At 42.4% G+C, this 120731-nt stretch overlaps 6 protein-coding genes across 7 annotated transcripts in view; 2 read left to right on the forward strand and 4 right to left on the reverse strand.

Moving 5' to 3' along the window:
- Positions 1-11974, forward strand: part of LOC132777970 (calcium-binding protein 5) — a 16766-nt gene extending 4792 nt beyond the window's left edge. Inside the window, exons 3-6 of the mRNA XM_060780548.2 lie at positions 489-632; positions 2519-2628; positions 5485-5632; positions 11446-11974. Of these exons, the coding sequence (XP_060636531.1) occupies positions 489-632; positions 2519-2628; positions 5485-5632; positions 11446-11471 (428 nt within the window). The 3' untranslated portion in view covers positions 11472-11974. The remainder of the gene's footprint in view (positions 1-488; positions 633-2518; positions 2629-5484; positions 5633-11445) is intronic.
- Positions 11975-17121: 5147 nt separating this feature from the next.
- Positions 17122-29400, reverse strand: PRODH2 (proline dehydrogenase 2). The gene is made up of 10 exons (XM_067470500.1): positions 29245-29400; positions 26996-27189; positions 24759-24879; positions 23257-23340; positions 23053-23133; positions 21906-22052; positions 21417-21583; positions 19930-20040; positions 17417-17505; positions 17122-17302 (listed from the first exon to the last, which is right to left on the reverse strand). The coding sequence occupies exons 1-10, from the start codon at positions 29398-29400 to the stop codon at positions 17133-17135; spliced, it is 1320 nt and encodes a 439-aa protein (XP_067326601.1). The 3' UTR covers positions 17122-17132.
- Positions 29401-34465: 5065 nt separating this feature from the next.
- LOC132777971 (eukaryotic translation initiation factor 3 subunit C) lies at positions 34466-53066 on the reverse strand. The gene is made up of 21 exons (XM_060780549.2): positions 52957-53066; positions 49514-49654; positions 48857-48922; positions 48516-48705; positions 47976-48101; positions 47715-47769; positions 47506-47618; positions 47286-47413; positions 46854-47010; positions 46626-46729; positions 45865-46006; positions 45369-45494; positions 43835-43928; positions 43372-43559; positions 42014-42238; positions 40601-40964; positions 37817-37976; positions 37398-37463; positions 36472-36559; positions 35170-35332; positions 34466-34645 (listed from the first exon to the last, which is right to left on the reverse strand). Exons 2-21 carry the CDS (start codon positions 49612-49614, stop codon positions 34560-34562), a joined length of 2742 nt encoding a protein of 913 aa, XP_060636532.2. The 5' UTR covers positions 49615-49654; positions 52957-53066; the 3' UTR covers positions 34466-34559.
- Positions 53067-55650: 2584 nt separating this feature from the next.
- Positions 55651-75536, reverse strand: CLN3 (CLN3 lysosomal/endosomal transmembrane protein, battenin). 2 transcript variants are annotated; one of them, XR_009631728.2, is made up of 16 exons: positions 75275-75536; positions 74905-74989; positions 73638-73740; positions 69911-69964; positions 69740-69819; positions 68139-68224; positions 67025-67097; positions 65261-65404; positions 63575-63705; positions 62713-62768; positions 60302-60370; positions 60134-60189; positions 59713-59806; positions 58089-58229; positions 56788-57112; positions 55651-56737 (listed from the first exon to the last, which is right to left on the reverse strand). XR_009631728.2 is itself a non-coding variant. In XM_060780551.2 (15 exons), exons 1-15 carry the CDS (start codon positions 75321-75323, stop codon positions 56993-56995), a joined length of 1341 nt encoding a protein of 446 aa, XP_060636534.2. In that variant the 5' UTR covers positions 75324-75536; the 3' UTR covers positions 55651-56992. The 2 variants fall into 2 exon arrangements, 1 of the variants encoding a protein (XP_060636534.2); XM_060780551.2 differs by having other exon boundaries at positions 55651-57112.
- Positions 75537-80379: 4843 nt separating this feature from the next.
- LOC132777973 (involucrin-like) lies at positions 80380-89178 on the forward strand. The gene is made up of 7 exons (XM_060780552.2): positions 80380-80554; positions 80684-80808; positions 80954-81008; positions 81086-81203; positions 84361-87638; positions 87720-87952; positions 88073-89178. Exons 1-7 carry the CDS (start codon positions 80510-80512, stop codon positions 88134-88136), a joined length of 3918 nt encoding a protein of 1305 aa, XP_060636535.2. The 5' UTR covers positions 80380-80509; the 3' UTR covers positions 88137-89178.
- Positions 89179-91704: 2526 nt separating this feature from the next.
- Positions 91705-97031, reverse strand: IL27 (interleukin 27). The gene is made up of 4 exons (XM_060783086.2): positions 96786-97031; positions 92822-92920; positions 92103-92267; positions 91705-92012 (listed from the first exon to the last, which is right to left on the reverse strand). The coding sequence occupies exons 1-4, from the start codon at positions 97029-97031 to the stop codon at positions 91773-91775; spliced, it is 750 nt and encodes a 249-aa protein (XP_060639069.2). The 3' UTR covers positions 91705-91772.
- Positions 97032-120731: the final 23700 nt, after the last annotated feature.

Genomic DNA, 120731 nt, shown 5'->3' on the forward strand with positions numbered 1-120731 from the left:
CTTGCAAATATAATAGTGCCTTGTTTACATAACGGTGCTCCATGCAGTTATGCCGGCCACATGACCTTGGAGGTCTCTACAGAAGCTTAGAAATTGAGATGAGCAACACATCCCAGATTTGGACACGACTGGACTTCATGTCAGGGCAAAACCCTTACCTTTACCTACATATTGTATTTATCATTGTAAAAGACAATATTCCATACCCCTTCAAAAATATTTTGAGAAAAATAAGCTTCAGAAAAAGGGAAGAAAGATGGCCATTCCTCTCCAAGTCTTCACACATTTAATGGAAGGCTGGATTCCCCATTCCACCACTTTCCATAAACCTGATCCCAAAGGACATCACTGAAGCTTACTGCAAGCCAGATTCCAACCCTCTGTAGGACAGATTTTTTCATTGATTAGGAATCCTACTTTTTCCTTAATTCGTTTTTTTACTTCTTTTTTCCCCACTTAACACTTCCATGATGACAATGGCAAACCAGAGCTTCGTGAGGCCTTTGAGGAGTTTGACAAGGACAAAGATGGTTTCATCAGCTGCAAAGATTTGGGCAACCTCATGAGGACAATGGGATACATGCCAACGGAAATGGAACTCATAGAGTTATCACAGCAGATCAATATGAATCGTAAGTGACTGTGAGAATTGAGCATTTGAGGTTAATATCCAGACCAGGGGTGGGGAAAATGGTGGTCTTCCAGATGTTGGATGCACATGGCTATCATGGCTATGAGTTTGAGATTATGAAAGTTGTAGATGAGCTTCATCTGAAAAGAGATATGTTCTCTCTCATGAACTGAATGGGATCCATGTGGCTAGGGAAGACATTGCCTGATTCAAATCCTGAAGGGAGATGGATGAAGGGCACCACCCAGGGATGGCTTGGAATAAATGACCTGTGACTTGTTTGCCATCTCAGAGGCAAAAGAGAGCTATGAGTAGTAGAAATTGGTGAAGGAGATGCCAGTGGGATAGACTAGCGGTTCAAAACCTTAATGTTCCAGCCGATATATAGGTCTATCTGAGATGAAGTAGACTTCATTTTTGAGGCATGCTTGTATTTGTGGATTTGTGTTTTTCGAGATATGAAGAGTATCCATGGGGAGAGGTATCAGAAAACTATCGCAATGATCTCCTTACAAATAGGTTATCCAAGATTACCCTATCTTATTACTTTCCTTCTAATGCACACAGATGCTAAGGAAGAAGTACAATACAACCCCCATATCTGCAGAGATACAGTCCCAAATTTCATGGAGATACACAAAGCAAACCCTACCAGCCGAAGGATACCTTTGAGTCACACTGTGAAACCTGGAACATGCCTAGAGAGGATATATTTGGTTAGACATGGATGAATGAAACCATGAATACTGGTCCTGCAGATACAGGGTTCAGGACTTGTACTGTACTTTTATAAAAATAAGGAAATAATTGTTTGGGGCTCCTGATATTTATTTATTTATTTATGCCATTTATATGCCACCCTTCTCACCCCGAAGGGGACTCAAAGCAGATTACAAGTTATATGTACATACAATATATTATATTATTGCATAGCACAATATTAGTATTATATATTACTATATTGTACTATACCACTATACTGTAATATTATTAGTAATATTACATGTAATATGAAATATAAAATTATTGTATTTTATTATTAGTAGTATTATATTGTATTATATTATAATATTTTCAATATAATATGTGTATATAATATATGATCTTATTAGCAGAGCACAATATTAGTATTATATATTACTATATTGTACTATATCACTACTGTAATATTATTAGTAATATTACATGTAATATGAAATATGAAATTATTATATTTTGTTATTGTTAGTATTATATTGTATTACATTATAATATTTTCAATATAATATGTGTATACAATATATTATATTACTAGCATAGCACAATATTAGTATGATATATTACTATATTGTACTGTACTACTATACTGTAATATTATCAGTAATATTACATGTAATATGAAATATAAAATTGTTATATTTTATTATTAGTAGCATTATATTGTATTACATTATATTATCAATATTATATGTGTATACAATATATTATATTATTAGCATAGCACAATATTAGTGTTATATATTACTATATTGTACTATACTGTAATATTATCAGTTATATTACATGTAGTATAAAATATATAATTACTTCCCTCCCGGATGCTTTTGATTTTTGTAATGTGTCAGACAGGAGCTTGGGACTCCCACTTCAAGATCCTTCTGAGAGAAAAACACACTAAGCAACTTTGGACACCCTCTCATCCTCATCTACTTCATGGGATTGTTGGAGGGAATTAAATGTAGCAGATTACTTATATAAGTCACTTTAGCAATTGCAGTATTTGGGACTGTTGATTGGCCATCACACACCCCTGGGCCAAATTAAGCAATTCAAAGGGGAAGCCAGGGTATTGTGTTAGGAAATGGTTTTTGATGCTTACTCTAAGCTATATGGCTTCTTTCACTGCAGTTGGGGGTCGCGTGGATTTTGAGGACTTTGTAGAGATGATGACGCCAAAGCTTCTGGCAGAGACGGCAGGCATGATTGGACTTCAGGAGATGAGGGATGCTTTTAAGGAGGTGAGGTAGGATGCCGTGGGGTAGGATGGGGCAGGACAATAACTGGGGCGAGGGACTAATTCAACATACCGGTTTCAAATCAAGTAGACCCCATTGATTTCCATAAGTGTTGACCAAAGGCATGTTCATTGATCCATTGAATCTGATTTTGTTAGGACTAGTAATAAATTTAAGCCCAGCAGTTCTATCTGTCAACCTTTGTTATTGTAGTTGAACTCCATCATTAAAATAGAATCATAGAGTTGGAAGAAATCTCATGGCCATCCAGTACAACCCCCTGTCAAGAAGCAGGAAAATTACATTCAAAGCACCCCTGACAGATGGTCATCTAGCATCGGCTTAAAAGCTTCCAAAGATGGGACCTCCACTACACTCCTAGGCACAGAGTTCCACTGCTGAACAGCTCTCACAGTTAGGAAGTTCTTTTAGGAATCTTTCAACTCACATTTTGAGTCTTTTTAATAAGAAAGCACAGTTCTTGTTTCTTTACAACTGAAAATGTGATTTAGTAATCCTTATGCCAAGATTCTGTGGGGATTTCTTCGGCGTATGTGAATGCATAGATTCCCCTCTAATAAGGGTGTTTCCTTCAGTCTTATCCAATCATGGTGCAGGTCAACAGCGATCCCAGGGGAAACTGAAAATTGTCATGTAGGTTTCCCACAATAATAATACACTTTATTTATATTCCGCTCTTCTCCCATAAGGGACTCAGAGCTGATTGCAGCATTTTATATACATAAGCAAACATTCAATGCCTTTACAATCATATACAATAACACACAAACACAAACAAAGCCAAAGGCTTCTCCTTTACATTTCCAGCTTCTGGAGGCAGTGCTCATCTCTGGTTTTGAGGAGATGCTTTCTCCATTCTCAAGCTGAGGAGCCTTGGTTGTCACCTCCTGGTTGTGTGGCCAGCAAGATTGCTTGGAGTATCTCTTTGCCTTTCCGTGCTGAAGTAGTACCAATTTATCTACTCTCATTTTCATGTTTTTGAACTGCTAGGTTGGCAGGAACTGGAGCTGAACAGACAGGAGCTCACCTGTCTCAATGATTCGAACTGCCAACCTTCAGGTCAGCAGTTCAGCAGCACAAGGGTTTAACCCACTGTGCCACTGCAATGTTAGCAATAATCTGCTAACACAGTTTTCTTTGGGGGTATGGTGGAACATTGAACCACTGGAGTGTCCTGTGCCTTCAGAGCAGTCTGGACAGCCGAATAAAGTTCAATTTGGACCAATTTCCTGTCCAGTTGGAGACCTCCACAATCTTCCTTTCCCTGATCAGTGAAGGAAAAGGGAATGATTCTGTTCTGTCGCGCACTGGGTCTGAACAAATTGTCTTTATTCTATAGGATGTATACTTTAAACCCAGTGGGAAGCCTCAAAGAGAGATTCTTAGGGAATTCCTGAAGTGATGGTCTTTGGAGTCTTTAATGGTACAACAAGGTCTTTATTAAGGAACAAATAACAAATCTTCAAACAACACTTCAAGGTTTTCTTATTCTAGTCTTAACTGTACTTTCTCAGCATGAGGAAGAACCCTTTATAATCTCTCCCAGGCTGTCTATTATCTGGGCCTCGCTGGTCTAGGTCTTACTACCAATCCCAAATGCCTCTGGACATCGAGTAAACCTACCAGCCAAGGCTTGAAGATATTCCAGCTGGAATTCAGTGGTTCAGTAATGCTGTCCTGTGGGAACTTTAGGGCTGTTTTCCCCTCTGGTGCTGTGAGCTCTCAGCCAGAGCCTTTAGGATCTTTTCCTTCTGTTCCTATTTCCCTGGATGATTCCCGGATGATTCTGAGGAATGAACCTTTTCCTATGGGACGAGCTGTCTGCGTCCTATAGACTAGCTTCCTTGTGTGTGACTGACTAAAAATGGCTCCCTTCTCTTCTGAAAACCCAAAAGGGGGCGGAACTAAGGAACCTAATGATGATGGACAGGTGGCCTGCCCTATAACTGCAAACTTTAACAGGAAGCCACCCTTCTGCAAAATCCCAAGCCTTGGGCTGCAAGCAAACACTTAATACAAGGCAAATAAAGTGGAAGCTTCTGGTACAGCTGAACCAGCACAGGTTCACATCCATGTTGTTGCTGTTCATAGTCAGCCACAGAGCTTCATCAAGGGATCTGGCCATAGCCTGTCATATGTGTTATGTCAAAACAGGGCACAGTGTGATTGAGACCAATAATAAGGTGGGGAGATTGACCCCCTCCTTCCTGATGGTAATCCAGGTGCCCAGTTCTTACATCAGTGGATGTGATTGCAGGGGTCAAAGGTTCAGATGGAGCTCTAATTGTAGTGGTAGCAGCAACATGGAGGAAGTGACAATCCAGTGGGGCCAATGCATTCCCAGCACGTCTGAACAATAGCTCCAGACTCAACACCTACAGGCTGGTCCAGACTAATATGCCTGATATAAGTGAACCCAATATTTGTAATACATAATCTTGGCTAGGAGCCCTCAGTGGTACAGCGGGTTAAACCATTGAACTACTGAACTTGCTGACCAAAAGGTCAGCAGTTTGAATCTGGGGAATGGGGTGAGCTCCTGCTTCTGCCAACCTTGCAGTCCAAAAATATGCAAATGTGAGTAGATCAATAGGTACTGCTTCTGCGGGAAGGTAACACTCCAAGCAGTCATGCTGGCCACATGACCTTGGAGGTGTCTATGGACAAAGCCAGCTCTTCATCTTAGAAAGGAGATGAGCACCAACCCCTAGAGTCAGACACAACTAGACTTAATGCCAGGGGAAAACTTTTACCTTTACCCAATCTTGGCTAAGATTTGTAATTATAATGGTCATGTTGAAGCTCTGCTCACCCTCAAACCCTGCTCTAACTTTCCAGTTTGATACAAATGGAGATGGGGAGATCACCTTGGACGAGTTGTATCAAGCCATGCAACGGTTGATGGGGGAGCGCTTAACCCCACGTGAGATTGCTGACGTGGTGAAGGAAGCAGACGTCAATGGAGATGGGACAGTGGATTTTGAGGGTAAGGGATGATTGGGAAAGATATGATTTGGGGGCGGAGATTATACACTTAGTGGGACATAGGGCGAAGAGTTAAAGCATTCAAGGTCTAAGAGGATAGACTTTGGAAGGACACAGTGAAAAGATAAAGGATTAAATGAGTTTGGATAATAGATTGTTCAGGATGCATAGAGATTGTAAATGAGGGCCAGAGAATAGGGATTTTCCTCTCCAATTCTAAGAAATCCTTGAGGAGTTTAATTTTTGGTTTTAAAGGCTAGCAAGATAAAGTAGGAACAGAGCTGAATTTTGTATGGGTCACATTTCTGTCAAGATTTACTAAATTCCTAGTTCCCAAATAAGTATCTGTACAGTTTTCCCTTCAGGAAGATACAGTGCAGTTCTTCAAACAAAAATTAAATAAAACCCTAAATTGTAGAAGAACAATAAACTAGTTGAGGGAACAATAGTTTGCTTTTGCCTGGGCCTAGTGAGAAGCAGGGGCGGTTCAACCCATTACGCAAAGTAAGCATTTGCAGTATAGTTTATTTTGCCCAGGGGCGCTCTTGAGGCGCTCTTGGGGGAAAATAGACCCTGGCATATGCGAGTTATAGTTACTGGGATGTATAGTTGACTTACAATCAAAGAGCATTCTGAACTCCACCTATGATAGAATTGAATCAAATATGGCACACAGAACTCCCACGACAAACAGAAAATATATATCAGTGATTGGTTGGGGGGACGGGGGGGACCAAAATACTGTTTGCTTACCATGGAAAATTACGTAGGGCTGCCTCTGGTGAGAAGGACAATATTTTGCAGCCTTCTCTCCTTGCTAAGTTAGTTGAGTAGGAACTGTTTTTGCGCTTCGAATTCAGTTTGCAGCAATTGAAGGAAACTGAGCATAAGAGGGTGTAGGAGGAGGAAAAGAAAACAGGGCATTTTAAAAGCAACTGAAACAGTAGGATTACAGAGGACTAACTGGGAGTGTCTACCAAATGAGATCGGCAGGAGCGTATGGGTAATTTGAAACTCGCGAATTCATAGAGCAATGTTTCTCAACCTTCCTAATGTTACAACCCTTTAATACAGTTCCTCATGTTGTGGTGACCCCCAACCATAAAATTATTTTTGTTGCTACTTCATAACTGGGATTTTGCTATTGTTATGAATCGTAATGTAAATATCTGGTATGCAGGATGTATTTTCATTCACTGGACGAAATTTAGCACAAATACCCAATACACCCAAATGTGAACACTGGTGGGGGTTGAGGAAAATAGACCTTGATATCTGGGAGTTGTAGCTGCTGAGATTTATAGTTCACCTACAATCAAAGAGCATTCTGAATTCCACTGACAATGGAATTGAACCAAGCTGAGGAAATTTCGAATGCGTCCACCTGAGGGTGGGTGACCGGGACAGAATAGGGATTCTTGTAGTGTACCGTCCACCTCGCTGCACTACAGTCTCCCTGCCTGAGCTAGCGGGGGTGGTCTCGAACCTGGTGGTGGAGTCCCAACGGCTCCTTGTGCTGGGGGACTTCAACATCCATGCCGAGACGGCCCTCTCAGGAGCGGCTCAGGACTTCATGTCTGCCATGGCAACCATGGGGCTGTCCCAACAAATAACTGGCCCCACCCACTGCGCTGGACACACATTGGACTTGGTTTTCTGTCAGGGATGGGAGCAAGGTGGCGGTGTGGAGGAGTTGTCCATCTCTCCGTTGCCATGGACCGACCACTTCCTGATCAGATTTAGGCTCACTGCGCCTCCTAACCTCCGCAAAGGTGGAGGACCCATTAAGATGGTCCGCCCCAGGAGGCTTATGGATCCGAACGGATTCCTGACGGCTCTTGGGGATTTTCCCGCCACCTCGGTAGGTGACCATGTCGAGGCCTTGGTCGCTCTCTGGAATGGGGAGATGACCAGGGCAATTGACAGGATCGCTCCGGAACGTCCCCTCTCAAGTAACTGAGCTAAACCAGCTCCTTGGTTCACTGAGGAGCTGGCAGCGATGAAGCGAAGGAAGAGGGAACTAGAGAGTGTGTGGCGCTCGGATCCAAGCGAGCCAAATCGAGCACGGTTTGTGTCCTTTTTAAGGGCATATGCCGCGGCAATAAAAGCCGCAAAGAAAACTTTCTTTGCGGCCACTACTGCGTCTGCAAAAAACCGTCCGGCGGAGTTGTTTCGGATTGTCAGAGGTCTTTTAACTCCCCCTACCTCAGGTGGGAGCCCTGACAACTCGGACACGCGCTGTGAAGCATTTGCTCGGTTCTTCGCAGACAAAGTCGCTTTGATCCGTTCTGGGCTGGACGCCACATTAAATGCAGTCTCTGTGGATGTGACACAAGCACCTGCTTGTACTATTTTGATGGATTCTTTTCAGCTTGTGAAACCCGAGGATGTGGACAAGATACTTGGAGGAATGAGGCCCACCACGTCCATCCTAGACCCCTGCCCATCCTGGCTTCTGAAAGAGGCCAGAGGGGGATTGGCCGAGTGGGTAACGGTGGTGGTTAATGCCTCCCTTCGGGAAGGCACGATTCCAGCGAGCCTAAAACAGGCTATTATAAAGCCGCTGTTGAAGAAACCATCATTGGACCCCACTAAATTTGACAACTTTCAGCCTGTTTCCAATCTCCCCTTCTTGGGCAAAGTCATGGAAAGCGTGGTGGCCTCACAACTCCAGGTATTCTTGAGAGACACGGATTATCTGGATCCGGCACAGTCTGGCTTCAGACCGGGACATGGTACCGAGACGGTCTTGGTCGCCTTAGTGGATGATTTCCGCCGGGAGCTAGACAGGGGGAGTGTGTCCCTGTTGGTGCTTCTGGACCTCTCAGCGGCCTTCGATACCGTCGACCACGGTATTCTTCTGGGACGCCTTGCAGAGATGGGTCTTGGGGGCACCGTTTTACGGTGGCTCCAGTCATTTCTGGAGGGTCGTACCCAGAAGGTGTTATTGGGGGACTCCTGTTCAACACCACAGCCTTTGACCTGTGGTGTTCCTCAGGGCTCCATACTGTCCCCCATGCTGTTTAACATCTACATGAAGCCGCTGGGTGAGATCATCCGGAGTTTCGGGGTGCGGTGTCACCTGTACGCAGATGACGTCCAACTCTGTCACTCCTTCCCACCTGCTACTAAGGAGGCTGTCGAAGTCCTGAACCGGTGCCTGGCCGCTGTGACGATCTGGATGAGGGTGAACAAACTGAAATTAAATCCAGACAAGACAGAGGTACTCCTGGTCAGTCGCAAGGCCGAACAGGGTATAGGGTTACAGCCTGTGCTGGACGGGGTCGCACTCCCCTTGAAGGCGCAGGTTCGCAGCTTGGGTGTGACCCTGGACTCATCGCTGAGCCTGGATCCCCAGGTTTCGGCGGTGACCAGGGGAGCATTTGCACAGCTTCGGCTCGTGCGCCAGCTGCGCCCGTACCTTGGGAAGTCTGACTTGGCCACGGTGGTACACGCTTTGGTCACATCCCGCCTCGACTACTGCAATGCTCTCTACGTGGGGCTGCCCTTGAAGACGGCCCGGAAGCTCCAGCTAGTCCAGCGCGCGGCAGCCATGTTGTTAACCGGAGCGGGACGCAGGGAGCGCACAACGCCCTTGCTGTCCCAGCTCCACTGGCTGCCGATTAGCTACCGGGCCCAATTCAAGGTGCTGGTGCTAACCTACAAAGCCCTAAACGGTTCCGGCCCAAAATACCTTGAGTACCGCATCTCGGCCTATCAGCCCACGAGGTCCTTGAGATCATCCAGGGAGGCCTTTCTCTCGGTCCCGCCTGCCTCACAGGCACGCTTGGCGGGGACTAGAGAACGTGCCTTCTCGGTGGTGGCCCCCCGGCTGTGGAACTCCCTCCCTGCGGAAATTAGACAGGCGCCCTCCCTCATGGCCTTCCGTAAGGGCCTGAAAACCTGGCTCTTTGAAAAGGCCTTCAATTAAGTGCTGTGTTTTGGAATGACCACCGGAATGGACTAAGACGACGAGACGGATTATGACCTAAACAAGACGAAGCGGATTTTTAGCTTAATTAGTTGTTGTTAGTAAGATGTGTGTTTGACTTTGATTTATTGTAATTGTTGTCTTTATGTTCTATGTTTTGTACACCGCCACAAGTCGCCTCCGGGCTGAGAGTGGCGGTCAATAAATGCAAATAATAAATAAATAAATAAATAAATAAATAAATAATTATATATTATATATTACATGTACTATTACTAATAATGTTGCAGTATAGTGATATAGTACAATATAATAATATATAATACTAATACAGTGCTATGCTAATAATATAATATATTGTATGTACATATAATATTGATCACAATATTGTAATACAATATAATACTACTAATAATACAATATAATAATTATATACTTACTTACTTAGGCGATCCCTCATTGGCTGAGTAGGATAGTCTTCCAGGATCATGTCCACTGTTTCTCTGGAGGGGCGGAAGCCATTCTGGGATTCTGGGAGGGTGTATTCTGAGAGGGATAGAAGGTGGTTTGCAAGGATTCTTGGGAGGATTTTCCCAGTGGAGGTTAGAAGGGAGATACCTCGATAGTTTCCGCAGTCTGTTCTTTTCCCTTTTTTGAAGAGGGTGATGATGGTGGCATCCTTGAAATATGCTGGGATTTTCTCGGTCACCCACACTTTTTCTATGAGCTGGTGGAGTTGTTGTGTCAGCTCAGGTCCTCTCTATTTAAAGATTTCAGCAGGGATCCCATCAGGTCCACTGGCTTTGTTATTTTTTTTGTTGGCTGATAGCATTGCTGACTTCTTCCAAAGTAGGCAGTGCTGTAAGCCCATCCCTGGTTTGTTGTTGTGGGATTTGTGAGAGAACCTCTTTGGCCACATTGGAGCTGCGGTTCAAGAGGCTTTGGTAGTGTTCTTTCCAACATAGTGCAATTGAGTTTTGGTCCTTCAGGAGTTTGGTTCCATCTGATGAGTGTAGAGGCCGTATGCCATGGTTTCTTGGTCCGTAGATGACCTTTGTGGCTTTGAAAAATCCCTGAGCGTCATGGGTATCTGCCATGGTGAGATCCAACAGCTAATTGTCAAGAAAAGGAAACCTTCCAAAGATGGCAGAGAGACATCAACTGTGCTGCTAAGAAAAAGATCTATGCCAGTGCAAAAGCTGAGGTCCAAAGAAGGACAAGAGAACTCAAGAACATCTAGTGGACAAAGAAGGCTGAAGAAATCCTACACCTGGCAGATACCCATGATGCTCAGGGATTTTTCAAAGCCACAATAATTATAGATTATATATTACATGTCGATAGTGGTATAGTACAATATAGTAATATATAATACTAATATTGTGCTATGCTAATAATATAATATATTTTATTTACATGTAACTTGTAAGCAGCTCTGAGTCCTCTTTGGGGTGAAAAGGGTGGGATATAAATATCATAAATAAATAAATAGTACTTTTTCACCAGCTCTTCTTGCCTACAAGGTTCAGTTGGAACTGTATATATGGATGCTATAGTATACTGTAGTGTGTTATTTGTGTGGTTTAGCAGCCCAAATGCATTTGTAAGCTAAAACAAAAACAATTGGATTCCACTTTTCAGCCGATTTCACTTTCTGACAGTGCTGCAGTCCCAGACCTGTCAGATAAGCAAGGGCTTCCTGTACTTCCAATAATGGCACCCTTTGCCCTATGCCTATAAAATTTGTCCAGATGGCCCTGCTGTCTTTGGCACCTTGCTTTCTGCTCATTCTGTTAAGTGAGACCCTGGACATTTTCCACAAAAGCCTGCCACTAATCCAAGTCCCAACCAACTGATGTTGTTTTATGGTGTTTGCCTTGCAGAATTCGTGAGGATGATGTCACGCTGATGGGAGTTATCCAATCTCCTCTAATTTCATGGACCAAATATATGCTGCTGCTGCACTTTCAAAACAAAATGTACAGAATTCAACAGCAAATCCCAGTCTGAACTGGAGGATGAGGCCAAACTTCAGTTTACAAGGGACCGGACAGGGCAAAAGGGTGGGTATATGAAAGATGGAAGTATCCTGATGGGGAGACTAGGATGAGTACAAAGAAAATCACAGCAAATACGTTGGATTGCAAAGCTTATTGTAATACCCAAAAAAGAGCATGGAAAAGTTACTGTTTGGATTCCAATGCCCCAAATCTTCTACCTCATTCTGGTAAGGAGGGGATTCTGGGAATTGGAGTCAAAGAAGAGTAACTTCCCAAGCTCTGCTTTATCCCAGTTCCATTTACCCATCCCTGCAAGCAGCTTGCTGTATTTAGCAGATGCCTGTCATCCTTGCCTCAGAAATCCAACCCAAATACCCTCCAATAAAGAATTCCTCGTCTAGGATTCTCTCAGGATCTGTGTGCTGGCATTTCTTGTGGCCCAAACAGCAAGCGGGTCTGGTCTGGCGACATTTGCAGAGGTCAGAGAAACAGTCTGACAGCTCAAATCCAACTCTGCCAAAAGCCGCTTATCCACTTTATAATCGCCGCTGCGGAGAGCAACATATGGGCAGGAATAAACGGATTAAAAGGAAAACAGGGTCCTGAGTGGAATGAGGACTGAAGCTCAGGGGAAGTGGGGCTGGGTACTGGAGAACAGCTGGATTTGATTGCCAATTTCAAGCGGATTAACGTGGGTCCACATTGTCCGAAGAGCTGGAGAAGGAGGGGGGCAAGGGCTGAGAGGTGGAAATTCTGGCTATTCCTTGGCTAATGTGGCTCAATCAAAGGATTACAACCCCAGGTCTTTTGTTTCTGCCTCACGACCCTCTGCAGATTAAAAACTATGGGGTTTAAAGCAGTTGCTAAAGCCGTGACAGTGTGGGTGGTATTGGTGACGAACAGGGGCTGCGAAGCCGGCAGAGTGCGAAGGATGTGCCAAGGTCACTCCCGGACATATTAGTTCTGCTTCTGCGCCGATTTCTGATGCTGGTCCAGTGCTTGCATGATAGGCCCCATTTACACTGATCATTTAGTTGTTTCCAAACCGTGACAACCAGGCAACAAACTCCCACAAAAGAGTGCGAAAGAAAGTCCTCAATGTACATCAGTGCTCTGCCGTTTGGGTAATCATCATCTGGGACTCAAATTGGCTAAAGCAGTGTTTCTCAACCTTCCTAAACCCCTTCATACAGTTCCTCATGTTGTGGTGACCCGCCAACCATAAAATTATTTTTGTTGCTACTTCATAACAGTTATTTTGCTACTGTTATGAATTGTTATGTAAGTATCTGATATATAGGATGTATTTTCATTCACTGAACCAAATTTCACACAAATACCCGATATGCCCAAATTTGAATACTGATGGGGTTAGGGGGGTGGTGGTGGTGATTTTGTCATTTGGGAGTTGCAGTTTGCTGGGATTTATAGTTCACCTACAATCAAAGAGCATGCTGAACTCCACCAATGATGGAATTGAACCAAACTTGGCACACAGAAATCCCATGACCAAGAAAAGATAGAGGAAGGATTTGGTGGACATTGACCTTGAGCAGGCATCCTCAAACTGCGGCCCTTCAGCTGTTTAGGCCTTCAACTCCCAGAATTCCCGATGATTGAACAAGCCTATTACAGCTTCTGGGAGTTGGAGGCCCAAACAGCTGGAGGGCTGCAGCTTGAGGATGCCTGACCTTGAGTTTTGGGGTTGTAGTTCACCTACTTCCAGAGAGCACTGTGGACTCAAACAATGGTGGATCTGGAACAAACTTGACACAAATACTCAATATGCTCAAATGTGATTACTGGTGGACTTTGGGGAAAATAGACCTTGACATTTGGGAGTTGTAGTTGTTGGGATTTATAGTTCACTTACAATCAAAGAGCATTTTGAACTCCACCAATGATAGAATAGGGCCAAACTTCCCACACAGAGACCCCCATGACCAACCTCTCTGACTTCCCTTTGTGACCCCTGCAGGGGTCCTGACCCCCAGGTTGAGAAATGCTGGGTTAAAGGATTTCCTATGTATGGTAATCATTTGCACAGCGAAAACACTTTCTTCAATACTGGTTAGAATATGCATTAAATGGTCAGTGTAAATGGGGCCATAGAGAAGATGAGTGAAGGAAAATAATTGAGGTCAGCTTGTTGAGACCCATCTTCCAACTCTCCCCAGTTTCATTCGCCAAAAAACTCAAAAACACCTACAGATGTAATAATAAAAGATAATGGAGCAGCTCAGCTATTGATCCCCAGCCCTCTTTATGGAGATTGCCAAGATTTGACAGCTTTCTGACTAGCACTTCCATAAAATCCCGTTTGCCCTGTCTAGCGCCTCTGGCAATTTGGGGCCGGATGGCTGGCTGTAATCCAGTTATTCCTTCCTTTATGTGTGCGAGTGCCGCTCGATAATACACAAACTGCATAAGCCCATTATATAAAGCCCCAACTGCTCCTCCCTCTTCCCAGCTGATCTGTCTTTCATTGGAAAGCACCAAACTATGTTACACAACCTGGGACCCTTATACATTACCTGAATTATTGCACTATTGACTGCTAGGGGCAGATCCTATGTAATCCTGGAGTTGGTTGTTTAGTGAAGATTTACCGCTTTATGGCTGAGAATTATAAACATGTGAGTGTGTGTATCGACCCATGACTCTCATAGGATGGCTTCCACATCTTGTCCATCAAAGTATGCTATACTTGTGTTGTCAAAGGCTTCCATGGCTGGAATGACTGGGTTGCTATGAGTTTTCAGGGCTGTATGGCCTAATCTATGAAATGCATGATTTCAACATAAGTAGTCACCATGTTGATTTATCGTGGTCCCATAAGTCATTGAAGGATGGACAGGTGGCCAGAGTAAAAACTGGAGACAGTACTATTACTTAAGTATAGCATAGGGTTGCTGTGAGATTTCCTGGCTGTATGGCCGTGTTCTAGAAGTATTCTCTCCTGACATTTTGCCCACATCTATGGCAAGCACCCTCAGAGGTTGTGAGGTCTGTTGGAAACTAGGCAAGTGAGGTTTATAATGTCCAGGGTGGGAGAAAGCCCTCTTGTCTGTTGGAGGAAAGTGTGAGTGTTGCAATTGGCTAGGCTTATGGGGGACATGAGAGAAGCCTCCTCGCAGGATTGCAAGACATCCGGGCATCCCCTGGGCAACGTCTTCGTAGACGGCTGATTCTCTCACTCCATAAGCAACCAGAAGCGACTTGCAGCATGGAAACAAGCAAGCAAAACAACTAATGGACCTTTTCAGGACCAACCATGAAAACAATAATTGACTAGGCTAATGCTAATCAAGGTGGCCAATTGCAACATTCACCCTTGCCTCAAGCAGACAAGATTTCTTTCTCCCACCTTGGACATTCCACGGATATATAACCTCACTTGCCTAGTTTCCGACAGACCTCACAATCTCTGAGGGTGCCTGCCATAGATGTGGGTGAAACATCAGGAGAGAATGCTTCTGGAACATGGCCATACAGCCAGGGAAACTCACAGCAAACCTATGCTATACTTCATTAATAGTACTGTCTCCAGTTTTTATTCTGGCCACCTATCCATCCTTCAACAACTTATGGGACCACAATAAATTGATGTATTGACTTATGTTGACACCATGCATTTCATAGATTTGGCAAGGAATACTCAGTGATAGTTTTGGCAGTTCCCTCACCCAAAGCTCACAGTACTTAAATGCATTGCCAATCATTATAATAAGGGGATTTTTCTTCTCTCACTCATTTGAGACTTTTGCAAGAAATGATGGACACAGTACATGCCGTTCTTCAATGGCTACAAAAGCGCCTTAGAACAGGCAGCCCTCCCATCAGGAAAAAACGACAAAACCAATTCAGATTACAAATTTGGGGTCCTTGAAAGGGCAACATGTTATTACTTATCTATCATTTTGTTGCTATAGTTGTGCTGCTTGGAATGGGAAGAACTGCTTATGGGATTTTCTGCTTTATATGCTAAAAATAATTTGCCATGAAAACACAAGCTCATGCCACAAACTCAATTCGAATCCCACAGTTCTTTGGCGGAATGGCTATTTTATGAGATGGGAAATGTGTACAATTAATGGAATATGTTGATGTATTCCTGAGCTTTACTTCTTTAACTGAAACCTTAGTATTAGAGATAGAAAAAATACTTAGAGAATAAAAATAGATTCCCACACCACAAAAACAAATGGCCATTCAATGTATTTCTCATAGGTAGATTATTTTCTCATAGATTGAAGGAATAATATAAGTATCATAAAGTAAAGGTAAAGGTTTACCCTGACATTAAGTCTAGTTGAGTCCAACTCTGGAGGTTGGTGCTCATCAAAATTTCTAAGCCAAAGAGCTGATATTATCCGTAGACGCCTCCAAGGTCATGTGGCCAGCATGACTGCATGGAGCACTGTTGCCTTCGTGCTGGAGCTATATCTGTTGATCTACTTACATTTGTATGTTTTGTAACTACTAGGTTGGCAGAAGCTGGGGCTAAAAGTGGGAGCTCATTCTGCTTTCTGGATTTGAACCGCTGACCTTTTGGTCAGCAAGTTCAGCAGCTCAGCAGTTTAACCCACTGCACAATCAGGGACTCATCATACAATTTGTACATTTTGTAATTTTGCAATACAGCCAAAGGTTTGTAGTTTGGTGAGGCACCAGCACTTTATGGCACAGAAGACTAAGGGCCTTATAAAGCTACAACTCCCATGATTCCATAGTATTGAGCCATGGCAAGAGATATCAGACTTCATTAACTCTGCAGCATAGATGCACCCTAGTAAGATACCACTTCCATAACTGATAGATAGCAAATACAATACAGAAAAATACTGAAAACTTGTCAGCCACCCATTCATTTCTCTTCCCAGCTGAAATCCATCACTTGACCAAAAGGGTTTCAACATTTCAAGTCTGCTCCTGTGTTACTATGCCACTGCTTGCTTGCTTGGTCCTTGCCTAGGTTTCTTGTGCCGGCATGTTTGTACATTATAGTTTATCTGGAGTTATGTGTGTATATTAGAGTTAACGGGGAGCCCCTGGTGACGCAGTGGGTTAAACCGCTGAGCTACTAAACTTGTTGACTGAAAGGTCACAGGTTCAAATCCAGGGAGCGGCGTGAGCTTCCACTATCAGCCCCAGCTTCTGCCAACCTAGCAGTTCGAAAACATGCAAATGTGAATAGATCAATAGGTACTGCTATGATGGGAATGGCACTCTGTGCAGTCATGCTGGTCGGCGCTCCATGCAGTCATGCTGGCCACATGACCTTGGAGGTGTCTATGGACAATGCCAGCTCTTCGGCTTAGAAATGGAGATGAGCACCAACCCCCAGAGTCAGACACGACTGGACTTAATGTCAGGAGAAAACCTTTACCTTTACCTTTATTAGAGTTAACAGACCCATGATATTACTAAGCTTCTGTTTTGGAATCTGGCAAACCAAAATGATGAACATTTTGAAGATCACATTGGAGTGACATTGGGACAGAGGATGTCCGTGGGTCCTGGACAGAGGGGGGAAAGTGGGATACTTCTTTGGGAATATTTAGATTTCCTCAAGGCCTTCTCAAGATCCGTCTGCGCAGCTCTGAGCGTAACAGATTGCGTTCCTTCCTGATGCCTTGCAGGACACTCTGGTTCTCATGAGCACGGCGGATCAGGTACGGGATCACCTCTTCCACCGATCCATAAGGGATGGATTTGTAGATGGCATAGCCCGCCTGACCTAGGTGTGCACAAAGGAGTTATTAAAAGGGAGGGAGAATAAAAAGAAAGGATGCAAGCATATTGCAAGAAGAATGGAAAGGGGAAATTGGTAAAAGGGAGGAATAACACTCACCAAGTGCCAAGGACACTTGGTCACACATGCCCAGAAGCTGTCCAAAGCTGACGGGTCCAGCAGCTTTGTCGATACCCATCTCTGCCATCCTTAAAACAAACATAGGCTGCTAATGGCTATGGATGAAGTGCAGAAGTAAAAAGCATAAGCTTGAAGGCATGGGATAACATTTCAGCTCAGCCATTAACTCATTTGGACAAGCCACTCGCCACTCCAGCTCAGAGTTTCAATTACTTGCATTTACACTATGCAGATAAAAATACTCTCATATACAACAGGCTCTGATATCAGAAAGAGAGGCAGCAGCTGTCTCCATTAGCAAATTAGGGAGCAATTTGAAAGAAGAGTGAATTCTTATTTATTTAATTTGTTCTTACTATATTTTGACTGCTAAAGGTGTGGGGAAGGACTTATTTTCATTTCATGTGCCATATGATCCAAACAGTTTTGGACATTGTGTTGTTGAAGGCTTTCATGGCCAGAATCACTGGGTTGCTGTGAGTTTGCTGGGCTGTATGCTTCTGGAACATGGCCATACAGCCCGGAAAACACACAGCAACCCAGTTTTGGGCATCTTTGTGGGCAAGGGGAATTTCTATATGTTGATCTGTGTTAGGCAACCAAATTATTTCAACTGAGTCTAATGTGCTCGAAAGAAAGAACATTGTAAGTTCTAAGCTAGTAAGAACTAGTCTCATACATTCGTAAGGAATTGCTATCGGTTTTTGTTTGACCCATTCGTATGGCCCGGCTTCCGTTTCTGTCCGCTGCTTCTGAAAACGGGCGCCTTTACAAATGAGCTTTTCTGCCCAAGGTCCGAAAAGAACAAAGATTTTCGGACCTTGGGCAGCAAAGCGCCAGGCCCTGCCAGCTGAGCCTATGAGTGTTGAGCACTTGGCTGTAGGCCCTGCCAGCCAGGACCTACATCCAAGCGGGCCCGATGTCCGGCGCTTGGCTGTAGGCCCTGTCAGCCAGGCCTACAACCATCACGCGCTTGGCTGTAGGCCTATAAGCATCGAGCGCTTTGCTATGGGCCTGCCAGCCAGGGCCTACATCCAAACGGGTCCAGTGTCCGGTGCTCAGCTGTAGGCCCTGTCATCCATGCCTTTGAGCATCGCGCACTCAGCTGTAGGCCCTACCAGCCAGGGCCTACAACCAATCGGGCCCAGTGTTTGGTGCTCGGCTGTAGGCCTTGCCAGCCAGATCTACGAACATCGAGGACTTGGCTGTAGGCCCTGCCAGCCAGGGCCTACATCTGGCAACAAAAATATATAATTTTTGGAGGGGATATGAATATGGTAATGGATATGGTAAAAGATAAATCTAACCCAACAGCTAGAGATAAAAGCAACAATATGACAAAGTTAAGTAGGACTATGGGCAAATGGGGATTGAGAGATGCTTGGAGATTACTAAAAGGAGATGAGAGAAGGTACACATATTTCTCAGAAGTGCATAAAACATACACAAGAATAGACAAGACTATATGTTCATTACAAAAAACATGTTAGATAAAGTTACAAATACCGAAATAGGAAACATAAGGATTACTGATCATGCGCTAGTTAGTATAGAAATTGAAATTAAGCAAGATTACAATCAGATAAAAAGATGGAGATTTAATCCTAGTATTCTGAAACAGGAGGAAACTGTAAATAAATTAGCAAAAACAGTGGCAAGAAATTTGGGACTTAAACAATAAAGAGAAATCAAGAGCTTTATTATGGGATACGATAAAAGCAGTGATGAGAGGGCTGATAATAAAAGAAGCATCAAAGGTAAGAAAGAAACAGGAAGAAAGGAAATTACATTTAGAAAAAGAGATAGAAAAATTGGAAAATCAGTACATAACAAAAAGAACCAAATTTATATATAATTTAATTATTTATTATTTATTTCGAGGTTTTATATACCGACCCTCTCACCTTCAAAGAGGGTTTCGGACCGGTTAAGGGCAAAAAAGAAGAATTAAACAAAATGGAGATGGACCAGGTAGAAAAAAAAATGATATATCCAGGGCCTACATCTGAAGGGGCCCAGTTCCTGGTGCTGGGCACTTGGCTGTAGGCCCTGCCAGCCTCGGCCTACATCTAAGCACACCAAGCACCTGGCGCTCAGCTGTAGATCCTGGCTGGCAGGGCCTACAGCTGGCGCATCAAAAATTAGCCCAATAAATGGTTGTCCCCCCCTTTTTTTTGTTTCAATGATGTTTCCAATCTTGAGGGGGTAGAATGGTACGAAAACACGAAATAAACAAATGAAATGGTAACCAGGCTCATGACTAGTAAGAATTACATATTCACCCCTATTCATCAGTGATGGCTGTGAGCATGTACATGTAAATGTTACACATGGTTTTTTTTTACATAATATGACCCTTGACTTATCCATGGGTCATATCAAAATCCACACTTTTGGCTGCAAAACCTGTCCTCAGTTTGTACATGAGATGGATTTATAAGTGAGTATATGTGGTAGACAGGCAGCTCCCTTCTCTGCCGTCCCTTTTGTACCTTTGGACAGCGTGCATCACCGAGGCTTCGTTATGTGTCGCCACAATCAGCTCAAAGCTCCCTCTGGCTTTAGACACTTGATCCAAACCGAAATCTAAACAGCGTTGGTAACTGTGTCATAAGGAAAAAAAGAGAGCAGGCATCAAAAAGGGAAGGAAGACTGTCAATAGGAAATGAACAAAGAAAATGCCATCCACTCCAGATTCTCCACTGGAACCACATCTGTTTTTTTTTCTTCACCAGACATTCTAACTGAATCTCAATTTGTGAGCCTCAATATTTCATCTTCTTTTTCCTTTGTTTGAACACTTGTCAGCATTGGAACCTCCTCCGCCTCCTCCTTCTTCTGTCATTTCATTTTACTACCCCTTTCCCTCAGTTTTTTCTTTGCCCTCCAAATTAGTTCGTTCACATTTTGTGCCATTGATTTTGGAAAATGGCATTCATAGCTTTTTGGAAAGGCATGACCTTATTAGAGATCATAACCTTTTGTAAAGTACCATCTTCCTGAGAAGAGTTAAAAACTCACTTGAGTCAACCTTCTCCTTAGTGGTAAATAATATCCACTAATATACATGCAAGGCAATTTTGGTTTCTCAGCTGTTAAACTGAATTCCCTGGGTATCTCTTTGAACTGTTAGGAGATATGCCAATGCACAAAACCAGCAGAATTTCAGAAGTGTTATTTCAATTGCTAGTATAGGAGGCTTATAGAAGGTTGCTATTTTCAACAGTTCAATGATCATTGGGCTGTTTTTGGTGTTCTTGCCATGTCTGTTTTTCTGAGAGCTTTCACATCCCTGAAAAACTCAATTGTCTTTATTTCCTCTCTATTGTGTGGCCGTGGTTTAGTCTTGGCTCCATAAGTGATGAGGAGATATTGGAAATGTAAATATTGATTTATGTATAAATTGTATGCACTTTACAAGCACTGAAATGTATAGAAAAATCAAGTTCTCTCTGTATTAGAAAGAATGTTGAAGGAGATCTGTGTCCAAGGCACGGGCAGGTGGGGGAACATTCTGTCCTAGTAGCAACAGAGATAAGTAAAAAGTAAGGAGCCTCATGACAGGTCAAAGTAGGCCCCTTGATTGATGAATGTAAGCTGTATGCTGCTGCTAGAAAGAAATACACAGAAACATGCATTTTGTATGTTGGAAGATAGAATTTGATATTCCTGTGATGCTAAAGTGATGCCAAGAATGATGTCAATGTATGTAGATGCATGTTCTTTGTTTGCTTGCAATTGGAAGGTATAAAAAGGCCGTCAACACCTATATCGGGGCTCTGGATGCTTTTGGACACAGCTCCACTCCAGGGTCCCAGCTGGAAATTAAAGCCGTACTTTTCTGACCTCCTATAATATGCTGCAACATAAGCACATCTGTATGAAGACTGAATCAGCATGAGGGAGATGAAACTTCCCATTCCTCACAGCCAATGACCATATAGTTGATGAGCAGATCTATGGGCAGAGTCTTTCTCACCTATCATTGGTAGCCTCCCAGTTGGGTTGCACGAGATCAGGGTACCCCTTTTCCTTTGCCAGATTCCGCTCCTTCTCCAAATACGCACCTCGTACCAGCTTCACTCCAAAACAGACACCCAGGTGTTCAGTGAGGGACACATCTCGAGTCAACCGATCTAGTGTGTCCTGAGTAAAGACAGAGCTGGTCAAAAGCAAAATGGCCACGTACAACAGAGAAAAGCAGAGTCTATCATTTTCACACAGCCCTATATTCCAGAATATCAAGGCAGAAAATCCCACAATATCTGCTTTGAACTGGGTTATCTGAGTCCACACTCAGATGTGGGATTTCCTGCCTTGATATTCAGGGATGCAGAGCTGTGTGGAAGGGCCCCCAGATGGCAACATTGCAGTGGGTTATTTATTTATTTATTTATTTATGCTTCTATGATGTGCTGGGAAAGAAGGAAAAGTGAGCACCTGAGTAAAGAGGATTATGGGGACCCACCTTGAGATATGCCTGATATGTGTTCCATATCCATGGATGCTGTGTATTCCAGGAAGCCATCATTGCCAATGTAACAAGTGTCAAGGCAGGGTTCACATAGGTATATTCTGCATCCACCAGAACACGCACTCCTTTTTCCACAGCGTACTAGAGCAGGAGATAGGATTGCAATGAAATACAGTCAGCCCTCCATATTTGCGGGTTTGATTTTGTGAATTTGATTGTTTGCAGATTTAATTAGTATGCTTTATGTAGGTGCCCCTGGTGGCTGCTGAACTAGCTGACTGAAAGGTCAGCGGTTCGAATCCAGGGAGTGGGGTGAGCTCCTGCTGTTAGTCCCAGCTTCTGCCAACCGAGCAGTTCGAAAACATGCACACGTGAGTGGATAAATAGGTATCACTCCAGCAGGCGCTCCATGCAGTTATGCCGCCATATTACCTTGGAGGCGTCTACAGATAATGCTGACTCTTCGGCTTAGGAATGGGGTTGAGCACCACCTCCCAGAGTCAGGCACAACTAGACTTAATGTCAAGGGGAAACCTTTACCTTTATATCTAAGAATCACTAGCTCCTCCAGTACAACACTATGCTCAACTTCCACTGGAAGGCAACTGTAGGAATTCCAGCATGATTCTATGGTTAACTTTGGCAGAAGGTGCCCATAGGGTCATGGTGGAGCAGCTGGAAATTCCTAGATATGTTATAACAGTTGCATCTTTCTAGTTTTGGAACAGGGCAGTTAGAAAAAGTGTTTTTGCTGTGCATGGGGTCGAGATTAATCAACTACCGTACCTAGAGTTATCTCTAGTTTCCTCTCTTCCCCAGAAAATTACTTCTGGATTTGTTTCATGTCTTTAGAGTTTCCAGCCTTTCAATTGTTTACTGCTGTGCTTTTAGACTTCAGAAATCAGCAAATGGAACTGTTCACTGTACAAATCCTATTTACCTGCTATACGAAACCTATGTGAATTCGAATTCTAGAACAGATATCTACTCAAAGTTAAGTTCTGTGTAATTTCATCTGACTTGCTCTCAAATATAAATTGGACATCAGATCTAAATGCAAAATCTTCTTCCCAGCTTAGACATATCTATCATGACCCAGTAAGATGTAAACCTCTAATATCAAACTGTTTTTTCCTAATACCTGTGCTACGGAATTGAGCCGACGCAAAGATCTTTGGAAATGCTGGTTCTCTTCTTGGGTCAGGCAGCCAAAATTAAGGTCCTGGTGGTAGAAGAGAAAAAAGACACATTTTAAATTATATTTAAGTATCCAATTTACAAAAGAAATTTGGGTAGCCAAGACGAATGGGGGAATGGGAGAGCAGAGGGGGAAAAAGAGACTCACTTCTCCTTTCATGGCAGACACCACTCTTTCTAAGCTCAGATCCAACTTTCCGCTTTGTTCTTGTAGATGTAAAGTAATGGTTTTCTGTAGAGAAGAGAAATAAAAGAGCATCCCCAAATATAATTTCATTTATTCCTGGTAGAGTATACTATTTTTAAGTTATAGGTAGATGCTCATGTTTCTACATATTCTCATTCTTTATTTTAAAAAAGCCCTCCCTGCAAGTAGAAAAACACCAGAACAGCATGTTGGCTGAACTACAACCTTTTCTCTGAAGTGCTTTGTTTTCATTTCAGGGAATTTGGGATGTTTGAAAAAAATTAAAAATGATACATGGGATAAAAATGGCCTGCTTCCTCTGTGTGTTTTGGACTTCAACTCCCACAATTCCTAACAACCTACCGGTGTCAGGAATTGTGGGAATTGGAGTTCAAAACACCTGGAGTGCCAAAGTTTGCCCATACCTGTGATACACCATCGTTCTGATGCAACCTGGGGATCACAACCAGACACAATGAAGACATCTGCCCTTGCGCTTTGCTATTCTGTTGCTGAGTACACATGCCCAGTGTGGAATGCATCTCACTATGCAGTGTGGAATGCATCTCACTATGGATGTGGCTCTTAATGAGACATGCCACATTATCACAGGGTATCTGCAACCTACACCACTGAAGAAATTACACTGCTTAGCTGGTATTGCACCACCTGACATCCACCAGGAAGTAGCAGTCAGTAGTCAAAAGACCAAGGCATTGACACCTCCGGCCCATCCCCTGTTTGTATATCAGCCAGCACGCCAATACCTTAAATCAAGAAATAGTTCTTTAAGTTCTACAGAGATACTCGCAGGAACATTTCAGCAAGCGAGAGTCCAAAAGTGGCAGGCTAAAACCTGGAAACTCAATCCATGGTCAATACCAAATGAAAGACTCCCTCCTAGGGACACAAAAGATTGGGCGACTTGGAAGGCGCTGAACAGACTGCACTTTGGCACCATGAGATGCAGAGCCAACCTTAAGAAATGGGGCCACAAAGTGGAGTCCATGACATGCGAGTTTGTTTTTTAAATACATTACATTTGTACCCATGGTTCACCTTCCACCTGGAAACCGTTGCCCTCACTGCGGGAAAACATGCAGGTCAAGAACCACAGTCACCTATGTACCCACCGCCAGGACACCGGTGGAGGACAATCTTATCCAGACAATGAAGGATTGCCTAAGTAAGTAAGTAAGTAAGTAAGTAAGTAAGTATATAATGGGACTTGGGCATCTATGGACTTTCACATCTATGGGATCCTGAAACTAAATCCTATCAGATAACAAGAGTTAGTTATAGCCATTTCCTGATAGTCAATACTGCATATTGTTGATTTTGATTGTTCCTTATGTTTTGAAAACTTGGCAATACTGTCTCCCATTCGTACTTATCGGTCAACGTTTCCTCTCTCCAGCCATACAATCTTAGTGGTCCTTCTCCCTACTGTTAAAAATACTTACGCACAGCTCAGCCGCCATCAATGCTGTCACCTTGAGCTGCATCATGGGATTTGTAGCACCCCTCACCGACAGATCCAGGCAGGTCAGCATGGAGTGGGTATTCTTCTCATACCACTCTTCTCTGGTTAAGACACAGAAAGAGAGTTTCCATCACTCTGGAGTCTCCCCCAAGCACTCAGCAGGAACTCTACATGGAGAGCAATGTCTTCCAACTTTTCCAATGTCCATCAGGCACCAAAATCAGATTTTATATTCCACTTAGTACCTTTCACTAACCCTAGCCTGGCATAACCAATGAGGAAAGTTTCTCCTCTCAAGGTCCATCAAAAGTTACTTCCATTAGAGGTTAATCTCATTAGGCTTTCAGTTTGAAACTTTAAGGAGCTATTCAAGATTTTATGTATTCACTGTGATTTATCCATGTTGGACAAAATATATCCTTCTCTAGCATGGCTCTATAGTATTCTTGGGCTGGAAGTCCTTCATTTCAATAGGTTTCACTATTATCCACAGTTTTGTGTGTCCATGCAAAAATCTGGGAATGTATTTTCTACAGATATATACACAGTTCTTGATTCATGCACAAATGATAGACTTTTACATACTGTATTTGTTCAATTCTAAGCTGGCCTCAATCATAAGATGCACACTAATTTCAGTACTATCACTACCATTCCAAAAATACATAAGATACACCCATGATTTTAAGACATACCCCATTATTAGAGATGCTTATATCAGGAGGTGGGGGTCAGGCCCGTAGCCAGGATTTCGATTTTGGGGGGGGGGGCTGAGTTTGTTGTGGGAGGGGGGCTGAGTCTGAGTGAAAGAGGGTCTACCCTAGCAAACCGTTTGTATCGTTGTATGAGTCGCCTAAGGGCTGAGAAGAGCGGTATACAAATAAAGCAAATAAATAAATAAATAAATAAATACCCCAATACCCCCATATATTGAGTATGGTGATCAGAACATGATATGAATAAACATAACAGTTTAAATAATGCACCAGTAAGGCCTTTTCATGAATCACCATGAGAATTTCGGGGGGGGGGCTGAAGCCCCTCAAGCCCCCCACCCCCACCCTGGCTACATGCCTGGTGGGGGGAGTCTGTCATAGAATTGAAGAAATACTATATAAGAAAACAAAACAAATTATTTTAGAACAATGCACTTTTTCCAATAATGCTACTGATTCTCAACTTTGACATGGTCTCATCATGTTTAGAGCCCTCAATGGCAATGTGGGTTAAACTCTTGTGCTGGCAGGACTGATGACTGATAGGTCAGGGTTCAAATCCGGGTAGAGTGGGTTGAGCTCCCTCTGTCAGCTCCAGTTCCCAATGTGGGGACATGAGAGAAGCCTGCCACAAGGATGGTAAAATACCAAAAACATTCAGGCAACAAACGAGAGTTCTTTCTCTCACCCTGGACCTTCCGCAGATATATAAACCCAATTTTCCAGTTTCCAACAAACCTCACAAACCTCTGAATTGCCTGCCATAGATGTAGCGAAACATCAGGTGAAAATGCTTCTAAAACATGGCCATACAACCCAAAGAACCTACAACAACCCAGTGATTCCAGCCATGAAAAGCCTTCGACAATACATATTCACAGAAGTTACTTATTTCAATATAGTTTTCTATTGAAATGAGTAACTTAGTTTTCTATTGTCATCAAATAATCCAAGACTGATTGACTTGGTTTGGGTAAGGGTACACTAGTCACATCTCCTAATTATCCCAAATTAATCAATTAATTTCCCTTTTTCTGTTGTTGTTTTTGTTGTTGTTGTGTGTCAAATTTATTCCAGTTTATGGCAGTCCTAAAGTGAAGCTACCAGATGGGTTTCTTAGCAAGTCTTCATAGAAGATTTGTTACCGTCTTTCTAAGAAAGTATGACTTGCCCAAATTCAACTAGTAGATTTTAATGGCTGAACTGGGATTTGAACCCTGGTCTCCCAGAGCCCTAGAACCATCACACTATACTAAGGATTTTCTTTCCTATATTAAGAACTTAAGAAGCTGGGGAGAACTTCCTCATGACTAAAATGCTGACAAATCTAAAGTCAGGAATGACTAAAATGTCATATTCCCTTCTACCTATTAATTCTCAGTTATTCAGGACATCTATAGAGTCCTGAACTTCTTGCAATCCTCTTCCTTTATGTACTAGAGCACAATTACTTGCCTGCTGTCCAAACCTCGGTCCTGTTCTCCGTTCACCCAATACTCACCCATCCCTTGCCTGCCCCACATCTTCCTCTATAGGGACTGCGAGGAGAGGGCGGACCCCCAAACCCTGCAGCCGTTGCAATGTTTCCTTGATCTCTCCTTGGGTTTCGCCGGCTACAAACTGTCCATACAGTGTGAGTCGGAGGATTGAGCTCCATAGCCGTTGCCCCAAAATCCGTCGGGAGATGGAAAGAAGCTTGAAGGGGCAGAGAGAAATACACAGTGAGAAGAAAATCCTAGAGCAGTATCCATGTTCATCTATTATGAAATCAGAGGGGTAAATCCTATTTTAGACTATAACTTCCAGAACCCATGAGGCAACGTGACCACCATTCAATGTGGCTGGAGGATTCAAGAAGCTGTGGCCTAAAAACATGATGGCAAAGATTACATAGTTAAAACTTGTGCGCCAGCAGGATTCCTGTGCCACAGCTTGGCTCAAAGGGTACCACGAGCAAAAGATTTTAGGATAGTATATCTCCCCAAGCTCAATATTTGAGCTCAATATTTGGCAAGCAATTTGTTTTTAATTTTTTCTACTTGCAGATACCTTGAGGTGGAGGGCAATTTAATTTTCCCATGCATTATAATTAAAACATTCTTAAATACTTAGATGCCAATAAGAGCAACATGTAACTCAAAGTCCCTTCCATGTAGTTAGTGTAGCTTACTTCCCACGAAGGGGTGCACACGATAGATTACAGGCAGCCTTTATTATACAATGTAACAACATTCGAAAATTTTTCTGTTCCTGATTTGAAAGTGTTGTTTCCTGTTTGTGTGGCACTCACTTTGAAGGTAGTTGTTATCCTTGTTTTTATGGCTGCCACAAACTATGTTGAATTGGTTGACATTCGATGTTGTTGTTTACTCGTTCAGTTGCTTCCGACTCTTCGTGACCTCACGGATCAGTCCACACCAGAGCTCCCTGTCAGCTGTCACCACCCACAGCTCCTTCAGAGTCAAGCCAATCACTTCAAGGATCCATTCCATCCATCTTGCCCTTGGTCAGCCCCTCTTCCTTTTTCCTTCCATTTCCCCAAGCAGCATTGTTTTCTCCAAGCTTTCCTGTCTTCTCATGATGTGGCCAAAGGGCTTCATCTTTGCCTCTACTATCTTTCCCTTCAGTGAGCAGCCGGGCTTTATTTCCTGGAGTATGGACTAGTTTGATCTTCTTGCGGTCCAAGGCACTCTTGAAATTTTCTTCGAACACCACAGTTCAAAAGCGTCTATCTTCCTTCACTCAGCCTTCCTATGGTCCAGCTCTCACATCCGTAGGTTACTACAGGGAATACAATTGCTATAACTATGCGGATCTTTGTTTCCAGTGTGATATTTCTACTCTTCACTAGACATTTGATAAGATATTCATTAAAAAACTATAGCAAAATGTGCTGCAGGAAGTCCTTTGTTTTTGCAGTTTAATAAAAAAAATCCAAGTTTTTATGATAGAAACAATTAGGAAATGGCATTTATAACAAAACTCATGTTACATAGTGTGAAAGCTCAGTGTCAGTGTGTGTTCCTTCCTGTCGCCTGTGGACTTACAGCCACCCCATGAAATCCACAAAGCATTCTTTGGCAAAGCATACAGGTGGTTTTTCCAGTTCCTACTGCTTAAATATAATCTGACATTCATTGGGAGTCTCTGACTTTGCTTATCTTCCAATTAGAGATGGAATCTGGGTTTTGTTTTTGTTTTTTGTGTGTCAGGACCGACTTGAGAAACTGCAAGTTGCTTCTGGTGTGAGAGAATTGGTCATCTGCAAAGACATTGCCTGGGGGACGGCCGGATGTTTTGATGTTTTACCACCCTTGTGGGAGGCTTTTGTCATGCCCCCACAGGGTAAACTGGAACTGACAGAGGGAGCTCATCCGTGCTCTCCTCAGATTCGAACCTCTGACCTGTCAGTCTTCAGTCCTGCCACTGGGGGCTCCTATAGGATCTGGTGGCTTTAGGGTATATAGAATCAATGACAGTGTTTATTTAGCACACTTATGATTGCCAATTCATGAGCAGGCTGAACTACATAGAGCTTTGATTTGGCCAGGTCATTGGATGGGGAAGGGATCTAGTCTTAGGGGAGCTTGAACTTTTCTCTTCTGGGGTCCATGATGCATATCCCCATCTATGGAAGCCTGCTCCTTAACAATGAATCTAAAATTGTCTAAGAACACAATCCAATCTGCCCCAAAAGATAGCTATGATGGAGAAGGGGAATTGGGTGGATTCAAAGTCTCAATTTCTCACCATGGGTGCTTTCTGAACCAGCCTTGGAGAAGAGCAGAGCAGGAACACCAGCAATCCACGGGCCAGTTCCCAATTGCTTTTGAGGCGGAAAACCTTCCCATCATCCAAATTTAGTGATAGATGTGGAGGGCTCTTTGTAACAGTTTTGGGGCCCATCCTGGGAAGTGAAGATTTCCAGGCAGAAGGTTGAGGAGTCCCAAGGGCTATTGCCCAACGGTGCAAGAAGCGGGGGGCCCATTTCAGCATGCCGCCAGATCTGTCTGAAGGGCACAGTGACACGTCTGAGAATGCCACATCTGGTGCCTATCCCATAGTGTTTGGTATGGAGTGAGGGGGGGGGGGAGGGGAGCATCCAGGGAAGACCAGGAGGGCAAAGGGATAAGTACAACACCAGCCCAACTAGGTGCTGCTTCAGCAGGTTTGGGAGCCAATGAGGAGAAGAGCTGGCTTGGTACAGTAGTGAACCTGCTAAGGAGATGTCACTTATTAACAGCAGGAATCCAGGCATTTTCATCTTCTTGCTCTATCCCATCAATTTCCCTTAAAGAATGCTCTTTATGCTCTTGATATTCATATGCTCCATATTCTTGGTTCTCTCTGCAGCGCTTCAGCTTCCAGACTTACCTGGGATTTTTTTGATTCTCGCTTGTCCTCTTTGCACTCTCAAGGGGTACCTCCAGATTGATTGAAAAGATCACAGAGTTCCCAAATTTGTTTCTGTTCTTTCTGATGTTATTGTATTTATATATATCTTGTAAGCCGCTCTGAGTCCCCTTCGGAGTGAGAAGGGCGGCATATAAATGTCGTAAATAAATTTAAAAATGTTATTCTGGAGATCCACACATGTGCTCTTTATCTCACAATGTTATTTTTGGGTGTGTCAGGAGCGACTTGAGAAACTGCAAGTCACTTCTGGTGTGAGAGAATTGGCCATTTGCAAGGACGTTGAGCAGGGGATGCCTGGGTGTTTTACCTTCCTGTGCGAGGCTTCTCTTGTGTCCCCGCATGAGAAGCTGAAGCTGACAGTTGGGAACTCATCCCGCTCCCTGGATTTGAACTGTCGACGTTTTGGTCAGCAGTCCTGCTGGCACAAGGGATTTACCCATTGCACAACCGGGGTCTCCTGTTATTTAGATGAAACATACTCATGTGAAATCTTGCTTAGACCTTTTTGCAATACATAGTCAGGATTAATCCCATTTTCTCTCCCCAGACACATCTACATCCTTCATGACTATCTTTGGATTTTGGTGAGATAATTAGAATTTTCTGAGAGCTCTAGTGCTTTTGCTTGAACCACACTTCTGAGATTACTAAGGACCTCAACAGATGTTATGGTTGATAAAACAGTTTCAAACTGCTGTACACAAGTTCAGGGACCATACACACTGTAGAATTATAGCTTGATAGTACTTTAACTACCATAGCTCCATTGTATTGAATCCTGTAATTTGTAGCTTGTCATAGATACAGAATGGGGAATACCTGGCTCAACAGCGGTACGTATGAAAAAGATCTTGACAGCCTTGTGAACAATAAGTTAAATGTGAGCCAACAATGTCATGTGTGGTAACTTTAAACATCAATGGGGTTTTGGCCTGCATAAATAGGAGTCTGGTGTCTAGATCCAGGGAAGTCATTCTACCGCCTTGGTCAGACTACACCTGGAATCACATTGTTTCCAATTCTGGGCACTGCAATTGATGGGAGATGTTGACAAGCTGGAATGTGTCCAGAGGAGGGCGACTAAAATGATCTGGAGAACAAGCCCTATGAGAAATGACTAAAAGGGTCTGGAGAACAAGCCCTATGAGAAATGGCTTAAAGAGCTGGGCATGTTTAGCCTGCAGAAAAGAAGACTGAGAGAAGACATGATGGCAAGATATGAGGGAAGACAAGATATGAGGGGAAGTCATACGGAGGAGGGAGCAAGCTTGTTTTCTGCTGCCCTGGAGACTAGGATGTGGAACAATAACTTCCTAACTGTGAGAGCTGTTTAGCAGTGGAACTTTCTGCCCTGGAGTGTGGTGGAGTCTCCTTCTTTGGAGGCTTTTGAACAGAGGCTGGATGACCATCTGTCAGGGGTGCTTTGAATGCAATTTTCCTGCTTCTTGGCAGAATGGGGTTGGACTGGATGACTCACAAGGTCTCTTCCAACTCTATGATTCTATAGTGCTGATAGAGCTCATAAAACTACAAATCCCAAAATGCCACAGCAGTTAATGTGATGACAACGTAATTCTATACTGTGATACAGCTTGTGTTTATCACTTCCCCCTTAACTCTGTCAAACTTGGCCTAAGCAGTTCTTTATGGAAACAGAACTAAGACAAGACAGTATGAAATGTCTCTCCTAGGAGAGAGCTCTTTCTCTCCCTATCATGTTTTTGCTGCTTGAGTAGGTATGTGAAGTTAATAAATCAGCTCCATTAAAAAGTGCTTGGCTGTCTCTCCTGTAGTAAAGACTTAAGAGCCAAGGAGTTTGCCCTCAGAATTAAAGTCCGCTGGCAATACTCAATGAAGTGCTAAATCTGATTGTGCCCTCCCCTCCATGTGAAGCTGTCTGGTCCAGACTTTACCTTTTAATTTATTTTTAAATTGTGATTTATTTATTGTGTCAGGCAACCGAACAGTTGTATTACATTTTTGACAGAACAAACAAACAAACATACAAACGACACAGAGTTTGCAAGCTTGGTAGTTGATTAAATGTCCTTTGACCAGTATCTGGCCACTTGGAGTGCTTCTGGTGTTGCCGCAAGAAGGTCCTCCATTGTGCATGTAGCAGGGCTCAGGTTGCATTGCAGCAGGTGGTCTGTAGTTTGCTCTTCTCCACACTCGCATGTTGTGGATTCCACTTTGTAGCCCCATTTCTGAAGGTTGGCTCTGCATCTCAGGGTCCCAGAGCACAGTCTGTTCAGCGCCTTCCAAGTCGCCAGGTTTTCTGTGTGCCCAGGGGGGAAGTCCCTCATTGGGTATCAGCCATTGATTGAGCCTGCCACTTTTGGACTCTCGCTTCCTGAGGTGTTCCAGCGAGTCTCTCTGTAGATCTTAGAAAACTATTTCTTGATTTAAGTCGTTAGCGTGCTGGCTGATGCCCAAACAAGGGATGAGCTGGAGATGTCTCTGCCTTGGTCCTTTCACTATTGGCTGCTACTTCCTGGCGGATGTCAGGTGGTGCAATACCGGCTAAGCAGTGTAATTTCTCCAGTAGTGTAGGGCGCAGACACCCCATGATAATGCGGCATGTCTAATTAAGAGCCACATCCACTGTTTTAGTGTGGTGAGATGTATTCCACACTGGGCATGCATACTCAGCAGCAGAGTAGCATAGCGCAAGGGCGGTTGTCTTCACTGTGTTTGGTTGTGATCCCCAGGTTGTGCCAGTCACCTTTCGCATGATATTGTTTCTAGCGCCCACTTTTTGCTTGATATTCAGGCAGTGCTTCTTGTAGGTCAGGGTGTGATAATGCACCCAATCTTGCTTCATACATAAGTCTGCCTCAGCTGTGGGTAGAGGCTTTCACTTCCTAAGGGCGACAATACTGAAGAGGAAATATTATGCAGGTCCTTTTCCTAGTCATCCCATTTGGGCTAATACTAAGGCCCATCTACCTTCTCTTGTTGTGGCGCATTGTCAAGGTTGCCTAAAAGTGTTTTGCAGCTTGAGATTTAAAAAGAGAGAAAGAAATCATGTAGCCGTCCCCATGCTATGTGACCGACACAACCTGTGGCTAAGGCAGGCATGGGCAAACTTTGGCTCTCCAGATACTTTGGACTTCAACTCCCACAATTCCTAACAGCCAGTAAGCTAGCTGGGATTTCTGGGAGTTGAAGTCCAAAACACCTGGAGGGCTGAAGTTTGTCCATACTTGGGCTAGGGCTTCTGGGAGTTGGGAGTCCCAAACATCTGGAGAGCCATAGGTTGTGTGCTATATATATACACACACACACATACTAGTTAAACTTTTCTCAAGGTGATGGGGACACAACTGCCCCCTGAAAGGCACAGGCCAGCTTGTAAGAATGGACCCAGGGCAAGCTGCGCCCCACAAAACCTAGCTGTCCCTCTTCCCCAGCACCTGCTTCGTTCCTTCCTTATTTATTGTGTCAGAAGTGAATTGAGAATACAGTTATAATCTATTAAAAACCCCACAAAGTTGAAAACATGGCATTGTGCTAAATTTCCTTTGACTAGAAGCTGACCACCTGGGAATGGCTCTGGTGATGCTGTGAGGAGGTCCTCCATTGCGCATGTGGAAGGGCTCAGGTTGCATTGCAGTAGGTGGTCTGTGGTTTGCTCTTCTTCACACTTGCATGTCGTGGGCTTCACTTTGTAGCCCTATTTCTTAAGATTAGCTTTGCATCTTGTGGTGTCAGAGCGCAGTCAGTGCCTTCCAAGTCTCCCAGCTTTTTTGTGTCCAGGAGGGAGTCTCTCATTCGGTATCAGCCATGGACTGAGGTTCTGGGGTTTAGCCTGCCACTTTTGGACTCTCGCTTGCTGAGGTGTTCTTGTGTTCTGTTCTCTGTAGATCTCAGGAAGTGACTTCTTGATTTGAGACATTGGCATGCTGGCTGATAACCCAACAGAGGGAGATGTCACTGCCTTGGTCCTTTCATTGTTGGCTGCAACTTCCTGACAGATGTCAGGTAGTGCAATACTGGCTAAACAGTATAATTTCTCTAGTGGTGTGGCGCGTAGACATCCTGTTATAAGCAGCATGTCTCATTAAGAGCCACATGGTTTTAATGTGGTGAGTTGTATTCCACACTGGGCATGCATATTCAGCAACAGAGTAGCAAAGCGCAAGGGCAGATGTCTTCACTGTCTGGTTGTGATCCCCAGGGGATCTGTTTCCTGAGATCTATACAACACTTGCAGGGGCCTGGTGTCTACTTCTTAAGAGACTGAACAACAAGTATCTCCCACCTTCATGGGTGGGAGATCTTCCAGCCTCCACATGTTGCAGAACAACTACTCTTATCAAACCACAAGTGATCAGACTTGATGGGAATGTGAATATCAGCAGCTTCTAGGCAACCACAATTTCTCTAATGCTCTTTTTTGTTGAGGTGTATTCCTTCACTCTTTTCGAAGCTTATGGCAAAAGGCTGATGACTGCAGATTCAGTAAGCCCACTTAGGTCTGCAGCTCTTTCCCCGGTAGATGCATTTGCCTTTCCCAAGCCTCTCCTTGAGCTCCCAAGAATACGACACTCTGTCTCCTTTCAAACCAATACTTTATTTGATGTGTCTGAAACATGGAATTTGGAATACAATATTTGGAATTTCTTTTGTAAGGGGGAGAGGGCATATCAGTAGTTACTTTGTCGTTCTTGCTGCCGATAGCCTCCACGCCGCATGTAGCCGCCTTCATTTTTACGGTAGCCATCCTTTTGATCTGTGAGAGACAGAAGTCTGTGAGTAACATAGCCAACAAAATACACCAGAAATGCATTTTTCTAGGTAGATTATGGGGGAAATAAGATCGGGATGCAGAAAGCAACTGAATGTTGATGCTTCTGCTATAGCAGTTGGTAATCTTTGCAATGAAAGCCACTCTTTTCAGACACTGCAGAAATTGGGGACCGGAAAGGGGATTATCTAATCTTAGGTCGTATGGAGGGAGAAATGTTTGAACTAAAGGAGATTTTAATCCTGCAAATGAAATGAGAAAAGCAGTTTCAACTTCCTGGCAGCTAAAAGCATCATCTGATTAAAGGAAATCGCAGAAAAGATTTTCAGATTGTGCTCCATAAGAAGGACTTTTCCCCATTTTAACAGAAATGTAAACTTATGGATTTATTTTGCAAGCAGCAGCCATACCTGCTTCTCTCCAATTCTGCCCATATATTCTAAACCACTAATGGCAGATGGAAGGGTGCAAAAGGGAGCAAGGAACTGGTATCTGGAGCGGCCACTCACCTCGGAAATAGCCTCCATAGGTGCCTTGTTTCTGGTCAAAGACCCTCTCATTGTTCTCCACAAGGCTGCCCAGCTTCTCAGCCAACTGCAATGCCAGGTTCTGGAGGGAGGTGGGCTCAGTCCGATGCATCACAACAGTCTGGGTTGGCTGGTCTAAGGAAGCCTGGGGAAGAGAGATTGCGAAGATCAGATAAACCCTGCAAGGGAGGCTCAGCTATGCATGTTCCACACCACCCAGAACAAGCCAGCACAACCTGCAGCCCTCTAGGTGTTTGGGACTCTAACTCCCAGAAGCCCTGTCCCATTGTCAGGAATTCCAAAACACCTGGAAGGCCATAGGTTGTGTCAGAAATATTAAAACTTAACTAGGTAAAATGTGAGTCAAGCACTGAAAGGGTTAAATGAATTCAATGACTCAGAAAAAACTGAAGTTCTACATAAGCAGGTGTGCCTGTAGCTTAGTAGCCATCGGTTTGAGGTAAACTTCAGTGGGAGAAAGGTCTGAGTCTGTGAGAAAGCCTCACAGTGCGAGGTAGGCCTCAGTTTGTGAGAGAAGGCCTCTGAGTGTGAGGTAGGCCTCAGTGTGAGGTAGAACTTAGTCTATGAGAAGGTGAGTGTGAGAAGGCCTGATGTGTAAAGCCTCATGTATAAAGCTCCAGTATAAAGGCAGCTGTGTGTAAAGCTACTCTGTGAAGCTCCTGTGTAATTTTGGTGTGAGAGGAGGCTCTGTGAGAACGAAGCTGTTTATCTGCATGAGGAAGAAGCCCAGCATGGAAGCAAAGAAGGAAGCATAAAGGACTTTATTTGTGTTGTGGGAACCTTGTTATTGTAATTAGTGCAACCATATTATTTTACTACAAAGAAAAGCCTCCTATGGAAGAGATAACATTGGTCTGTGTGTTTTTGTTCTTTTTATCACTTGTGGCTACTGGTGCTGGGTCACCCTGCGGCTAATAAGTTACTCTGCTATACATTCATGGGGAGGGTCTTTTGTTAACAAGCCCACTCACCCAACAGGTCTGACCTAGAAGAACAAAATCTCTTCTTTTACTCATGCTAAAAACTCTCTGAACATTTTCTTAAAATATTTAATCAAACTCAAGTCTCCCTAACCTTTCTACTGACCATTTGTTCTGAAGCTTCAAAAACAAAATAGTGATGATGAAATTTATTTTTTCATTAGTCTGTGCAAGGACTGACCCATTTTCTCTTACTGTTCCACCTCCCCTCCCTAGAAACCAATGTCCACATATCTATACCTTCATTACCCTGCACTGCGTCTTGCACAAAAGGGCCTCTTACCATCAACTCTTCATTGATGATCATTTTGCTAATGATACTGTGCACTGTGGGTAGGTCCAGCTCAAACATATCAGACAGAATCTCCATGCTGGGAAGAGAAAAAGATTTTTAGGGGAGGAGAGAATAGGGAACAGTGAAGGTGAAATACAGGCATCGCAGATTGGCAGATTAGCAGTCATTATATACAAAATCCACTGGAGGAGTGGTAGTACAAGAAGAGCTCTGCATTTAGCACAGCAAATGAATTTGCTGAATAAAACATTCATGCCGGATGATTGTAGAGAGGAAGAAACCCATGGTTCATCCACTCTTAGGTACTTGCAGCCATTCATACTTTGTTCATAAAACTGTATCTTATACATTAAATAGAATTATTTATTTATTGTCGAAGGCTTTCATGGCTGGAATCACTGGGTTGCTGTAGGTTTTTTCGGGCTATATGGCCATGTTCTAGAGGCATTCTCTCCTGACGTTTCGCCTGCATCTATGGCAAGCATCCTCAGAGGTAGTGAGGTCTCAGAAGTAGCGACCTCACTACCTCTAAGGATGCTTGCCATAGATGCAGGTGAAACGTCAGGAGAGAATGCCTCTAGAACATGGCCATATAGCCTGAAAAAACCTACAACCCATTTATTTATTTGAGAATTTTCTAGCCCGCCTTTCTCAACCCCTTCGAAGGTGACTCAAAGTGGCTTACAAATTGGCAGCAGTTCAATGCCATAACAATCCACAGTATACAATTAATACCTTTAAAACACTATAAAAGCAATATAAAATCAATACAATACAAAAAACCATTAAAAACATAATAACCAATGTATTTCTGTTAATCTCACTTTCCAGTAGAATCATCTAGAAGGCCAGACTAACGAAAGAAACACAAGAATTCAGAGACCAGTCCATTCATCCCACTCTTGGCATATTACCTGATGGAGTCGTAGACACTACTGTAAGTGAAGAGATAGGTTCGGAGAGACTCCTCCTGGATTTTTCTGTTGGGAGAAAACAAGGGATGGATTTAGAGGCTGGAGGGCCACAAGAGTCAGGTACACAGCCCTGATTAGCCCTTCTATTCTCCCACAAATCAAACTCTGTGCCAACCAATAGCACACCATCATGTCTGTCACATTCACTTCTCAACTCCTCCAGAACACAGAATTCTGAGTTGGATTATTCAATAATCTGATTCAACAGAAGGCAGATTCCTATTTTCACAGGCACTGTCCATTTTTCCTTCCTCCATACATCCACTTTTGACCAGTTCCAGCTCCTTGTTTTATAAACAGGACTAAAAGAACTCCTGGTTCCATTACCCCACTCTCCCCTAGTTTCCCTTGTCACTGACCGGACGAGCATGCTGCGCACTTTGTCTGCCTCAGGGAAGAGGTCCCAAACTTTCCCATTCATTTTCTCATTGACAATGAAACGATGACAGGTCTTCCAGTCGCCCATCTTCATCGCCTTGGAAGCTGCGACTACATGCTCCCTCATAGATTCTGGGGGGCCTGAGGTGAGGAGAATATGGGAAAAGATATAAAATGGGAGAAGCCATTCTCAATCAAACTGAAAGAAAAGACAGGTGAATTGAACAGCCATTAAACTTTCCCCGAAAAAAGACAGAGAACTGAATCTTCATAGCATTGGAAGAGATCACAAAGGACATCCACCTCAATCCTGTTTTGCCATGCAAGAATATACCATCAAAACACTCTCAACAGATGGTCATTTAGCCCTGGTTTGAAAAACCCAACAGGAAGGAGGCTCTACCACATCCAAGGCAGCATATTCCATTAGTATACTAGAATATTCTTCCTATTGTTTAGGGCAGTGGTTCCCAACCTTTTTTGACCAAGGACCACTTGAGCAGTGAACACTCTCCAACATTAGTATCAAAAAGAGTTACGAATCAGTTTTTGGTCAACTTTAGATTTGGGGTGCTGATTCAGAAAATTACATTGTTTCTGATACAGAACATATGCCATCCAGTAGTCATCATCTGCTCGCCCACAGAAAACCATATTTAATAAGCCTTGGCACTATAAACGGATTTCGTGAGACCAGGCACTCTCGTTGCATCAGTGTAATAACAATGAGGCTGCAGGCCATATTTCAGTTCTTGTGGACCACTGGTAGTCCATGGATCACAAGTTGGGAACTAATGGTTATGGGCATTTATTATAAAACATATCTAGATAAATGATAGCGAGCTTTAAGTATATAGGATAGGACCTTCCTGATCAGGAAAAACGTGGATAGTTAACATACGAAGAGATTATCTATGAAACCCCAATAATCCTTGAAGTTGCAGATGGCAGAGAAATATCTCAGTGGGATTTCTGTTTAGGCAGTGAGGCTTCAGTGCCTGCCTCTCACGCAACTTGCAGAATTAGGCAAATGAATTAAGTGGCTAAAATTACATAATTCAAACTGTGACGCAGAAAACTAGGCAAGCCTGGATAGAGCCAGCCAATCACAGTCCATGGAGTGCTGTGAAGGTGGGCCATGGAGAGACAGACATAAAGGCTCCATAAGAGAATGTAGATAGGGCCAGTTAGGAACTGAGAAATGGTGGCGTTTCCATATAGAAAATGGGGAAGCTGAGAGAAAGAAACAATTCGGGTAAGTGCTCTGTGTTGGAAAACTGAGGAGATAAAACATAGGTAAAGGTTTCCCTTGACATTAAGTCTAGTCACAGGGAGCACACCACCCCCCTGTTGTGCCAGCTCCACTGGCTGCCGGTGCAGTTCCGAGCACAATTCAAGGTGCTGGTTTTGACCTATAAAACCCTGTACGGTTCTGGTCCAGTGTATCTGTCCGAACGTATCTCCCTTTACGTCCCACCCCGGAGTTTGAGATCAGCTGGGGAGGCACTGCTCTCGACCCCACCACTGTCACAAGTGAGGCTGGTGGGGACGAGGAGCAGGGCCTTCTCAGTGGTGGCCCCTCACCTGTGGAACTCACTCCCGGGGGAAATCAGGACATCATCATCCCTCCTCTCCTTCAGGAGGAGGGTGAAGATGTGGCTTTGGGACCAGGCCTTCGGGCAATCTGGCAATTAAATCAGATGAATACGACCAGCAGGATGGAAGAAGTGGAATTGAGAATGAGATCTATGAGTTAGTGAACGCTGACCTTGTGGGGGGATGAATTGGGTTTGTATGGTTTTTTATTGATTTTATTGATTTTATTGATATTATGTATGAATTGTTAACTATGAATTTGTAATAATTTTGTATTGATGGTTTTGTGACGCGGGCATCAAATGGTGCCTCGCTTTTGTAAGCCGCCCTGAGTCCCCCCCGGGGTGAGAAGGGCGGGGTATAAGAATCTGTAATAATAATAATATATCACGTCCAGCTCTGGGGGGTGGTGCTCATTTCCATTTCTAAGCCTAAGTCCATAGACGCTTCCAAGGTCATGTGGCCAGCATGACTGCACGGAGCACCATTACCTTCCCACTGGAGTGATACCTACTGAGCTACCCACATTTGCATGTTTTCAAATTGCTAGGCTGACAGAAGCTGGGGCTAACAGCAGGAGCTCATCCCACTCCCCAGATTCAAACTGCCGACCTTTCAGTCAGCAAGTTCAGCAGCTCAACGGGGACTAAACACACTGTATATGAAAACAACATAACATCATTTTTTAGTAATTAATAATTAAAAATTAACAAGGACAGGGCACACACTACCATAAAGAACTCAACAAATATATCCACTTATCCAGAAATGAGAATATGAGACCTAGGAAGGGAATTTGCAATTAAAAGGGCAAAGTAAGTAAGAAATAGGAGTCCTGGGGTTGTGCAGCCAACCTGGACAGGGTTGCCATCACACAAAAATATTACAGAACTGAGCGAGCTGTTCTGTCATCACAAGTACACACTGCTCTGGAGATGTCTTACAGAATTCCTAGGACCACTTTGACACTCTGGCTCTTGATATGAAGTCAGTCCGCCTATTGTGTCACTATAGGAACATGGCAGTACAGCAGCCTTCTCTAACATGCCATTTTCTAGCCAACTTAAATTGCAACCTTATCACCCCCAGACAGCATGTGTCCTGGTTGGGAAATAATGGCCAGAAATGGAAATCATGGATAAAAACAGCCTCATTCCAGGACTGCTCACCAAGGAGAGGCTGGCGTTCGCCCACACGCAGCTGGTGGTGGAACTGCTTGCTGATCATGCGCCGCCGGGCATCAAACTCATGGGCAGCCATGTAGGGGATCTCAAGAAGCATAGCTGATACCAGGTAGACACACTCCAGGAGCTCCAGGTTGATGTGCATGTGGAAGGGGACCTGGCGTCGCTTCTCAATCTTCTCCTGCTCCTGGTTGCGCTCCTGCATGCTACGCATCAGCAGGCCTTGCCCCAACAGCTCCTTGGCTCGCCCGCTCGACTGGATGTCCAACAGTGCATTGTGAGCATCCTTGATCATGCCCTGGCGGAAAGCACAGATCCCCAGCTGCACCATCGTCCGGTTATACAGGATCTGCAAAACACCACGTTTTGTTAAGGGATGTGGGACCTAGTGGTACTACTCCCACCGATGGACAACCTATAATCTACTTTCAACACTTGAAGGCTATAATGGGCAACATCAGATAATCACTTCCACTCCAAACATGTGCTTTTTGCAAGTTTCTTTAGAATTGTTATTTTTAAAGAGCCAATATGGCCAAATTACAGTATAAACTGACCCGAATATAAGCTGAGGCACCTAATTTTACCACAAAAAACTGGGAAAATGTATTGCCTCGAGTATAAGCTGAGGGTGGGAAATGCAGCAGCTACTGGTAAATTTCAAAATAAAAATAGATACCAATAAAATTACATTCATTGAGGCATTAGTAGGTTAGGTGCTTTTGAATACTTATAGAACTCTGTAGTTTAAGATAAGACTGTCCAATTCTGATTAAACCATTATTCTAACCTTCTTCAATGTAAATGTGCTTAGGTATCCTTCCAATAATAACAAAGAGAGTAAAATAATAAATGTAATAAAAATAATAATAAAGTAATGTAAATGTAATAATAATAGAGTAAAATAATTAATTTAATAAAATAATAATAACAGAGTAAAATAATAAATAATCTTACTCGAGCAGAATCCGAGGGGGGCTTTTTCAGCCTAAAAAAAGGGCCTTAAACCATTTACTCTGTTAAACTGTCTGGCAAAGCTTTAATTTCCCACTGTATTCCAGCTTTTTACACTGGTACTTTTTTTTTTCTTAGAAGGCAGCAACTGTGAGCAGCAATGAATGTGTCGCCAGGTAGAACAGAGCATGAAACTAGGAAAGCCCCATTATCAACCACATAGAATGGGCATTACTGGCTATGCACAGCCTCCAATGCAGGACGGCAAGATCTATGTTCTATTACAGATTATAGACCATCATATTCCACTAAGACAATTCGGGATTTCCTGATTCTAAGGAGTCACTTGGAGCCAGTCACCCACTGCTCTATGAGGATTGGTTTTGTTCTACTGTGCCTGAACATCCCTGAACTTCCTTTCTATTCCAGTTCTTGCATTCTAACCTGCACTGGTGGGTCAGCATGCTGGATGTTGTCCTGCAGGTGACTCATGAGCATCAGGTCCCGAGCCTGGTACCAGCGGTCATGCAACGCATGATGATAAATGTGACAGAGGATGGCGCAAGTACGGATTCGATCCGTCCGGTCCTTGGCGTAGATAAACTTGGAAAGGCGTTGCATTAGCACAGCTGAGTCTTCAGCTTCATTCTCAGCCTGGTCTTGTTCCGACTGCAAGGAAATAAGGAATGCAATGTAAAGACACACAACATAAAACAGAATGTATGTGTAGCCTGCAGTAAAGTCTCAAGTCACAAGGTAGCACATTGTCAGAAATATTAAAATTGAACTAGGTATTTTTAATTAGAAAATGTGAGTCAAGCACTTAAAGAGTTAGTAGGCTGAAGACTGTTAAAGTTAGTGGGCCAAAGCTAGTGTCATCCTGAGGAGAGTGAGTAGGCCAAAGCTTGTTAGAGTTAGTGAGCCAAGCTACTGTCGCCTGAGGAGAGCGAGTAGAGCTATTAGAGTTAGTGGACCAAAGCTAGTGTTGTCCTGAGGAGAGTGAGTAGGCCGAAGTTTGTTAGTTAGTAGGCCAAAGCTAGTGTCATCCTGAGGAGTGTGAGGCAAACCTCAGTGTGATAGAAGCCTTGTTTTTAAAGCTACAGTGTAAGAAAGCTGTTGCACGTAAAGCTATAATGTATTTGTTTATTTGTGTTATGGAAACCTAGTTCTTTTAAATAGTGCAACCATATTATTTTACTACAAAGAAAAGCCTCCTATGGAAGAGATAACATTGGTCTGTGAGTTTTTGTTCTTTTTATCACTTTTGGCGCTGGGTCATGCTGCTCCTAATAAGTTACTCTGCTATGCATTTACGGGGAGGGCCTTTTGCTAATAAGCCCATTCGCCAAACACAGATTTCCACAATCTCCCTTGAAACAAAAGCTGCAGCCAGACTGGATGGTCATTTCTTCAAAAAGTCTACAGGTAGCTCCACATACTTCTCCCTATATAAGATCCCAAATCCTATCCCACAGTAGAACCTGTACTTTGCATGCAAATAGCCCCAGGTTCAACGCCTGACATCTTTTATGAGAAGGATCATGAAGCACGCAACTGGGGGGAAAACCTATGTACAGGACCATAGAGAGACAAATTGCCAGTAAGAATAAAACATACTGGACCAGATAGATGGATATAAAGTACAATGCAGATATCTACATGGTCTACCGTCTAGGATGAAGCAATATTTACTCTCCACACAAAGCCCACAGCTGTACATTACAAAGTGAAACTGCCCTGGAAATTTGGTTCCTGCCAAAGGAAAGGGGGAAGGAACGTCACTGCCTCAGAAGGTGATCTACCTTGCTATCTCCTGCTGGACCTTGCTGCCGTTGGTGAGCCTTGTAGTCAAATTTGTAGTAGGTGTGGAGGATGCAGCGCAGGTAGATGCGGCATATCTCTTCTGTGGTTCCTTTGTCCTGAAGGTACGTCTGGACACGTTGTATGATCTTACAGACTCGGCCCTCATCCTTTAGATGGTCCACGTATTCTGGTGGAAATGTAACATAAATTGACAGACATCTGGACATGCAGACATCTGGACATGCAGGGCTGGTGGTTTTCCCTGACTGACACAATTTCTCAGAAAAATCTGCATCTGCTCTAATAGGGGGCTAGACAATAGTCTTATACATCCAAAAATAAAGTATGGAAACATGCATTCAACCCTATGTCAAGTCCCTGAGCAGATGCAGCCTTCAACCAATCCCAGCATCCTTCATCCTTCCTAGACCTCCTCCTTTCCTGTGATGTGTTCACACTCACCTTGGGAATGAGGGTCTGTGTTCTGCATGATCTTGGTGAATTCCTCATCCATTCGCTCCACCAGGGTCAGAATGCAGCCTCGCACACGATAAGGCTGCCAATGTGAACATATAAATGTAAAAATCATTAGCCACATACCAGCTTCACTCAATCTGCTGCCATCTGCGTAACTAGAATACAACTTCCATCACTTATACTCGCTGCAAATGATGGGAACTGATCTGAGAAGTACCATAAAGAAAAATAGCAGTACAGGTGCACTCGCCTCTCCCCACGTTTCTTCATGACCTCACAGGGTGCTTCCAGACAGCAGCAAATCATGAGTTTTAAACAGGGGCAAGAAATCCAGGATTTTAGAAGAGAGACTTCCACATACAGACTTGCTGGTCCCAGGATTTCTGCTTCCATCATCCACAAGCGCGTTTGGTGGGGACGCGAGACAGGGCCTTCTCCGTGGTGGCCCCCCGTCTCTGGAACGCCCTCCTGAAAGATCTCAGACAAGCCCCTACACTGGCAGTCTTCAGAAAGAATTTGAAAACCTGGCTGTTCCAATTTGCCTTTTCAGATTAGGAATCTCCCAGTACCAAATCCCAGAAGCACTTTAGTACCAAAATCACCGCACACTGCACACCGCACTTATATCATAATCCCACACTCCTCCGACACATCAGCACTTTTAACCTTGTACCCCTATTCTGGCCGACTCAGTTTTTAATATTGTCTTATCGTATTGCTATTGTTATTGTTTTTTCTGCTTAACTGTTTTTATTTGCTAGATATTGTATCGTTGTTTTGTGTTGGGCTTCGGCCTATTGTAAGCCGCATCGAATCCTGCGGGAGATGCTAGCGGGGTACAAATAAAGTTATAATATAATAATAATATAATAATCCACACTTGCTGTTTTGCTGCAGGATTTAGAGGCTCCCAAGATGGCCACCGTGGGACTTCCGCCGGAAATTTCATTGCATAAGTTCTGTTTCTAGGTTATATAAGCTGTAGGGCCATCTGTGCAGACAGGATGCTGTTCCTGGGTTATACATGCCTGCTCCTGATTGCTCTTCTTGTGAAAAGATGTAGAACATTGACTAAGGGGGCACAACTTTGTCCTGGCCAGAGAAAATGTGCCCTCTACACATTTCATGAAGTTTCTGGCACACAAACAAAGTTTTCGTGTTCTACTCAATTGTCACCTTCTTTTTAAGAACCGATCAATCAGGAATAAACATCTAAAATCCAGGAACAAACCTAGATAAAAAATCCTGTGATTTCTGATTACAGGGACATACAGACATCAGAAGATGTGGATTTTGGGCTCAGAACCGGGATATTCCCATACCTGAAAATCTCACTTTTTTGCCATTTGTAAAGCTTCCTCCTGTGTTTTGAGGGAACTGTGTCTGACCACCCTCCTGTTTGCTGCGGAAGCTCCTGAGATAAAGGTACTGTTTGGACGGGCCCACAGACTCCTCTGCCCTGGGTCTAGAACACCTGAGGAAGGGAAGGAGGTACAGATGCCTCACCAGCAACACTCACCTGTTCACTGTTTGACAGGTTCTCTGAGTCTTCTGCAATATTCTCTCCAATGAAAATGTTGGGATTAGCAAATAGGATGTCTAGAAGCTCATCAATACAATCCAGGCATTTCTTCCACATTTCTGGCTGTATGTTAGGGCAGAAGAATAGCAAAAAGAAAATCAGTAACTTTCCAGGTGTTATGGGAAGAAACCCACCATTGAAAAAAGATCACAAGTCATATGGGAGTGATCGGAGATCTTTAGTCCTCTACATAATATGATTTCCAAATTCCCAAAATCCCTAACTAGCATGTCAAAATATAATGAATTATATTAACTGCAATTGTAAAAAAACAAAAACAAACCAAAAACCTGACAATCAAAGTTTTCCCATCCCTGCCCTACAACCAACACAAGAAAAAGTGCCGTGTGCTATCCTGAAGGGACCCCGCCCCCCCTCCCCCCTCGGCCAAGACACTGCCACAAGAAATCCTTTTTCCCTCCTAGTTCCTTACCTTCATATATGTAGCCAAGTTGGGGTTATAATCATACAATGAGGCAACAATGTTGAACTTGATCTTCACATCAATAGCAATGCCCAGGTTATTTTCTGCTGCAATTCCAACCAGGAGATGGAAGAGATCAATCTGCGCTGCCCTGTAGAGAAATAAATGAAAGAGAGCTTTAATAATGGGGAAATCATAAGAAATCTCATCAATTCAAACCATTAATTCAACCACATTTTTTTTAGTTTAGACAAAAGGGAAAAGCTCTGACTGATCTAAAGCAAAAGTAAAATCATTCATTAGGAAGATAAGAAGTGAATGCATGAACTTGGGAGGTCACTGAGGCTAGTTTGATTACATTAGACGCAGAGTCAGCGTGATTTAGCCTTGGAAGGCCTGCACATTGTAGTCCTCACTCTAAAATGAAGCTCATTTGTGACTCTGGATTAGTCACTCAGCCATATTTATGATATTGGATTGTTACGAAGATAAACTGGAGAACTTGGGTTCCTTAGGGTGAAAGCAAGATATACAGATAACCAATGTGTAAATGTCCACATGAGGATAAAAAGTTACCAGGAGACTTTTTGGAAGAAAAGGGCAAAACAAAGAATGCCTGTAAATTATTTTCTGTGGCACCTTCTGACATTTGCCTTTTTAAATGGCTGTAGCAACACAAAGGAGTCAACAAGCAAACTGGAATTCTTTGAAGGATAATGACTCATGTGTACCCATCCTTACCCTACTAAATCCCCTCTTGCTGGTCTTACCTATCAGTGCCTTTCTTCCCACGGGCCTGGAGGATCTCATTGAGCTTCTTCACGACTACAGCATGATTGATCTCTGTGCCTTTAGCAAACATTTTTGGCTTTTCCTGTGGAAGCAGAAACTAAATAAGCTCAAGCTATACATGGGCAAAGAAGAGCAAAAAAAAAGTGCTAAAATCTTCGTGTTCATTCACTTTGATTGCCAGGGCAGAGAGTAAGAACCCAGCTCACCTTGATCAATGGGACACCCCCCTTGACCTTCTCCCACTCGCCGCCCTCATTGTCATCCTCATCGTCTTCATATTTCTTGGATTTGCGGTCCTGCTTTTTCTTGGCCTTCTCTTCCCTTTTTTTCTCCAAAACTTTTTTGTCCTCCTCAGTGCCAGTTCTGTTTAAGAAAGAACATAGATATGAGAAGAAGAGGAAGACACCATTCCACCATGCTTGGCCCTGGAAGAAGATGAAAGGCCTCCCTCCCTCCATCTCAACTGCCCTGGCCTTGGAGGGAGAAGAAGGACAGTATTTGCTATATTTAATCTCCTTCAACATTGACCTACCAGCCCAAGAAATGAGGATCAATCACACAGAGATAAGGCATATTGCATCAATACGAGTGCTTCCCAACCTGTCAACAGAGGCTGTTCCCTTTATCCCCTAGCTTACTTTTTAAGGAATTTGGAAGCCAGGGAGGTGTATTTGCCCTCATCTTCATCTGACTCGGAGTCTGTTTCTGAATCTGATGACCCCCAGTCTTCTTCATCATCGGAGTCCTCCTCATCCTCATCTTCATCCTGTCAGGGACAAAGAAAACATACGCAATAGCAAGCTACATGACAAGAAAGGAGCCAATAGTGCAAAACACTCTTCTTCCCAGAATTCTCACCTCCATCTTTTTGAGGATCTTTCCACGGCCCTCACCAGCTCCCTCTTTCTTCTTCAGGAAAGCTGCTGCACTCATTCCCTCATCATCATCATCACCATCTGAAGAGGATGATCCTGAAATCAAGGTGGATTGAGGGAAAAAATAATTGAGGGAATAGAATAAATAACAAGAGAGTTTAGCTAGAAGGGAAAGCCTTCATCGTCACTCACCCTCTGAATCATCACTTTTCTTGTCCTCATCTTCATCAGCTGACTGCTCAGGGTTCTGAAGAAGGAAGGCAAAGACAGATGTTTCAATTCTTTCACAAACTGGCATCTTCATACCTCTTTTTGGTTTCGATCTTCAGCTTTAACTCAGTGGGCAAATCCACAAAACTTCTTAATGACTCCCAAGAACTTAGATCACATCCCCAGGTGAAAGATAATTCTTAGCTGCCTCCCGACTGTGCTCTATGCATAATATATCAATACCTGGCGGTAAGATGTGATCTGTGTCTCATAATCCCGGTTGTACTTTCGGATCTTCTGGCGGAGAGTGCTCAGTGCTTTAGCATTATTCTTGTTCATTTTCTTCTTGCCTTCTTTGTCCTCCCATAACTATAAAAAAGGGAGAGTGAGGAAATCAAAATTAAAAACAACGCATGGCCACCTCTCCCTTAAATAAAATGTATGTTTGTCCTCCATCTCTGTGAGGTGACATGAGGAAAGTGTGGCCTGGAGACCTCCAAGCCTGTTTTACTCCTCATGCTTCCTAGAATTGAGATCCCAGATCTACCCAAATTCATTTTCTGAGATGACAATCGCCCCTCAACATTGTTGGGATTGGTGTTATGCCTCAAATCCCAAAATCACCTAAAGGAACTGAAATGACTTGATGCCACTCCCAGCATCAAAATCGTTTCTCATCTCTTCTGCAGTTTCTCAGCCATGTGACACAGAATGGCCACTTTGTACCCTGGTTTATCCATTAGGATCCAAAAACCCCTGGCGGCCACCTCCACCATCAAATACCTCATTGAGGTAATCTTCCAGGTCTGCCAGGATGCGAATGTAGAAGTGGGGTACCCCCTCCTTGTCAACAATGCTCTTAGCTTTCCCATAAGCCTTGCCCAGCAATTCAAACTCCTCCAGGCATTTGGTGACATCCCGGATCTTCATGGCATTCCGAATTGTTTTGATCAAGTTGGTAAGCTCCTCAAATCTGGCACACACAAAAAAGGAGGAGGAGGAAGGTTAAACCTTGGAATGGAAGAAATACAACTGGGATGGCCAAAAGCAAAGGAAGAGACAAGCCAAAGGAAAGCAGTTGCCCAGTCCTCTAGTAACTGAAGCTAAGCAACCCTCATCTTCACCTTTTGTCCTTTGCACTGCGCACAATTCTCTTCGTATCTTCTTCATCTTCACTCAACAGCAGAGGCCTACAAGGAAAGCAAAAGAGATTAAGATTTCCTACAGGTTTCTTTTGCTGACACCCACCTTTGACAATTCTCCAGGCTAGTACTAGAAAAAAAAAAGGGGGGGGGGAATCAAGACACAGTGAATGTTTTGTTTTTAAAGAAGTAGAAGTTGAAAGAAAACTGAGGAAAGTCATTTGTTAAACAGAGACAAACACCAGTTGGAGAATTCAGCACAGTGATGCATAGGGTTCTGGTACTAGGACCCCTTTTATACTGCCAGATAAAATCCATATTATCTGCTTTGAACTGGATTATATGGCAGTGCAGACTCATAATCCAGTTCAAAGCACATAATGTGGAGGATCTGCTTTGTTAATCTGGATTATATGGCAGTGTAGAAGGGGCCTAGAATGGTGTGGGCACTGTGGACAAAACTAATAAGCAAAAATGATAAAATAAGGTCCGTAATTTCCATTTCTGAATTTTAAATGTGAAATGACACTGTACATTCCTCTACAAATACCAAGTCACTTCCATGGAGACCTTGTTATTTTCTTTCCTTCCTAAATCCCCCCCCACCCCCACCCCACCCCGCTCCCCGGCAATACTTACTGTTTCCCAAAGTTGCCTCCAACAGGCTTTGCTACTAGTTCATCCCCGGAGAGTGATGATTCTGACTCACTGTCTGAGCCAGTTGTAAAGAAACGTGACATTGTAGTGGCTGTTCTTGTTACTTATCAGCCACTCTTGAACCTGGAAGGCAAGGGGGGAAATAAGTTCTTCAGCAAATTTAATGACAATTTCATATATTTGAAAACTCATGTTTTCACACCAGTAATTATGTATGCTCTGTCATCAGCCCTTATGTCTGTATGTATGTACTTGTTGGCACTGAATATTTGCCTTTTATGTTGTTAGCCACTCTGAGTCCCGTATTGGGAAATGGGGTGGGATATAACTTTTCATTACCTCATGGACCAGCCCACGCCAGAGCTCCTTGTTGGCCGTGGCCACCCCAGCTCCTTCAAAGTCAAGCCAGTCACTTCAAGAATACCACCCATCCACCTTGCCCTTGGTCAGCGCCTCTTCCTTTTTTCTTCCATTTCCCCCAGCATCATTATCTTATCCAAGCTTTCCTGTCTTCTCATTATGTAGTCAAAGTACTTCATTTTTGTCTCTAATATCCTTCCCTCCAGTGCAGTGGTTCTCAACCTGGGGTCCCCAGATGCTTTTGGCCAACAACTCCCAGAAATCCCAGCCAGTTTACCAGCTGTTAGGATTTCTGGGAGTTGAAGGCCAAAAACATCTGGGGACCCCAGGTTGAGAACCACTGCTCCAGTGGACAGTCGGGCTATATTTCCTGAAGTATGGACTAATTTGATCTTTTTGCGGTCCAAGCCACTCTCAGAATTTTTCTCCAACACCACAGTTCAAAAAAGTCTATCTTCCTTCACTCAGCCTTCCTTATGGTCCAGTTCTCACATCCATAGGTTACTTCCAGGAATACCATCACTTTAACGATTCGGATCTTTATTGCCAGTGTGATGTCTCTACTCTTCATTATTTATTCATAATAATAATAATAATAATAATAATAATAAATGTGTTGTGGGATGTGCCACAAAAACAAAAAAAATCATCATCATCATCATTTAATAACTTATTAATCGCCCTCCAGGCGATTTACAGCTAAATTATAAAAGATAAAATACATACATATAAAAATTAAAAATTAACATAGATCGAATGCTCTAGTAAAAAGCCAGGTCTTAAGTGCGAGAGTAAAAGGCCCTAAGTCACGCATGGCTCTCATGAAGGGCGGCAAGGAATTCCACAACGCAGGGGCAGAAATAGAAAAAGCCCTGCGTCTGGTCCTTTCCAAGTGCACTTCTCTATTATTATTATTATTATTATTATTATTATTATTATTATTATTATTATATTTGTACCCCGCTAGCATCTCCCGAAGGACTCGATGCGGCTTACATAGGCCAAGGCCTCAAAACACCATACAACAATACAATACCTAAAGCAAATTAAAAACAGTTAAGCAGTATAACAACAAACATAAACAGTACATCAAGACACTATAAAACTGGGCCGGGCCAGAGTAATGGGTACAAGATTAAAAGTGCTGATGTGGCAGGAGGTATGTAGGATTATAAAGTAAGTGCAGTGTGCGGTGTGCAGCAGTCTTAGTTCTACTAAAGTGCTTCTAGGACTTGGTATTGGAGATTTCTAATCTGAGAAGGCACATCGGAACAGCCAAGTCTACAAGTTCTTTCTGAAGACTGCCAGTGCAGGGGCCTGTCTAAGATCTTTTGGGAGGGCGTTCCAGAGTCGGGGGGCCACCACAGAAAAGGCCCTGTCTCGAGTCCCCACCAAACGCGCTTGTGACGCAGGCGGGATCACTTCTCTAGGACCCAGTATATGGAGTAAGTCACGTTGGGCTGGTCGTTGCGACCTCCGATGATGGGAGAAGGAGAGGCAGTCCCTAAGGCACGATGGACCCTGGCCGTAAAGAGTTTTAAAGGTCAGAACTAGCATCTTATACAGGCCACGGTACTCAGTTGGAAGCCAATGTAAATGTTGCAGCACTGGTGTTATATGGCATTTCATGGGCATTCCTGTGAGTAACCTGGCTGCCGCATTCTGAACAATACGAAGCTTTCGGGTCATAGACGTCGGAAGGCCCACATACAGGGCGTTGCTATAGTCCAGCCTAGACGTGACCGTGGCATGGATGACAGTTGCCAGAGCCTCGTCAGATAGGGGTTGCCCTTGAAGACTGTTCGAAAACTTCAACTAGTCCAGCGAGCAGCAGCCAGACTGCTCACCAGAGCAACATACAGGGAGCACACCACTCCCCTGTTGTGCCAGCTCCACTGGCTGCCGGTTCAGTTCCGAGCACAATTCAAGGTGCTGGTTTTGACCTACAAAACCCTGTACGGTTCCGGTCCAGTGTATCTGTCCGAACGTATCTCCCTCTACGTCCCACCCCGGAGTTTGAGATCACCTGGGGAGGCCCTGCTCTCAACCCCACCACTGTCACAAGTGAGGCTGGTGGGGGCGAGGAGCAGGGCTTTCTCAGTGGTGGCCCCTCACCTGTGGAACTCACTCCTGGGGGAAATCAGGGCATCATCATCCCTCCTCTCCTTCAGGAGGAGGGTGAAGACGTGGCTATGGGACCAGGCCTTTGGGCAATCAAATAAGACAATCAGACGAGTAAGACCAGCAGGATTGAAGAAGTGGAATTGAAAATGAGAACTATGAGTTAGCAAACACTGACCGTGTAGGAGGAGGAATTGGGTTTGTATTGATTTTATTGATATAATGCATGAATTGTTGTTAACTGTGAGTCTGATATAATTTTGTGTTGATTGTTCTGTGTTGCAGGCATCAAATTGTGCCTTGCTTCAGTAAGCCGCCCTGAGTCCCCTTCGGGGTGTGAAGGGCGGTGTATAAGAACCCGAAATAAATAGATAAGGTGCTAGTTGCCTCGCTTGTGATAGATGGAAAAAGGCCTGTTTGCTGGCAGCAGCGACCTGAGCTTCCATTGTCAGCTGTGAATCCAGGATGACACCTAAGCTGGGCAGTTTAATATTTTTTCCTAAGTTTTTATGATAGAACCAATTAGGAAATGATGTTTACAACCCAGGAGCAAAAGCTGTGTTACATAGTATACATCAGGCCTGGGCAGACTTGGGCCTTCCAGGTGTTTTGGACTTCAACTCCCACCATTCCTAACAGCCTCAGGCCCTTTCCTTTCCCCCCTTAAGACGCTTAAGGCTGAGGGGGAAAAGGAAGGGGCCTGAGGCTGTTAGGAATGGTGGGAGTTGAAGTCCAAAACACCTGGAAGGCCCAAGTCTGCCCAAGGCCTGGTTGAGAAGGAAGGCAGGAGAAGGAGGGCATGCCTGATGCAACCTGGCTGAAACAAGTCTGGCCACTGAAGAGTTTCAAGTCCAAAGTAAGCAATCAATCGTCCTAATCCCCCGTCTGTGATGACCACAACCCCTTGGTCTCCTCTTCCCTCAATTTCCCCTCATTAACTGTACCTTTTCCACGCGCTCAACCCGGCTGGGCCTACAAAACAGACGAGGGAAAAAAAATTCCCACTGCGCATGCGCACAACGTTCCACCACTCACGCGCCTGCCGCCCCAATAGCCGCCACTCTTTCCTGAGGATTAACATCCGGGTTCTCTCCCATTCTAAACCAATGATAGAGCGACAGTGCCGTTCTTCAAAACCGGAAATCCGGCTCGCGCCTGCGTGTGACATCACGACTGGCTCTAAAAGGCGTAGGCACCTTTTTTTTTTCTTAACCTCGCCATTGCTTTGAGGTTTCATCATTCCTTTTATCTCTGCACTTACAGCACTTCCACCGTTGGAGGCCCAGGATATATAGTTTGTGGAAGAGAAGGCCTTGCGAAACCATAACTCCCATGACTTATATACTTATAAGTCTTATATACTTATATACATGACTTATATATAGCATTGGGCCATGGCAGTTACAAGTGGTGCTATTAAACTGCTTTAATTCCACGATACAATATAGGAACAGGTTTTTGTAAGTTTTCTGGGCTGTATGGCCATATTCCAGAAGCATTCTCTCCTGACGTTTCGCCTGCATCTATGGCAGGCAATCTCAGAGGTTGTGAGGTCTTTTGGAAGCTAGGAAAATTGGTTTGTTCAGGGTGGGAGAAAGAACTCTTGTCTGTTTAAGGTGAATGTTGCAATTGGCCACCTTGATTAGTATTTAATGGCCTAGCAGTTTCAAGGTGTGGCTTCTTACTTCCTGGAAGAATGCTTTGTTGATAGATGATTAGCTGTCCCTGATTGTTTCTTGTCTGGAATTCCCATTTTCACACTTAGCTCCTACAGACAAGAGTTCTTTCTCCCACCCTGGACAGTTCACAGATTTATAAACCCCATTTGACCTAGTTTTCGGTCACAGGTTCAAATCCGGGGAGAGGCGGATGAGCTCCCTGTATCAGCTCCAGCTCCTCATGCGGGGACATGAGAGAAGCCTCCCACAAGGATGATAAAAACATCAAATCATCCGGGCATCCCCTGGGCAACGTCCTTGCAGACGGCCAATTCTTTCACACCAGAAGTGACTTGCAGTTTCTCAAGTCGCTCCTGACATGACAAAAAACTTAGTTTCCAACAGACGTCACAACCTCTGAGGTTGTCTGCCATAAATACAGGTGAAACATCAGGAGAGAATGCTTCTGGAGCATGGCCATACAGGCCGGAAAATTCACAGCCACCCAGTGATTCCAGCTATGAAAGCCTTCAACAATATAGGAACACTGCTACTCCTCTTCTCACTGCTGCTGCATTTTCCCCATTTAGATATTTACCATCTATGAAGTGAATATGTAATATTATACAGTAGACTCTCAATTAACCAGAACTCTTGAGCAACCGACAAGGAAATAGAATAAATTCTTAAAATATCAATTTTTATAATACAGTAAAATCAGTTGTAATACTATAGTATGTTAGGTTTCTTTTTATTGGTCTTGATTTGCTTTTAATTACTATATTTCAATATTAATTTTAAGTCAATACAGAGTTTATGATAGGGTATAGTTTGGGGTATTAGACTTATTTTTAATTATAACTCTCAAGCAACCAGAAATTGCACTAATGTGGCACCTCCCTATCCCCACAGGTGCCAGTTAACCGAGGGCCCTTCCAGACAGGCCCTATACCCCAGGATCTGATCCCAGGTTTTCTGTTTATCCCAGATTATCTGACAGTGCAGACTCATATAACCTACTTTAAAGCAGAAAACCTGGGATCAGATCCTGGGGTATAGGACCTGTCTGGAAGGGCCCTGAGAGTCTATTGCAGTTTTTATTTATTTATTTGTTTATTTATTTATTTACGATATTTATATGCTGCCCTTCTCACTGTGAAGGGGACTCAGAGCAGCTTACAAGACACACACAATATATTATATTATTAACATAGTACAATATCAGTATTAAATATTACTATATTGTATACCATTATATTGTATTAGTAATATTACATGTATTATAAATATATAATTATATCTTATTAGTAATAGTATTATATTGCATTACATTACAATATTATAAATATAATATGTATATACAATATATTATATTATATATAATATAATATATATTATATTTAATAGCTTCAGTACTCAGCTTTGCCCAGGTTAGTTATTTTGTGGATGAAGTACATGTTACCATGTTTGGTCCAGATCTATCTTTGGTGGGATTCACCTGGCTTTCCGGATATGGGTAGGTCACAGCTCCCATTATCCTCTATCATCCCCCATATTCTGGGTTATATGGCTGTATGGAAGGGCCCAAAAACTATCACCTGCATCAGTCTGCTCTACTGCTGAACTGCACTTATTTCTGAGGGCATTTCTACACTGCCAAATAATCCAGGTTATCAAAGCAGAAAATCCACATTATCTGAATTGAACTGGATTATCTTAGTCGACATTTCCATACAATCCAGTTCAAAGCAGATAATATGGTTTTTATATGGCAGCGTAGGAGGGGCCTGAGTTAATGCTGCTAATGTTAAAGCTGAAATTAGCTTTCTTGCAATTCGTAATAATTATCTCTAGCCCAGAGACTCTTGTTCTTGACTCTGTGCTAAAACCAGCAAAACAGGCTTTCAAAGAGAAGCTTACCAGTTTGTCGTCATACCTGGCTTCTTTGACGCAGGACAATAATTTGAAGCGAGGCAGACCTCTTTTCAAAAGCTGGTTTATTGATTGTGTTTGAGACAGAAATTGATCACAGTGTAAAACTACCATATTTTCTCCTTAAAATGAATACCTGTTGGACCCAAGCTCTTTTCCATGATTCCTGTTAAAAAGTCACCTATGAATATTGACTGTACTACCTCTTCTACAAAATCCGGTTATGTGAATAAACAGTAATTACTATTTTTTGCTCCCCATTTCCCAAAATTAAGGGAGTGCTCTGTGGTTTGTATGTGCAACATTAAAACATTTATCCTTCAAAAACCATGTAACACGAACGCCCATCCAGCTGGGGTCCTGCATGCTGTGATGAAGCCATCGAATCCTTCAGAAAAAATAATTTTGGACGATATCTTCCCAAATCCCTATTACTCTTGAAGTTGCCACCCAATTTCCCCATAAAATGGTGTGCTCCACATCATTGAAAGATGACTCTTGCTAAGTGCTCATCCAGACTGGCTTACAGCCTTAGGAATTGGTAGGAGTTACAGCTATAGTTACTGGAGCTTTCCCCTATAAAATATTATTTCTTTCCCATTATTTTTTGTGTGTGAATTTTCAGTATTAGCCACAATGTTTTAGACTCACTGCATAATGTGTGGGCTTTTTAGACCCAAGAACCCATCTCTATTGTCTCAGTTCTGTACTTCTGTGTGGTTCCACAGTTGTTTGGAATGAAAGTTTTCAACTGATATTTGTTCCCTCCTTACATTTCTGGTTACCAGACCGATAATCTATTTCTCTTCGCTTCCCCCCATTCTTTCTTTTGATCAGCTAGCCTGCCAGTCTGGCTTGTTTGCTTGCTTGCTTCCTCCCGTCCCTTCCTTCCTTCCTCCTGTCCCTTCCTTCCTTCCGTCCTTCCTTCCTTCCTTCCTTCCTTCCTTCCTTCCTTCCTTCCTTCCACACTTTAGGTGCTAAAGTAGTATTAACTTCTAGCAGTAGAACTGTAACATTTTTAATGTGCTACAACCAGCAGCAGCACACTGGGGCTCAAACCCCATTATATTGAGAGTACAACTGGAGGCAAGAGCAGAAACGGGCTTTACAAAGTATGGCATTCTGAAACGGAAACCTCTGGACCTCAGCACTGTTGAGTAGTCTGGAGGAGCTCTGAATGAAAACAAAATAATGCCTGAAAAGCAACATGACCAAAGGTATAAACACTAAGGGCTGTACCCCATACACCCTCCTTTCCACTCCCCATTCAGCCAGAGGAGGGATATACAAAAAGTCCCATTTTCCCCCTCTTCAGTACTGGCTGCTATACCACTCCGGAATGAAGCTCTTGTACATTGAGGCATCTGCTGGTCCCACTGGAAAGAAATCCTCAGGGGAGACGACAGAAATAGTCATGGACTGGGATGGCAATGGCACCCGAAAGTGAGATACCGAATGTGTCTGCTACACAAGCCACTCCCATGGCAAATTCTCGATGCTCCGGCTGGCTCTGCATTTAGAAGGGAAAGAGAGACCATATTACAGTCGCCCACATTTGCAGGTTGAACTTCTGCTATTATATTATTCAAGAGTTTGATTACTACAGTTCTAATAAACTCTAGGTGTTACTCTATAATCAATATCTGCTGGAAGTTTATAGAATTGTACTGGAAGGCATAAAGATTCCTAGAGATAACACCTCTCTAGGAATCTCTATGTTTTCCAGCATGACTTTATCATCAATGTCTAAAAGAATTCCTAGAGACATATTCATCACAGTAAAAGGGTATTTTTCATATGCTTTCAGAGAGGGTCCTGTGCCCCTAATTCTAGCAAATGGGGAGGACTTACTATAAATAATAATAATAATTATTTATTTATTTATTTATTTATTTATTTATGTATATCCCCCCAGAGGGACTCAGGGCAGATTCCAAACATAAAAAGCAAACATTCAATGCCTGAATACAACAACAATACATCCATACTGACAAAATTAACAATCCAACATATAAACACGAATTGTGACTTAACAACTAACATTAAATAAAAAAACGCACCCTGTTATAACAGACATAAGACAAAAATCAAACATTGAACAAAAGCATCGATCTCCCAGTTTTTTGGGGCAAATAGATTGATCATTGCTCAAGACATCTACTGATCATTGCTTAAGATACCAAGGTAATTCTTTGCTGCAACAGTGACAGTTCCTGACACCTCACTGTATGGTTTTTGGTCCGTAACACCATGCTGATGTCTCTATTGAGGGCTGCTCCCTTGCCAATGTCATGTCACTGGGAAAAAGTGCCACCTGACTGGATCTCACTGGTAAGTCCCAAAATTCTAGTGCTCACCTCATATTCCTTTCCTTTCAAGCAACGGTGCACTAGAATTTTGGGGCTTTCCAGTAAGATCCACTCTACCTACTCAAATATTTGACTGAAGCCTGACCCTCACCAATATTATGTTCATTCAGTTCTCACCTCTGCACTGACACAATGGAAGGTGTTCACATAACTAGCTCCTCCGAGCAATCCTTCATAGATGATCATAACGAAAACCAAATAGATGCTTGGCAAAAACATGTAGCTTACAGCAATCACAAGGAAGACCATGTTCAGGCACTGGTGTGAAAAATAAAAGAGCGTTAGGGTGACAAAAGAGCAGCTACATGGTTGTTTTAACGCTGGAAAAGGTGTGTGTGAGGGGGAGGATGAAGGTAGATGTAATACGAAGGTGAGAGGCTTCCAAGATGTCATTTTATTTACGTCCTGCCTTTCTCCCAGAATGGGATCAAAGTCAGCTCACAACACAGATTAAAACAGTATGTCTCAAAATCATAATAAAGACAGTTAAAACAATCAAATAATTACCCTATTAAAACACTAAAACAGTTTAAAAGCTGTTTAAAAGGTGAAATCCATACTAATGAAAGTTGACCATAGAATCATGGATGCCTGAAGAGAATGTTTTTCTAGGCATCACCAGATTCTTCTGCACCATTCTATGATATTCAAAGGTCTTTGCATATAACTAAAATCATGTTTAGAATTTGTGGATATGATTTATTTATTTATCGTGTCATCCGCAACCAGAACATTGTATTACATTTGGATATGATGATGAGGTGACAAATTCTGTTTTAATTATGGTTGTTGAGGGAAGGATGTTGCTAAAAGCAAAGGTGAATGGGTTATAACACTAATTAACACTCTTGCTTCTTGGCAAACTGATCATATTTCCCTTCTGGTCCTCAGCCAGCATCACATTATATTCCAATAAATCCCACCATGATTTATACCTTGGCTTTGGGAAACATATTTCCTCATATCCCTCAATGACTTTCATTGTCACCTCATCATTATACCTACAATTTTACATTTCTATTGCTATTCACACGTATAACCTGCTCACTCCTAGCTATAAAAGTCTGTTCCTAAGTACTCTATTAACCTGATGAAGTAGACTTAAGTCTATAAAAACATATGCTACTAACTTCTTTTGCTCAGTTGGTCTTAGTTAGTCTCTGAAGGCATTATCAGCTGATACTATTTAACTCAACAATCTATAGCTATTTGAGTTTCAAGTTGCTCTGAATGGCACAAGGTCATGCTAGGCCAAGTTCCAGATCTGTCCAGAAAGATAAAGCACATTAAGTGTCCGATTATTGCTCATTTTTTTCATAAGGGCCAGACTATTTTTTTTCAGTGTCCTTCCCTCTAAGGGTAGGGAAAATGTGGTCTGCTATATAGATTGTAACTCTCATCATTCCTCATTACTGCCTCTGCTGATTCACAGGTGGTGGGAACTGCAGTCCAGCAGAACCTGAAAGGACACAAGTTCTCCATCCCTGAACTACTGTTTAGAAACTAACATCTGGAAGCATACCTTGTAAATGGGAGCATAATTCAGTTACTCAGTAGATGCTGAACCCAGATGTAAACACAAGCTGTAAAAAATAAAAAGCTCTCTGGGGAGATTCTGGGTGTTGTAGTCCAAAAAGAAACATTTCTAAATTCTGCTTCAAAATGGGAATGGAAGGAAATGTGACTCAAGCAGGCAAGAAGGAACATTAACTGACTGTGTGTTAGAGAGATGATGTTATACCTGCAGCACTGCAAGGAGCCATATCTGTCGAATCCGTATACAGGCAGCCGAGGAACGTGAGATGAAGACTCCAGCCTGGTAGAGCATCTGGTACCTAATAGAGTTCAAGAAACCCAGGAGTTTTTGGTTGACTTTCCGTTCTAGTCTGCAAACTAAGAGTGAATCAGAGGACACATCTACACTGTAAAATTAATGAAATGTGATGCCTTAATTCATGGATCAATGCCATGGAATCCTGGGACTTGTAGTTTGGTGAAGCAACAGCTCTCTTTGGCAGACAAAAAAAAAAAAAAACCTTGTGAAGATACAGCACCCAGGATTCCATAACATTGAGCCATGACAGTTAATGTGCATTAATTCTACAGTGTAGATGGATCCCAAGAAATCTACTTTATATGATTTCCACATAACCCAAACTCACCAGCGATATTGTTGCGGGTGACTAAAAGGTGCTTCTCGGAAATACAGGAGTTCAAACTATGGAAGGGAAAGAAGAAAGAGTTAAGAAGGGAAGGGTGAAATGAATGGCTTCTTTTCTGTCATAAATAAGTCTCCACCTTTATATCCCCCATGACCCCCTCACACTCACCAAGCCCTGGTTGATGAAGTATTCTGCAAAATACACAACAGCCAAAGGGATGAGGTATTTCAAGAGACCCTGGAGGAGAGTAAATACTTGTCAGTGCATTCTGTAAAGGCCATGTGCTTTCACATCAACAAGGCAATACAAGGAAAGGAATGGCGATGGAGTCTCCTTCTTTGGAAGCTTTTAAACAGAGGCTGGATGGCTATCTGTCGGGAGTGCTTTGAATGCAGTTTTCCTGCTTTTTGGCAGGGGGATGGATTGGATGGACCACGAGGTCTCTTCCAACTCTATGATTCTATGAATGTACAGTCACCTAATGCAATGCAATCTTTCCAAACAACACTGTTTATGACTTTTTAACAAACAGCCTATATAAGAGATATTGGTTTTGGATATTTTACATCACAGGGAGTGTGTGCTCCCATTCACAACCCTTTCTTCCCAAACTTTCAAACAGATGCTGGATTTGTTTTGGATCCTCAATATCCACAAATTAACTCTAGCTGAAGCATAAGCATTTTGTCGTTTTTTTCCAAGGCCTTGGAAGTTCCTGAACCCCAAGAAATGGTTTATTTTCCCTTCCTGCTCCAGTGCACAAATAAAGTCAGACCTCCACATTTGTTAGGGTCGGGGCACAGGACTCCTATGAAAACAAAACATTGTGAATTTTAGTAATTGTTATTTTGTTTTACTAGAGAGAATACCTTGCTGGGAATTTCTAAGTCCTCAGTATGACTCTGGTCAACTTCCACTGAAAGCTACAGAATCAGACTGGAGGATTCAAAGAACATTTGACTCCATGAATAATCAAATCCACAAAGTCACACCTGCAAATGTGAAGGGCTGACTGTACTACAAAAAAGGGAAGCATCTTCTCATGCAAAGCTAATAAATACCCTATTTACTCAAGTATAATGCATCAATAAATAAATAAATAAATAAATAAAGTAAAACTTGTTTACCTCTATCTCCCTGAGGGTACTCAGGGCAGTTTCCAACAAAGGACAAAACATTCAATTACCAACACAAAATCATACGAAATGGCCATTATAACACACAAACATAATGCTATTAAAACAATCACAAACACTTAAAAGTCAGTTCCAGTATTCTAATGTGCACCTCCATTTTCAAAACCCTAAAACCAAAAGAAGTATTTGCTGCCAAATGTAACATGCAGTGGCAAAAAGTGCAGATCACTTTTGAGCAAAATGGCTCTTTCAAAAAATTGCATTCCTGGGTGCACCTGCACAGTATAATTAATGAAGTCCGACACTGCTTCAACTGGCATAGCTCAATGCTATAGAATCTTGGTCATTCCTTCCTTAAAAACAAAAGTGTTAGAGCAACCAAGCTTCTAGCAACAGAAAAGAAAACCTTGAGCTGCATCTCTGCTGTAGAATGAATCCACTTTAATTGCCTTGGTTCAATGTTATGGAATTATGGAGACTGCAATTTTACAAGGTCTTGAGCCTTTTTTGCCAAAGAATGCTAATGCCTCACTAAATTACACATCAGGATCCCAAAACACTAAGCTGTTTAAATTAAATTAGAGAAATAGGAACTCCAGGTGCTCCTGAAGCAGCTTCCCCTTTTGCTTTAGCTCAGCACACAGATCTAATTTCCACCCTAATTTTGACAATGCAATTTAGGCAAAAAAGGTGAGCATTAGACATGAGTAAATAGGGTACTTATGCTAGAAACCTTTTTTTCACTGTTTTTATTTATTTTGTACGAAAAGCATTGCACAAATTAGTACAAAACTGATAAAAATAGAAGGAGCACAAAAGGCTAAGTATCTTCTGACCAAAAATGGGCAACAGCAACCTCACTCTAAAAGCACAAAACTCTGGCATGTGCAGAGTGTGTTTATCACCGAAAACTGCAATCAGGTATCTTTTCTTTGTGATAAATGGAAAAAAACTTACAGATCAAACTTTGTGATATTTTATTATTTTCTCGATATTTAGAGATTGCAACTTGTGTTACACAACACTAAGAGCTGAAAAACTTCTAAAAGGTTGGCACATCTGAGAACAAGCCTTTTTCTCTGTGTTCCTTTCTAATAAGTGGTGTCTAATCTTGATGGAAGCTTGGAAATGTTAATGGGATAACAATTCCCAGAATTCACCAGCAAGTATAATCAGTGGCTGTGTTAACTGGAAGCTCTGGGAATTGTCACCCCAAAAGGTAACTATTCCAAGTTCTGGTCTCAACACTATTTGTTTTGAATTACCACTGTTTACTGTACTTAATTCACATTCCTTTTCTAAAAAGTAATCCATTCAACATATGCTTATACATATCTTGACATAGTCTACACTTTGAAGAATTTTAAATGTACATACACCAAGAAAATCTGTATTATTTCCTCATGAAAATATACAAATATCCATTTTAATTAGGAGCCTTACCTTGACCACCTGCCCTTTTTCCTGCAAAGTGAGCTGAGGGCTCTGCGTCTCTAAAGCTGGAAAAAAAATATTGACATGAGACAGAGTTAAGCAAAAAAATTGATCAGAGCTGTGGATGTTTTTGCATACTGCATTATAAATGATTGATTTATAATGCTGGGTAATTCCTCCTCTTGCTGGTGTGAGCAGCACGCATCAGGAAAAACAAACAATGCAAAGACCATACCTTCTCAGGGATTGACGTCTTAAAGTATGTATTTAATAAATGTACTTGCATTTTAATCCTTCCACTGTATTTTGTGGTGGTGTGTTTTAATATATGCATTTTATGATAATATGTTTTAACTGTGTTGTGTTCCATCTCGATGGGTGAAGAGAGATGGGTAATACATACAATTATTTATGGGTTACTGTGAGTTTTCCAGGCTGTATGGTCATCTTTCAGAAGCACTCTGTCCTGACGTTTCACCCACATCTATGGGAGGCATCCTCAGAGATGGTGAGGTTTGTTGGAAACCAAGGCAAGTGGGGTTTATATATATATATGTGAAATGTCCATGGTGGGAGACATAACTTACCTGTTGGAGGTAAATGTGAATGTTGCAATTGGCCACCTTGATTAGCATTGAATAGCCCTGCCATAGATGTGGGTGAAATGTCAGGAGAGAATGCTTCTGGAACTTCGCCATACAACCTGGAAAACTCACAGTAACCGCAGTGATTCCAGCCATGAAAGCCTTTGACAACACAATTATTTATTGTTGTTGTTGTTTTTGTAGAAGTGCAATAAATGATCATGTTGGTTCATTTGAGCAAATGCGATATTGTAGAAACATTGACCCATTTGCTTAGGATCACTTACTGTCTCGGGGTGTACTGCTGCCCCCCAGAAGTGGTTGGTGGGTCACAGAAGAAGACCGTGGGGATTTCTTTATACAAGGACCCCAGCCACAGCGGGGGGCCTGAGGAGGTGGAGCCAACAGGAAACAATAGCTATGGAGGAGGAGAAAAAAGGAGATGGTCGAGGATCCCAGATGCTCTGTGGAATCATGTAACCTCTATACTGTCCCTCAACTGGAAGTTGGCTTCTACTTATCAAAGGACAGGGTTGCTGTTGTGCCTTCAAAGTGTTTCTGACTTATGGCAACCCAAGGCATTTTCTTGGCCAGATTTTCCCAGAAAGATTTGTCTTTGTCTTCCTCTGAAGCTGAGAGATTGTGACTTGCCCAAATTGGGTTTTCATGACTGAGCAGAGATTACAACATTAGTCTCCAGAATCATAGTCCAATGCTCAAACTACTATTCCATGATGGTGCTCCAAAGACAGGGGACTAAGGTTATTTCTAGTAGATCTGCTGCTATGAGGTAGAGAATTTGCTAGAGAATTCTTAGTATCTCATGAACTACAAACCCCAGGATGCCATAGGATGCAGCATGGCAGTTAAAGTGGAATCAAAATGCTGTAATTGTACACAATGAAAGAGATCATATTCAACTAGAGCTCTCAGCTATGGATAAGAAAAGACATTTCCCCACAATTAAGTAGCCTTTTGGCCAGGCATGGGCAAACTTTGGCCCTCCGGGTGTTTTGAACTTCAACTCCTATAATTCCTAACAGCCAATATTGTGGAAGGTGAAAACACCTAGAGGATCAAAGTTTGCTGGGGCACTTAATGTTTTCCCAGTTTATTTCCCTAGTACCAACATATATTTAAGTATAAGCCAACCTGAATATAAGACAGGGCACCTAATTTTACCACAAAAAAACTGGGGGAAAGTATTGGCTTGAATATAAGCCGAGGGTAAGAAATGCAGCAGCTACTGGTAAATTTAAAAATAATAATAGATACCAATAAAATTACATTAATTGAGGCATCAGTAGGTTAAAGGTTTTTGAATATTTACATAAAGCCATAATTTAAGATAAGACTGTCCTCTGATTAAACTGTTATTCTAACCTTCTTCAGTGTAAATGTGTTTACATATCCTTCCAATAATAATAGAGAGTAAAATAATAAATATGATAATAGAGTAAAATAATAAATGTAATAATAGAGTAAAATAATAAAATGTAATAAAATAATAGATTAAATAAGTTAAATCTAATAATAATAAACAGAGTAAATTAATAAATGTAATAATAATAATATAATCACACAGTCATCATCACACATCACACAGTCCTAGACGCTTGAGAAGTGTTCGACTTGTGATTTTGTGTTACGAAATCCAGCATATAGATCTCATTTGCTGTGACATACTGTGTTTTTGTGTCAGTAAAATAACAATAATAATAATAAAGTAAAATAATAAATGTAATAATAGAGTAAAATAATAAAATGTAATAAAAGTAATAGATTAAATAATGTAACTGTAATAATAACAATAATAAACAGAGTAAAATAATAAATGACTTTAACTTGAGTATAAGCCATGAGGGGCTTTTTCAGCCTAAAAAAGGGCTGAAATACTCGGCTTATACTCAAATATATACGGTAATTTCCACTTCCAATGGACTCTTCCCACATATTCTGCTTCCAAACCTCACCTGGCCTGCATGATGACAGGAATAATGGTCATGACCAGGAGAGTGTGTTGAGGGCTCAGCCCTGCTTGTGTCAAGCCAAGGTAGGAAAGGGCGCCTATCAAGCCAGCCCCACCAGTTCCAGAGGACCAAGCAGAAACCACAGAACTAAAATTGGGAAGAAAGGAAGCAAATGTGAATTATGGTACTTTTCAACAGAAATTTCAATGTGATCACTTCCAACTTTGCCATAATTACATCCACAAACTTACACTACTTCAAACTTTGCAATAGTGAGGCACCTTATAAGTAAGTCAGGTAAGGCATCAGTTCTCAGTCCTGCTTCTCTCCTCAGATATGAGGCTAGCTAGGCACCTTTAACTGTCATTTGAAATATGACATGTTTATATATCCATTCTTCAAATGCAAAACAAATAGACAAAATCAATTATATTGGATTCCTATTTTGACAACTCTAGAACGGTCTATTGTCGAAGGTTTTCATGGCCCAAATCACTGGGTTCTTGTAGGTTTTTCAGGCTATATGACTATGGTTCTAGAACATGGTCGTATAGCCCAAAAAACCTACAACAACCTAGAACAGACTCATCAAAATTAATGATACTAACTTCAGTTTCATTTTCAATAGTTAAGTCAAAGTATGATTAAACTGAGAACCAACCCAGCATCTTTTTGACAAGTTTTTTTTTTAAGTTGTACAACTGACTTGTGAAAAGGGCCGGGTGTTATGTTGGTGACAACATAGATACTACCCAACAGGAAGTGTTCACAACTACCTTATTCCAGAATCAAACCAACTAGGCAGGAAACTATTGCAGAAATCCTTTTTCGGAATGAAATGCACAGCAAGGCTGCACAGAAGTAAACCCAATATCATTCTGTACAATATTATGTCTGCCTTTTTCTTTAAAATCAGGTGAAAATGAAGGATTTTTCTTCGTTTGCAATTAAGCATAAAGGCATGCAATGATGAGTTAAACTGACTAACCTTAAGAAAAAAAATAATCTTAGTCTTAGGCCCCATCAACACTGCCATATAATGCAGTTTCACGATGCAGGTTTTTTTTTCATGTAAGGAGCAACTTGAGAATCTGCAAGTTGTTTCTGGTGTGAGAGAATTGGCCATGTGCAAGGATGTTGCTCAGAGAACACCCGGATGTTTGATGTTTCATCCTTGTGGGAGGCTTCTCTCATGCCCCTGCATGGGGAGCTTGAGCTGACAAAGGGAGCTCATCCACACTCTCCCCAGATTCGAACCTCCAACTTGTCGGTCATCAGTCCTGTCAGCACAAGAGTTTAACCCAGAGATCCTCAAACTAAGGCCTGAGGGCCGGATACAGCCCTCCAAGGTCATTTATCCGGCCCTCGCTCAGGGTAAACCTAAATCTGAAATGACTTGAAAGTATACACACAACAACAACAACAATCCTATCTCATCAGCCAAATTGTTCTTCATTTTAATTATTGTATTGTTTTAAGGTGGTTTTTTTGCACTACATCAGATATGTTCAATGTGGATAGGAATTCATTCGTGTTTTTTTCAAATTATAATCCGGCCCTCCAACAGTTTGAGAGGCTGTGACCTGGCCCTCTGTTTGAGGATCCCTGGTTTAACCCATTGCACCACCGGGGGCTCAGGTGCAGTTATATGCATTATATAGCAGTGTATACTCATATAAAGTGCATTATGACTCTGCATTATATGGCAGTGTAGATGGGGCCTTGACCTTAATACCAAGATCTGCAACCATGCCATCCTTTCGTTACCTGTTGAAAAAAGATGTCAATGCCAGGAATGTTATTTCACCCAAGCCAGATGAAATGCTGGCCAGCACAACACCTACAAAAAAAAGAGAGAAGCCATCAGTAAGTGCAATTTGTGTACAGGTTACTGAATTTTATCTGAACTAGGAATGCTGAGCTTTGTGAATTGAACCAAAGAAAGAAGTAGTTGGGATACCTTCCTTCATTTCAAGTGCATCAAGAGTGAGAGAAACACACTATAGTACAACAGGAATCCTTCACTGGTACTATCTAAGGTCCTTCCACATAGCCCTATATCCCAGAATGTCAAGGCAGAAAATCCCACATTATCTGAGTGTGGACTCAGATAACCCATTTCAAAGAAGATATTGTGGGATTTTCTGCCTTGATATTCTGGGACATAGGGCTGCGTGGAAGAGTCTTTGGTGCCCTTCCAGACAGGCCATATATCCCAGGGCCTGATCCCAGGTTTTCTGTTTATCTCAGATTATCTGGCAGTGTGAACTCATATAATCCAGGTTGAAGCAGAAAACCTGGGATCAGATCCTGGGATATAAGGCCTGTCCGGAAAGGCCCTAAGTCATTCCATTCCCACTTGGGCCCCTTCCACGCAGCTGAATAAAATCCCACATTATCTGGTTTGAACTGGGATATATGGCAGTGTGGGCCCAGATAATGCAGTTCAAAGCAGATATTGTGGGTTATATGGCTGTGTGGAAGGGCCCTTAGGCTGGATCTACATTGCCATATAATCCAGGTTATTAAATCAGATAATCCACATTATCTGCTTTGAATTGGATTATATGAGTCCATATTGCCATATAATCCAGCTCAAACCAGGTAACTTGGATTCTATATGGCAGTGTAAAAGGGGCCATAGTTTGGGTCCAACTCCAGATATGTTTGAATCATGAGATGGCAAGTATTGGAGTCGTCGTCCGTCCCCCCCCCCCCCCCCCCGGCATAAAATCCACATCCCATTTCCTGATTCCTCTACTTTAGCCAAATTATTTCAGACCTCCATCTTCCAAGGAAATAAGGTGACAAAAGGAATCCTCTCTTGCTATAACTGGAGGACTATCAGTTCCTCTCAGTTCCCTATGAAGATTGCTTTTACCTGTCATGCTTTGCGCTGTGGTTCTTGAGAAGGCCACCAGTAGGAAACTGCTCCAGGCTGTGGCAACACAGACTGCAACACGCAACCTGTAAGTTGAAAGCAAGCGCTTCAATGAGAAACTGGACAGCATTAGAGCTGACCAGAAATCTTCTTACCTATAGGTAAAGGTAAAGGTTTTCCCCTGACATTAAGTCCAGTCGTGTCTGACTCTGGGGGGTGGTGCTCATCTCCATTTCTAAGCCGAACTGCCTGCCTTGTCCGTAGACACCTCCAAGGTCATGTGGCCGGCATGACTGCATGGAGCGCCGTTACCTTCCTGCCAGAGCAGTACCTATTGATCGACTCACATTTGCATGTTTTCGAATTGCTAGGTTGACCGAAGCTGGGGCTGAGAGCGGAAGCTCACGCCACTCCCCAGATTCAAACCTGTGACCTTTCAGTCAACAAGTTCAGCAGCTCAGCGGTTTAATCCACTGCGCCACTGAGGGCTCCTTCTTCTTACTTATAGTCCACATATAAAAAATAACTTTCTTAGGACAGTTAATTCCCTTCAATTTCCTTCCTACTTGCCTCTTAACAACCAACTTTCTGAATGTGGAATATAATTAAATGAGTGCAGTTTATCTTCCTTAAAGTTACAGAAACACAAACCAAATTCTGATACAGTCTTCCAAAAAGTCAGATAATACTAAAAAAATATATCAAAATATAAGAACAGTGTATGGCAGTTAACATACACAATATGTATTCACAGCTTGTGCCTTTCCATCAACTGTTATTTTACTAGGAAATGAAAAAGGAAAATGTAACTTCAAGGGCATGGGCTCTCTTGTTTTGATATTTCAATAAATAACAAGGAAATAAATAACGAGGATATTTTTATGTTAACAAAAAGTCCAAGTGTTTGTAGTGTAGATTTAACTTGAGTTCTCTTCTGTATGGATTGTTGTGATTTTTGCCAAATTGCATATGTAAATAAGATCCTTTTGTATTGTCGAAGGCTTTCATGACCAGAATCACTGGGTTATTGTGAGTTTTCTGGGCTGTATGGCCATGTTCCAGAAGCATTCTCTCCTGACGTTTCGCCTGCATCTATGGAAGGCATCCTCAGAGGTTGTGAGATATTTTGGAAACTAGGAAAATTGTGTTTATATGTCTGTGGAATGCCTGAGGTGGGAGAAAGGACTCTTATAAAGAACAACACTCAAAAACAGGGGAATTCCAGACAAGAAACAATCAGGACCAACTAATCATCTCCCAACAAAGGATTCTCCCAGGCAGTAAGAAGGCAGACCTTGAAACTGCTGGGCCATTAAATGCTAATCAAGGTGGCCAACTGCAATATTCATATGTACCTCAAACAGACAAGTGTTCTGGACATTCCACAGATATATAAACTCAATTTTCCTAGTTTCCAACAGACCTCACAACCTCTGGGGATGCCTGCCATAGATGCAAAACATCAGGAGAGAATGCTTCTGGAACATGACCATACAGCCCGGAAAATTCACAACAACCCAAGATCCTTTTGGCTTCTTTTGTACACTTGCAGGGAGTTCAGTGTCTACTCCTAGTACTTCCTATGAACTTTGTCAACTCACCCATATGGGAACAAGTGGATACAAAAGGGGGCACTGAATTTGATGAGAAGAGTCGGCAGAATGTCAGCTAACAGCACAGCCTGTAAGGAGCACCAAAGAGATGGGAGTGAATAATCGTTGGTGCTGAACTCTCAATCCCATCACCCTGCACCTTTTCTCCCATACACGTACCCCTGTCGAAACAGCATTGCAGTCATACCGAGAATCATTAGCACTAGGAGGAATCTGTGGGAAGAATTGGATACAAGAAGAAAATTTAGACAGAGGAGATGAGATTCCAGCCCCTTACTAGTAGCAGCTTCTTGAATGATTCCCTTCGCTCAGGACATACCTTCCAACAGTTTACATAATGGGTCAAGAAGGCCAAAATTATGAATGAGCAATGCACAGGCAGGGAAAGACTGCAATAATTTGCTTTTGCCTGAACCGACTGGGAAGGGAAAGATGTCTCATATTCTTCTCTTTCTTCTCTAATTAAGTGCAAAATATCTTTGTACTTTGAGTTCAGTTTGCAGCAGTTTTTTTTTCCATGTCAGGAACGACTTGAGAAACTCACTTCTGGTGTGAGAGAATTTGCTGATTGCAAGGACGTTGCCCAGGGGATGCCCGGATGTTTTGATGTTTTACCAACAGGGGAGGCTTCTCTTGTCCCAGATTGGGAAGTTAGAGCTGAGACAGGAGCTCACCCTGCTCCCCAAACTTGAACCGCTGACCTGCTGGTCAGCAGTCCCACCAGAACAAGGGTTTAACCCATTGCGCCACTGGGGGCAACTGAATAAGCTGAAGACAAAGGGGGGGGGGGGAGTGAGGAGGAGAGGCAAATTGGGATATTTTAAGAGCAGAAACAAAAGTGAGGTGATGAGGGATTCATCATGAATATCCCTGTCAAATCGGGACAGCTGAAAGATATACCAGGAATCACCTTGTGTGACACCAAGAAAACATAAGAGTTGGTGTGACTTCAGTTGTCTTTTCTAACACCATCTCTAGCCACCTTGGTACTGTTCCATTATCCCAGTGGTTCCCAACCTGTGGTCTGTGGACCACAAGTGGTCCGAAAGAACGAAAATATGGTCAGCGGTTTCACCATTACTACACCATTGCCTCAAAACCACACGGCAACAAGCATGAATGGTCTCATAAAACTCTCTTATAGTGTCGAGGCAATGGGGATATCTGGAGGGAACAGTCAGATTACCCACAAAAGTTGACTACTACCACATCAGCTCTAGATTATTAAATATGATTTTCTGTGGGTGAGCATGGTGATTACTGGATGGCATATGTTCTGTATCAGAAATTAGAGCTGATGTGGTCTATCCAATACAATTTTCTGAATCAACATCCCAAATAACCAAACAAAATGTAAAGTTGACCAAAAACTTTAGATTCAGTTTGGTTATTTGGGGTGCTGATTCTAATGTTGAAGAGTGGTCCTAATGTTGGAGAGTGGTCCCTGGTCAAAGTGGTCCCTGGTCAAAAAAAAAAAGGCTCAGAACCACTGCATTATCTGGAATGAGGTTACAATGGGGCGCTAGAGAGAGTGTAATGAATGAATGTGTGAGTGCATGCAGAAGAGCAGAAGAAACATGCCAAGAAAAATCAACATGGAGTTCGCATAAAACATGATATGGGTCGGACTTGGCAGTCAAAGAGAGGAAGCGATAAGGCACAGCTGAACAACAATGAACAATAAGGTGTGCGGCCGAGCATGTAAGGAGTGCAAGGAGTGTGCAGGAGGTACTCCATAAATTATATAGCTTGGAATGTCTTGAACTTGAAAAACAGGACTCGAAAGAACAGAACAGCATGTGTTTTAAAAAGTAGAAAAATGGATTTTGACCTATAAATGCAGGGGACCCCAAGATCATGGACGCTTCTTGATCCACGGCAATGGAACATCCACACCTTCTCGGAGGAAGGCTGATCATCATCTGGAGAAGACCTGTGTGTGTGTATGTGTGAATGTTTGGAATGTGCGCACGAGAGCTCTCTCTTGATGTGATTCTGATGTGATTCTATGGGGATTGTATTTCAATAAATGTTACATGAATAGTGTTGGGTCTCTAAAGTGTCTCATTGATCTAAACTGCCTTAGTATTCCTTGAACACTCTGCACAAAAGAACAGGAGCCTCTCTGGGTTCATAACAAGTGGATAGTCCATTTTACAGGGGAGGGGAGAGTTGAAGGAGGAAAACTATTTACTACGTTTTCGCTGGCTATTCCCAACAGGAAAACTGGGGGAAATGGTTTTCCTCCTTCAGCCCATCCCTGTAAAAAAGACTATCCTTCTCTCTCTAGCGTCTCCTTGTGGTCTCTGTCCCACCACATCTTTTTTCCAAGACAAGATGCTGAAGGGGGTCAGCTCCAAAGAAAGATAAAAAAATGCCAGTCAGTGACATTTTAATATTTTAAAATTAGGGAAAATATTAAATTTCCCCTAATTCTTCACTGTTCTTAAGAAGGGTCTCCTAATGTCCAAAGGAAATCTATGGGTTATTCTCACTACAGGGGTATCAAATAAACACAAGCCTTTATTGTTGGATTCTTTGGCACAAACACATGCACCTTCTTGGTCATATTTCAACTGTGTGATTTAGCATTTGCCTTGTGAATGCACTCTGCGCTCCCATTCCCTACATACCACACTCCCCATTTCTTTCCATACACTTTCTCTCACATACTTTCTGGATCTTCTGTATGGATTTTGCTTTCATTCTTACTTTCTATTGCAGGATTAGTTGAAACTAGTTAATCCATGCTGGCTGGGGGATTTTGCAAGCAGCATTCCAAAAGGCAGGTTTTCCAAGCTCTACAGCAGGTACTTTATCTATACATTTCTTTCCTTGGGTGCATCTACACTAATAATGCAGTTTAACTGCCATGGCTCAATGCTAAGGAATCATGGGAGTTGTAGTTTTACAAGGCTTTTCACCTTCTCTGCTAAAGAGGGCTGGTTCCTCACCAAATCTCATGATGCAAAGATACAGAAATGGGGGACTCGTGGCTCGAGAGCAGTACATGTGAAAAAGATCTTGGAGTTCTCATGGACAACAAGTTAAACATGAGCCAACAATGTCATGTGGCGGCAAAAAAAGCCAATGGGATTTTGGCCTGCATCAATAGGAGCATGGTGTCTAGATCCAGGGAAGTAATGCTACCCCTCTATTCTGCCTTGGTTAGACCACACCTGGAATACTTTGTCCAATTCTGGGCACCACAATTGAAGAGAGATATCGACAAGCTGTAATGTGTCCAGAGGAAGGCGACTAAAATGATCAAGGGTCTGGAGAACAAGCCCTATGAGGAGCGGCTTAAAGAGATGGGCATGTTTAGTCTGAAGAAGAGAAGGCTGAGAGGAGACATGATGAGGGCCATGTATAAATATGTGCGAGGAAGTCATAGGAAGGAGGGAGCGAACTTGTTTTCTGCTGCCCTGGAGACTAGGACGCGGAACAATGGCTTCAAACTACAAAAAAGGAGATCCCATCTGAACATTACAAAGAAATTCCTGACTGTGAGAGCTGTTCAGCAGTGGAACTCTCTGCCCCGGAGTGTGGTGGAGGGTCCTTCTTTGGAAGCTTTTAAACAGAGGCTGGATGGCCATCTGTCAAGGGTGCTTTGAATGCAATATTCCTGCTTCTTGGCAGGGGGTTGAACTGGATGGCCCATGAGGTCTCTTCCACCTCTATGATCCTATGATTCTATCTCATAGCATCAAGCCAATGCGTTAATTCTAAAGACCTTATATAACTACAACTCCCTAATTCCATAGCACTGAACCATGGCAGTTAAAGTAGCATCAAACTGCATTATTTCTAGAGTATAGAACTGTTTCTTGCCCTTTTTTGCAGACACAAATACACACACATATGTTTGTCTGCTCTGCACACTCACCGGTTCAGTCCCATTGCCAGCTGGCACCTTCTGATGGCTGAGAATATCATGGGCAGCACTCAACATGACCACATAAGCAAAGTTGTTGCAAAGTCCCAGTAACCTGTGAGACGAAGACAGATTAGTTACAACAGTTGCAGGGGCATCTCAAGCATCAAAGTGATTGGTATCATCATGGTATCACTATTTACATTTCATGAAGTCATGCCGGCTACGTGACCTTGGAAGTGTCTACAGACAACACCAGCTCTTCATCTTAGAGTTGGACAAGACTAGACTTACTGTCGAGGGGAAAACTTTGCCTTTTTATTTTTCCATATTAGAGCCCAAATGGGTACATCTGCGAACAGCTCCTAAGCAGTTTCCCATTTAAGCACTTAGACCCTGACTTTGTTCAATCCATCAAGAACAGAAGTGGGAATCACAAAGCACTTCAAACATGACTAAAACTCCCATCAGCCCATGTCAATTCCCATCAACATTGCCAACAGCGAGGAACGCTGAGAGTTGCAGTCCAACGGCATATGGAAGTATGTACACTTCCTCTCCCTGACCACCTTGATTAGCATTTGTTGGCCTGGCAGTTTTTTGGTGCAGCTTGTTAGTGCCAACAAAAGATTACCCCAGGCACTAACAAGCCACACCAAAAAAACTGCCAGGCTGACAAATGCTAATCAAGGTGGTCAGTTGAAACATTCACACCTAGCTCCAGCAGACAAGAGTTCTTTGTCCCACCCTGGTCATTCCACAGATATATAAACCCAAGTTTCCTAGTTCCAACAGGCCTCACTACTTCTGAGGAGTCTTGCCATAGATGCAGGCAAAACGTCAGGAGAGAATGCCTCTAGAACATGGCCATATAGCCCGAAAAAACCTACAACAACCCATAGGACTGTACATTTTGGCAAAGGGTAGATTTGCATGAAGCCCAAAGGAGTGGATCAATGACTAGTCAGATAGGATAGGATTTTAAACAATGCCATAAATCAAAGTGTGTATGCAATGATCCACAGGAAAGCAATGTTGTCACTATCTTGACCACCCATATGGACAACTTTGAAGGATTTAAACAGAGGCTGGATGGCCATCTGTCAGGGGTGATTTGAATGCAATATTCCTGCTTCTTGGCAGGGGTTGGACTGGATGGCCCATGAGGTCTTCCAACTCTTTGATTCTATAATTCTATGATTTTACAATTTTGGATGAGGGGCGCTCAACAATAAAAAAGCCTTGAATAGAAGTGGAAATCAAAGGAAAGTGGTCTCACCAGAAGCCCAGGTTGTTCCTCCTCTGGTTCCAGGCGTCTTGGGGATCCCCAGGCTCCTCTGCAGGGGGCACATCTTCATCTTCCTCTGGATGTTTTGGGGAAGAGCAAGGAGAGAGTCAAAGGGTGCGTCTACACTGCATGATTAATGCAATTTGACACCAGTTTAGATGCAATAGCTCAGTGCTATGGAATAATGGAAATTCTAGTTCAGCTTCCTCTGCTAAAGTGGGCTGATGCCCCACCAACTACAATTCCCATGATTCCATAGCACTGAGACATGGGATTTAAGTGGTTTCAAACCTTATTGATCATACAGAGCAGATGCACTCAAAATCAGAAGGTGATTTGTAAATAGTGGCAAAAGACTTACCATCAGACTCAGCAGAAATGCCTTGCCATCCAGCCCCAGGAGGCCCCATGGTGGAGAGGAGCTGCCGATGGGGTGCCAGGTTGCCCACCTAAGTTTCCTGTTTTATTTAATCAGAATGGGAATGAAAAGTAAATCAATCTCTCTCTGCCACCTTCCACTCCCCCAAGGCCTCTGTGCCTTTAAGAAACAGCTGAGCCCATCTCCAGCCAAGCAGGCAGCAACAAATGCAAAGCACTTCCGCATTGGAAAAAAAACAAGATTCAATTCTGAGCCTACTTCCTCGTTGGACGCCACTTCCGGTTGCCAGTGCCCTCACTTGTGTGCCTCTGCAATCTCACTCCCCTCCAGAAACACAGAGCTGGGAGGGAGGAGGGAAGGAGGGACAGATATGCTCAGAAAAATGCTGCATTGGCACAGACATGACATTATGTTGCTATGGATCTTATGTTACTCTCAGTTTATATGGTTACATTGAAAGATACTGAGTTTCAACAAACCTTGGAAATGTTACTTTTTGGGATTGCAGGGACACTGTGGAAAGGATGTTTTTCAAGCTCTGGATGTAGATGCAAAGTGTCCCAGTTTGGCATGAAAAACAGCCCCAAATTATCCTCTACGGATCTGGATTTAAATTCTTAATTAAAATGAAAAATCATTCAAAAAAATAGGAAGTTAAAAGAGCTGAAATGATACAAAAAATATCCTTTGTACTCCCGCACAGCCTCTCCTTCCCCTATATTACTTCCCTATTACCAATCTATATAAATAAAAATGTAATGCTCATTTGTGGGATTAACAGAACTCAAAAACCAGTGGGCCAATTGTCACCAGATTTGGACAGCATACACCCAATGTATGTCCTTCACTCAAAAAAAAATTGATTTTGTCATTTGGGAGTTGTAGTTGCTGGGATTTATAGTTCACCTACAATCAAAGAGCATTCTGAACCAATCTTGGGGCACAGAACTCCCATGACCAACAGAAAATACTACACGGGTTTGGTGGGCATTGGCCTTGAGTTTGGGAGTTGTAGTTCACCTACATCCAGAGAGCACTTTGGACTCAAACAATGATGGATCTGGACCAAACTTGGCACGAATCCTCAATTTGCCCAAATGTGAATACTGGTGGAGTTTAGGGGAAATAGACCCTGACATTTGGGAGTTGTAGTTTCTGGGGATTTATAGTTCACCTACAATCAAAGAGCATGCTGAACCCTACCAATGACAGAATTGGGGCAAACTTCTCACACAGAACCACCATACTTAAGGCCATCCAGTCCAACTCCCTTCACCAGGGCAATAAAAGGTAATCAAAGCCCTTCTGACAAAGAGCCATCCAGCCATAGATATAGATAGATATATATGATTCACACACAGAGAGAGATATAGTATCATTGATTTGAAAGGGACCCCTAAAGAAGGACAATTATATGTCGCATGTTTCAGAGTAGCAAACCAGACAATCTTCACATCAACACTGACCTAGCAACAACAAGGAATGCTGCTTACCCACAAGCATAAAGGAATTACATATATTAGAAACCATTACTTTATTTTCCAGATCACCAGACTGGGCCACAGCAACGCGTGGCAGGGGACGGCTAGTATATAAATAAAAATGTAATGTTTGTTTGTGGGATTGACATAACTTAAAACCACTGGACGAATTGACACCAAATTTGGACACCATACACCTATCAGTCTAACAAGTGACCATCACTCATGAAAATACTGAAAAACACAGCAGAAGAGAATTAAAAACCCCAAAATTACCTTACAACGCATGTGCAAAACCACATATGCACATATACACAAATATATATATACACACACAAAAACACATAAACACAGACTGGGCCACAGCAACGCGTGGCAAGGGATGGCTAGTAAATAATTAAAAATGCATTAAAAATACATTAGACCTCTTCCCACCCCAAGCTGATGCATCTATCAAAATATTATAATGTATTTCTACTAACTGTTCTAGCTTCTGTTAAATATAAACAAATATAGTTGAGATTAATGCTTAGCCACAAGTGATAATGATACAAATGATTTGAACAGTTTTATTAAAATTCAGTATTTGTAATTTCATCTTGTATATCTCATCTCAAAACTCCTCCATTTTTCCTTTTAATGTATTCCAACATTTCTTTTCAATTTTGTTATATTTCCTCAATTTTCAATTTGTTTTTAAATTATTATTATATTTATATTTATTTATAAGGAGACTCAGAGCAGCCTAACATAAAAGTATTAGTACACAATTTAAAATATACAAATATACAAACAATACAACAGAGTTAAATATAAACAGTATTTAAAGTTCCAGACAGGAAACAATCAGGGCTAGCTAACACCTCCCAACAAAATATTCCCCTCAGGCAGGAAGCAGCCAGGCTTTGAAGCTGTAAGGCTATTTGATGCTAATCACTGTGGCCAATTGCCTCAATCAGACAAGAGTTCTTTCTCTCACCCTGCACATTTCACAGATAAATAAACCCCATTTGCTTAGTTTCCAACAGACCTCATAACCACTGAGGATGCCTGCCATAGATGTGGATGAAACAACAGGAGAGAATGCTTCTGGAACATGGCTATACAGCCCAGAAAACTCACATTCAACATATTCAATGCACATTCAAATGCCTCGGCTTCCTCGTCCTTCTCCCTCTATTTGCAGACTACAGTTGGTCCTGTATCTACGGATTCTGTATCTATGGATTCAATCACCCACTGTTTGGAAATGTTTTTTTAAAACCCGATTTTTGCCATAGTTCAAGCAAGCCAAACTTTGTAAGCCGACAACAGCAAACCGCGATTATAGTTTTTGATTGGCCATACTATAGTTGTTCAAAGTGGATTTGTAAATCATAGCTTGTCAGATTTTTAACAAGACGTTGCATGGATTGTCGTGACATGTGAACGTGGCCTCAGCATTTATGGGGTGAGTCTTTCTGGTTCCAGATAATACAAACAAACACAAAAACTTAGATTGCTACCAGTGGCATTATGGCATATAATGATTCTCGAAAAATAAGGTTGGCCTTTGGACATACCTGTTCTCTTGTTTCATCACAGAAGATAAGGCTAATATTTCCCTTTCATAATTACTGGATACTCTATAAAAACACAGAAATTATTGAATGGTGCAAAAGGTTATTTGGCATTAAATATAATGATTACGACTGCAGCGTTTAGCTTTTCTTATTTTCTTTTTAATTTTTATTGTTTTATAGTGTGCACAAGAAACAAAACAAACAACAAAAAACAAAAATGGGAAAAAAGAAAAAAAGATATACAAAATATCAAGCAAGTTTGCAGAATGGTATAGTCAGCGCTCATTAAACATATGAAAAATCAAATTTGACTGTAGTTATTATATTTTAACATTTATTGTCCCTCTAACCCCACACCGTGAACCCAACCCCTATGACCTCCAACACCCATCAATATGGATCACATTACTAACCCACATGTCTTCTGTCATTAAATCCTCTTAGTTTTTCTGAGGCAGGACATTATAATAAATATTATTAATAAATGCATGCAAAACTACCTAACACTGTTACCATGTAAACCAAATTTTAGTTCTCTGACACATCTGTCTGGGTCAGAGATTTCCAAACTGTGTTTTGCAACACATTGATGTGCTGACTGCAGTGTGTAGGTATATTATGTGAATGCAGTGAGAAATTTCTGTGTCTGTGTGAAATCTATATATATAATCAAAGTGAATGTTTGTATGTATGTATGTATGTATGTATGTGGCAGCTTTCTGATTGGCTGCCACTTTCACAGGCCACTGTGAACAGCATGGATGACGGACCTGGACCAAACTGGGCACACATAACCCCCCCCCAATGCCCTTTACATCCTGGTGTGGTTTGCAGACAATGGATGATGTGAGGAGGCAGACAATGGATGATGGGATTTGCAGTACTTTCAAACCCTTTGGTTCCCACAGACCACTGTGGCCCCCAACAAAGACCAAAAGAGACCAAACTTGGCACAGAGTCCCCATGCCCCACTCTACATACTACTGCAGTTTTGCGGAGGGCAGACCATGGATGATGGGACTTGAAGTACCTCCACTCACTTCCTGAGACCGCTGCGACACTCATCCAATGACTGATCAAGATCAAACTTGGCACACAGAGCCCACATGACCCACTCTACATCCTTTTGCAGTTTTGAGGAGGTTGGACCACGAATGATGGGACTTGAAGAACCTTCACTCACTTCCCGAGACCCCTGCGAACCTCATCCAATGACTAATTAAGACCAAACTTGGCACACAGAGCCCCCATGACCCATTCTACATCCTGATGCAGTTTGAAGGAGGATAAACCACGGATGATGGGACTTGAAGTACCTTCACTCACTTCCTGAGACCGCTGTGACTCTTATCCAATGACTGATCAAGACCGAACTTGGCACACAGAGCCTCCGTGAGCCACTCTACCTCCTGGATGAACCATGAACAATGGGACTTGCAGTACTTTCACTAACTCCCTGAGAGCACTGCGAGCCACATAAATAACTGATAAAGACCAACCTTGGCACACAATGCCTTTCTCAAATAACACAGGCACCGCCAGGTCCCCAAGCTAGTAAGCAATAAATATAAATGGAAGGTTTTCATGAGATATGCATATAGTATCCTCATACATTTTGTTATTACAATTCATGTACATGTTTGTATCTCTTATAAGAGGTTGGTTTAACCTCTGGCTTGCTAGTAAAACCGAATTACTGTGTCGTGAAATGAGAAATGTCTAAAAATGTGTGTCACCAATATGAAATGTTTGGAAAGCTCCGGTCTAGGTTCTCTTGCTGAACTGGATAAGATCAGTTAAAACTTAGCTCAAGTTAGCAGACATTACAAAAAGAACAGATTTGGAGAGACTGTGGGACAAGGGATTGACAGGATTTCGATATTTGCAAAAAGAGGACCACAACTTTTTCGCTCTCTCCAAAATGTTTTTGCACTCCCCTAGTTTGGGGCTGATTTAGCCTATCGTTGATGCTGATGCATTGTCCGACCACTTCTTGTTTCTGTCAAACTTTGTGGTGTCTTGCTGTTGATGCGGCTCTTGTTGTTGTGCAAAGCCAGAATGAACACTGGCAATGACCGTGAGGAGGATGTGGTCAAAATCGTCGACGTTACTTCCCTCCCCAGGGAGAAAAGGGGAAGCTGTTTGATCTCTTTTCCGCCTCATCCAGATGCCCAATGGAGTATCTTCAACGGCTGCTAGGGACCCTGCAACAGGCTGTGGTTAGCAACACCCCCCACCCCACCCCATCAGTCGGGATTGAGTGCAACCCAGGACCTATAGTTCATCCTGAGAGGGTCTGCTAGTTCCCTTAACTACTAATTGTTTTTGTTTCTCTACCCTGTCCTCAGAATTTTGTTTCCTCCTTTACTTCATACCTCTTTGGAGATGAAGCTCACCCAGGAGCCGGAGAGACAGAAAATGAAAGGGAGACAAGCAGCCACCAGAACTGTGAAGTTGAGACAACACAATATGGGTAAAGAAAGGAACTTATGCCAGGGAGTTATTTATACTGGGAATTTTTTTCTTCTCACTCTAAGGGGGTGAGGAACATCTGGAGTCGAATCATCTCTGCTTGTGGTCTGAGTCACCTTTTCCTCTCTTCCATCTCCTTTCTGTAGAGATGTTCTTCCAGGAGGATATCTGGAAGTCCTAGAAGGACCACTCACCCCAGAGGTAGGTTTTGGAGGGTTGAAGATAGAAAAGACCCATCTGTGCTCTAGCTTTTCTTCACTAAGAATTGTCTTTTTCAGGTGATCTCACCCCATCAGGAGATCCAGAAGGGAGTAGAAGATGGAACGACAGTGGTTGTTTCTGAACAATCAGAACAACTCTGCAAATATGAGAAAGAGTCTCAGCAGAAGCTCTCAGGTGATGGGAAGTTCTAGAATGCATCACAGTCATATTGTGGGGAGTGGTGGATAATTCCATGGGGCTTGGGTTCCTAGCTGGTTTGTTTCAAAACAGACCCTCTGTTATTATGTATTTATTTATTTAAATATTTGTATTCTGCTCTTTATTGTGGTATTTTGGGGAAGAATATGAATTACAATATAAGCAATTTTGAATAATTCCAGATTAGAAAAATCCAATAGGATAGACAGATGTGTCAAAGCCAACTCTGAGTATTGCTTGTCTAAGAAAACCCTATAAAATTTATTTGGTTGTCATAAGTTGAATGGTGACTTGCGGGGACATAGGCACACAAACATATAACAAGGTCATAGAGCTTAAAAGATTACAACAAGATGAAAGTATGTGTCTGTAATTAAAAAGCATATCAGACCGCAAAGGCTTAAATATAAAAACTGTTTTGATTTGGTGGTTCCAAAAATAAACTGACATTGGTGTTGTCTGTCCATTGAGAGATGAAGGCATTCCATAGTTGGGTTGACCAACTATGAAAGTCCTTTCCCTTGTCGTGCCACATTGATTTGTCCTCACAGAGGAGGTCTCCAGGCATAGTGTATATAGGGAAAGGTTCTCTTTATAGCTGGGGCCCCTTCCTGGTTTTTTGAAGGAAAACCTAGCTATGAATGAAGCTAACTAAGGACCCTTCCTGACAGCCCTATATCCCAGAATATCAAGGCAGAAAATCTCACAATATCTGCTTTGAACTGGGTTATCTGAGCTCACACTCACATAATGTGGGATTTCCTGACTTGATATTCTGGGATATAGGACTGTGTGGAAGGGCCCTAAGTGCAGGACAATTTGGGCACAAGTCTCTGTGGAACCAGGGACTGTGGTATCCGTAGGCTTTATGAGCTGAATTTAGTTTGCAGTCCAAGCATTCTCCTTCCGTGATCAATCTCCAGTTCTGAAGTGTGTGTGAAGTTGCTGTGCTTGTTCAGCTGTGAGCATAGGTCAGTCCACAGTGCTGTCTTTGTTATTCACATATTCTGAGATTAATTCCTGCCATGTGAATAAGATTTTGGGGCTGACACTTGATGATGCAGGACTCAGTTTAGGTTCTGCTGAGCCATGGTTCATGTTGAAGGAAGATGTATATATATTTACACATAGAGGGTGTGGGTGTGCTTGTTTGTGTGATTGTTGACTTTTCTGTGCTGCTGCTTTTAATCATCTGCAAACTACAATCCGCAAACTTTAAATAGTTTTGTGTGGTTTCCGTCTTTTTAGTTCTGTTATGATTTTTATCTCAGTACTAGTTCTGTTATTTTTATCTGTAAGCTTGTTAACATTATGTTTCAGTTTGATAGCTACTTTGGTCTTTTAAGAAAAGGAGAGATACATATGTTTAAAAATAAGTAAATATCCATATTTACTTGAGTATAATGCACTATCAAATCTAATGCGCACCTCAATTTTCAAAACCCTGAAACCAAAAAAGGTATTTGCTGCTGAATGTAATGTAGAGTGGCCAAAAGTGCATTCTTTGTTGTTTAGAACACCAAAGCTTCCACCAATGGAAAAGAAAACCTTGGGATGGATCTATGCTATAGTAAAATGAATCCACTTTAATTGCGTTGGTTTAATGCCATGGAATCACAGGAGCTATAATTTTGCAAGGTCTTGAGTCTTCTCTGCCAAAGAATGCTGATGCTTCACCAAACTACAAATCCCAGGATTGCACAGCATTGATTCATGGTAATTAAATTAGAGGGGTTTTTTTGTGTCAGGAGCAACTTGACACTGCAAGTTGTTTCTGGTGTGAGAGAATTGGCTGTCTGCAAGGATGTTGCCCAGGGGATGCCTGGATGTTTGATGTTTTACTATCCTTGTAGAAGGCATCTCCTAGATTAAGATCCTCTGGGGAGGCCCTGCTTTCTGTCCCGCCATTGTCACAGGTGCGATTGATGGGGATGAGAGACAGGGCCTTCTCGGTGACTGCTCCCCGGCTATGGAACTCCCTCCCTAGTGAGATCAGGTTGGCCCCCTTCCTCCTGTCCTTTAGAAGGATGGTAAAAACTTGGCTGTGGGACCAAGCTTTCGGGACAGGGCAATAAGGCGGCAATAGGAAAGATGACCAGGCCAATTAGATTTGACGCGAATAACTAGGATGGTTTTAAATGGTTTATTTTAATATTTTAATAAATGTTTTTTTAATGTTTATGTATTGTATGTGAATTTGTGTCCTGACATTGAATGTTTGCTGTGCTCTGCCCTGAGTCCCCTTCAGGGTGAGAAGGGCAGAATATAAATCATAGAATCAAAGAATCATAGAATCAAAGAGTTGGAAGAGACCTCATGGGCCATCCAGTCCAACCCCCTGCCAAGAAGCAGGAATATTGCATTCAAATCACCCCTGACAGATGGCCATCCAGCCCCTGTTTAAAAGCTTCCAAAGAAGGAGCCTCCACCACACTCTGGGGCAGAGAGTTCCACTGCTGAACGGCTCTCACAGTCAGGAAGTTCTTCCTCATGTTCAGATGGAATCTCCTCTCTTGTAGTTTGAAGCCATTGTTCTGCATCCTAGTCTCCAAGGAAGCAGAAAACAAGCTTGCTCCCTCCTCCCTGTGGCTTCCTCTCACATATTTATACATGGCTATCATATCTCCTCTTATGTAAATAAAATACATAAATAAATCTCTAATCTTCCCGCATGGGGAGCTAGAGCTGACAGAGGGAGCTCAACCAGTTCTCCCTGGATTTAAACAGCTGACCTGTCAGTCAGCAATCCTGCTGGGACAAGGGTTTAACCCATTGCACCACCAGGGGGAAAATTAGGGGGTGACTGACAGCCCTTAAATAGGAGCCCCAGGTGCTCTTGAAACAGCTTCCCCTTTTGCTCAGTACTAAGATTACTGTATTACGCAACTCTAATTAGCACCTTAATTTTGGCAAGGTAATTTAGCCCAAAAAAATGAGCATTACAATTTTTTGGTAATAGTCATTGCTTTTGTGAGATATATTGGTTATTTAGCTGCAATTTTGTGACATGGCCTGGTACCAGAGGAAGGCCACGAGGAAGACACTAACACTAGTGATGCTGGAATGCTCAAATGAGAAGAGTGTGGTGGTGGGGAAAAGATCTGTTACGTTTGTCCCTCTGTTTCTCCCACAGACTCCTGTCAGCTCCAAGCTGGTACTACTCAAGAAAACCTCAAAGTAATTGTGAAGCAGAAGAAAGACCTGGAGGAACTCCTTGAATGGGAGCCAAAAAGAACCAGCTTAGAGGAGGCATCTCAACACGAGGTGCAAGAAAATGTGATAGACAACAAATGGGAACCAGTCTGGCCACTGGATGGAAGCAAAGAGCATGAAGAAAATGATACAGGAGGGATCAGGGTGGATCAGGATAAGCAGCTACTGAAAGCTTCATGGACCCAGGAGAAAGCTCAAGAAGGGGTGCCCAATGGGGCACACCATGTAGGAGAGCAGCAAAGAGGACAAGAAAAGATAGCATGGGCTGGAGGATTTCAGCATGGAGAGCTGAAGGACGCAATCAAGGTGACAAATGAGCAGCAGTTGGAAGCTGAGAAACTGGAAGAAATAGAAGCTAAAGAGAACCAAAAAGAGGAAAGAAAAAAGGTGGCAGTGGAAGAAGAAATTTTGGAATCACTACTCAGTGAGGCAGAGAATGAGAAAAACCAAGAGGAGGTGCTAGAAGAAGAGGAGGAGGACGAGGAGGAGGATGAGGAGGAGGAAGAGGAAGAGGAAGAAGAGGAAGGAAAAAATTATCAGAGGGAATTAGACCAGACAGGAGGAATCATAGCGGGTTTGGAAAGGGAGTTGGAAGAAACTCTATGGAATGAAGAGTTTCAGCAAGGAGCGCAAGACCGGACCCAGTTAGAGGAGGCAACAGCATTTCGACAAGGGGTGCTGGAGGAAGTGAACCAAATAGCAGAGTGTCAGCAGCTGGAAACTGCAAAGGAAGAAGCAGGGGCAGATGAAGATCAGAAGTGGGAGCCAGATAGCATGGCAATGGAAGAAGGAGTCCAGGAAACAAAGGCAGATGACTCAGAGACTGAGAGAAACCAGAAAGAAGAAAAGGAAGAAAAAATGGAGAGAAGCCATCAGTGGGAGCCAAAGGGGAAAGTAGAAGAGGAAAGAGAAGTGAACAGGAGGCAAAAAAGGGAGTTGGAGGAGACTTTGTGGAACAAAGTGGTTGTAGAAGAGGCACCAGATTTGGAACAGTTTTTAGAGGAACAGAAGGTAGTGCTGGGGAGGACAACACCATTTGTGGAATTTCAGTATGGGAAGTTGGAAGAGGCAAACAAAATGGCAGAGAGTCAGTGCCTGGAAGGTGAAAAGAAACATGGAGAAGTAGAAGTAGAAAAGGAGGTTGAGGAAAAGGAAAATGTGACAGATGCGGTAGAAAGGAAAGAAGGAGATAATGGAGGACCAAATGGAGAAGAGACTGGAGGAGGCCAGCAGAAGGTGCTAGAAGAAGAGGAGAGAAGTCATCAGTGGGAGTCAAAGAAGGAAGCACAAGAAACAATAGTTGTTCTGGAGAGGGAGCTAGAGGGCATTTGGAGGAACGAAGACGTTCAGCAGGAGACACTAGGCTGGAACCCGCTTGTTACAAAACAGCAAACCGAGCCAGTGCAGGTGATGGGATGCTTTGGAGGGTTGCATCATGTAATGGAGGAAGAAGTGGATAAGACCGTCGAAAAACAGCAGCTAGAACTTGCAAAAATAGAGGAAGGAGAAGTAAAAGGAGAGGAAGACAAGCAATGGGAGTCCAATAGCATGACAGTAGAAGAAGGAATTATGGAATATATGCTTGATAAGTCAGAAATGGTGGGTGGCCAAGAGGAGATGCTTGAAGGAAAAGAAGGTAAGGAAAGAAAGCATCAGTGGGAACCAAAAGGAGAAGCAGGAGAGGAAAAAGGGACAAATGAGAAGAACCAGGAAAGGGAGCTGGACCAGACTTTGTGTAACAGGGATGTTCTGCAAAGGTCATCAGACTGGGATCGGTTTGTAGAGGAACAGTGGGTAGGGCTAGAGGGGACAGCAGCATCTGTGGAATTTCAGACTGGGGAATTGGAAGAGGTGGACAAAATGGTGGACAGTCAATACTTGGAAAGTGAAGTACATGGAGAAGTAGAGGTGGAAAAAGAGGTTGAGAGAAAGAAGGATGTGACTGATACAATAGAAGGGAAAGAAGAATTTCATGAAGGGATGCCAAGTGAGGAAGAGACTGGAGGAGACTCACCTAAGGTGCTAGAAGAAGTGGAGAAAAGCTGTCAATGCGAATCAAAGGAAGAAGCAGAAGATTTAGAAGAAACGGCAGTGGTTCCGGAAAGAGAGCTGGTGGAGACTTTGTTTAGCAACAAGGTTCCACAAATGTCACTAGTCAAGGAACAATTTGTAGAGGAACAGCGGGTAGGACTAGAGAGGACAGCACCATCTGTGGCATTACAATGTGGGCAGCTAGAAGAGACAGAAAAAACGGTAGAGAAGCGGGGTTTGGAAGTGGAGAGGGACCATGCAGACGGAGTAGAAGTGGCTGAGGAATTGAAAGGAAGGGTAGATATAGTAGCACGGAAAGAAGGAATTCAGAAAACATTACCAAGTGGGGAAGAGATTGAAGATGACCAGCAGGAAGATGTAGAAATTGAAGAAGAGATAGAGAGAAATTGTCAGTGGGAACCAAAAGAAGAAGTAGAAGAGGTAGAAAAAAACACAGAGGATCAAGAGAGGGAGCTAGAAGGAACTTGGAGGAACAAGGAAGCTCAACAAGATGCACCAGAGAGAACCCAATTTGTTATAGAACAGGAGGAGCTTGCGAAGATGCCAGCATGGACTGAAGGGCTTCAGCCTGGGCTGCTGGATGTGGTGGCAGAGGTCAAGCAGTTGGAGGTTGAGCAGGAAGAGGTAAAGGCAGATAAATCCAACCAGCAGGATTTGGTCATAGTAAAAGAAATTCAAGGAGTGCTGGATGAGGAAAACACTGAGGAAGATTATGAGGAAGACCCAAGAAGAAATAAAGATGTGAGAACTGATCAATGGGAACTTAGGGAAACTGCTATGGATTTCCAAGAGCAGCATGGGGAGTCAAAGGGAATATTAGATAACAGCAAGGATCAGCAGGGAAAACGGGCAGAGGCAGAAGAAAGTGAGAGGGACCAACCAAAAGAACCTGTGAAAAATGAGGCACAGGCTACTGAGGAAGAACATGAGGAGCGCACAGGAAGAATACTGGAGAAAGGCAAAGAGGAAGAGTCAATGAAGCTGGCAGAAGCTTGGTGTCTTGACAAAGAAATACTGGCCAAGATTACAGGAGACCAATTGAGACAGTTAGAAGAAAAGCAGAAGAGCTTGCAGCAGCAGGGATTCTTGTCCAGTGTCTCCCTTGAAAGAACTCCATTTTCTGGGCACCAAACCTTCCAGGTTGAGGTAAGCATAATACTAAAAAAGAAAGTGGAATATATGTGGAGACAGGACATGGCCGTTATTCAACTTACTTCTGTTCTGTAGGTCACGTCTCTGGACACAAGTGCCCAGAAGGAACGTGTGCTCCTACGTCGGAAGAGCTCCATCCGACGGGCACCCAGCTTGAAGAGACCGAGGCCATCAGTGGAGAACTTACCACAGGAGACAGATGTAACCAGTTCCGTGAACACTCCACAACAAACAGATGTACCCAGTCCTGTGATCATTCCATCTCAACCACCACCCAGAGCACCCAGACCAACCATGAGGCATGCTGGGTATGAATGTCCCATGACCACTATTATCACTATTAGGAGTTCGGAAGTAATAGGTAGTAGATGGGATCCATGATGTCTTGTTACTTTTGTCTCACTATGGCTATTCTTTCTGCCTCCCAGGTTTGGACCTATGCACCCAAACATGATGGCCGAACTCCAGATGCGCTTGCGCAAACCCCAGTGACACCTTCTCCCCTCAGTTCAGAAGGCTGTGTGAAGTAATTCACATAAACTCTGCTGCATCCTGGATCAAGCCACCATGATCAAAACATCTAGAAACCACTGTGAGAAGAGACAGGTTATTAAAATTACACAGATCAGTAATTTTTGATGTAAGGGTGTCTTGATGGCTTCAACATGAACACCAATGTTAGGGTGTTTTCCACATTAGAGCTTTCCACATCTTCCCCAGCATCATAACTTTAAGAACCATATATGATGCTGGGAATTCTTCATTGGCTTCACAATATCAAATTCTTTACTCACTGAAGCATACTTGTCCCTGATTTGCCTATCTGTTGCTTCATTGTCTGGGGCTTGTGTGACCAATGTGTTGATAAACAGTTGGATTGTACAAATGTATATATCTTATGTATTTGCATGGGATGGTCAACCTTTCATGCCCACCTCTGTAGCAGTGCATTAACAATGTCTTAGAATGTAGACATTACTATGCAGTTATATTAATTTTCACAGTGTAGAAAGAGCTGTGTCTTCATTTCTATATCTCAAATTACTGGTGAAAGTCCCAAGTGTTAGCCAAGTCATCTTCCGGCTGGTCAGTTGACATCTTAGTTTTATAATATGGTAACAATTGTTCCAATTTGTCTTCCTCAATTCATAACAATCTGCACCAGAGCTCTGGGTACTGTCAACTTCAAACGAAAATAGGATGGTGATCAAACAAAGGTCTTTTCAGCGATGGTGGTTACCCAAATATAAATACCATTCTCAGAGACTCTGGGCCCATGCCAGCTTGACTCCCTTTTTGGAACCTGATGAAGCCAACCTTATTCTCCTAGACTTTTGATTCGGAATTTTATTTCAGTATTCTCTGTTTTGTTTGTGTCTGCTTAACTACTTTTTAAAGCAGCTGTTTTTTCTGATGTCGGCCATGAATTTTCAAGTACTTTCAGATCTTAAGTAGTCAGATTTTCAAAACTTTTGCACTTTGTCCCCCTTTTTGTTAAGTTCTGGTTGAAAACTTTTAAATAAATGGATAAAAAACCAAAAAATGCCTGTCCAGTTGTGTTAATGGAAGCAGTGGTAGTGGGTGACCTATTGTTAAATGGGACAATGAGTCGGTTTTAGTCTGAATTTTAAACTAGTGTAGTTATACAAAGTACTGAATCTGTTTGAGGAATATGCATAGATTATTTAAAGTTTGCACTAAAATCTGGAATGGATACACTGCCTAACTCAAAGCTGCATTGAGTCTCCCTTTGAAGACAAGAAGTGGGATATAAATATTACTACTGGGTTGCTGTGAGTTTTCCGGGCTGTATGGCTATGTTCTAGAAGCATTCTCTTCTGACGTTTCACCCACATCTATATACAATCACCTTGCCATCAATTTCCCCACTACTAATGATCTTCCGTCAATTTGTGCAGTTAAGAAAGAGTGTTTACCTGGGGAAAGTCCATGAGCATTAAACTTTCTTTGCCCCAAATGATACCTAGGTTGAGAAATCCTTTTTATTATCTCTAACAAAAGTGAAATTCCTGCATAGAGAGACAATGATAGTGAAAGTTGCTTGTTATGGTGTTACACACACAACTATAAAGAGCAAAGCAGCTCCAACATGAAAAGGTGGGAATCTTCTAAAAATCATTACACAGAATGCTGCAGTGGTTTGAGTGTTGAACTAGGTAATCAGGGTTCAAATCTCCACTCCATCATAGAAACCCATGGGGTGACCTTGGCCAAGTGATACCCTCTAAGCCTCAGAGGAAGGCAAGGCAAATCAACTCTAAACAATTTTTTTTTTAAAAAAAAAAGCCCAACCCTGTGATAAGTTTGTCTTATCAGTTGAAAACGACTTGAAGGTTTACAGTAGCAAGAAATGTAAAAACATTCTGTATTTTAACTGCTTTAAAAACACACACACATTATTGTCTATTTACCTATCTGCTTGTCATTTAAAGGTGAGCAGCTTCTCAGAGAAATAAACAATAACTCAATACTAAAAGAGTATCATTATTTACGAGTTGGAACAGTGTTTCTAAACCTGGGGATCAGGACCCCTGGGAGGGGGTCGCAAGGGGGTTTCAGAGGGGTCACCAAAGACCATCAGAAAACATATATTTCTAGTGGACTTAGGAACCCCTTTGGTAGAGAAGGCTGAAGATCTCACTGCCTTTCCTTCTCTTCCTTTTTGGACTACGAATCCTCCCATCAAAAGCTCTCCTCTGCTGTGATGGGCCAGCCTCTCTATTTCTGAGACTCCAGGCAGGGAGTGGAGAGCAGGCGTGCTCAGGGCATGGCAGCGTGGTGTGCATGTGTGGGCGAGGGAGAGCCTGTGAGTCTGGAGGGAGGTTCGCACCAGCAAGTCCCTTCAAGGCATGGGGGTTCTGTGTGGGAAGTTTGGCCCAGTTCTATTGTTGGTGGGATTCAGAATGCTCTTTGATTGTAGAAGAACTATAAATCCCAGCAATACAACTCCAACATGTCAAGGTCTATTTTCCACAAACTCCACCAGTATTCTCATTTTGGCATATTGAGTATTCGTGCCAAGTTTGGTCCAGATATATCATTGTTTGAGTCCACAGTGCTCTCTGGGGGTAGGTGAACTGCAACTCCAAAACTCAAGGTCCAAGCCCACCAAACCCTTCCAGTATTTTCTGCTGGACATGGGAGTTCTGAGTGCCAAGTTTGGTTCAATTCCATTGTTGGTTGACTTCAGAATGTTATATGATTGTAGGTGAACTATAAATTCCAGTAACTGCAACTCCCAAATGATAAAATCAATTCCTCACCCCAACCCCACCAGTATTCAAATTTGGGCATATTGGGTATTTGTGCTAAATTTGACCCAGTGAATGAAAATACATCCTGAGTATCAGATATTTACATTGTGATTCATAACAATAGCAAAATTACAGTTATGAAGTAGCAACAGAAATAATTTTATCTTTGGGGATCATCACAACACGAAGAACTATGTTAAGGAGTTGTGGCATTAGGAAGTTTGAGTTAGAATAAGCAGGATGGAAAAATCTTTCGGTTTGGAGTTGACCTATATTTGATTTTTTTCTAAAAATATTTTCTTGGTCTGAAAATGAAAAAAACAAAAACAAAATTGAATTTTAAAAAAGTTATCTTATGTACATGGAGATAATAGAGGCTGAACCTAGGATTATCTGCCTATTAAGCATGTGTTCTGCCACTGAACTGTGGCAACCCCTTCAGAATTGTTTTCCAAATGGTGTCATCAGTTCCACTGATTTAAGTCCAAGGTTCCCAAACCAGAATCAGTTCTCTAGTCCAGCAAGCTTGATAAACATTTTCTGAAAACATCACCGATTCCTGGAAAGGACATTGCCTCTCCTTTTGGTTTCCCTTTCTCTTTTGCACACACAAGTTCAATTCAGTTGTTAAAACAATTATTATGAACATGAAAATAGTGGTGGTGTTTTTTGGTCCACTTTATTTAAAAAATAAATTAAAAATACATATTTGAGTAGAAAAAATAAATACATATAAATTAGATATTCCAGACAAGCAATATAACATTAATAAATAAACAGCGTTCTTAAATTAATAGACAAGAAGGTTTAGCAGCCTGGCTGTCAGCATGCTAACGTTCCCTAGAACAGGACGTTAGGATGAGAACGAGTGGGAATTGGGAGTCCGGGGATCCTTGGAAAGGAAAGTTCCCTTCACCACTCTAACTCTGAGCATCACAAAATCCCTTGTCACACGGCACAGGAAATTTTCAAGATATCGCAAGACGAGGTACACTTCTTGCCGGTTGCTCCACTGATTCTGATGCCGAAGGATCTGAGGAGGTTGGAGAGTTGGTTCCAGCCGGTTTTCAAATGACAGCTCCCAATGTGAAATCTATGGAGAGAAATCAAGATAGGTGAAATGCTGCAAGAACCAAAGGATACCTCTTGTCCCATCTCTGATCTCAAAGGCTGGTCGACGCACCTGATAGCTTACATGGTGACTTAAGTCTCGGAGATTACAGCGGAGATCTTCAAGCTGGGAAAGAAGTCTGAAATCTTCTTTGGTGGCTTCATGGCCCTTTAGCTGCTGTACCAAATTCTGATAGAAGGAGAGCCCCTCAGCCATGTGGGACAAGCGCTTGGCATCCTGGAAAAAATGTCAGGGTTAGAAACCAAACCTACCCAGATTATCCTTCATATCTTGCCTTCTTTCACATTCTAAAAAGGTAAAGGTTGTCCCCTGACATTAAGTCAAGTCATGTCTGACACTGGGGGTTGGTGCTCATCTCCATTTCTAAGCTGAAGAGCCAGCGTTGTCCATAGACACCTCCAAGGTCATTTGGCCGGCGTGACTGCATGGAGTGCCGTTACCTTCCCACAGAAGCAGTACCTATTGATCTACTCACATTTGCATGTTTTTGAACTGCTAGGTTGGCAGAGGCTGGGGCTAACAGTGGGAGCTCACCCCAGTCTCTGAATTTGAACCGCTAACCTTTTGACCAGCAAGTTCAGCAGCACAGTGGTTTAACCTGCTGCCTCCAAAGAAGGAGCCTCCACCACACTATGGGGCAGAGAGTTCCACTGCTGAACAGCTCTTACAGTCAGAAAGTTAACTTTGGGTATCATTTCTTCCTTGTGTTTTTGTTTCCTTAATGAAAGGATAGTAGGAATGGTTTCAAATAAATTAATCGATATTCTTACCGGAAGAGTTAGCCACGTAGACAGATTCAGGTTGGGTGAGGGAAGCAGCCGAGAGTGAGGTATAAGGAAGAGGTGGGCTCCTGGCAGACGTTCGGATTGCTGAAAGAAGAGAAAGTAATGCGAGTTCAAGAAGAGTTGCTATCTTTTTCACCAACAGTGCTTTAGGAAGAGTGTCAAGAATGACTGTATATACTCATGTGTGAGTCCATGTAAATGTTTAGGAAGGAGAGAAAATCATAGCGAGGAGGGAGCATGCTTGTTTTCTGCTGCCCTGGAGACTAGATGCAGAACAATGGCTTCAAACTACAAGAAAGGAGATTCCACCTGAACATTAGGAAGAACTTCCTAACTGTGAGAGCTGTTCAGCAGTGGAACTCTCTGCCCTGGAGTGTGGTGGAGGCACCTTCTTTGGAGGCTTTTAAACTGAGGCTGGATGGCCATTTGTCAGGGTTGCTTTGAATGTGATTTTCCTGCTTCTTGGCAGTGGGTTGGACTAGAAGACCCAGAGGTCTCTTCCAACTCTATGATTCTATACATTGAGGGCAGGTTTTGGGGCAAAAACTATGGACTCACAGATAAGTTGAGGGTCATTTCATAGAGAGGGTGCCACAGAGGGACACCTTGGCTGTCACTTCAACCTTTTCCCTGCCAAGGCATTAAAAAAAGACCAGAAGTGGCATCATAGCAGAGAGAGTAGAAGGAGTTGGTGCTTCTTTTAGGTTCTTCTCATATGGACTAAGCTGTTGCCTTTCACCATTCTACACAGAGAAGGGGATGGTTAAGGTACAGTAAGCAACAATACTATACACACTGAGCAGTGGATAAGTTTGCCCAGGTTTTGGGGATTCATAGTCATAGAGTTTGAAGAGACCACAACAGCCATCTAGACCAGGGGTCCTCAAACTATGGCCTGGGGGCCGGATACGGCCCTCCAAGGTCATTTACCCGGCCCTCACTCAGGGTCAACCTAAGTCTGAAATTACTTGAAAGCACACAACAACAACAATAACAACAACAACAACAATCCTATCTCATCAGCCAAAAGCAGGTGCACACTTCCCATTGAAATACTAATAAGTTTATATTTGTTAAAATTGTTCTTCATTTTCATTATTGTATTTTTAAAGTGTTTTTTGCACTACAAATAAGATATGTGCAGTGTGCATAGGAATTATTTCGTGTTTTTTTTTTCCAATTAAAATCCAACCCTCCAACAGTTTGAGGGACTGTGACCTGGCCCTCTGTTTAAAAAGTTTGAGGACCCCAGATCTAGACCAACCACCTCCTATGCAGGAAAACACAATTGAATTTTTGACAAAAATGTATAGATTTATATATGAGTATATAGGTTATATGTTTTAGCTTATTAATAATTACCTAAATGAATTAACACATGACTTTTTTTAAAAAAAAAAGCCATTTCCCTTTCCAGCATCAAGCCAGTTAAAATGCCTCCCTATGTCATATATATAATATATACACACACGCGCGCCTCTGGCTCAAGGCTCAAAGGTTCAGCTCTCTTGCTCTAATCAATATGCCATACTGTTTCTCTCAAACAACAACTTTATGGGTAAAACAAAAACAATTCTAGTTCGGTGCGACTTTTCCGGGCTGTATGGCCATGTTCTAGAAGCATTATCTCCTGACGTTTCACCCACATCTACAGCAGGCATCCTCAAAGGTTGTGAAGTCTGTTGGAAACTTGGCAAGTGAGGGTTATATATCTGTGGAATGTCCATTGTGGGAGAAAGAACTCTTGTCTGCATGAGGCAAGTGTAAATGTTGCAATTGACCAACTTGATTTGCATTTAATGGCCTTGCAGCTTCAAAGCCTGGCTGCTTCAAAGTCTTGCAACTTCAAAACTTTAAGAACAAAATACTGTATCACTGTGGACCATCAAGTTTCCAATTTCATACCAGAACTCAGCTTATATTTCTTGTTGACCATTTTCCACTCCCTGGTATTACGTCCACATGAGAATGGAAAAAGAATTTGGTTCAATTCAATGGTCTTGACACAACTAGTCTTTTTGCACCTCTTGAGACATGCATTGAAAGTGGAAACACAACTCAAGAATTGCCATATTTTGCCACTAGAGAATAAATCCAGTTTAAATCCAGTTTCTGCCTCCTGCAGAATTCTGAGGTTTGTAGTTTAGTGAGGCTGTTAAAGGTTCCTCCCTAAACTACAAACCCCAGAATTCTGCAGGAGGCAGAAACTGGATTTAAAGTGTATTCATTCTCTAGTGTGATGAGGAACAGTACACATTTCAAAATGCAAAAGACTAACATAATATGCCCAACTGAAAAAGACACGTTTTTCTCGATGCAGAAAATATACACATTTGGTAAAATACCTAAATAAATGTGTATTCTAGAAGAAAATACATTCACATTTGTTCCCATGGAACCCTCTCCAAAAGGTGGGAAGAAAACTTGGCTCTTCAAACAAGCTTTTGGAACTGCAGTGTAATAGATAAACACAATACCGTGAAAGTGTGAACATGGAACGACTTAAAATGATGCTAATGGAAAATGAGTTTAACTGGAGAACATTGGTTATTATAGTTTTTATGGTTTTTATATGGATTTTTTATTATGCTACGTTAAATGTTTTAAATGGTATTTATGACTGTTGTGGCATCGAATTGTTGTAAGCCGCCTTGAGTCGCCTTTGGGCTGAGAAAGGTGGGATAGAAATACTGTAAATAAATAAATAAATAAATATTAAATTAATAATATGCATACGAGGTTTAGAAAAATACAACACAGTGAAATCAGATTTTCACATTCTAAGCAATCCAGAATTTTCAAAACCCCAAAACAAGATTTTCCTTTACCTTTTATGATGGAAAAGCCTCCAATGTTCCTTGCCTCCCCATTTTATTTATTTGGGGTTTTTGTTTGTGTTTTGTTTGTGTGTGTCAGGAGCGACTTGAGAGACTGTAAGTCACTTCTGGCGTGCGAGAACTGGCCGTCTGCAAGGACGTTGCCCAGGGGATGCCCGGATGTTTTATCATCCTGTGGGAGGCTTATCTCATGTCCCAGCATGAGAAGCTGGAGCTGACAGACGGCAGCTCACCTCGCTCCCTAGATTCGAACTGCCAACTTTTTGGTCAGCAGTCTTGCAGGCACAGGGGTTTAAACCATTGTGCTACTGGAGGCTCATTTTATGCAGTCATTGGTTAGAGAACTAATCTATATAAATAAAAATGTAATGTTAACATAACATAACTCAAAAACCACTGGACGAGTTGACACGAAATTTGGACACAATACATCTACCAGGCCAACAAGTGACCACCACTCATAAAAACACTGAAAACACAACAGAATAGACTTAAAAGGCCAAAAAAAGCAAAAAGACGCTACAGTGCATACGCAGAAACAACTCCCCCTGGCAAACAAAACACACAAATGCATATCCACACTCTCTTTCGGACTACAGTTCCCAGCATCCCCTAGACCAGGCCTTTTAGGAGTGGATGATGATCCAAATGCACTGCTTCCATCTTGGATTTCTTTGAGAGACTTCCAATTTCCTATTCTTGGACTGCAACTTCCAGCAATCCTCCCGATAGATAGATTAGATAGAGATAGGTAGGTAGGTAGACAGATGGATCGATCAGGAGGACTGCTGGGAGTTGCAGTCCAAGAATAGGTAGAGAAGGAAGAACGGGGAGAAAGGGGAAGGGAAAGAAAAGTGGGGAAGGAAGGGAAAAGGAAGGAAGGAAGGAAGGAAGGAAGGAAGGAAGGAGGGAGAGAAGGAAAGAAAACAGGGAAGGAAGGAGAGAAAGAAAGGAGAGAAAGAGGAAGGTTGGCCACAGCAACGCGTGGCGAGTACCGCTAGTGAATTTATAAATAGCTGTCATTTATTTATTCTTTTGCTTTTAGAAACCAACTCATTGCTATCCAAAAAATTAGCCTCAGTGTGTATGGAACACATTAAAAATCGACTTACATAGAGATGTTTAAGGTTTCTTGTTTTACAGAGAAGTTGCCTTGAAAGCTTTAAGCTGCTGCCCAATTCTTTCTGAAGGTTTGCTCTCCATTCTGGGCTGCTCTTGAGCCCTGATGCCTTCTCCCCATGGATCCCAGTTGGGAGAGCTGCCACAAGGAGGTCAACGTTGAAGAGAATCTGAAATAGAAGGGCTGCACCTAGAAAGAGATCCAGATAGTCATGAGAAGGGAGAGACCTCATTGTCATATGGCAAAGTCATCAAAGCTGCTGAGTTACCTGTTGATCTGGCACAAGTATTCTGAGTTAGGAAGGACCCGGGTGGCATGAGGATGTGCTACCATTAAAGGAGGACTTTGGGACATACATCTAGGACCTGAGACAGCCAGATGGTCCCCCAAATAATATAGATTTCTAATGTAATCATCTGCAGAGCCCAGCTTTCCATATTAAGTGGACATTAATACACACCATCATCTAGCCCTAGTAGCACAATTAAGCCCATACCCTCCAACTGTCTCAATTTGGAAATTAATTTTCCACTATTCCAATTTGTCAACTGCTTTTAAAGTGTTCTCTTTCTCTATCGATTTCCCGCTTGCTCCTCATTTTACTTCGGTTGCTGTAAACTGGACTCAAAGGGCACAAATCATTTGTACTCAACCCAGCGAGAACAAGGAGGGGAGGAACAAGATTACTGGATTCAAAGTGCACTTTTGCACTCAATTAACTCAGAGATGGTGGGGGACTATTAGGAGTGGGATTTTTTCCCCTTCTCTGTAACTTCAGGCAAAAGCAAACTCCTCCAGCTTCTTCTAGCTTGTGTGTTCTTCTTTATCAAAATCACTTGTTGAGAACATACTGATGTTGCTTGGCAATAAAAGTTTCCCTTGACATAACGACTAGCCATGTCCAACCCTGGAGGTTGGTGCTCATCTCCATTTCTAAGCCGAAGCGTTGGCGTTGACCATAGACACCTCCAAGGTCATGTAGCCAGCATGACTGCATGGAGCGCCGTTACCTTCCTGCAAAAGTGGTACCTATTGATCTACACACATTTGCATGTTTTCTAACTGCTAGGTTGGCAGAAGCTGGGCTGAACAGCGGGAGCTCATCCGCTTCCTGGATTCAAACTGGCGACTTTCGGTCAGCAAGTCCAGAAGCTGGGACATTTTAAAAACAACAGAAAAAGTGCAAAAAACCATACCAGAGGAGGAATCCAGATGATGAATCCACATTGACCCTGCCAAGTTAGACAGCGGAAGGGTATCGTTTGCCTTCCTCATAAGACCATTCTTTAGTTACCTCAATGAAACCAGCAGACTAAGCGTGTTTAGCTTTCTCAAGGTGATACAGTCCATTTGGGTAAATTTTCCCCCCTGACTTTAAGTCCAGTTATGCCTGACTCTGGATGTTGTTGCTCATCTCCATTCCTAAGCCAAAGAGTCAGAGTTGTCCATAGTCATGTGGCTAGCATAACTGCATGGAGAGCCATTACCTTCCTACCGAAGCGGCACCTAATAATCTACTCACATTTGCTTGTTTTTGAACTGCTAGGTTGGCAGAAGTTGGGACTAGCAGCAGGAGCTCGCCTCACTCCCTGGATTCGAACCAGTGACCTTTTGGTCAGCAAGTTCAGCAGCTCAGCAGTTCAACCCACTGCGCCACCAGGGACTCCTGTGCAGTCATTTACAAGGCATAATATTATGGCTGTCCTTTGGTCGTTATTGCATGCCTTCAAGTCCTTTCTGACCTATGGCAACCCTATCACAGAGTTTTCCTGGCAAGATTCATTCAGGAGAGGTTTGCCATTGTCTTCTTCTGAGGCTGAGAGAGTGTGGCCTGCCCGAAATCACCAGTGAGGTCCATCGCAGAACAGAGGATTCTAACCCTCATCTCCAAAGTTGTGTCTACTGGGCAAATCACAACACCATGATGTCCTTCAATGATCCCATAAAATTCAGCCCTTCAGATACAATGCCTACATTTGGCATCATCTTTTCATTGTTGAATCCATAGTGTCTGACCAAACACTCCAAAAAATGAGGAACTCTAGAACGATAAAGATGGTAAATATTAGCTCTTTTCTTACCACACAGACGCATGTTCTGGAGGATCTCCGGTTAGTGAGGTTTCTGTCTGCCTTCCCAAAAAGATTGTCTCTGGCTCCATGGTCCATTTTGATGGTCCTTTTATGTGGAGTGGGTTTCGTTTTCAGAAAACCCAAAATCTTCCACATTAATGCAATTCTAACTTCATTTATCAACTGGTTTCTGGGGCGAAACTCTCCCTCCCCGGCGATATTCACTGCTCAGTTTCAGGGCAGAAGCAAAGCATTAGATTGGCCCGCACATCTTCCCCTTTTTTACTGAGAAAAAAAAAGGAAACCATTACTTCAATATTGGTAAATAGGCTTCCCCTGGACTGGTCACATGAGATGGGGTGCCCCCCACCGCTCTCATTCTCTCTGTCTGGGCTTTTCCAAAAACCTAGCATTTCCATTGTGATATAATCTATTTTCATCTCTCTTTTCCCCTCCATAGTCTCTGTTGAGTTCTTTGAAAAGCAAGAATAGAACTTAAGTAATAATAATAACAACAACAACAACAACAACATCCCAGGCGACAGCAGGACTGATGAGAAGCAACTGGAAAAGGAAGCTTTTAAACAGAAGCTGGATGACCATCTGTCGGGTGTGCTTTGAATGCAATTTTCCTGCTTCTTGGCAGGGGGTTGGACTGGATGACCCATGAGGTCTCTTCCAACTCTATGATTCTATGATATGAGGATTTAAAGGTAGAATTGCAAAGATTCTGGCACAAGCCAGTAAAGGTGGACCCAGTGGTGATCAGCACACTGGGTGCAGTGCATAAAGACCTTGACCTGCACTTAAAAACAATCAACACTGACAAAATTACCATCTGCCAACTGCAAAAGTTCACCTTACTGGGATCTGCATGCATTATTTGCCGATAAATCACACAGCCCTAGACACTTGGGAAGTGTCCGACATGTGATCAAATACAAAAGCCAGCAGAGTGATCTTGTTTGCTGTGTACTAATCTTCTTGTTGTTGTTGTTCATTCGTTTAGTCGTTTCTCACTCTTCGTGACTTCATGGACCAGCTCACGCCAGAGCTCCCTGATGGCCATCACAACCCTCAGCTCCTTCAAGGTCAATACAGTCACTTCAACTTGTTGTGTATCAAATAATAATAATAATAATAATAATAATAATAATAATAACTTTATTTATATTCTGTCCTCTCTCCCCAAAGGGACTCAGGGCAGATTACAACAAAAATACAACAAACATTCAATGCCAAACACATTCATAAATGAAAGATCCAAAAACAGACTAATCAAATATCAAAAGGAAACAACAGCTATGACAAAATTAAACAAAACTTAAATGATATCATAACCTACCAATTACTTTACATCTTGTATAAAAAAGCATTAACAGTAAAGGGAAAGGTTTCCCCTGACATTAAGTCTAATCGCATCCAACCCTGGAAGTTGTTGATCATCTTCATTTCTAAGCTGAAGAGCCCCCATTGTCCATAGACGCCTTGAAGCTCATATGGCCAGCATGACTGTATGGAGCACATTTGCATGTTTTCGAGCTGCTAGGCTGGCAGAAGCTGGGGCTAACAATGGGAGCTCACTCTGTTCCCCGGATTCGAACTGCTGATTTTCGGTCAACAAGTTCAGCAGCTCAGTTGTTTAACCCACTGCACCATCAGGGGGCCCTGTAAAAAGCATTAAGCATAAATTAAACAAGGCACACATAACAATCCATTAAAATATTAAATGGCCAATAAAGCCAGAAAGCCAACCATAAGTGAGCCAAGATCAACTAAGATTAGAGTATAATAGCAATATCCTTTATCAAAATGCTTGAGAACAGAACTGTTCAAGATTGTTGATCCCCCCCCCCCCCCAATTTTGGAATACCTGCATCTGCATACACATATAAAATGACACATCTTGGAGATGAGACCCAAATCTAACTACGGAATTAATTGATGTGTCATATACATGCTACGCACATTTCCTAAAGGTGAGTTTATGCACGATATAGACATCCCTCCACATTGTGGTTTGGACTTTTGTGCATTTGGTTATTCACTGATTTAATTTAAAATATTCTCTCTAGCCATCTCTAGGACCTCCAATTTCCTCTATACTGGAGGACCCAGTGATTTCAAGAGAGAACACCTCTATAAGACTCTCTACATCTTGCAATGCAATTCTGATTGAATTCCTCCAGCTAGAGGAGTTCAACCATCTTGCCATGCTGGAATACTTAGAAATTCCAAGAAAAATACTCTTTCAGATAACCTCCTCCCCCCCCCCCCCCAAATCCTTTCTTTGGGAGTTTTTGTTTTCATGGGAGAACTCTACCCTACCCACAGTGAATGTCAGAGATCTGACTGTATTTTAAAAATGTTTGTGATATCGAAACATCATAAAGTAAAGGTGCCACTCTCTTGGCCATTTTTGAATTCAGGATAAGGGATGCCTGATCAATAAAATAATCCAAATGCATTGTAATATTTGAGACAAAGGAATGAAATACTGTTCTCCATATCATGAGAATATGTGCTGCTTTGTCTTGGCTCTGATATTTTGAGGCCATCGCTATTTGAGGCAAGAGCTTGCCTTAAATTTCCTCATCTATCCACTTGCCCAATGCAGGAATCTACAGCATCTCCAGTGTTTGGATGTCTAGTCTTTGTATAAAGATGGATGGATGGCATCCTTGAAGTGACTGGATTGACCTTGAAGGAGCTGGGGGTGGTGACGGCTGACAGGGAGCTCTGGCATGGGCTGGTCCATGAGGTCACGAAGAGTCGAAAACGACTGAATGAATGAACAACAACAACAACATTCTGTAAAGGAGAAATAATAGTTGCACTATCATAGTCCGTATTGCTGCCATATTGATTTTCTTTTCTATGGCAGGGCTTTCAGCATTTCATCCTGCGGGAACTTTATAAAGGACTAGCTGTACCTGCCACTCATTGCTGTGGCCAACCTTCCCTCCCTTTTTCTCTCTCTCTTTCTCTCCTTCCTTCCTTTCCCTCCCTCTTTCCTTCCTCCCTCTTTGCCTTTCCCTTTTTCTTTCTTCCTTCTCTACCTGTTTCTTTCCTCCCTTCCTTTGCTCATTGGTTCCATCCTTCCTTGTCTCTTTCCTTCCTTCCTTCCTTCCTTCCTTCCTTCCTTCCTTCCTTCCTTCCTTCCCTCTTTCTCTCTTTTGTTCCTTCTTTCACTTTTTATTTCCTTCTCTCCTTCCTTCCTTTCCTACCTTTCCTACCTTTCCTTCCTTTCCTTCCTTTCCTTCCTTTCCTTTCCTTCCTTCCTTCCTTCCTTCCTTCCTTCCTTCCTTCCTTCCTTCTTTCCATTTTTCTCTTCTTCCTTCTCCCTTCTCTCCTTTCTGTGTAAATGTGCTTTGTGTGTATATATATGCATATATGTGTGCATATATTTCTGTATATGTATATATGTGTGTGTTTGCATGTATATATGTGGTTTTGCACATGCTTTGTAATGTATTTTTTGTTTTTTGGCTTTTTAAGTCTCTTCTGCTGTGTTTTTCAGTGTTTTTATGAGTGATGGTCACTTGTTGGCCTGATATGTGTCTTGTGTCCAAATTTGGTGTCCATTTAATAATAACAATAATAATAATAAAACTTTATTTGTACCCTGCTACCATCTCCCCAAGGGACTCCGTGCGGCTTACATGAGGCCGAGCCCACAATACATCAGCAAAAACAACAACAGCAATACAAAACAATAAAATGAAACTCATAAACAAAAAACAAGCAGTAAACATTAACAGTAGTACAACAACACTTAAAAACCTATGGCTGGACCAAATGTAATAATTAAACATTTTTAAAATAATGCTGAGCATGTCCATTTGTCCAGTGGTTTTTAAGTTATGTTAATCCCACAAACGAACATTATATTTTTATTCATATAGATAATATAACTAGAATTTGGATAGTACTCCTGAATACACATAAATACCACTTGAGACATTTTTTTACTATAGTCTTGCACCATTCTATTGCGAATACACCAGTAGTAGGGGATTGTGTCAAAATAGTTGCCTCATACTGACTGTTATTTATTACAGTCACAGACCAGGGGTCCATCTACACTTTAGAGTGAATTCAGCTTGACATCACTTTAATTGCCATGATTCAATGCTATGGAATCCTGAGAGTTGTAGTTTGGTGAGGTACCTGCACTCTTTTGCAGAGATGGATAAAGGCCTTGTTAAAAATACAACTTCCAGGGTTCTGTAGCTTTGAGTCATGGGAGTTAAAGCAGGATCAAACTGCATTCATTCTACAGTGTAGATGCACCCCAATAAACATACTCCTAACTCTCCAACTATCTTGATTTCTCAGGAACTATTCTAATTACTCCTCTGACTTCCCACTTTTTGTCTGCTTTTAAGATGTCCTCGTTTCTCTCCCTTCTTCCTGTTGTCAAAAAGGAGAACCCCAAAACAGACTCCAAGACCCACAATTCCAAAGGCACCCAGAAATGTGTGTTCATGTTTTTTTGTGCTTTTAATTCCATGTTTTAATGTTAAATGATGTCATGTTTTATGATTTAATTGATAATTGTATATTGTTATAGTTGGAAACCGCTTTGAGTCCCCCATTGGGGGAGAAAAGCGGCATACAAGTGAAATAAAGAAATAAAGAACTAAATTGAGTCTGCAATTAACTTTCCCTCAGTCTGGCAACTTCTGAATAAACTCTGCAAAGTTTGCACAAGCACCACATGCAGACTCTTCTGACATCCACTTTGGCCAAGGTGAATATACGTGTCTGTTCTTTGCCTTCAAGTTGTCCATGTCTTATTTGGCTCTTCAGAGCTAAGCACACCGGACCTCTGAATCTGTTGTTCTTGCAGAGCCGAAATCACACAACTCTCCCACTTTTTCCTTTTGTTATATCTATATAAATAAAAATGCAGTGTTCGATTGTATGATTAACATAACTCAAAAACCACTGGACAAATTGCCACCAAATTTGGCCACAAGACACCTACTAACCCAAGGAGTGACCATCACTCAAAAACATGGATTTTGTCACTTGGGATTTATAATTGCTGGGATTTACAGTTCACCTACAATCAAAGAGCATTCTGAACCCTACCAACGATGAAATTGAACCAAACTTGGCACATAGGACTCCTGGAAAGGTTTGGTGGGCATAGACGTTGAGTTTGGGAGTTGTAGTTCACCTACATCCTCTGCTATTTGGGCAAAGTATTGCCCTCAAATGCACAAACTATTACAAAAATGGTAAAACATATCCTCCACCAACTTTGGGCTTTTCACCAAAAAAGTTTTGCAAAATGCATTTCCTGAAAAGACAGAGGTGTCGCAAATGTAGAACTCCAAAAGACGTGCTTAAGGTTTGATGTGTTTACGTGGGTGTCTGTGGTCTTAGGGGAAAGAAAGAGAAGTCCTGGAGCCAAAAAGGTTCTCTGTCGAGAATTCGGAGGAATTAACATCCAAGCCACAAGGTAAACGACAGAGCACAATAGATAGTACAGTATTACATAAATCTTTGTGTGTGAACCTTTTTTGAACTCTGTGACTTTTGGGAGACCAAAGGCTCTTTGACATTACGTAAATGATGGCACTTGCATTCCACTTCAACTACTTTGGTTCCATGATATGAAATATCTGCACTGGGATTTGTAGTTCAGGGAGAGGTATTTAGAATCTGTACTACAGAGCACTCCAGCACCTCTCTAGACGACAAATCCCAGGATCCCAAGGGATGCAGCTGTGATAATTATAGTGAAATCATAGATCTGTAACTGTAAAATGAAAGGCCTCTAACATTATTATCCCATGAATTTTTATGCGATTATATTGAGCTATTGATATCTACTGAGGTTTGATTCTAGGATCTCCCTGGATACCATTGATGCTCAAGTCCCATTATATACAATGGAATAGTAAATTTGCATCCCTCATATAAACTGGCAAGAGCAAAAGTAAGATATATATATTTTTGGAGGGGGATATTTTCAAGCCATTCATGTTGAAATTCGTGGGTGCAGAATCCATTAATACCGAGAGCTTACTGTACACAAGAAACAGACTGAATGTTGAAGACAACAATATCACTGTCCCTTTGACACAATATAAAATTATAGTACTATGATTCCACTTTTAACTACCGATTTTCCATCCTGTGGAATTGTGAAAGAAGTAAGTAAACGAACATACTCCTAATATTTTTATTGGAATGATTCCCGACTGTACAAGTGATGTCTGTCACCAGCAAAAGATTCCTACTCTTCGAGATCAACTTATAACTGTTGTTGCACTCCAGGTCAGGAAAAAGCCTTCTGACTTTAAAACAAACCACACAAAGAGTGAAGAAACAAATCTTCTTTTTTATCGAAGCTTAGTAAACAGCCAGAAGAAATAAATGCTTGTAAGTAAATAAGAAGATTCCAAAAAGTAATAAGTCCATAAAAGGCAGTTGCACAAAGCAATGTCCACACAAGTAATAAAAGCAATTCAAGACAGCATTAATCCAAACAAGAATCAACAGGATGCAAAGACAATCTAAAAGGCTAAAAAAATCTACAGGAACAAGACCCCTTGAACAGGATTTCCATGGCACATGAACTTGGTTTCCAAATGATGCCTGATCTAACAGGTTTCCCATTGAGGCAAACCTTATATCCCAAAACTCAGAAATTGGTTTCGTTTCCCCCCACATTTCCCCCTTATCAGACAAAGCCTTTCGGAGCAGCATAAACACTGAGTTTGCTGTCGGTCCTGGCTAATCTCCAGCTGCCTATTCTTCAGCTCCCTATCTGGCTGCTCTTTAAAATTCCCAGGTGTCAGATTGCTTTCCAAACCCAAATCTTGAGAGCTCACATAGAGAGGGAGTGAGCTATCATTGCTAGGCCCAGCAGGAATATTCTCATGAGAAACTGTCTTTGCACTGGGGCCTCTCTGCCATTGTCTGCCTGAAAATCGTTAACCAAATCGTCTTCATTTTGTACCTCAGCCTCGGCACCATCATTTCCCTCATTATTTCCCACATCAGGATCCTGAAACACAAACACAGGCTGATTCCCAACTACTGTCTTCTTTCTTTCTTTCTTTCCTACAAAAGCTCATAACATTTTTTTCAAGCCTTCGTATAGTCCCTAAGTTATGTGATTTCAGCTTCTGGAAGAACTGTGAGTTCAGAGCCCGGCATGTCAAGCTTCCCAGAAGACCAGACAATGACAATGGCAAACTGAAGGCAAAGTCAGAAGCATTATTCCCAATGGTCAGAGAGGATGTCAGCAGAGACAGCACTCCAAAAAACTGATATATCTCAACTGCAAAAATACATTTTATTGACAGTTATTTGAGACTACCACGCTGGCTCCTGATTGGTCAAAAAAGTGTCAGTCTAGGATCAGCTTCCTGATTGGTCCAGGTCTTCATAGAACCTCATAAAGTTGCTTGGTTCCCGCTGTGGTGAGAAAGTGTAATAAATTGTCATTGGATTATTTTGAAGATTGTGTCCATTTATTGATCCATCATTGAAAGGAGTGTGAAAGGATAGGAGTGTGGTGGGGCTAGAGATGATAGGCTGAAATGGATCTTGATATCTCAGCTCTGGTTAATACAATGGGTGCCAGTTCAGAGAGACAAAAGGGTGCTTGAGGGTGTTGGTTAATTCAATGGGCACTATACACTATCCCAGAATACTTGCAGGGTGTCAAAATACACAAAATAATCTATGTCAGGAAAAAAAATACTCAAGGAACATATAGTATATGATAGTCAGTATATAGTTCAGTGTAATTCAATGTATTCACATAGAGTGAAATGAAAAGGAGCAACTGCTCTCAAACATAATAATTGTAATACAATCATATAAAGTAAACTATAAAGGAGCAACCACTCTCAGACATTACAGTTGTAAGATCCCAATATATACAGGTTTCAGGGAAGCATATGCAATACAAACTCTTTTCAAATAAGGTGAGAAGACAATGAGTCATAAAGTCCACAATCCAGAAGAGAGTTCAAATGGCAATAGTATCCAAATAACGATGGAGCTTAGCTCTCAAGAGAAATGAGCCAATTTCACTGTGTTTTTATCAACTCCTGAAGAAGCGGAATTTGTCCCTGAAACAGGGTATATAATATTACCCGGGCATCCCTGTAGGATTTTCCCTACTAAGATTTCTCTTGAGAGCTAAGCTCCATCATCAAGAGTATGTATTGCATATGCTTCTCTGAAACCTGTATATATTGGATCTGTTTTGTTGTTGAAATTTTAATTAATTTTTCCATACAGATAACAAAACAATACAATAAGAACCCTAGCATCTAAAAAATAGTATCAAAACTAATATCAAAAAAAATTATGGCTAGGATACAGGTTCCAATTGTGCTTCCCTTTACTGCTTGTCTTGATTCATTACCCCTTTAAACCCCCCATCCCACCCACCCTTATATATTGGGATCTTACAACGGTAATGTCTGAGAGCGGTTGCTCCTTTATCTGATAATTCCACAACATTAAGCCATGGCAGTTAAAATGACATCAAACTGCTCAAAACTATAGATTTTGGGATTATAGTTTTAGAAGGCACATCTAGCTTTCTCTGCCAAAGAGTGCTAGTACCTCACCATACAACTCCCATGATTCCATAGCATGGAGCCATGGCAATTTGAGCGGTACCAAACTGCATTAATTCTACAGTGTAGATGTACCTCTGGGTTAGTGTGATTGTGTGCTGTCACGTGCTGGGCCTGTGAAAGAGTCTGTAGACAGGACGTGTTTTCTGAATGCCCAACGGGACGCCAGGGGTGCCTCGGCTGAGAGGCCTTTAGGATTTCCCCACACATTCTTTTAAAGACTTAGAAAGTTCAGCAAAGTTTTTATTGTTGCTTAAATCTTCAATAAATCAAACAAATACTTCAAGGCTTTGAATCAACTGGTGGCTTGCTTAAATCCTGTCCACAAGGGACAGGCAACTTTCTTCATAAACTGTTTCCTCCTTCTACAAGGGAAATCCTTTACTTCTCCCTGGGCAATCTAATTTTAGTTCTGCTGGCGTGAGCCCCTACACCCGGTTCAAATTGCGTTATGGCTGCAGCGAGTGGTCCTTACCAGAGTCCTTTAGTAGATTTCCAAGAGGAAAGAAGGCTTTCAATTCCCAGCGAAGGCCGGCTGTAAACCGTGGAGCTGTATTTCTCCAACAAAGAGCTGGCTGTAGAGCTGTGGGACGGGATCCCACCAGCAAAGCTGTAAAAGACAAGGCTTTCTACAGGTGGAACTGATTCACGTCCTGTACGAAAGGCTTCTCTGTGTGAACTGAACTAGAGGTCCCCCTATTCCCCCTTTAACCCAGAAAAAGGGGCGGAATTAAAGAACATAATGATAATTGATGGGTCATTGGCACTATTATTGCAAACCACCTTATTGCAAAATGAATGGGACTTTGGAATACATGAAGTTGGAGCTCCTTGTGCAGCCGTACCAGCACAGATTGGGCTTCTGATGTCACAGTTTATGAATGACTCCCTCTCTACACATGTCAGCAATTCTCAGTGAGAGATTTGTGACAATCCAAAGTGATACTGGATCACTCTCCTCTCTAGTGTATTTCTTATGGTTCCTTCTGCGGTGTGGTGGCTAAGCTATCTCATTCTGGCCTGTGGGAAACCCAGCTTCCAGTTCTTGCTCTAAGCTGACTCACAGCTCAACATGAATGCCTTTCTGCTGAGTCAAATGATGCACCACCGGGGTTTTGCTGACATCACTAAGCGAGTTCTTTTAATAGCGACTGTTTCTTGGATCGAGGAACTGAATCAACCCCCATGTAAGGAAAGGTTACAAGCTTTGCAGCCCTTTAACACGTGGAGGGAAACAACGAAGCTTAGTACTAGGGAGAAAAGTATGAAAGCCTGGCTGTTTTGCTGAGTTGGACTTTAACTCCCACAGTTCCTAACAGACTCAGGTCCCTTCCTAAAAATTGTGGGAGTTGAAGTCCAAAACACCTGGAGGGCCCAAGTTTGCCCATGCCTGCTTTAGATGATATCAAGTTAAACAGTGGAACTCCCTATTTCTATCCCACCTTTCTCGAATCCGAAGGTGACTTACAATGGCTTTCTGAATCCGAAAGTGACTTACAACGAAGGCGACTTACGAGGCAGCCATTTGATGCCTTAATAATATACACTTAAAACCATATTTAAAAGAGAAATAAAAAAATATGTACAATAAGGCCTTTAAAAACATATAAAACCAATATATAAAGGTAAGCAACTTGCAGAAGTTTTATGCTAACAGGACCTTTATATTATTATTTGAATGTTGGGTCTTGACAATATATACTTAAAACCATATTTAAAACAGAATTAAAAATAGGTACAATAAGACCTTTAAAAACATATAAAACCAATATATAAAGGTAAGCAACTTGCAGAAGTTTTATGCTAACAGGACCTTTATATTATTATTTGAATGTTGGGTCTTGACAATATATACTTAAAACCATATTTAAAGCAGAATTAAAAATACGTACAATAAGACCTTTAAAAACATATAAAACCAATATATAAAGGTAAGCAACTTGCAAAAGTTTTATGCTAACAGGGCCTTTATATTATTATTTGAATGTTGGGTCTTGACAATATACACTTAAAACCATATTTAAAACAGAATTAAATAATAATAATAATAATAATAATAATAATAAACTTTATTTGTACCCCGCTATCATCTCCCCAAGGGACTTGGTGCAGCTTACATGAGGCCGAGCCCACAATACATCAATACAAGGAATAACAACAACAATAAACAATTAAAATAGAACTCATAAACAGAAAAGCAATAAAAATGACAGTAATACAACAGACATTTAAAATCTATGGCTGGGCCAAAGGTAATTAAAGTTAAAAAAATAATGCTAGGCATGAACGTACAATAAGACCTTTAAAAACATATAAAACCAATATATAAAGGTAAGCAACTTGCAAAAGTTTTATGCTAACAGGGCCTTTTCTTTTATTATTTGAGTGTTGGGTTTTGACATTAAGGGTGCATCTACACTGTAGATTTAATGCGGCTTGGCACCACTGTAACTGCCACAATGCAACTGTAACTGCTTGGCACCACTGTAACTGCCACAATGCAATGCTATAGTTTTACAAGGTGGTTGGCCTTCTCGGCCAAGGCGTGATGGTGCCTCACTCGAATTCATATCTCAGGATACTATAGCGGTGAAAGTGGTGTCAAATTGCATTGATTCTGCTCTCACAGTGTCAATTCCTCCTTAGAAGAAATAGCAAAAAAGAAAACATTAAAAACTCAAAACACACATTCAAGTAGTACACCATAAATGATACTAGTGCAGAATGGATTTGGGGATGTGCTGCATTTAGTGGGAAATATATTATGACAGCAATATGTGAGCAAAAGGAAAGGCAGAAGAGGGGATTTTGGCTAAATAATGCCGATGGAAAATCCCAGGGACCAATGCCAGAAAACTGGGGGTGGTTGTTTTTGTGCTTCAGATGCAGCTGAGTCATGGGAAGACAGCTCAGCTCCTTCACTCTGAGATTAGTCCCTTATACCTGGAATGTAGAAAAGGCTACTTGCCCAGCTCCCCTTTTCACGCGGAGAAAGTTCCCTTCTGTTTTATTTCCTTTCTCCAAATTCCCATATAAAAGAGTATAGGGAAAGCCCTGATGGAAGAGATCCAAGCCAAAGCTTAGGGGAAACAACTCCTACAACGGAACAGTTGTAGTATGAATAAGTTTTATAGGCAATCATTCATGGCCAAGTATGGTTGTCTTCCAAAGGTAGAGACTTATTGGTGGGTCCTTAAGTGACTTTCTCAACCTTCCTAATGCCATGACCCCTTGATACAGTTCCTCATGTTGTGGTGATCCCCAACCCATAACATTATTTTCGTTTAGTGGCTTCAAACTACAAGAAAAGAGATTCCATCTGAACATTAGGAAGAACTTCCTGACTGTGAGAGCTGTTCAGCAGTGGAACTCTCTGCCCCGGAGTGTGGTGGAGGCTCCTTCTTTGGAAGCTTTTAAACAGCGGCTGGATGGCCATCTGTCAGGGATTATTTGAATGCAATATTCCTGCTTCTTGGCAGGGGGTTGGACAGGATGGCCCATGAGGTCCCTTCCAACTCTATGATTCTATGCTATTTCATAACTCTAATTTCTCTACTGTTATGAATCATAATGTAAATATTTGATATGCAGAATGCATTTTCATTCACTGGACCAAATTTGGATCAAATACCCAATACGCCCAAATTTGAATACCGGTGGGGTTAGGGAGGGGTTGATTTTGTCATTTGGGAGTTGTAGTTTTAGGGATTTATAGTTCACCTACAATCAAACAGGACTCTGAACTCCACCAACAATGGAACTGAACCAGTCTTGTCACACAGAACTCCCATGAGCAATAGAAAATACTGGAAGGATCTGGTGGGCATTGACCTTGAGTTTTGGATTTGTAGTTCACCTACCTCCAGCAAATGATCACCGCCTTGTCGGGGCGCTGGAGCTTGAGCACCTCAATGATGTCATGAGCGAAACCGTGAAGGGCCACCCAAGACGGGACGGTTGTGGCAGAGAGGTCAGACCAAGCGTGATCCCTGGGGAAGGCAACGGCAAACCACTCCAGTATCCTTGCCAAGAAAACTAAATGGACCAGTACAACCAGAGATATGTCGGTATGCCATTGGAAGATGGGACTCCCAGGTCGGAAGATGGCCAAAATGCTACTGGGGAGGAGCAGAGGATAAGTTCAACTAGCCCCAGATGTGATGACGCAGCTAGCTCAAAGCCGAAAGGAAGGCTAGCGGCCGACGGTACTGGAGGCGAACGACGAATCCGATGCTCTAAAGATCAACACACCATAGGAACCTGGAATGTAAGATCTATGAGCCAGGGCAAATTGGATGTTGTTATTGGTGAGATGTCAAGACTAAAGATAGACATTTTGGGGGTCAGCGAACTGAAATGGACTGGAATGGGCCACTTCACATCAGATGACCACCAGATCTACTACTGTGGACAAGAGGAACATCGAAGAAATGGAGTAGCCTTCATAATTAATAAGAAATTCGCTAAAGCGGTGCTTGGATACAACCCAAAAAATGACAGAATGATCTCAATTCGAGTGCAAGGAAAGCCTTTCAACATCACAGTGATCCAAATATACGCCCCAACCACAGCTGCTGAAGAAGCAGAAGTAGATCAGTTCTATGAGGATCTGCAGGACCTACTGGATAATACACCAAAAAGAGACATTATTTTCATTACAGGAGACTGGAATGCCAAGGTGGGAAGTCAAATGACAACTGGGATCACAGGCAAGCATGGTCTGGGAGAACAAAATGAAGCAGGACGCAGGCTGATAGAATTCTGCCAGGAAAACTCGCTGTGTATAACAAACACTCTCTTCCAACAACCTAAAAGACGGCTTTATACATGGACCTCACCAGATGGTCAACACCGAAATCAGATTGACTACATCCTTTGCAGCCAAAGGTGGCGGACATCCATCCAGTCGGTGAAAACAAGACCTGGGGCTGACTGTAGCTCAGATCACGAACTTCTTATTGCCCAATTTAGAATAAAACTAAAGAGATCAGGGAAAATACACAGACCAGTTAGATATGATCTCACTAACATTCCTAGCGAATATACAGTGGAAGTGAAGAACAGATTTGAAGGACTAGATTTAGTAAACAGAGTCCCAGAAGAACTATGGACAGAAGTCCGCGACATTGTTCAGGAGGCGGCAACAAAGTACGTCCCAAAGAAAAAGAAAACCAAGAAGGCAAAATGGTTGTCTGCTGAGACACTGGAAATAGCCCAAGAAAGGAGGAAAGCAAAAGGAAACAGTGATAGTAAGGGGAGATATGCCCAGTTAAATGCGCAATTCCAGAGGTTAGCCAGAAGAGATAAGGAACTATTTTTAAATAAGCAATGCATGGAAGTGGAAGAAGACAACCGAATAGGAAGAACAAGAGACCTCTTCCAGAAAATTAGAAACATTGGAGGTAAATTTCAGGCAAAAATTGGTATGATAAGAAACAAAGATGGCAGGGACCTAACAGAAGCTGAAGAGATCAAGAGAAGGTGGCGAGACTATACAGAAGATCTGTATAGGAAGGATAACAATATCGAGGATAGCTTTGACGGTGTGGTGAATGAATTAGAACCAGACATCCTGAGGAGTGAGGTTGAATGGGCCTTAAAAAGCATTGCTAACAACAAGGCAGCAGGAGATGATGGGATCCCAGCTGAACTGTTTAAAATCTTAAAAGATGATGCTGTCAAGGTGATGCATGCCATTTGCCAGCAAATATGGAAAACACAAGAATGGCCATCAGACTGGAAAAAATCAACTTATATCCCCATACCAAAAAAGGGAAATGCGAAAGACTGCTCCAACTTCCGTACAGTGGCCCTTATCTCTCATGCCAGTAAGGTAATGCTCAAGATCCTGCAAGGAAGACTCCAGCAATACATGGAGCGAGAGTTGCCAGATGTTCAAGCTGGGTTTAGAAAAGGCAGAGGAACGAGAGACCAGATTGCCAATATCCGCTGGATAATGGAGAAAGGCAGGGAGTTTCAGAAAAACATCTACTTCTGCTTCATTGACTATTCTAAAGCCTTTGACTGTGTGGATCATAATAAATTGTGGCAAGTTCTTGGTGGGATGGGCATCCCAAGCCACCTTGTCTCTCTCCTGAGGAATCTGTACAAGGACCAAGTAGCAACAGTCAGAACTGACCACGGAACAACAGACTGGTTCAAGATTGGGAAAGGCGTACGGCAAGGCTGCATACTCTCACCCAACCTTTTTAACTTGTATGCAGAACACATCATGCGATGTGCGGGGCTGGATGAATGCAAAGCTGGGGTGAAAATTGCTGGAAGAAACATTAACAACCTCAGATATGCAGATGACACCACTCTGATGGCCAAAAGCGAGGAGGAGCTGAGGAGCCTTCTAATCAAGGTGAAAGAAGAAAGAGCAAAAGCCGGGTTGCAGCTAAACGTCAAAAAAACCAAGATTATGGCAACAAGAATGACTGACAACTGGGAAATAGAGGGAGAAACCGTGGAGGCCGTGACAGACTTTGTATTTCTAGGTGCAAAGATTACTGCAGATGCAGACTGTAGCCAGGAAATCAGAAGACGCTTACTTCTTGGGAGGAGAGCAATGTCCAGTCTCGATAAAATAGTGAAGAGTAGAGACATCAGACTGGCAACAAAGATCCGCCTAGTCAAAGCCATGGTATTCCCTGTAGTAACCTACGGATGTGAGAGCTGGACCTTAGGGAAGGCTGAGCGAAGGAAGATCGATGCTTTTGAGCTGTGGTGTTGGAGGAAAGTGCTGAGAGTGCCTTGGACTGCGAGAAGATCCAACCAGTCCATCCTCCAGGAAATAAAGCCCGACTGCTCACTGGAGGGAAAGATACTAGAGACAAAGTTGAAGTACTTTGGCCACATCATGAGGAGACAGGAAAGCCTAGAGAAGACAATTATGCTGGGGAAAGTGGAAGGCAAAAGGAAGAGGGGCCGACCAAGGGCAAGATGGATGGATGGCATCCTTGAAGTGACTGGACTGACCTTGAGGGAGCTGGGGGTGGTAACGGCCGACAGGGAGCTCTGGCGTAGGCTGGTCCATGAGGTCACGAAGAGTCGGAGACGACTGAACGAATGAACAACAACAACAACAGTTCACCTACATCCATAGAGCACTGTGGTCTCAAACACTGATGGATCTGGACCAAACTTGGCATGAATACTGAATATGCCCAAATGTGAACACTGGTGGAGTTTGGGGAAAATAGACTTGACATTTGGAAATTGTAGTTGCTGGGATTTATAGTTCACCTAAAATCAAAGAAGATTCTAAACTCCACCAACAATGGAATTGAACCAGCCTCGTCACACAGAACACACATTACTGCAACGCACTCTATGTGGGGTTGCCTTTGAAGACTGCTCGGAAACTCCAACTGGTCCAGCGAGAGGCAGCCAGATTGCTCACTGGAGCGACATACAGGGAGCACACCACCCCCCTGTTGTGTCAGCTCCACTGGCTGCCGATCCAATTCCGAGCACAATTCAAAGTGCTGGTTTTGACCTACAAAACCCTAAACGGTTCCGGCCCAGTGTATCTATCCAAACGGATCTCCCTCTACGTCCCACCTCGGAACCTAAGATCCTCTGGGGAGGCCCTGCTCTTGACCCCGCCTCTATCACAAGTGAGATTGGCGGGGACGAGGAGCAGGGCCTTCTCGGTGGTGGCCCCCAGCCTGTGGAACTCACTCCGCGGGGATATTAGATCGGCAACGTCCCTTCTTTCATTTAGGAAGAGGTTGAAGACCTGGATGTGGGACCAGGCATTTGGACATTCTGGCAGCTAAAGAAAGACTTGATGACGAGCTGGAACTGGACAAGATGGAATGGATTTACGGAACTCCGAACGCTGAGCTCAGGATTAGCCTACTACTGTGTTTATGGTGTTGCTGTGTATTGATGATTTAATTTTTAATTTGTAATTGCTTAATTTTTTTTATATATGTATGTATATGTGACAAGGCATCGAATTGTGCCTTTCTCTGTAAGCCGCCCTGAGTCCCCCCTTGGGGGTGAGAAGGGCGGGGTAAAAGTGACGGAAATAAATAAAATAATAATAACTCTCATGAGCAACAAGAAAATACTGGAAGGGTCTGATGGGCATTGACCTTGAGTTTTTGAGTTGTAGTTCACCTACATCCAGAGAGCACTGTGGACTCAAACAATGATGGATCTGGACCAAACGTGGCACAAATACTCAATATGCTGAAATGAGAATACTGGTGGAGTTTGGGGAAAATAAACCTTGACATTTGGGAGTTGTAGTTGCTGGGATTTATAGTTCACCGACAATCAAAGAGCATTCTGAACCCCACCAATGATAGAATTGGGTCAAACTTCTCACACAGAACCCCCATGGCCAACAGAAACGAGTGTGTTTTCTGATGGCCTCTGGCACCTCCTCACAACTCCCCCAGGGATCCTGACCCTCAGATTGAAAAACACAGCTTTAGAGCCTTGTTCTGGATCTGCATGGACTGTCACATGAGGACATCGTTTTCCAGGAAGAAGGTGCTCACAACGAGGGTCTGACACACTTTCCTCTTGACATGTTTCGCCCTTTCACCCTCTATTTGTGACTTTTCAAAATCTATGGCACCATTGGTAGCAGCAGACCTCCAGTTAGAAGTCTTTAGTAAAGACATTTGTAATATTGGCATGTTATTCATAAAATATCAAGAGTAACATTCAAAAACTAGACATTATATAGGACATTTGGATATGCATTTGAATTAGGGCTTTAGTTGGGTATTCCTATATAGCTAAATAGGGTTGAACTGGATGGCCTTTGGGGGTACCCTTCAACTCTATAATTCTATGATATATTGATTAAACAAATCAGGGATAGATTTGGGATCTGCAGAAAATAAATGTCATCTGAAGGATTCTATGACTGACAAGGTTTGGGAACCATTGCTGAAGGACCTAGGAAATGTTTACAATTGTCATACTTTTTTGGAAGCAGATAAATGAAACCCTGGGTATTGCTCCCACTGTATACTATCTAATCAACAACTGGAGACATACACCATCCGGTAAGCAAATGTCTCTCTGTCTGTGTAAGGATTAAATTGAAGGATTAGTTGTGCTGCAATCCCATTCATTTAAGACACATAAGTCCCAGCTTTTGCATTTCTTTTAAAAAGCAGAGAAAGGGAAAATGAAACATTCTGTGGTCAAACTCATTTCCTTGACCAGATGTTGTTTCTGAGCAGGATGGCAAAGAGTCCCTTGCATTTCTGCTACAAAGTTTACTATCAGCTTACGTGGGAAATTACACTCCTGTTGCACCTATTATTTACAACCAGTTTACAAGTTTGTATTGTCTGGACTTTTGTAGTCATTGGTAAACATCATACAAATGGTCAACTAATCTCTCCCTCCTCTTGCCTCTAAAACTCCAACAATTGGGACAATATGAACTACAAATCCCAGCATCCATTGTCTATGCTGGCTAAGAATTTGTTTCCTGAACATGAACAAAATAACAAAGAAAAATACTCATATGATTTCTTCTGGCACACTCAGCCAATCACCTGCTGACACATCTCTCTCCAGTTAACCCACCATATCATGGCATCCCTTTTCAAATTCTAACACCTCCTTCCAGGGGCGGCTGAAGCAACAGCCAAGATACGCTCTTGAGGCGCCCCTGGTAGTTGTGCTGTCGCACGCTGGGCCTGTGCATAGAACTGTAGACAGGACATAAATTCTGTGTGCCCAACGGGACGCCGGGGCTGCCTCAGATTAAAGGCCTTTGGATTTCCTTAAAACAGAGTCTTTAGATTGCTTAAAGGTTCAACAAAGTTCTTTATTATTGAAAACAAACGGGCACTTCAAGGCTTTCTTAAGTCTATTGGCTCTCTCAATCTTGTCCACTGGGAACAGGCACTATCTTCATAAACTGTAATTTAACTAATGGGGAAATCCTTAATTTCTAATCTGGGCAGTCTGTCTTTGCCTCTGTTAGCGTGGAGCCCCTGCACCCCTGTAGCATCCTTTTGCTTTTTTGACTTTTTAAGTCCCTTCCGATGCGTTTTTCAGTGTTTTTATGAATGATGATCATTCATTGGCATGATAGGTGTATTGTGTCCAAATTTGGTGTCAATTCGTCAAATAGTTTTTGAGTTATGTTAATCCCACAAACAAACATATTTTTATTTATATAGATGAAGGAACATATTCCTAAATTATTTGTAACTCACTAGCCATTCAGAGTAGCAATAACGCTTTGTGTTCATGTGGAAAGTCAGACTGAAAAAGCCTGTTCAACATTTGCTGAAGCACTGCCAACAGATGTGTCTTCTCTATTTAACAACACAACACAAAGAATCTTATTAAGCCTCTGTAAAATTCATTCTACGGCCATCGCTGCTGATGTCAATAAAAGGAGAGGTGGAGACACATCCTTCTCTTTTGTCCTTGCTTCCTTATTTAGACAACTCATGTCAGCCCATTGCAGCAGGAAAGAAGAATGAGAGCACAGAATGAGAGATGGAAGAAAAGTGGGGAGAGAACTGTCCCTTCCAAATTTGGAAGTTCATGGCTTCCATATCAGTGCTGAGATGAATCTTCTCTTGGTTTTGGTGTGAACTTTAAAGGAACTATCCAAGGTTCCGAACCCAAATCCTAGAGTTTGGAGTAAAACCTGGAGCAAATTCACAAATTCATGCTGTTTACTTTTCTGGGATTTTTTTTTTGCGGGGGTGGGGGCGATATTTTAGTAATGGATGGTTGAATGTGCAGATACAGAGGGCTGACCTAGCTTAACATTCCACAACCTAGGGATTAGTCGCCATCTGAGAAAATAGGAAAATCCTAACAGTTATGATGTTCCTACTATAAAGTCAACCCCTTATAGTTCTTATGGCTGAGATACATTGTATTTCAGAATTAAACCGGAGCAGATTAATTCTAAAGTTTCTGCAGACAGTGTGATCCAGAAATGGATCTAGATGGGAACAGCAACTTGAACAGAAATACAATCAGCTGCATCACAGGTCTAGATCAGTTAGTCACTGTAAGTGGCGTTTTGGCATATTCATGCAGCCAAAAATGGTTGCTTCGAGGTAGGTATTCAATTGGGGTCTTATTTAAAACACTCCAATGTTGCCCCCAGTGGCGCAGTAGGTTAAAGTGCTGAACTTGCTGACTGAAAGGTCGGTTGTTTGAATATAGGGAGTGGGGTGAGCTCCCACTGTTAGTCCCAGCTTCTGCCAACCTAGCAGTTCAAAAACATGCAAATGTGAATAGATCAATAGGTACCGCTTCAGCAGGAAGGTAACGGCACTCCATGCAGTCATGCTGGACACATGACCTTGGAGGTGTCTATGGACAACACTGGCTCTTCGGCTTAGAAATGGAAATGAAACCTATTCTCAGCCTCAGAGGAAGCCAGCAGCAAACCTCTTCTGAACTAATATTGCCAAGAAAACGTTGTGACTGATTCACCTTGGGGTTGCAATAGATTGGAAGTAACTTGAAGGCACAACACAAAAACCCTGCTCTTCAAACAGGAGTTTTGTGTTGTGTCCGGATGGCTTATAAGTAATAAGCAGGCTTATAGTTTTTAAAGAAAAGGACAGGACTGGAAAAAGGGGAGGAAAGCCAGGCACTCATCCTTAGTTCTCAGATTTTCCAATGACCAGATACTATAGAAGCAATTTGAGATGTCAGAAGTTGCCAAAAGCTACCCTTTTCAGCAGGGTCAATAAAATTGTGTTGTTTTCCCTCCCCACTCTCTCGGGCAGTCAGAGAGAAAAGCTGTTGCTAAGAGAGAGCTTGACTCTAATAAGGCTGCATCCACTGCAGAGCTAATGGGAGTGTTCCTGTTCTACTTCTTTGATGCAGTCTTAGCTATTTTCTCCATTTCTCAGTAGGATGGAGAAATGCACATTTTGCCACTCAAAGGCACAGGGAGGAATTCCTCAAAAGTGGATATTGGAACAGACTAGGACCAGGGTTGCCAAAACTAGGAGTGCATCCACACTACAGAACTATGCTACTGTATCAAATGTTATGGGTTTTGCAGTTTTGTGAGATACCTGGAATTTCGTGCTCAAAAATTGTAATGCTGCCATTTGGGAAAGTTCCAATGTTTATGTGCCTTGAAGTAGTTTCTAAATTATTGTAATAATATTATTAATACATTTTATTTGCATTCTGCCCTTCTCCCTTAGGGGACTCAGAGCGGATTACAGCATTTGTATACCTAGGCAAACATTCAATACCTTTACAATCATACACAATGAGGGCCCATCCAGTACCTTTATTGTGGTATCTACTGCAATAAAGGAGGGGCTGTCCAGACAACGTTCTGGACAGTCCCGAATTAATTTGCTACAAACCAGGAAAACCCTGGTTTGTAGCAAATTAATTAGTGGGTTTTTTCCACGCCTTCTTGGAAGGTGTGGGATAAACCCACTATTTCCAGTTCTGGACTGCATAAAACTACAATGCAGACAGTATTCTCAGTTTACTGGGCTAAAGAAGCCTGGTAAACTGTTGGAATACCCAACCTCTTCCCCAAGCCCCCAGACGCCTTAGAAAAATAATGAAAACTTACCCAGCCTCCATTACATGCTTCAGCCAGCTCTCCCAGTGCGTAGAAAATTTCTACGTGCCAGGAGAGCTGGCCAAAGCATGTAATGGAGGCCAGGTAAATTTTCATTATTTTTCTAAGGGGTCTGGGGCCTTGGGGTGCAGGGCCTCCAGACGTTCTCTTCGGTGCGCGCTTTCTGGGGTGGGTATGGACAGGCCCCCTGGATCTGCCCTGAGACACACAAGCACAAAGGCAGAGGCTTCTCCTTTCATTTCCAATTTCTGGAAGCGGTGCTCATCGCTGACTCTGGGGAGGTGCTTTCCTGTTTTCAAACCGAGGAGCCTGCATTGTCACTGCCTGGTTGTGTAGCCGGCAACAATGCTTGGAGCATACATATGCCTTTTCAGGGCAATTGGATGCTAATCAAGGTGGCCAATTGAAACATTCACACATGCCTCAAACAGACAAAGTTCTTTCTCTCACCCTGGATATATAAACCTCACTTGCCTAGTTTCCAATGACCCCACAACCTCTGAGGATACCAGCCAGAGATTTGGGCAAAACATGAGGAGAGAATGCTTCTGGAAAATGGCCATACAGTCCAGAAAACTCACAGCAACCCAGTGATTCCGTGCATGAAAGCCTTTGACAACTCTTACTTTAGTTAGAGAAATGATGAAATATATTGGGCAGTTAATATTTGCTGGTGTTTG

Source organism: Anolis sagrei, chromosome 6 (genome assembly GCF_037176765.1).
Source record: "Anolis sagrei isolate rAnoSag1 chromosome 6, rAnoSag1.mat, whole genome shotgun sequence".
In the NCBI taxonomy this organism is placed as follows: domain Eukaryota; kingdom Metazoa; phylum Chordata; class Lepidosauria; order Squamata; family Dactyloidae; genus Anolis; species Anolis sagrei.

What these genes read in the sequence shown, in the direction of transcription:
- PRODH2 (XM_067470500.1), bottom strand. Translation starts at nt 29,400, where the DNA reads ATGGGCCCCAAAACTGTTACAAAGAGCCCTCCACATCTATCACTAAAT. An exon ending in TGGTTCAGAAAGCACCCATG is followed by an intron (nt 27,190 to 29,244) that starts GTGAGAAATTGA and finishes TGCCCCTTCAAG; the next exon opens with CTTCTTTCCATCTCCCGACG. An exon ending in CATATCAGGCATATCTCAAG is followed by an intron (nt 21,584 to 21,905) that starts GTGGGTCCCCAT and finishes GTCTTTACTCAG; the next exon opens with GACACACTAGATCGGTTGAC.
- LOC132777971 (XM_060780549.2), bottom strand. Translation starts at nt 49,614, where the DNA reads ATGTCACGTTTCTTTACAACTGGCTCAGACAGTGAGTCAGAATCATCA. An exon ending in GTCCAGCAGGAGATAGCAAG is followed by an intron (nt 42,239 to 43,371) that starts GTAGATCACCTT and finishes ATTTCCTTGCAG; the next exon opens with TCGGAACAAGACCAGGCTGA. An exon ending in GTGCGCAGCATGCTCGTCCG is followed by an intron (nt 37,464 to 37,816) that starts GTCAGTGACAAG and finishes TTCTCCCAACAG; the next exon opens with AAAAATCCAGGAGGAGTCTC.
- CLN3 (XM_060780551.2), bottom strand. Translation starts at nt 75,323, where the DNA reads ATGGGGCCTCCTGGGGCTGGATGGCAAGGCATTTCTGCTGAGTCTGAT. An exon ending in TTGACATCTTTTTTCAACAG is followed by an intron (nt 65,405 to 67,024) that starts GTAACGAAAGGA and finishes TCCCAATTTTAG; the next exon opens with TTCTGTGGTTTCTGCTTGGT. An exon ending in AAAAAGGGCAGGTGGTCAAG is followed by an intron (nt 60,371 to 62,712) that starts GTAAGGCTCCTA and finishes ACTCTCCTCCAG; the next exon opens with GGTCTCTTGAAATACCTCAT.
- LOC132777973 (XM_060780552.2), top strand. Translation starts at nt 80,510, where the DNA reads ATGGAGTATCTTCAACGGCTGCTAGGGACCCTGCAACAGGCTGTG. An exon ending in AAGGACCACTCACCCCAGAG is followed by an intron (nt 81,009 to 81,085) that starts GTAGGTTTTGGA and finishes TGTCTTTTTCAG; the next exon opens with GTGATCTCACCCCATCAGGA. An exon ending in CCAACCATGAGGCATGCTGG is followed by an intron (nt 87,953 to 88,072) that starts GTATGAATGTCC and finishes TCTGCCTCCCAG; the next exon opens with GTTTGGACCTATGCACCCAA.
- IL27 (XM_060783086.2), bottom strand. Translation starts at nt 97,031, where the DNA reads ATGACAATGAGGTCTCTCCCTTCTCATGACTATCTGGATCTCTTTCTA. An exon ending in GAAACCTTAAACATCTCTAT is followed by an intron (nt 92,921 to 96,785) that starts GTAAGTCGATTT and finishes CTCTTCTTTCAG; the next exon opens with CAATCCGAACGTCTGCCAGG. An exon ending in CTACGTGGCTAACTCTTCCG is followed by an intron (nt 92,268 to 92,821) that starts GTAAGAATATCG and finishes CATTTTTTCCAG; the next exon opens with GATGCCAAGCGCTTGTCCCA.